The sequence below is a fragment of the Metarhizium album genome, assembly GCF_000804445.1.
Source record: "Metarhizium album ARSEF 1941 chromosome Unknown scaffold_11, whole genome shotgun sequence".
Lineage (NCBI taxonomy): Eukaryota > Fungi > Ascomycota > Sordariomycetes > Hypocreales > Clavicipitaceae > Metarhizium > Metarhizium album.
This window is the reverse complement of record NW_024467585.1, coordinates 64127-190430: the sequence shown is the minus strand read 5'-3', so window position 1 is coordinate 190430 and position 126304 is coordinate 64127. Positions and strand designations below refer to the sequence as shown.

The following is a 126304-nucleotide window of genomic DNA, read 5'->3' as shown; positions in this document are numbered from 1 at the left end:
AAGTAGATATAATAATAGCTACTAATAATAATTAGCAATTTTCTAGAGTTAGGCTTAATATAGAGTAGATATAAAGTATATATATATAGATAATAAGTTCTAACTATATTTAAAGGTAATAGCAGCAGTAGTAGAGGCAACAAGAATAGTTCTAGCAAGAAGTTAGCTAGAATCTACGCAGAGACTAGCTTAAGCTTAGCTAGACAGTAGGTAAGGCTAGTATATTAGTAAGATTTAGTATATATTAAGAGCAAGAAGTTAAAAGAGGAAGAAAAAAGAGAAGAAAGTTAGAGAGAGTCTAGCTAGCTTTATATTTAATAAAAGCCTAGATTTAGCGTAGCAGCTGCGCTAGCTATAGCTAGCTGTAAGGCTAAGAGGTAATTTATATATAAAATAAATATAAAGTAAATCTAAATATATAAGCTATTGCAGCTAAATACTAGATATTTACACTAGCAGCTATATAATAGTATAGAACTAGGCTAGCCTACCCCTAAGAGAGTAACAAATATTATACTATACTAAGATAGTCTGCGTCCCTAGAGAGCAGGGACAATTAAAGACTAACAAATAAAATAGAGAATTAAGCAGGCGCAGAATAGCCCTAGCGTAAAGCTAGAGTTAAGCTATAGCTAGCTATAAAGCTAAGAGGTAATTTATATATAAAATAAAAGTAAGGTAAATCTAACTATACAAGCTGTTACAACTAAATACTAGATATTTATACTAGTAGTTATATAATAGCTTAGAACTAGACTAGTCTACTTTTAAGATAGCAATAAATAATATACTATATAGAGATAGATTGTATTCTTAGAGAGAGAGGACAATTAAAGGCTAGAGAATACAGCAGGAGAATAAATAAAAGCAGTATAGCTCTAGCGTAGAGCTAGAGGCAGGCTTAGTTTTTAGGGGTTATTAGCCTCTCTAAAATACAGCTAGTAAAGCTAGCAATATTTATATACACACAGAAGACAGGCAGATTCTAGCTAGCATAGAGCTAGAGCTGCTCTAGAGAGCAAAAACAGAAGTAGGCAGAGTTTTTCTTCCTACTAAAGAGTTTTCTAGGCTTAATATAAAAAGAAGATGTACTAGTTATATAGCTTTATAGCTATCTAGGGTATTTAATATATATAAGTTTATATAATTCCCTTTTATTTATTAGTTAGTATTCTAGTTATTATAGCTAGACCTTTTATATTATTTATATAGTCTTATTAACTTAGAACTATTTTATGCAACTTAAAATACTTCTAATTATTTAATTAATTTATATATCTTTTTATCTCTCTTTACTTATTATTCTACTTATTACTTATTTTATTTTACTTAATAGTTTATTAATATATATATTAAGTTAAAGCTAATAGCTAGAACTAATTCTCTATACTATCTTATAATTTTTTTTAAAGTAGATAAGTAATAATTATATAAAATTATTTTAAGGTTTACTATTATTAAGTTCTTTACTACTATTCTTTATATTTATTTATTTAAAGTAAATAAATAGTTAAATACTTACTTTTATAACTTGGTATTTATCTCTTTATTAGCTAGATAAATAATAAAGTTAGTAAGTAATATTTATTTTATATTTATCTTTACTTTTAATACTAAGTTCTTAGCTCTTCAAATATAAGCTATTAATAATTTACCTTTCTCTCTAGTAAAACAGAAGACCTCTTATTTTATAGCTACCTCTATATATAAGTTTAAGTTTGAGAACTTTTTAATAAACTTAGCTAATAAAATATTCTATTATTAATTATTATAATTTAAGTTCTTATACTATATAGCTGCTCTCCCTCTTAGTTTATAAGTAAAGTATATTTATACTAAAGTCTCTATATATTTTAGTACTCTTGCTAAAGCTGCTATAGTATTATAGTAATTTATATAGTCTTAAGTAGGTTTATTCTTAGAATATCTAGTAAAGAAAATTCCTTCTATTTCTTCTATAAAATAAAAGCATAAAGTATTTATAGTTTTAATTAATAAAAGTAATAACTACCTCTTTAACTTAATTAATAATAATAGAAATATTAGCAAGATGTCTTTTAATAAATATATTAAATCTAGCAAGAAGTCTTTTATAAAGATTTATATTAAAAAATAGTCTAAGCTTAAATTTAACTTTAAGTCTAACTTATATAATATAGAAAAGAGTAATATTCTAAGGTCTTTAGAATATTTCTAAGTTAATATTTATCTTTAAAAAAAGAAAGAGAAATAAATATATTTATCTTTAGAAAGAGAATAAAAGTATTTTTAACTTAAAAGAAGTTAAAGAATAAAAGCAATATTATAATAATTACTAAAACTATAATAAACTAGTTATATTATAATTATTATAAAGTAGATAATATAAACTAGTTTATAGTTTATTTATTAATAAGTTAAATAAATAGTTAATTAATAGTTATGATAGTATTAATAGAAAAGAATCTTAGTATAAGTTTATTTTAAAGGGGATAAAGAAAACTATATCTCTCTAGCTCTTTAATTATTTCTTTCTATATTTATTTAAATTAATAACTTTATTAAGTTTATTTTATCTTTTAATACTAATTAAATATCTCTAAAAAGTATAATAGTAAAGTAATTATAGAGAAAGTAGTTTATATACTTACTAGTATTATATTAAAAGTTTTTATATATAAAAACCTATGCTTTCTACTTTAGTATAAAGTTATAAAGAAGTCTTAAAAGTTAGAAGTTTAAACCTAAGTCTGCTATTATCTAGTAGTTTCTCTACTGCTTCTCTAGAACTATAACTCTAGTAATTGCAACTATTTATATTAATAATATATATATAAGTATACCTATAAACTTCTCTAGTAATACTAAAGCAATATATAATATATTACTTTCTATTAATATATTTTATATATTAATTATCCCCTTTAATTTTATTTTGTAAACTTATTATTATAGTATATTAGTATACTATATATTTTATTTATCTTATTGGTTTTATATCTAAAGTTATCTAACTATTTAGATAATTCTAAGTCTTTAATTATAATAGCTACTATATTGTTTCTCTATACTTATTATAGCTCCTAGACTTCTTCTAAAGCTAAAGAAAATAATATCTTATTGCAGTATATCTAGCTACTATCTAGGCGTCTTCCTAAAATCTATAGTTAAACTTATTTTAAAAACTTATTTTATCTATCTTCTTCTTTAATTCTAGGAAATATCTCTATACTTTATTTAAAGTTAAAGGTTTTAATTATCTATCTAGGTATATTTAATTCTTATTCTAACTTATTTTCTAGTATTTATTAACAGCCTATTTCTATCTTTACTAAACCTTCTTTTATATTCTATAGTCTGCGCAATCCCTTAGTGTTCTTTATAGGTTTTCTCTTTAGTCCTGTAGTCCTAAGATTCTACGCATTATGTATTGTTTTATCTCTATTCTTCTTACTAGGCTTAGAAGCTATTCTTACAGTCTTAAGGTTCTATATATAATTCTAATTCTGCAGTCCTAAGATTCTACACTTATAGTTCTAAGGTTCTATATATAATTCTAATTATATAGTCTTAAGATTTTAGGGACGTTTATTATCCTAAATACTAGCCTATTAATATATTTATATCTAAGAAGTCTATAAATTAGTTCTATCTAGTTTGCTATATTATATATAGTATATTATTTGTTTTTATTTCTATTAATTCTATTATATCTATAAGTACTTACTAGAAATATAGAGAGGCTTTATTTAGAGTTATACTTCTTCTTATTATTATTCTTCTTGCTATACTTATTTCTAAGCACTTTTAAAAGTTGTTAGCTATATATTATAGTAATAAAGAGAATGCATTAAGAATTATAAATTTAGTAAGTTTATTATATTAATTAACAGCATCTAAGTAAACAATAAAAAGGAAAGTAGTCCTAGTCTTATTACTAAAATGTAATGCTTATTAGTAGGCATTAGGTATATTAATACTTGTCTTCTCTAAGTTTTTATAATTAAGTCTACTCTGTAATTATGCCCCTCTTTTCCCTAGGTTATATAACTTGATCTACTTTCCTCCTTAACACCCCCGCGCGCGCTATCTTTAAACGCTTTAAATAATAAGCTCACGCATCATCCCCAAAACAGTTTACGCACACCTCTCTCCGCGCCCTCGACGCTACCAGATCCCAGACCTTCCAGACAGGCGCCGTCCATCCCGTCCGGCAGGCAGCCGTTAAATTGCTAATAGCAACGTCGAAACTTGCTGCCTCTACGTCATCTACCTTGAAAGGTCCCTTATTTTTCCCCGTACACGCTCAAGGTCGGACAAACCAACAACCATTGCCGTGTCACATTGCACTCAATCTTTGGTCATGCGAACACATGATCTGCATAGTCCCCGTGCAAGGCAAGCCCTGAAATTCGGTTGCCCCGTCTGGCCGGGGGGCTTCTGCTTCCGCTTCGATGCAGCCCGCCAACCCGCGTCCGGAACACCGCTGCGGGCGGCTCCGCTGGCGGAATCAACTTTAGAGAAACTGCCTGGTCTCCGAAACCCACCAGACACCAGCGACCGCAACCCGGCCACAATCCCTGCCTGTAATTCATCAGGTCCGTGGCGGTACAGGACCCGGTGGATGCCGACAGAACACGAGGCGCACTGGGCAGTGGTCATGTGGGCTGTATTTCGCCAAGGGTACGTAATAAAAGAGTGCCAAAGAGACAAAAAGAAAAGGGCGACTTAAGTACTCCGTAACGTTGGCCTTGTCCCAGCAGAGATGAGGGTCACGACACCCGAGTCGGGCCATGGCGTGGCTGCGATAGCCGCCGCCGAGAAACGCAAATGTTGCATTGCAACTCGCTTCCCCCGCCTTTGTACCGTAATTGCCGAATGGATCTCAGGTTCGTGTCGCTGCTACGGTTTCGAATGCTACATGCACCTGGGTACAGGAATAGCCTTCAGCAGAGATACAGCTCTAGGGCATGTACGGAGTACTCTGTAGTAGTATTGTAAACTCTGTGGACGGACAGTGTCTCGCCCGCCCTCGTCCTCGGTGGCCCGCACCACGGTTCGCACACGTTACTGACTCGATTCGCTCGCAGGTACTCCATAATGCGCCTCCAAACTTTATCCACAAAAGCCACCATGGCTGACGAGACATCACCCATATTAAGCCACCGTATGACCTGTTCCCAGGTCATGGCAGCGCACGTTGCCCCCAGCCATTGATTGAGACCTAGGCAGGGATGGCTGTCGGAACCTGCAGGACAGGATGGGCCGTTGTTGTCACACGGAATAAATCGTCCGATCCGGTAATCAAACAATGTCTGGCACGGAGAACAAATCCTTGTACTACAACCATCCGCGTGTTCAAGTGAAGAATGAAGTCGAGCGTCATTTGGTCTCATGGGAAAGATGTGTGCGCACGCCACACTGCATCCGAGGAGCATCCCTGGAGGAGCACGAAAGAAACAGAGCATGGTCAATTTAAATCAGTCTATACGGTCTATCATTATGCTTTCAGGTAGGAGCTTGGATACGACTCTGAATCGCTTGACTGATGCCATCTCGTCAAGTCAGAAAACGGCCTGGCGACAGGTCGTACGACGTCATGCTGTAACAGAACCGGACTTTGACGACTACGGTCCTGCCAACTTAAACAGACGCTTCGACAATAAGCAGCCAGTCAAGGCGAAACTTCCGCCAAGCAACAACCGTCATCCATCATTTCTTACTCATTCATCATCAAACTCATAATCGTGCATCATAGCCTGCATCTGTTCAAGATTGCACAACCACCGCCATGTGTCCGAGACACGTGTCTCAAGCTTGGAGGCGGGCGCGCACATCGTTGTCCAGCAGGTCGTCCAGAACATCATACTTCGTCCATTATCAATTTTGTTTTCGACGATCGAGGTTGTAACATTGGCTTTGTTGGTGTCGTTATGGCGATTCCACTTCCATAATTTCCATTGTCCAGTACGGAAGTTCACGAGCCAGTGGATCTGCGGCGTCATATTCATTCTCGCTCGAGGTCGGTTCGTCGAGCTCGTCGATACGTGGAGCGGGAGGATCTTGGAAAAGGAGGCTACCTCGGTGCAGTCGTTTGCGCAATTTTCGCGCGCTCGATCCGACCTCATTGACATCAAGACCACCATTGTCAGAGTTGTCCGAATCGGTAATCTCGCTGAACTCGCTGTGCGTTCGCTTTCCGGTGCTCGACATGCTAACTCTTCGGATCCGTCGCATCTCCCTTTGTCTCTTCAGAAAGGCAACTTCGGTATCCACACCAGATCCACCCTCAGCATCTACTTCGTCCTCCGAGGCATCGTTACGGCAGCTGAGGTTCTTGAAATCCCGCACCATCTTTTTGTCAGAGTATTTGTGGCGTGACCTTGACCGACTTGGATTGGACTCAATCTCGGTAGGAAAGAGAACATCGAGACCTTCGCAGCCACTGTCCATTGGATCGATATCCTCAATAATCAATTCACAGATTAGGGTGGCGGGAGCGGGGTCGGGGGCGGCTGTCGCTCGGGACTGGCAGGCTGCTCCATCTTCTGCCTCAGAGCCCGCTAGTGATGTGGTAACAGATCTGGGCTCCGGAGGCGCACGAAAATAAGATGGTGCATTTGCATTGACTTCCACTCGTGCTTCTTGTTCGTCCTCGTAGTATTGTTGCTTCACTTCGTGGTCTTCATCCCCTCCGTCGTCGTCGTCGTCATCGTCTTCATCGTCATCGTTCTCCTCAACCTCATCATCGCCGTCCTCGGAAGCTCCCCTATCAAGTCCAAAGCTTCTGTCCTCGGGCGAAACTGCAGGAGACGAATTGATGATACTCTGAGGCTGTATCAGATTGGACACGGACGAATCGTCATCCAACGCTCCTTGTTCTTGCTCCTCTCCGTCTTCAGGCTGATCCGATGACGACGATCTGGGACTTAATCGCTCCGGTCCAATGACTCTCCGGTAGCTGAATTGATGACCGTCGCCAACGGGCTTGATGTTGGGATCCTGTTCCAGTGGACGACTAGAGTAGCCAAAGAAGGCGGCCCGGTGCCGTGGTGGCTTGCGGGCCATTTGTGGCGATCCGGTGGGGGTTTCTGGCGGTGACGTTGGGCCTGTGGCTCCCGATGGATAGTTGACACGGGGGACAGCTCGGGAGAGATCAAGGCCTGATGTCAACGGCCGACGTCGATGATTGTTGCGTTTGCCCATTGCCTAGGCTGTTTGGTAGATAAAACGTATAGCAAGTAAAAACGGCAATGTCCGATGCTGGTGGATGGCCTTTCTTTTTGTTTCTTTTTTTTTTCCAAACCGCCACCGATCTGGGGAAACAACGTATTTGGGCTGGTGCCGAAACCAGTCCGCGCTGCGGTCCGATCCTATCAGAGGATGGTCGAACGCAGGTCTGTGGGGTACGAGCGGGAGTGTGATTGATAGTATGGAGTAAAAAGGGAAGGAGATGGAGAGGCAGGAGGCAGGCAGGAGACAAGAGGGTCCGGATGTCAGCAAAAGGTCGCTTGCGGCTGCTCTTGCCCTGGGCTGCTCCGGCCGCTGGTGGTGTGCGCGGGTTGCTCCTGCCGGGCTGGCACTTTCTGATGTTGGCGAGCGGGGACGAACGGGTTGTAGTGAAAGTGAAGCCAAGAGGATTAACAATTGCCCAATGCAACTCTCGGCCCGGCGATGCGGTTGTGAATATTCAAATCAAAAGTCTTGGCTGGCCGTCCGTCCGTCCGTCAGTCAGACAGTTGTGGCCGGTGGCTACGCTGTTCAGAGCCAAAGGGTGAGTGAGTGTTCATGCAGTAAGGAATCAATGTTTCTCGAGCTGGCACCGCCAGGTGCGGTGCAGCTACCAGTGCGGCGGCAGCGGTCAAGAAGGACTGAATGAACCAGACAAGGGGTCAAACAAGTAACTGTGCTCTAATGCTGTCGGGGCACTAGGAACGAGTCGAGTCAAGGTGTCAGCACCCAAAGGAGAAACCTCCAACACGGAGAGGAAGAAATCCTGGTGATGTTGGATATCATATTCAGATGCTGACGCAGCAGTTTGGGGCAGGCAGTGCGTCCTCGAGGCGCAAGTCAATCCGCGTCGACACCTCGTGGCTGACAGTTTTTGAGAAGCGGCGGATAGCAGTCCAGGTCGAAGCTGTGACGAGGCGTCAATGAAACGGGGAAGAGGGATTAGAGTATGGTCGGCGGGCAGCCTGGAAGAGGGTGACAATTTGACAAAACGCTGCGATTGGCAGGTCTATTCATGGACGAACCAGACCAGTTGACGGGACAGATGCGAGTGAGGAGAGCGTCGGGAACTGGGACGGGAGGGAGCAACGATGTTATAGAGTTATAGCATGGATGTTCCGAGTGCTCAAGGACCAACCAAGGTGTGCGCTTCAGCTTCACGCATTACCCGGTACGGAAGAGGTCGACCGTCTCAGAGACGACGGAGAGGCGACTGAATGAGTGTCTCGGAGCCTGGGTCCCAGCAACAGACAGGTGATGACGGCGTGGAACCCGTCTGGTTCGACTTCCTCCTTGACCGGCCTGTTGGCGATGATCGGGCCTATAATAAATACTGCCAAGGCAGGCAGTATTGGAGGACCAGAGGGCAATGCTAAAGCCGTAAGAGTCATCTGCGACCCGCTGCTCGTCTGTGCTTTTGCTGGTACTCCATAATAACTGGACCTCATGCACACTCGGACGCTCAAAGCTGGCAGCTCGTGGTGTTGGGAAGCCACCAGATAACGGGGCCCCCTGCAGGTAAGGTGCTGTTTGTTGTTTTTGTTGTTGCTGCTGCTTCTGCTGGTGTTATGAGGCTCTCTTGCTTTTTTTTCTTTGTTGTTGTTGTTTTTCTGTTTATTTTGTCAAACTCCGTTCGTGTGCCGAGCGAGTATCATGAGAACGGACTGCGCCTCCCCGGTGCGCGCGTGTCCGCCGCCGTCTATGCACATGCAGCCCAACAAGACAGATGCCTGCGCAAATGGTCAGCCAAGCCAGCCGGGCACACTGTCCTCCTGCTCAACACCACGGCAGATGCAGACCAAGCACACAGACTAGGTAGCGTACACCATACTGCACCTTATTAAACGAAAGCCGTTTCAAAAAGACCGAGGCAACAGTCTCAGGCCCAGTCCCAGTTATGCAACTGCAGCCCAAGCAAGTCCTACGAGGCTCGTCAGATACCCAAAGTCTTGATATGTAGTTGAGGTCTGGCTCAAGCTCGAATCAGACTCGGCTGGAGCCAGCGCGGCCCTGGCCCTTGGGACTGACGACATGGATTGGAACAACAACAAGAGGCGTGTGCGTGTGGATCGCGAACAAGGCCGTCAACGTCAATCTGAGCACGGGCGAGCTGATGGGATTTGGCGGCGGCGGCACACAGCCGACGTCGACTACTAAATATCGACTCCCCAACCAACATGGTGTTCGTTTCTCCGTCCGTCATCGGGAACCGCGCCCACGCCAACATTATATAGAGACATAAATGTATTGTAACTACCAGTACGTACTCTGTATGTGTACCGAGTGGTTGACTTATTCACTACCAGGTGCTCCGTACTCTCTCTTATTTCATCCATGAACCGTCCCGTCGCTGGCGTCGCTCCCAGGAAGCAGCCAGGGTCCGGCCAGGAGTCCAGGACGACACATTGCCGATCCACTTGTAGGAATCAGCGCCATGTCGCAAGGCCACAGGCCCTCAGTTGATCACGTAGCCAACGGGACGTCGTGGTGTTTCCCTGATTGCACCCTCCTGCATGGACCATAAATGGACCGTGGTTGGGCAGCAATGCGCAACAAGTCAATGACTAACAGCGAGCCGCCCACGATGACGACGGAAGCAGAAAACTTTTCTCTGGCAATCGTCATTTGCATCCTGCCTAACAAGCGCGCATCTGCATCTGAATCCCGGAGCCTCCCGCTCGGACAGGACACGACAGCTCGCCTTTGCTACGTCGGCATTTGGCCACGGCGTTGGCTCTGGATACCTTGAGCAGGGGAAGAGTCAAAGACACATACATGGCCGTACGTATATCTATATCTCCATGGGGTCGACGTCATCCATCCTCGTTGACGGGCCTGTGCTCTGCTCGGCTCTGTCCTGTCCTGTCCTGACTGAGGAAGTCTTGTACGATTTGCCTTTGGTCTCTGTGCGGCCTGCGCTTCTCACGCCGGTGAAAGCAATAACAATACCAGAGCGCGCAGTGACATCCGTGACTGCAGTCTGCAGCTCAGCGTCGAATCCCCGCGCAAGCTTGGCCACGTTGACCTTTCACGGGCCGCATGGCGAATGCTGTGACTCATAAGCCTCCTCAATCATGCTGCCTTTTTGTCTTTGCAACTGGGATGACAGCCATGTTTTATGGAGACCCTGTTCGCTTTGTTCGTCAACATGACGCCTGTCACGGTTTCCGTGTCTCGTGCGATGAAGGACTATTACCAAGGGCTACGTATTATGAAAACGGTCGTTTGGTTCCAACAGCACTCGACGGGATGAGATAGGCGAGACGGCAGGGGTGACGGGCCATCGCACCGTTGCATCGACGCGATGAGTGTGGTGCGTGTGCGTGTGCGTGTGGCAATTTTACATTTCCATGATATGACCACGACTTGTGGTGCATCCGTGACTGACAAATGGAATATTCTAGACGCACGACACGTGGGTGAAACTGATTTGCGCCATGCGCTTACTGCATTTGTTGCCGAGCTATCAAGTACTAAGTACTTACCTACCTACTTAGGTACTCCGTACCTTCAAGTAGGCTCTCAAGTAACTACCTACTTCCTAGGTATGTATTTTTGCCCGTTGTCAGGCAAATGATTTACGAATACCCGGTACGTAAGTTACCTGAATCATATCGCGTGATACCCATGGCTGGGTCCGGCCCTCTTGGATCTGTTGTCGCCTCTGCAGCGGCAATTGATTTCATCTAGTACCACAGGGTAACTCTACATCGAAGAACGAGATAGAAAAAACGGATATAGCACGATTTCAGTCTCAGTTGACACAATCATACTTCCATATCATATAAAGTCTAAGTGAGTCGCAGGCCTTCACGGGTCTTCTCAGTACCATCCGACCATTGTGCGCCATTTACCGAGTACGGATTCTGGCAGCATGACCAAACAGCAAGCGACAGCAGTTTTCCGAGAGAATATATAGGGTAGCCTTCCACTCTTCGAAGCATACATGAACGTCACGCCACATGTTGGGGTTTGATAGGAAAGGGCCGACAGATGTTCCGACGCAGCTTTATCATGACGGCCCCGGAAGCCCGGACCCACTGACTGGAAGACATTCATTGTCTGATGTTACCTCTGAACCATCTTGTTGTCAACGACTTGTGAAGTGTGCAATATCGCGACGGCATCTTCATCACGGTGGCTCATCATCAACTTCCAAATCACAGATTGTTACTGTCTTCAAGGAGTCGAAAACCGGAACCGACTGCGCCAACAACCCAGTCGTCGGGGAGTTGATTCCGGTACCCGACATTCCGAGCGTCTCGACACTCCAATCGACCGTGACGACGACAAAATGAGTCCCGAGCAAGGACAGGCTCCCCAGCAGGCCCCGGCGCAAGGACAGCCAGGCGCTGCTACCCAGCAGCCGCGACCGCCAATGTACCAGCCGGGCCAAATCAGGAGTCTGCCATTGTTGAGCGAGGAGGAGAAGAGCAAATACGAAATGGGTCTTACAGGGCTGTGGAACAAGGCCAACAATTCCCCTGCAAACAGTCCGGAACAGATCGCGGCGAGACAAAAGATTATTGAGTTCTCCAAAATGCTAGTGAATAAGATTCAGGTGCGAAGGACCCAAGCCCGGCAACAGCAGCAACAGCAGCAACAGCAGCAACAGCAGCAGCAGCAACAGGGACAACAAGGAGGACAGCTTGCGCGACCACAATCCGGACAGTCAAATACTATCGGGCAAGCTACCGGAACGCCGACGACTGCTCAAAAAAAAACCCAACAGACTCCTGCTACCAGCCAGGATTCCCAGGGACAGACTGCTCCCGCCAGTACGGCCCCAGCTCAAAGCCAGAATTCTCAGGCTGGTGAGGCGGGCGCGGCAGCGGCATCAACGGCATTGGCACGAATCAAAATTCCTGAGCAGATTTTGCAACATGTTAATAAACTTCCCTGGTGTGCGCCTCCTCCTTTCGCAAATAAACCTCCGGCCGAAGGTGCCAAGTGGATCGAGGATATCAAAGAGAAGTATGCACGAGCGATGTCGACTATGGACTCTAGCAAGGCCAAGGCTGCTAGTGTGGACAAAATGATCAAAGAAAGAGAGGATGCCAAGAGACCGCTTTCAAACGACGAGATGCGGCAATATCAAGCCAGAAAAGACACACAGCTGAAAAACTACCAGGACGCTCAAAAGTGGATGGAGACTGTCCGAAAACATCAGGAGACACTCCTAGCAAGTCAGCAACAAGCGGGCGCACAGGCGAGCCAAAATAGCACCGCCGCAGCATCATCGGGAAGTCAGCAAACCAACGCTCAGGCGGCTCCTAGTGCGGCACAAAACACTGCCCAAGCTGCTACACACAATGTCACGGCGTCCGTCAACGCAGCTGTCGAAGCTGCAAAGACCCAGAAAAGCCTGGCGGCTCCGAATCGTCCGTCTCCAGCAAACGGAGCTTCCACCCCAGCAGCGGCACCGGCACCGGCACCGGCGGCCCAGAGCCAACCGCGCCCTGTACCTCAACCAGCACAGCAACCTCAAGGACAAGCCCAGATCAAAACCGAGCAACCGCATCCCCCTCCTGTCAACACTGCCCAGGTGCAGGCTGCTGCACAGGGCCAAGCAACCGCAAGAGTACAGACCCCTCAGTCTGCCACACATGCTACCGCTGGAGGTCCAACTCGTGCCCTGAGTCATTCTGCCGCCATGAATCTTGCAAACCAAAGAGCAGCAAGTACACCAAGCAGCACTCCAGGTCAGGGTCAAGTCGCTACCTCTGGTGCGGGTGCCGGTGGAGTAGTGAATCAAGGTGCTGTGGTGCCTGGCGCTGTGCAACAACCACCGCCGCAGCCGCAACCGCAACCACAACCACAGCAACAACAACAAGGCCATCCTCACGCCCACCCTACGCAGACCCAGACAGGAACTCAAGCCAAGATGCCGATTCCCAAACAACTACCGGAGAAGGCAACTGCTCTTCCGCAAGGCGTTACGGTTGGCGGAGGCGTGTCGGCTGGGCGTCCAACCATGTCACAGGGAAGCGGGACTCTAGGAGGTGTAATGAACCAACCCCCGTTAGCGAGAATCCCAGCATACAGTCATGATGCTGAAGGAGATCACGTTTTGAGCAAGAAGAAGCTGGACGAGCTTGTTCGACAAGTTTGCGGGGGCTCTGGTGACTCTCAAGACGGTAATCTTCTGACGCCAGAAGTCGAAGAGGTAAGGGACAGACAAACACCTCGCACTTGTTTCCCCATTTTGAGCCACAGGTGTTTACAGTAAAGGGGGATCAGGGGCTAACTTTTTCTTCTCTTTCGTGCGCGTATAGAGCATCCTGACCATGGCCGACTCTTTCGTAGACACGGTGCTACACTCTGCGTGTCGTAATGCTAAGGAGCGGGGATCCAAAGTGCTTGAGATTCGCGACATCCAGTTAGTTCTAGAGCGGGCGTATAACATCCGAATTCCCGGATACTCATCTGATGAACTTCGCACGGTTCGGAAGGTGCAGCCTTCACCTGGCTGGATTGCAAAGATGAGTGCGGTACAAGCCGCCAAGGTGATGCCCGGAAAGGGTGACGCGTGAAGGATATCGATGGGGCAATGGGAAGGAGAGACATTTTCTCCCACTATATCAGCCGTTTATATGGATAAAGGAAGGGCAGTAGGAATCGGCGTTTGAAAGGCACATTTGTTCACGAGGGTTCGGGGTACGGAGTTCTTATTATGTTTTCAGTTGCACAATATACCGTCCAACCTTTTTCAACAGCTGCGATGTCAGCGCCGCAAGCCGAGGAGGATACTGTTCTGGAGGTAACATGGATCAATTCACCACGGACTATAGTGAGCATCACGTCATTCCCCAGCAGCCGAAATCAGCTTGCTGTATCTCGACATAGATGGAGGAGTGAGTGGTAGACGGCCCTATGGGAAAAAGTCGACACCATGAACATGCGACACCCTGCTGCGTAGTTACTCTGTAGTGGTCTGTGGCGTGCAAGTATAGGAGCTCGAGAGTCGAGACAAGGCCGAGATGGGCAGTGCAGAATTGATACCCGACACTGTGCTGAGTGGTCTTCTTAGGTAAGCAGAAGCAGGACTAGGCACGAGGTCGAAAACGTCACTTCAGTGCCGCCTGGCGGCTCCACAGGGCACCCGCTCGGTTGCGTGTGGTGTGGTCACTGTGGTGTGTGTGTGCGGATGGGCAAGCAGGCGCCGGACGGTACCGGACAGTCAGAACCTGTACCTGGTGTCGCGTGGGAACTCTGGCCTGGCCCCAAGTACCGTCGACCCGACCGTTCTTGCCCCAATCTCGCCTGGCTCCTGCCGCCTGCACTGCGAAGTCTCAGTCTCCAATCTCAAGCTCGAACCTTCTTGCACCTCGAGGCCCAAACCACCACCTCGCATCAAAGGCCGGACACCAGACATCACGCCTCCCTATATCGCCAAACCCATCGAATTGCTGTGCAATCACCTCCAACAACCGTACAGCTTGCAGCAGTGGTGTCTGCGTGACGCTCGTTTCTCTCCTCGTCCGTCCGTCCGTCCGTCCGTCCGTCCAGACTTTTCGTGCGCGCCGTCACAGGCAGCGAGGAAACCCAGACGTCGCAGCCGTGCACCCACGAGCGCCCGGTAGACCTGCAGCAACCCTTGCTGCTTTCAATCATCGCGTCTCATCGGTGCTCTCCTCCATCACAGCTAGTCTGCTCTTTGTCGGGCTCGAGGTACACCACTCAAGCACCGGCCGCAATGCCCGGCAAGACGCCCAAGAGCAACGGCAACGAGCCGATTGAAAACGGCATCAGGAGCAACGCCGACATTGACATGAAAGACGCTGGTAAGACCAAAGGAAAAAAGAGTGCCAAAGACGGCGACGAGGAGATGACTGTTGTAGTGCCCCCTTCAAAGGGTTCAAAACAAGCATCCAAGCAGCCGCACGATGCTGACGGTGACGTGTCGATGGGTGGCGAGGATGCAGCCGACAACGGCGAGGTCAAGGTTGATCCTGCTGTCCAAACAGTAGCAGGTAAGTCTGAACACACGTTGCCAAGAAAACATCACTGTCTTTCCGCCTCGCACTGGGCAAAGGGGGCGACTTCGCTGTCATGGCTGGCCAAGGCCTGGTACACGAATGATGTCGTGGATGAGAGGAGTTGCTGACAAAGGTTTCTCTCCGTTGCGCCACAGATATCAAAAGCAACTTTGCATTATTAGATCGCGCTGTTGCATTGTTCGATGCTAGGTTTTCTCTAAGAGCCCTTCGATCCATCTCTCTGATTCGCAAGCACCTGACCGCCGACATTATCGGCCAAGCCATTGTCGACACCTTCCCGGCTACCGTCACGTCCGGCAACATTGCGAAAAACCTGCTGGTTGCCATGGGCCGGGAGAGCATGTCTCTAGGTCGCCAGTCTAGTTCCGAAATGGATGTTGACTCTGTTGTCGATACCAAGGCCTCTAAGAATGGCAAGAAGGAGAACAAAGAAATCATCCCCGAGATTGACATCTTCCTCGGAATCCTGATCCAGGTCCATCTCTTTGACACCAAGAAGTATCAGCAGGGTGCAGACTTCTCCAAATACCTCTCGGACCGCATTCAGTCTCTTAACCGTCGCACCCTCGACTGCCTCTCTGCAAAAGTCTACTTTTACTTCTCTCTCTTCTGCGAGCACATCGCACCCCTACCACCATCCCCCGACTCGCCAATCGTCTCTATCCGCCCCGCCCTGCTCGCGGCTTTGCGGACCGCCGTGCTGCGAAAGGATATTGACACTCAGGCGTCAGTCATTGTGCTGCTCTTGCGAAACTATCTCTTGACTTCGCATATCAGCCAAGCGGATTTGCTCGTTTCTCATACTCAATTCCCTGAGAATGCCGTCAACAACCAGGTAGCCCGGTTCTTGTACTACCTTGGCCGCATCAGGGCGATCCAGCTGCGATACACGGAGGCGCATGAGCACCTGACTGCTGCCACTCGCAAGGCGCCGTCCAGTAACTGTGCCGTTGGCTTTTCACAGACGGCCACCAAGCTTCTGATGGTTGTCGAGTTGCTGATGGGCGATATTCCCGAGAGAGCCACCTTTCGACAGCCTGCTCTGGAGGACGCTCTGCACCCGTACTTCTTGCTCGTGCAAGCTGTACGTGTCGGCAACCTGGAGGACTTTGAGACTACGATTGCAGACCACGCTGATACGTTCCGGCGTGACGGAACCTACTCCCTTATCCTTCGTCTTCGACAGAATGTCATCAAGACGGGTATACGTATGATGTCGCTATCCTACTCTCGCATCTCGCTGCGGGATATCTGTATCCGCCTCCACCTCGGCAGCGAGGAATCTGCCGAATATATTGTAGCCAAGGCTATCAGAGATGGCGTCATTGAAGCTACTCTAGATCGCGAGCGTGGATTTATGAAGAGCAAAGAGGTCGGGGATGTCTACGCCACACGAGAGCCTGGAGAGGCATTCCATGACCGAATTCGGGCTTGTCTCACCCTGCATGACGAGAGCGTCAAGGTATGCCATGGCCCCACGTGATTGCAGAATTCCCGACTTAGGAGCAAGCTAACCAGTTGTTCGCCCCAAGGCCATGCGTTTCCCGATGAATCAACACCGCCTGGAGCTTAAGAATGCCCAGGAGGCACGAGAACGTGAGCGCGAAATGGTCAAGGAGATACAGGAAGGCGATCTAGACGAGGACGATCTGGGCGGAGACTTTGACGGCATGTAACTTTTCTTCTTCTTTTTTTGCTTCTCCCTCGTGTCATTACTACAGCTACACCCATCCACTATTACATTTTTTGTGGTACACATGCGACAGATTGAGGGTTCTTCCTTTCGTGGGCATTGTGACCCGTTTTCGCATCAACGTTGCCCCGTGAAACAGATGGGATCCGGCATACATATAGGTCCGGGGGTTGGTACCTGATTCGTATTTTATTGATCACTCGCTGCAAAGGGGGAGGTTGTTTATGGGGAAGCGTAACGGGCTTTGAACCTTTGTACGAGGTGTTCCAGATATGAACGGGTGAGGAAGGCTGACAGAGCTGGACGGTTTTGGTAGGATGGACTCGGAAACACTAAGCCGTTGGCTTTAATATACGAGGCCGGCCACGCTCTGCCTTTGTGTATCAGATATTGCGAAGTGGTGATGGTGCAGCGAAGAGCAGAATTTGAAGTGATTTTCCCTTGTCAATCTACCGTTACGCCGAGGCGGATGCTGCAATTTGGCTTCGGGTGCTATGAATCTTTACTGAGTAAATAAGGCAGGGCAGAGACGATTGACAAGGGCATCAAAGTATCACAGCACCAAGGCCAACTCTCCAAATCGCACGGCCTAGGTAGGAATTGACCTTCAGAGGCCGTACAAGCCACGTCACCTCACGAGCCGTTGCCGAGCTCGGGGCACATCGTCGTCAGCGGACGTGGTGTTTCGGCCGAAGCAGAAGAGGCGAATCGTGCTGCGATGGGAATCTACTGCGGGACGTCATATCATGGCACGCGATGGCCCTATGTGTTCTGGTTACATACCATTTGCCTTCCACGAAGGAGCCTGTCCATCCGGGGCGATGTTTGCGATGGACGGACATTCGTTTTGCTGGTTGTCCATGTCACTTTACCCCCACGTTCGTGTCGCGAGCACGATGAGGATGCAAAGAACACGTCTGGTGCCAATGCCAACAACCTTGGATGGTGGTGGTACCGAGATACATACGTGGCACACGTGACAAACGCGTGCTGGTGTGATGCAGAAGGGAAGGAGCGAACTGCGAATACTATGTCATCAGACGTGTTACGGATGGAGCTTGAGAAGAACCAAACTAGCAAGAGCTCTCGGTCACTCTGTCTCCTCTTATAAATGCCTTGCCCCTCGCCGCCACGACCCTTTAGCCTTTTTGTCCACAAACAATCGTGCCATCCCATCTGGGCTCGTTGACTGTATCTTCTCATCTCCATGTACTTTCACTCGTCCGCACGCCCAACTCGCACGCTCATCGTGGCCCGGCGCAACACGAGTTGATGCTGCGCCGCCAGCTCGACGGACCTTCTCCACACCTGGAGCTGGAGCTGGAGCTGGACCTGGCGCCCTCGGGGCATCCATGTCCGCTTCTTGCGCGTTGTCGCAGCCGCAGCCGCAGCCGCGACTGCAATCGCCATCGCAACCGCAATCGCAACCGCAACCGCAACCGCATGCTTCGACCGTCGCATCCCCGCCGCCGCCCCCTTCAATCGCAGGAACGCGCGACGTGCGACACGCTGCGCCGCTCCCCCCGCATCACGACCTCGAGCGATGCCCCAGAAACGCAGGCGACTAGAAAAGCCCGCCCAACCAGCACCGGCTGAGCAGTCGTCGATGCGTCGCACAACACGTCAGACGCCAGTCCTACCCCCGCTGCCCCCGACCTCCGCCGCCGCGGCCAAGGTGGCTCATCAGGCTCCTCCTGCTGTGGCGGGCCCAACGCCGGCGGCGACGGCGACTGGAGCGGCAAATGGACGGCCACGGCTCCAGCCAACAGCCTCAGGCCCCATCACCATCACGACCACGACAACGACCACCGTGTCAAACTCGTCTGCCACTTCCCAGACGCCTGTCCCAATACCCACGCCCCTAGGTTCAGGTCAGCAACCGAATAGAGGCCGTCAACGACCGCAGTCCATCGTCCGACCGCCTCCAATCCCGCCTGCTTCTCCTCCGCCCGTCAAGACCCCGGTGCCTGTTCCCATCGTTACTGCCGTCTCTCCGCCCTCCATTGCTCCATCTCCGCTGCCCTCTGTTAAACCCAATCCTCCATCAGGACGGAGCATGTCGGGCGTAGCCATCAAAGATCATGTCCGCCCTTCAAGTTTAGTCGCACCGGAAATAACATATCATGTGCCTCAACCAACGCTGCCGGGACGGGTCCAGTCATCTTTGTTGAGACCTCACGGTCCTTCCGCGCTCCCACCTCGCCTCGACAGACGACCAGCGCCTCTCGTCGTCACACCCGTCCTCCCGCCCAAGCCTCCCACCTTGACTGTGAACGACCGCGGGCCTCCTCGAGCAGACCGCAACATCGATAAGGTCGTGTTGGGGGATCTTTGCTTCCGTACCTGGTATCCCAGCTACTACGGAAAGGAGGTATTGGGTGACACGTCTGGCAATTCCAGAAACGGCGGCGGAAGCAAGGACGGCAACAACGACGCGATTGGCAAAGCCTCAAAGAGGGACAAGGACAACCAAGCAATGCTAGAGAGGCTGTACGTCTGCCCTAGCTGTTTCAAATACGCCAAAGAGCTGGTAGCATGGCGCGGACACGTGCGGATTTGCGAGCGCAAAGCAGTCGTGCCAGGCAAAAAGGTCTACATGCACCCTCGCGGCCGAAGAAAAGTTCTAGTCGCCTTTGACGGCAGGGGACCTGGCCCAAAGCGACGCCGTGGTGACGGCGGCATACGATACACGGAAGAGATAGTACAAGACGAAGGAGAATGGAGCATTTGGGAAGTTGACGGCGAGAAACACGGGGTGAGTTTTTCTACGGGACATGGACCTGCCTCTCCCCCCTTTTTCCGTCTTCGAGAGACTGACAATGAGATTTCGATAGCTCTTTTGCCAGAATCTGTCCCTGTTTGCAAAGTTGTTCCTGGACAACAAGTCGGTGTTCTTCGACGTCGCAGGCTTCAACTACTTTCTGCTCGTCTACACGCCGCCGGCCAGCCCGGTGGTCTCCGGAACCGAACCCGTGCACACTCGCCCGCCGCAAGTGTGTGGTTTCTTTTCAAAGGAAAAAATGTCTTGGGACAACAACAACTTGGCCTGCATCCTGGTTTTTCCGCCGTGGCAACGAAAGGGACTCGGGGCGTTGTTGATGGGTGCATCGTACGAAATATCGAGACGAGAGGGTATACTCGGCAGTCCGGAAAAGCCCATCTCCGACTTGGGCAAAAAGGGCTACAAGAGGTTTTGGTCGGGCGAGATTGCGCGGTGGTTGCTGGGCCTGGAGAAGACGGCGTCATCGCAGCCGCAGCCGCCTCAGGTTGCGGGCGCGCCAGTGGTGATGACCCCGGAGTTGATTGTCGACGTCAATGACTGCAGTCGAGACACGTGGATAGCTGTCGAGGACTGTCTGGGGGTTCTACGGGACATGGGCGTGGTTGAGGATGCGGGAATGGGATACGGCAAGCCCGAGAAGAGGACGGAGGGCGCCGAGGATGACGAATCCGGAGAGGTGTCAGACGGCGGTGATGGCGGCGCCCAGAAGCAGCAGGATGCGGTCCCGAGGCCGGCGGAGGAGAAAAGGTCTGTTCCGCCCAAGATCGTGCCTCGAGTGCGGGTAGACAAGGAGGCCGTGAGGCGGTATGTGGCAACCCATCGTATCAGCCTGGAGCGGACGTGCGATCCGGACGGATTCGCACAGGGGTATGCCGTCAAGGTGGATGGCAGCGGGAATGACGGCGAGAGGACGGGACTTGAGGCGGCATAGGGTTCGGTTTGGTCTGGGGATCAAAGCGCCGGGGCGTGGCGTGATGTATTGTAGCGTTGGGCAAGGTGTTTTGGGGCTCTTTATTTTCTTTGTACTTTTTTTTCTTTTTTATTCAGTGATACCCTAGAAGCAGATGTTTTGGCACGGAAGCGCACAGTGCCAAATGAATGACTAGCTGATGCATATGCAATGTCAAGGTCGCTATTTTGTGTGTTTCCATTTCGATGGGAGCGGTCGATGCTGGGCCGGACAAAGGCAAAGGTGACCATGGGAGCAAGCCCAGGTTCGAATGGCCCATCCGCATGGCATCGTCTGCATTCCACAGCATTCTACATCGTGCTCGTTACGTTACTATCCAGGCCGGAACGGCAGAGGCAGAAACTCTCGAGCACACCCTCTTCGTCCGCCATGACAACTGTCGTGCCTCTGAATTCCATCCCCGCAAGCCTCAATACCTTGGCACAATTGCAACGGCACACTGCCAGTCGCTATTCAGGACGCCTTTTCGTGCCTAGCGACCGAGGTCACGTTGGTTTATCCAATTCGCACATGGGACCCGTTGCGGCTTGACGTATCGGGTTAGATGCTGGACCATGGGTGGATTTCAGAAAACGGGAGCGAGTGGAAAAAAGTGAGGGAAAAAAAAAAAAAAGAGGGCCAGACAGAGGATGGGAAAACCCTGGACAATTGACGCGCCCGGGAAATTCTCGTCGGTCAGCCTGGAAGCGCGGCCAAAGACTGACGCTTCGACTCGGCTTGAACGCTGATCCGTCATCGGTCAACGAATGTAACTACCATTCATTTCTGGTGCAGACAGGAACATTGAAGCTTGAACAGTCTGGTGAAACCGTGAGCTGGTGCGGAAATGGACTGCACAAGGACACGACTGCGTCAAGTCAATAACAAATCATGCAGTGTCGCAAAACAGGGGACACTGAGACGAGTTGACCTGGGCCTGCCTTGGGTACGCCGTGCTCTGCAAACAGAAGTGCATGGATCACATACAAAGACACACAGGGGGCGGAGTGCTCCGTGCCGACCGAGCATCAGTTCGTGGGACAGACCAACTCGCCGTCGTGGACTCTTCGTCTCCTTCCCTTGTGGTGCCAGTGTCCTGTCCGTGCCCACATCGAGGCCTTCTTTCGTGCAATGCATGCCTCGCGACAACCATGACCAGACATGACCGTGACGAGAGTCATGGTCGATCACCTGCGTCATTTTGCAGCACTGAGCTTCGGCTTGCGGCTCTGGCCGGCTGCAGCCAGGGCTTCTAGCATCGCTCGTCCTTTTGCCAGGGCCCCTGTAGCTCCCCTCCCGAATGAATGCCTGGCGCGCACCGCCAATGAACCAGTCGTCGTGGTACCGGTACGGAGTGCTCCCGCCAATCTGGGAACGGAAAAAACCTTTGCGTTCCCTTTTCTTCTTTGACGCGCCAGGAGTGCGGCAGAAGTAAGCACCGCGGCTTGAGCGGCGCATTTATTTCACGGTCCCACAGCCAACCAGTAACATATTCCACCACCTCACCTCAGCTGAGATCGACTGCGCCATTGAGCCGGGCCGCGGCGTCGACCAGGAAGAAGAAGCCTGTTCTGCTCCTCCGAGTTTCCCTTGGTAATCCGTACGGGCGCAGTACCAAGTACCGAGCAAGCACAACGACGGCTCTTGAATGTTGCAGTGCGTCGATCGCCATAAACATGCTCTGCAAGGTCGCCCTCATCGTCCGGGTGTTCGCCGTCCGTGGGAATATGCCATCACCGGCTTCACGAGGTGAAGATGCGTGCGTGAGGCGGAGATTCTGCTGCCTGTCGCTCTTGAGCAACAACAACCAAGTCGAACGCGTTGACAATGTCACATTGCGATTGGGGGTCCATTAGTAGCGGACGACTTCCTCAGTCGATCGACGATGCTTGCTTGAGCGGGCCGCCTCTCGGATGCTTTTTTTTTTCGCGGCATGCCAACGTTCGCAGCCTGGCTCGGCTCGCCCAGTGATATGATTGCTTGTATCTGGCTGAGCCGGTCCGACAAATCCAGGTTTGGCTTGCTTGGTCCATGTCGCTTCTCGGTGTCGTATGTCCGGTTACTGCCACCGGAAGTATGGCACTCTTTATACCTTTTCTTCCCGCCCCATGAATCATGTGCACCTGGTGTCTCACCCGCCGTGGAAGCGTGTTGATTCCACTGCTCATCTTCCTCATCCTCCCATCCGCGCGGCCTTGCGCTGCTTCACAGGCATAAACACCATCCGTGGCGGGCCCTTGTCGTCGAGCGTCGACATCCAATATCCGCCGCCGACCTGATTTTCACATAGCCGAGCTCATTTTCTACCCATGCTTCGAACCCACACATGTGGACACTCACGATCCACCCACGTGTCAGGAGCAAGTCGCTGGGAGTCTTGTTGTGAGTTTCGAGGCTTGCTGTTGCTGCTAGTGCCGTTGCACCCATGGCAATCCGTCAACGGTAGGCCGTAGCTGCCAAGTGGGTCTTGAACCCTGTCGCAGCTTGCACGGTTGTGGACCCTATTTGAAGCCTCATTGCCCCTTCTCATCCGAATCCCGGACTTGTGATCAAAGCTTATCAGTTTGATATCGCGCGCTGGCTTTTCCTTCATGCCTCAGACAACTACCGCTTCGATATCCACCACGAAAAGTTATCCACTCCCCCTTTCCGAGGCCACGCGTTTGCGCAAGACTGTGTCGAATCGACAAAAATTCGTATAGTCGTGTGTCGTTTGTGCAAAATAAAAAAAATCATTTTCCGGCCCGACATGTTGCGCTGGCGCCAGCAAACGTATCGGCATCCGTTTGTAGTGTTTGGAGTTTGGCGTTCCCGGCAAAAGTCTTTTCCTGCCCCCAAGCATAAACCAAGTGCGCATGATTCATGCCCTCCCCCCCCCTTCCAAGTGCGTAAACAGAAATAAACACCTCAGGCCATGATCTTGGTTTCGCTCGTTTCGCTTGCTCACCCGTACTTGGTAACCCCCCGTCATCATTTCTTCTGGCGTACCCACCCGGCTTCCCCCGAGAGGCTACCAACCGCCGTGTGAAAGCCTCCATTCTCCATCAAGATTCGCACCCATTGACCGTCGCTGCTTGCTGTGAGAAGCTCGCTGCCTCATATTCCAGTATCGCCGAACTCATGCTCCTTGTTGCCCCGGCTGACTCTCGAACCCCCTTTGGGCCCATTACCCCTGGTGGAACCCTTTTCTCTTCGCTTTCCCAGCTCCTACCTTTCCATCTCTTCTTTTTCCTCTTCCCTCAGCTTTGCTCCCACTTGTTCCTACTCACCTTTTCTTCCCACCGCCCCAAGTCCATCTACCTCTCCTCAAACAAACACTCCCCTCACAACCATCACCGCAATGGCCTCCCGTATCTTTGCTTCCCGTCTGGCTACCCAGATGGCCACCAAGGCTGCTCGCCCTGCCATCCGAGCGCCCGTTGCTGCTGCTTCCAAGCGCACCATCACTGGTAAGCATATTTTGAGAAAAGAAAAACCTTCCTGGCTGGAGCAGCTCTCCGGCCATGAGTGACGTGAATCTAATTGGTGAACACAATCTGCTAACAATGTCGACAAGGCTCTTCCAGCCCTCTCCAGACCCTCAAGCGCCAGCAGGCCACGACTCTCCTGCAGGCCACCTCCCGAAATGCTTTCCAGGTCCAGCGCCGTGCTTACTCTTCTGAGATCGCCCAGGCCATGGTAGAGGTCTCCAAGAATTTGGGCATGGGCTCTGCTGCAATTGGTCTGACTGGTGCCGGTATTGGTATTGGTCTCGTCTTCGCTGCTCTCCTGAACGGTGTTGCCCGCAATCCTGCCCTCCGTGGCCAGCTTTTCTCTTACGCCATTCTGGGTTTCGCTTTCGTCGAGGCCATTGGTCTTTTCGATCTGATGATTGCCCTCATGGCCAAATTCGTACGTGGACACCAAAACATTGCTGAATAGCCACATCAAGCTAACCCCAACTCAGACTTGAACGTATTCTCACTCAATTGAGAAAGCTTCTATCGGATGATGGAGCTGTATTGTCAGGTCAGGAGGTGAATTTTTTGCACAACTTCGTGCAACATTTATGGGCGCTCGGTAATGTGAGCGTGAGCTGCCAACCGATACTGAGAGGAGAAACGGGAAGGGGGGACTGCATTATAAAGGACATAGAATTGGGAGTGGCGTCGAAGCAAACGGGTGCCGTCTTTGTCATAGAGCTGGGATAATCATCCGGCATATTCCTCCCAGTAAGCGACTTGTAAAATAAAAAGCCTCATTTACCTCGATTCTTCGACAAATGAAGAGTTTTCTCTCGTTTGTTGAACATAACAATTAACATTCATTGACAATCCACCTGCCGGCAATGACAACGTGTGGCATTGAGCTCTGTGCCGATGTTAATGTGAACGTCCGAAACTCAAAGCTCTGACATTAAGTACCGCCCGGTCCCGGTCCGTCGAGATCTGGGGAAGTTTGTGTTCACTCCTCATGCTGTGGTCCTGGACCGCATACGTGGCATTGGCCTGCCCTCAGTCTAGGGGCTTTGCCGAGGGTCAATCGGTGCAGGGCAGCAAATCCGAGCATCTCAATGCGTCCACTTCGTCAAAATTGCTCCAGCCTGATCAGATGTGGGCAGAACCCTCCAGGTGTACTATGTGGCAAAGTGGTGCAATTGAGTCCTACCCACACGGTGCCAACTTTCGTACCCGCTCCTCTTGGATTGAACCGACGACCAGTTAGCGATCGCACGAGCGATAGCAGAGGAGCTCGAGTGGACCTTGAGGCAGTAGAATGGTTCATAGCGCGTTGCCGGGGTAATAGTCAGGCATCAAATAATATATGAAACCGAAACCCGGTTCTAGATGATGCACCTTGACGCTCCTAGGCTCATGCGAAAGCAGTGTCACAATGGTGTTACGATAGTCGCGAATTTGTGGCTCAGTTTTACGTATCCCAACGTGGTTGACACATTCTGGATGCTCTTTGAGATATGAAAACTAGCTCGGTATGCTGATGATGGCTGACGTGTTGCTCTGGTCCTCTTATCCCCGATGGTCGAGACACGAACTCTGGCTGCTTGCTTTGACTGCTGTGAATGCGGTAGTACCATATCCTGGATCAAGCTGAATCCAATTGGTGCCTGCCGACTCCCCCACCGACGAGGTTATGGACACGCCGGCGAGAAAGAAACGTAACATGGCCGAGTCGTCGTTTCGTATTCCAGTGGTAAATCGTGGGAGTTTGGATGTTAGTCCAGGGACGAACGGAAGGCAAGCGTTGCGATGAATCAACGCTCTGCCACAGCACACATGGATGCCTTCTTGGCCAACCCAACTGGCCCAAACTCCGGCGGCGTTACGACTTTTATAACGGCTGATAGATATCAAGCATGGCGGCCCAACTCGGCATCGTCTATCCGAAACCTCGGGTACGATGACGACTGACACCAAGAACCGACTGAAATCCTGGGACATAAAGCCGAACTGGAGGCAAACTTCTGTCGAATTGCCTTGAGGATATTGAAACGGGTAGCCTGTCGGATTGGCTTCTCTCCCTGGACCAATCAGTTACTCACAACGCTTCAATCAACAACGCAGTGTTAAACTTACAATTTCACGGGCTCTATCTGGCAGAGAAGCCACCGAAACTCATCGTGGGGAAACCCACGTACCTCTCAAGTGGCTTTGGCTTTGCGCAACCAATGTTTGATGCATGATCCCTAGCACTCGAGAGGTCAATTGAGCTGTGAGGAAGAAGACGGTGACGGAATTGCATTTCTGAGCTGGAGCTGGAAATCAGGATGTTGCCTGATAGAGACGCGTCCCCTCACTTTCCCCTCACGGGTACATCACATGACCTGCATGTACCCCAAAGCTGTCAGGCACAAGGGCACGAACGCGGCAGTGGCTGGTGTATGGCGCGATTGCATATCTGGACTCTGCGGTATGGACGGAGCACCAAGGGGACGGTTAGGCTTTGTTGTTGAATTGGTGACATTTTGATCTGGAGGGCTGAACGCAGAAAAGGCGTGGGAGCACTCTGCCGAGTTGGAGGGAGATAGATGGACGATGAAAGAAAAGGGGGAAGGAGCAGGAGCAGAAGCAGAAGCAGAAGCAGGCGGAGTAGAAGAAGGAGAAGGACAAGCAGAAAGTCTCCGAGTCCAATCGACATGGCATGCTATCCTCGAGGAGGCGTGCATCGTGCATGGCTGATCGTATGATTGCCTACGGAGAACGGCGACTCGCATGCAACCGCCGACGCTTTTGCATCACCTTGACCCGCGGCCTTCTCCCCGTTCATGTTCCTCTCTGCTTCAGCCAGTGCCTGATCGGGCAGCCTGACTTCTCTTTTGCTCCTCTCGGCCAGTCCTCACAATTCCGACCTCAATTCGGCCCCGTTCAATCAAGTTGGGAAGCATCGTAATTCCACTTTCCGCTTTCCGACGGCTCCTCTACTTCGGATGGAGGGTCTGATGCAACGTCTGTCCGTCTGCTGGTTCCTACGAGAGGTGCTCCGGCCGCATTTTCGTGACATCTACCGATGATGATCCTCAACGTGCAATTTTGCGCCTATACGGACATGCACCGCGGGCGACAACGGCGACGACCATCACAGTCTTACTGCTTCCAACGGCTGCATCATGCATCTTCATCTCTAGCAGCGTCATTTTTGTCCCTCACCTGGTGCTACACATGGGGGAGGGAGACTTCAGCTCGTGGAGTCTCGCGCTACGAGGTGTGGGAGAGCATCATCACAAGCATCCCATTCCACCACACCAGCCATTCTGATCGAGACATAGTATAAAAAGTTGCTGCAACTTATCTTTGTTCGAAAAGCCATCAGACTCCGTAAAGTGCCCACTACTTCTTAAACGTAGCACTCCGTTCTCCCCTGACAGGCGGCATTTTCCTCGCGCCCTTTATCTCATCCTCACCAGTCTTGGAATACGGATCAAACACTTTCTTCTGCTCCTTCCGTCCGCTCTGAGAACCTTGTCCACGATTGGCGTGCATGACTGATGTGGCCTTGGCATAATCAAATGGCACAGCACTGTACTTCTTCTTTTGCTCCTCCTTGCCCTGCCGCCGTTCCTGCTTCTTGGCCTTTCTCGCGACTTTGGCTTCCCGTTTCTTGGCGATTTCGACATTTCCTTGTTTTCGTCTCTGGCGACGCTCTAGCTGGCGTTGTTTCTTGCTCTTTTCGGATGAATCATCTACCATGGATATGACGCCGCTGGCGTCCGCAACGGACATGTCTTCTTCCTCATTTGCCGGTGGCTCTGGCTGTGGCTGTGGCTCAGACTCAGATTCAGATTTGGATTCAAATTCTGATTCGCCAGAGGATGACGTCTCGTCGTCTTCATCCGGCTCCGACTCAAGTTTCCGCTTTCTTCCCGTCTTCAGAGTAAACTCCTCGTCAGGTTCTTCCACCCCAGCCTTAACGTTGGGCGTTTCCGACGCTGAAGGAATGTTCTCCACAACTTGACTGACAGCCTCTTCCTCTTGCACTCCGTCAGTGGTGGTGGAATCGCGGACAAATCGTTGCCAAGGAAAAGGTATATTGTCATCCATGGGTGTTGACGACCCCCTCGACTCTTCCCACCGCGAGCTTATAGGCATGCTGCCGAATAGCTTGGACTGAACCAATGTCACTACCGAGACATCGGGCCCCTCCAGAGTTGGCAACTCCACGCGCTGACGAGCAAGTTTTGGCATCTTGCTCGTTACTCTTGACTCTGGCATGAGATTCGTAAAGAATTGCATTAAGCTTGGTCCACCCTTGGTCTTGGCCTCTTGAAGCCGGTCCCAGATATCATTCAGGCGCGCTCTGGCTAGAGGGGCTGTCAGAGGCAATAGACTGTGCAGAGCCTTGACATCGGGAGGATTGACGCGTGCAATTTCAGTGACGTTGGTTGTTCCCAGCACAAAGTTGGGGCTTTCGTCTTCTTGTCGTGCCGTTTCGTCTCTCCACTTCCACAAGGCTTTGAATATAGAAAACTGCTCCCCATTCAAGGCAAGGTGAGAGTGCTTCAACACGTAGTTGTACCACCCTCTGGGTCCCTCACCGGTCGTCTCGTTGTAGTCGGGGTTTTCGTGCCGTGATAGCGCCAGTTCTCTTGATCTCTCCAAGACCTGGTTGATGTAGTCCTTCTCCGGATCGCTTCTGTCCGAAGCTTCGATTAGTTCATTACGAACGTTGTCAAATATATAAAGAAGATAGTGCGTGTCTGAACGAGCGTAATACAGCATCTCTTCCGGAATAGGCCTGTCAGACGGTCAGTTGCATGATTTTCATGATTTTTCTGGGTTCATGTTATGCTACCGTATTCTCCAGTCAGCCAGCTGGTACTGCTTGTCGGCATCAAAATCGACAAATTTCGATAGTAAAAAGGCCAAACTTCTGCCTGGATAGCCAAGAAGATCACAGGCAAAATAGGTATCAAAAAGACCATTTACGTAGAGGCCCAGGTCCCGTTGTAGCCAAACCATGTCCATGTACGCACCATGAAATACCTGTGAGAACTTTTTTTTTTTTTTTTTTTTTCCATTAACCAGAAAAAGAGAGTCAGAAACCCCACCTTCACAATACTGGGATCGGCAAAGACGTCGTTGAGAATTTCAAGCCTGTGTCGCCATGGCCGCAGCGTATCTACAATCCAATCCTTATCCCGGGTGCTAACTTGCATTAGGCATACAAGTCCTGTGTATGTGCGGAAATCGTGATGCTCCAGGTCGACGGCAATCTCCTTGGCCTTCTTGAGTTCCTCCAACATTTCGAGAACTCCCTCATAGGTATCTACCCAGGTAGCTTTTGTTGAGTCTACCGGTTGTGAGGGTACGGGAGGGTGCTTTTGGAATATCCAGTCTGGGTACTTCATATTCGAGATTTCTGTTTCGTAAGGGTGTTTGTACCTGCGATGGTATGTCAGCCATGAATGAGTTTAGACAATAATTGATGTAGACGCACTGTTTTATGCCGTCTTCGCCTGGAGAATTGACGAGGCTCTGCTCTAATGAAACAGTAGCATGAGGCTTGTTGGCGAGAATCGGTTTCCAGGGGCCAGTAGGAAAGTTGTCGGGTTGCTTCTCGAACGTGGTCTGGGGCTTGGTGACATTTGCATTTCGGATAACTTTGCCCGTTGGCTTTGTTCTTTTCGCTTTGGGACCCTGTAGTAAATGAAATTAGCCGGGTGGTCACATGCGAGTTATATGTACGTGTACAGATGTATTGGTCCCTGCATGTGCAGCGCGCCACTTACAGTATCCGCGCTCGGGGGTTCTTTTCGCTTCACCAGGCCAGTGTATTCGTCCATGGCGGTATCGGCCTTTTCGAGAACGGAATCCACCACATCCACGATAGCCTGCCATCTCATATCGATGTCTTCTGCATCTTCGAGCCTCGGGCCTTTGACACCGCACGCCTTGGCGGCAGATTGAAGTAGGCGTGTGGAGAGATGCAGCATGCGTGCGGATCTGTCGTCAAGTTGTTCCGCGACATCGGGGTTTACGGTTCGCTGGAATCCCAGATCCTCCGCGGCTATGCGATTGACGGACTTGACCGTGGATACGAGGGCCTTTTGGATGCTCTCCTGTTGAGCCTTGAAGTCCGGAGGCGCCTCCATGGCGGCGGTTCGTCTGCCGAGCAAGGTAGATTCGGCGATGTCGAGTCCGTGGCAACGAGCCGTCAAAAATTCGGGGTCGTTGGGTTCGACGCGTTATCGATAACACAGTTTTGGCTGACGGATGCGTCCCACAGCCCCACGGCCCGGGAGCAAAATCACGTATTTTTTCCTACGGCGTGCCTATTATGAGTGTAACAAACGAGCCATTTTATCTCGAAGACCCAACTGCTGCTGCCATCACGTAAAGACTTTGATTTAGTGCTACTTGGACTGCTCAGGCACTCAGGTGTGAGTAGGGAGCACTTTGCATTGGCAACATTTCCATAGCGATAGTTGAAGTCCACCTTTAGACTACCTGTGAGCCTCGGGGCCTCGAGCCATGACACCACGTGACAAGAGGCGAACTCGACAGGTAGAAAGATGGATTCAGCATCCATCGATGGCAGATGTTTCTGCATTCGTGGCCGTTTCTAAATGTGTCCATGAAGCCCACGACCAAGGTCAGACCGACCACGACCAGCCACCGGTCGAATTCAATTTCGACCTCTCACCTAACCTGCTCAGACTGGTCCGTGACATTGTAGGTCAACCCGTGCCCCGTCATCAAGAGCAGCAGTCGACGCGTACGAGTGTCATCCACGTGGCAGGGTGTCTGTCGAACACTCATGCGCGCACATGTAAGCACGTACTACGGAGTACTTGCGTCACCAATCTGCCTGGAAACTTGTCGTCAGTATGATGTCGACACTTGGGTATGTACGTAGTACTTCCATCCGCGGCGGCCCCACCAGGCCTCGTTTTGGTTAGGCGCGGCCGCCACCATGGGCCAGCGACCGTGTGGAACTAATAGCATGCTGCCCACGCACGCGGCAGCACAAGCACGCACGGCCTTGGCACAGGCTTAGCGCAGCCTTGACACACATCTGGAAAGAACGCACCTTGGCCCCTCCAACGCTCCTGCCAGAATCCAGACGTCACACCCCCTCCAGATGTCCGCCTCGACAGAGAAAACAGAGGCGAGCTCGAGGGCCTCAAATTTTTGCTGCTCGCAATACGTTGGAAAGAACACAGAGCAGCCTCCAGTGCTCCGTTTGCCGCGAACCAGCCCAGCCGAGCCGCAAATCTGCTCCCGTAGCCAGCCCGTCGTCGACGTATCCTGCACACAGGCACAGAGATAGAGCTATGCCGGGAGACGCCAGCGTCGCAGACGGCCTTGCGCCAGAGATCGACGGCCGCCTCCTCCTCCTCTCGAACCGGCTCCCCATCACCATCAAGCGCTCCGATGACGGCAGGTACACATTCTCCATGTCCTCGGGCGGCCTGGTCACCGGCCTCAGCGGCCTCAGCAAGACCACCAGCTTCCAGTGGTACGGATGGCCGGGTCTCGAGGTGCCCGACACCGAGGTCGCCGACATGAAGCAGCGCCTCAAGGATGCGTACGGCGCCCATCCAGTATTCATCGACGACGAGCTCGCCGACAGACATTACAATGGATTTTCAAGTTGGTCCCCCCCCCTTCCCCCCCGGCGAGCCAGTTGCCGCCTGCAACGCCACGGACAAAGGCAGAAGATGCATGAACACGCACAACTAACACGATACCCAATCCATCAGACTCCATCCTCTGGCCCCTCTTCCACTACCACCCAGGCGAAATCACGTTTGACGAGTCCGCATGGGCAGCCTACCAAGAAGTCAACCGGCTCTTCGCCCAGACCGTCATCAAGGACGTCCAAGACGGCGACCTCATCTGGGTCCACGACTACCACCTCATGCTCCTCCCCCAGATGCTGCGCGAGGAAATCTCCAAGACCAACAACAAGGTCAAGATCGGCTTCTTCCTGCACACGCCGTTCCCCAGCAGCGAAATCTACCGCATCCTGCCCGTCCGTGAGGCCCTGCTCCGCGGCCTGCTGGACTGCGACCTGATCGGATTCCACACGTACGACTACGCGCGCCACTTCCTCAGCAGCTGCTCCCGCATCCTGGGCACGCACACGACGCCCAACGGCGTCGACTGGAACGGGCGCTTCGTCACCATTGGCGCGTTCCCCATCGGCATCGACCCGGACAAGTTCGTCGAGGGCCTCGGGAAGCCCGCCGTGCAGGACCGCATCGCCACGCTGACCCGCAAGTTCGAGGGCGTCAAGCTCATCGTCGGCGTCGACAGGCTCGACTACATCAAGGGCGTGCCGCAGAAGCTGCACGCCCTCGAGGTCTTCCTGACCGAGCACCCCGAGTGGATCGGCAAGATCGTCCTCGTCCAGGTGGCCGTCCCGTCGCGCCAAGACGTCGAGGAGTACCAGAACCTGCGCGCCGTCGTCAACGAGCTCGTCGGCCGCATCAACGGCAAGTTCGGCACCATCGAGTTCATGCCCATCCACTTCCTCCACCAGTCCGTCTCCTTTGACGAGCTCACCGCCCTCTACGCCGTCTCCGACGTCTGCCTCGTCTCCTCCACCCGCGACGGCATGAACCTCGTCTCGTACGAGTACATTGCCACCCAGCAGGCCCGCCACGGCGTCATGATCCTCTCCGAGTTCACCGGCGCCGCGCAGTCCCTCAACGGGAGCATCATCGTCAACCCCTGGAACACGGAGGAGCTGGCCAACGCCATCCACGACGCCGTCGCCATGAGCCCCGAGCAGCGCGCCGCCAACTACAACAAACTCCAGCGCTACGTCTTCAAGTACACCAGCGCGTGGTGGGGGACCAGCTTCGTCTCGGAAATGACGCGCCTCAACTCGGCCAACGTCCAGCCCAAGACGGTGCCGCACGGGTCGGCCGCCGGGGCGCCGCTCGACCAGGACGAAAAGGACGAGGCCATTTCCCCCATTGCGGAATAACCAGTTGGGCGCTCGCCATGTCTGCCTTGTGATTCGAGTGTGTTTTTCCTTTTTCCTTTTTTTTTTTTTTCGTCACTGGTGACATAGACTAAATCGACACAAATTTATAAATCATGTCAGATGCATAGGACGGGAAGGAGGACGAGGCGCGGGAAAGCGAAAGAAAAACCAAAAAGCAAAACCATCTCATGTAGCACGTAGCGAATGGAGTTACGGAGTAGCATCGAACTTGGCCTTCTTTCATTGTTTTGATTCGTGCGTGCTGCTAGCTACCTAACTAACTAACTAACTGGGATGAACGGCCGTTATAATCCGGGACGTGATGACAAAGAGGAGAAAATTATAGAACATTCATCTGCCACATTGAGCCCCGAGACAAGATAACAAAGTCCCAGACACAACACGAGACAGAGTACGAGTAGCTTCGACGCGCAAGCTCTGCAAAACTACCGGCCATGGTATCAAGAGCAGAGGGGGAAAAAAAAAGGAAAAAAGAATCGCATCGCCTCGGATAAAGAGGGCGGGAAACTCGGCTCCGTGTACACCACATCAGCACCCCTTCCGGCCACACACGACCTAATAAGGCGAATTAACAATGTCGTCTCTTCCCAACTTGTACCTCCCGCTTTGACTATTGCCGATCCGTCCTGAGCTCCGCCGACCACCGCTCAACCGCAAGTCGCCCATGATACTCTCCCGTGTGGGCTTGCGTAGACTCTGCTTAGCCACCATGTTGACCTCGTTCGGCAGCGCTACAATGACATTCTTGTCGGATCCAAACTTGAAGTCGTCCGCCTTGACTTCGTCCTGGTAGCGCTTGATCTTGTAAGGAGACTTGACGCCGCGGAGGATCTTCTTGAGATCCCACTCGACGATATAGGGTCCTGTAGCAGTGATGATGCTCTTCTCTTCAGCGCCCTCGCCAGCGTTGAACTTGGCCGGCGTAAACGACACAGGCTTTCCTGTTTCGTGGTAGACCTGCGCAACGTGCTCTGGCGTCAGTGCAAGACGGCGGGGTCGGGGCTTGGAGTCGGCTGCAAAACCCTTCTCGAAGCCAAGCTTCCCATCATTCTTGCCACCCTTCTGTTGAGCATCAACCAGTAAAATGTAGTTTTTGGTTGTTCCTAGGATCCATCGGCCATCGGCGGAAACATCCATGCCGATGATGGGGTCGCCGAGCGCAGGGAGCTGTGTCTTGGCGCGGATTCCCAGGCGGTCAAAGAGGCGAATGTCACCCTTGTTGCTTGCCACGGCAATGTAACCCTTTTCAGTGGTAGCCAAAGCTGAGAAGTCGTTCTTGGAAGCATATTGCTTCATATCAGTGTCCACCAGCTTGTTGCCAGACAGACGAGGGTCGACACGGTACAGAGCATTGTTGGAAACACCGAGAAAGGTCTGCTCCGAAGTCATCTGGGCGAACTTGTTCTCTGGGGCAAATGTGACGACGGGAATATCATCGTGGACTTTCCACTCATCAACGACCTTGCCGTATTCGATATCCATCCGGTACAATTTGTTGGGATCGACGCCATTTTGTATGATGAGATCCCGATCTTCGCTGTGCAACATGACCTTCTTGGGGCTCATGAGCTTGCCGCTTGGAGTGGTGACTTTGGAAATGTTGGTATTGAACTTGAGGCGGTTGTCGGCCGTATGAGAAAATACGCCAATCTTGGAACCGCGAACGACAAATGAGCGGTCATGCTTGTGACCGACGGCCAGTTGTGAGTTGATGTCACCGCTGGCTCTCTCCTCGGCCGCCTCCTCGTCCTCCTCAGATTCGTAATCGTCGCTTCGGATGCCTGTATCTTCCTCCTCTTGATGCTCCTGTTCTTCCTCTTCCTCCTCTCCGGCTTCTTCCAGCGGTGGCGCATCCTCCATGTTTAGATCGGCAAAAGCGTCGAGCACATATTCACGCTCCTTTTCTTGCGCCTTGGCCCATTTTGTTTCATTGAGCCTTTCCCAGATGGCTTGCATGATTGCCTCTTGGAACCTTTCCAGAGTAGGCTGGTCCCTGAGCCGGAGAAGCCATGACCTGGCGGTGCCATCGCTGCTGAAATGGTTGAAGACGAAGGAAAGAAACTCAAAATCAAACACGGGGTTGAACTCGGGCACGACCGAGGCACCGACCCAGGACCTTCCCTTGCTCTCAATCTGGAGCCAATATTGCCATTGGCCAACCTCCGAAACCGTCGCAATCACAGAGTCGTCGATGAGTTCAAAGTGGCCCGGCTGTGGATCGAAGAGGTGCAGCTCGGCGGGCAGCGATGCGTATATCTCAAGAGGTTCCGGCGCAGAATCAGGCTCGGGTGCGCTTGACGGTCTGCCGGCCTTGGTTCCCGGCTCCAACCCCGTCGTCTCTGGCTCCGGCTCGTGATCGGGATCGGGATCGGGATCGGGCTGGGCAGCAGCTAGGGGAGCCCTCCTGGCGCCCGTGTTGGCAGCAGTATTCTTGGCGTACATGCCGTCGACAGAATCAATGGATCTGGTGAGCACGGGGCTATGAAGCGGGCTGGCAGGTGGAATGGGGTTCTCGTCGTGGAACTCGAAGTGGCGGTAGTCCTCGTCGGAGGCGGTGGTGTGCGGCTTGCGGTACTTGCGTTCGTATTGACACTGCTTGGCAACTTGAACAAACTGCTCGACCTGCCGGGTGGACACTTGGCTGTCGCAGACAAATTCGTAGAGGTCGCCGTTGTCTCCGCTCAAGTCTTTCCAAGCAAAGACAGTCTCACCGCCCTCTCTGCTTTCGACTCGGAACCGGAGAGCCTCGTCTAGCAGGAACGTCTTCTCGTCACGTTCGGCAGCAAGAACGTCAATCTCGGCGTCTTCGCCTTCTTCGTCGGCAATAAGTTCGGCCTCGCCATCCTCAAAGACGCGCTGGACGACAAGCTGGTAGTGGAAATCTTGGTTGGTTCGGCGAATGCGAATGGCCGCGTCCTTGAAAATAAGTTCCGAGTAGCCCTTGGGCGAGAGTGGCCGAACAAGATAAAGCTGACCCTGAGGCAGCTCGACCAGTGCTTCTTGGGTGCCGGAGCCGAAGATCAGCTTGCCAACTGCGAAAGAAGGGGTCTGTTAGTTTCGACGGCCTCGGCAACGGAACAAGAAAGAATGTGGGATGAATCGGCAACGGAGCAAGAAAGAATGTTGGATGAATCGGCAACGGAACAAGAAAGAATATGGGATGAATCGGCAACAGAACAAGAAAGAATGTTGGATGAATCGGCAACGAAACAAGAAAAAAAGAAGGATGAATCGGCAAAAAGAAGGAGCACAAGTCAACGCCGGGCAAGTTTCCATGACCTTGCGCGCATGGAATATACAGGCAATTGCAGAGGGCGGGAGCAAAGACACGGATGAAGGGGAGGGTAACACGGGAAAAAAAAAAAAGACCCTTGACCTCCCTCATGACTCTAAATCAAAATCACTTACCATTCCGCAGCATAAACATCCTGTCCTTTTTTTTAAAAAAAAAAAAAATTGAAAAAAAAAGGAAAGAAAAAAAAAGAAAAATTCGTCGTTGGCGCCAAGTAGTATATGTTTCCCTTTTTTCCCTTCCCTATTCTTTGCCCCCAGAGTCCCAAAGCACAGAAAAAGTCGAACCTACCAGACCCCTCCTTCCCCTGGGCCAGGAATGTGGGCAGCTAGCGGCGCGACTGCACAGTTCCCAGCAAAGGACGGGCAATGAGCGACGAGAAGAGTGTGTGCGCGAGGGGGAAAATAAGTGATTATTTTTTTTCTCGCACAGGAAGAACAGGGACGACGGCGCTTCACGCTTCACGCTTCACGCTTCCTGCATGACAAGCGCAGGCAGGCGACGTCGTCTACGAGGAAGCAAAGGCGATGATGCAAGCGGCAAGCTGTGCAAGCCGAGGTGGGATGGATGATGGTGCCGTGGCATCTGCGGCCGGCCGGGAGCCCAAGTCCCAAGTCAGTCCCAACGTGTGCTGGGATGTCTTGGACTCTTTGGTGCGTCATAGGCGTCACGTGCGGCCACCTGAGCCGTCTTGGTGTGGAGGGCGATCGACACCCTCTGGTCGTTAGTTTATTTTCGAACCCTGCTCACTTGCTTAAGTTCTTGAGCACTTAACGTACTTGCTCGAGTGAGTACCGAGTATCTGCTCAAGTACTGACTTGCACAAACAAGCACCTGCTTGATCAGGTACTCAAGTACCTGGGTCTTTCGACTCTGGTCCATTGGTACCATGACGCCGTGCAACTTGCCACCATTTGGACAACTAGAGCATCAAAACTGTCCCAACCACCGTCCGTCCCCTGCGTCAACCTCGTGCGCACACTGTTGATATATTCACGGCAATAGATGGACAGACACATGACGCACAGTCTACTAGCCAGCTGTATTCCACACATACATTCACCGTTGCCGCGCGCAAACAGTCCCCGATTTCACACACAGAAGCCGTTACTCCCATCATCACGCACGTCCCCGTACCAGAAAGCAAAAACGTCAAGGGTATCCTAGCTCTGCTAAAGTTCATCCGCACCCAGAAAGTTCATACTAGCCCCCATCTCGCTGTCCATGCTATCCCAAAAGTCTTCCCTCGGCGCCCTGGGCCGCGTGTCCCCCGCGCCGGCGAATCTATCTCCCCTTCTGCTGCGGGTGACGCCGGCAAAGTCATCCGCCATGAGACGCGCCACGTTCATCCCCATGAGGGCACTGGTCTCCATGGTTGAGATGAAGCTCTCCACGCCCGAGGTGTAGTACAGGCCTCTTCCGACGATGGGATCCTGGAACGTGACGCGTGGGGATTCGATCGGGTACGAGTAAAACCAGTGCGGGTAGTACCATGAGATTGGCTCTACTTCGCTTGTGGTTTCGTTGGATATAAAGGTGGGGGGGACTGGTGTGCCGAGAATGTCAGACAGAAAAGTTGAATTGACTGGCTCCGCCGAGAATATTTTGTAGAGGAACTCCTTCCCCTGAGTCCTGGGATTCGTGACGGTGCGTAGGGTGCTGATGGAGTAAAAGCCGGTGCGGCCGACTCCCTTGGGGCCCTCGTGGGCTTCCTCATCTTTGCCGAGAGTTGTGTAGACGTTGCTCGGCGCCTTGGTTCCTGCTTTGAGGCCGAAGAAGCTTGGCTGCAGCAGGAAGGGAGAGGTAAATAGAGTGACATGGAGCTTCATATAAGGGATCGTATCAATGCGATGTTTGATTACGCCGTGGGCCGCTTCAATGTCGCTGAACTGCCATGGCGATGCAAGGATAACGTTGTCAAAGGCGGTGGGCAACATCATGGCCTTGGACCTCGAAGTAGACGACTTGGTCGAAACGAGGTACTTGGGAGCAGAACCAGGCTTGTCGGTGCCCTTTTGGAACGCGAGCGCGGCCACAGAAGTATTGGGATAGTAGGCCGCACCACTGTGCTGAAGAAGCTTCTCAAAGATTTGCCAATTGCCTCCAGCAATGGCGACGGCGCCGTCGGTAGAAAACGAGACCTGCTGGATTAGCAACCTGGTCGACTGTATAACGCACAGTCACAGTCGGGAAGAGAGAGCCTCACCATTGCCTCCAAGCCGTGGATGTAAGCCATGTTGGAGGCGTAATTGACCCGCGTAGCCGACTGCATGAGGTCTCGCACAAAGTCTGGGTTGATCTTGGGAACGGAACGAATCAGCACGGGGGAATTCGCAACCGCTACACGCGACATGTCTGTTGCAGACTCACATTGTTGTCTCTTAGATACTGCTCACCGGTAACACCAGTCAATCGTAACAAGCCCAGTTCAAAGGCCCTCTGCGTCAACGACCGGAACGGAAAATAAGGCGCGTCGTAAAGGCGAAGAAAAGTCCCGACGGAGCTCTTTACCAGCCGCACCGCTCGATACGGCACCAGGCCATACTTCAAGAACAGCCTCGCGGCATCCCACCATTTCGAGGCGCCTGCCTCTGACTTAAAGAGGATCGTCTCGCCATCCCAAATAGCTGTGTAGTCAGTAGGTTGGGGCTCCGTCAACCCTGTCGGCGACAAGTTGAAGTTCTTAGTAGCATTGTACATGATGTGGTTGTCTTTGATGAAGATGGATGCCCCGAGTTCCACGCGTTGCCTGGGGTCGTTGAAGGCATTCACGGTGATGGTACGACCGCCAATGTGGTCCGTCTTTTCAAAAACCGTGATATTGACGGCCAGGCCTTCTTCCTCGGCAAATTTCCGCAAGTAATATGCAGCTGAGGTGCCGGCAGCACCAGCACCTATGCGATTTGTCGTGTCAGTAGTAGGCACTCGGCAACGTCACGAGAGTCGGTCGCTCACGGCCCCAGCTTCCGGTCCACCTGAGGACCCCATTCACGATTTATTCAGGTGCCAAACGTACCAATGATAGCGACATTCTTCACCTCCTTCACACGACGGGGCAGCTTTGATTCAAGCCCTGCACTAGCCGCCGCCGCCGTGGCGAGAGCCACCAGCTTCAGAAGTGGTAGACGCATCGCAGACACGTGCCGACCAGCTTGGCTCGGAGTGCCTCATGCAAATCGACCAAGGCCAAAAAATTTATAGATTCACAGATAGATGGATGGATAGATGAGAAGAGACTCGCCACCAAAGAACAGAGGAAAGGTGTGACCAGGGGGACGATAACGACGATGCAATTCAAAGATCAAAATAAAATAAAAAAAAGGCAAAAAGGAAAAAGGAAAAGGAAACCAGACGTCGTACGTCTGCCTCGTACAAAAGCCAATGTTTTGGCTGGTTGGTTGCTCAATGCTAGTACTGGTGACTGTGACTAAGTTGGTTAATAGTTTAGTTGAAAGAAGGACGAGGCCTAGGTTTGTGACGAAAAAAGTGGATAAAGAGATGTGGGGTTGCTACAGATGGCCGCACCACATTTTACTGCTGCTGATTAATCTGGGAACAACACGGAGGACCAGTCTGTATCACTCCGAATATCTCTCTTTGTCTGCGGCAAATGAGTCAAGTGCCATCATACCGCAGTAAATCATAGTTCATTGTGTGACGGTCTGGTCACTGCTTTCGAGCAACATGTCTGTATCTCTAGCCAAGGCTCAGATGCATAGATAATCAGGACGATGCTGCGATGATGAAGAGTCGTTGAACAGCCCAGGCACACGACAGAGTTACATCCTCACCCTTTTCAACGTTGGCACTAATGCAAGTCAAGTTCATTTACGTCGTTATAGCGTGAAATTGACACAGCCCATCTCGATGGCTCGCACTACTATTCATCACACTACCGAGATCTGCTTTCTGTTGCCACAAAACGCACTTTGACAATCTTGCCCGTGGTCTCTCTCTGCCAGACGTGTGGACCAGCTGTGCAAGGGGAATCTTTAACCGAAACAAAAGAACAAGGAAAAAATAAGAAAGAAAAAAAAGTCCCCATGTGTACACAAAAATGCCTGTTAACACCTCGCCGCATGCAAGTTGGACGCTGTCGCGATGGACGGTTGCACCAAAAAACAAATCCCTGAAACAATCTCCCCCATCTTGAGAGGTCAAATATGTCTATCGCCCGCTGTCAAGAGTGTATATGGGGGCTTATATATATATATATACCATCTGTGCCTGACTCACGAGCACAGAAAGGGAGAGAAAAAAAAAAGTAAACACCCGTTAGACCCTTGATTGCTGAAAGAGACGGAAATGTCGATCAGTCGTAAGCTTTACGTTGCCAAAATGCGATCGCGCATACTATGCGTCGCGTCAACTCTCTTCGTCGCTACTGCTGTATCCGCTTTCCAATCCGCCTGCGGTTGCAGCTGAACTGCCGCTCGTTCGAAATACGGCACTTGCGCTTTTGCTTCTGCATCGAACGCTTCCAGGTGCAGCCTCCGCGCTGCTAATCGAGGGCCGCTTGGCACTCACAGTGGGACGCTTGAAATTCGGCCCTTCATCCGTGTCCATTCGATCATATATTCGGGTAGCGGCATCGTCCTCATCAGGTTCTTCACCGTCTTCGTCACCACTGCTCAAATCCACACCATCCGGGTAGCCGTCTGACTGATGTGGATTGACAGCTCGGCTCATCAGCTCTTCCGAGGACTCGAGGGCGTCGTCATCGTCCTCGGAGCCGAAATCATCGTCTCCAGAACTTGACATGTCCGTACTAAACGGAGGGAGGAAAATAACTGGTGGGGGCAGCGGCACTGGAGCAAGTCTCTTGATCCTCCCCGACATGTATTCGATTTCCACGGGGTGGGCGTTTTGCAGATTTGTAGGAAGCGGGGCCGGTGATGAAGTAGACATGCTTGCTAATCGGCCAATTATGAAGTCGGTGGCTTCGTCCGACATTCTTGCTAATGTCAACTGGTAATCTGACGCCGAAGTTTCTGTCGTGGGCCGCTTCGTGGTAACAACCACCATGAAGTGGTCATCTGGCATGACGCCACCCAGACCGCAAGGTTCTAGTGGGTGCACTTCAATAAACTGTTGTGCGCAGGACCATGGAAACTCCATATCAGAAGAGCTTGATTCGGAATCCGAGTCGCCCGTGAGGTCCGGAGTATTGTCGCTGTTGTCAACGTCCATGCTCAAACTGGCGTCAACGCCGCGATTCTTCTCGCCCAGTGGACGGTAGCCCAGGCACGAACCAGACGTAGATCGGTACATCATCGGGCGAGAAGATTGCTCCTGGGAGTCTTGGCGATCTTGGCCGCTGGACAACATGTACGTTGCGGGAGAAGTGTCACCAGGATCGCCAGAAAGATCAGTGCAAAACGGCGCGCCGCTGTAGTAGATAATAGCGCCATCATGGCGGCGCTTCCGACGATTCGACGTGCCGGAGCCACTGAGGTTCCATCGCGAATCGTCTATATTGCTTTCGTCAATGGGCCCAAAGGATGACAGAGTTTCGTCCAGGGACGTCTCCCCGTTAGGAGAACCACTGTGGACAAAGAGCGGCTTGTAATGAAAGCTATCCGACGAAGCAGACACTTGGGGACCGAACTTGGAGCGACCTTTTGAACTTCCACCAGACTGGACGTCATCTGCTGTCAGGTTTCCAGTCTTCTGCCTCTTGCGCTGGCCTGAGTCAGAGTCTTCTGTGCCGGGGCTCCTCTGGGAACTTTCATTGGAGCTGTCACTAGAAAACTTGGTACCATCCTGACCACCCCGCCAACGAATCTTGCGACCATCGGGTGAAAGCTGAAACTTGGTACTGATTTCGTTGACAGCGGATCGTACGAAGCTTGGAGTGACATTGATAATGTGCAACTGGGCCATGTTACACAGCAGGTTCAAATATACCCAACCCTCGGCATCCGGCTTGACATCTAGGTTATTTTGACTCGACTCTGTTATAAGTTCGGGAGGAACCAAGCCCAAGTGTCGAATGTACTCCATATTTTCAGAGGGAACTTGAGTTCGATCCGGGTCCAAATCCTTTACACGTGTGGGCCGCTGGTCGGGGACCGGCGGTTGAGTTGGCGAGGGATTGGTTCCTGAGCCACTGCTGTTCCCATTGCCGCCAGACTCCGTCTGATCGCCGTTGGAGTTGGACGCGGAGCCATTGCCTCGCGATCGGCTCTTCTTGCAAGATGGGCCGGCTTGTTGCTGTTGCTCCGTGGGTAAAATCTTGGCCTCCCGTGACGGCTCTGGATTGCTGGCGGCAGCGGTATTGATAGTGGGAGCGGACTGCTGTTTGGCTGCATAGGGTTGACCTTGAGAGTCAACATCGGCTGGTACCCCATCCACATCGCCAGAACCATCGGTTGGTCTCTGTCTGGCTCGACGCGCATGTCGACCCCCAATTTTACCAGTAAACAATTGTTCCAGGCGTCTTACCACTAGCCGTTTTCTGTCCCTGTCCGTCAAAACCATGTGGCGGGGGTAAAAGCCCTCGGGAATGTCGCGCAGGTAATTCTCTACCTTTTGGTCAGATATGACACGCGAGCCCACACTTGGGCGGCCGAGCGACACTCCGGCAGAATTGGCACCGCTTGACATGGAGGCGTATGCAGAGTCTACTGGTCTAACATTAGAGCCAGAACAAGAAGAGGCGTGTTTGGAGGCGGATCCCGAAGCCGAGTACATGTGATCGCGAGTGGTGTGTCGCAATGACTTCTTCCGCTGGGACGACGAGGCATCCGGAGAGCCTTGAATGCTGGCCGCGAAGTCACGCAGCGTGGTTTCCAACTCTCGTCTCCTACGCTTTGGAAGCCCATGGTACTTGATTTCAAAAAGCTTGTCCTTCCGGAGCATTTCGGGCCCTTTTTGCTTGTACCTCTTCAACTCTTCCTTCAACTTCTGGATTTCGACGGTAAGATCATCAATCACGCTGCGGTAGTCATCCGCGCTGCTACTCTCGCCAGTCGCAAGTCGTGGAGGCGGCGGATGTTGGAACCGGTACGATTTGTCTCCACTCGACTCATCTGATTCTTTCTGGAAAAACGGGGGATCGACTGCGATTTGAGCGTTAGCACTCCAAGGCTCAGCTGCAGACCTCTCGTGCGGCGTGACACATACCATCCATGGCATTGTTGTCAAACGTTGCAGTTGGGTTTTGGTTTGACAAATCAAACCATTTTTTCGGGTCACTCTGGCCTGTTTCGTGACTCTCCCCCGAGGAATTACGGCGCGGCGAACTTGTTACATTGCTTGGGTTCGCCGCGGGCGACGAACCGGAGCTTGCTCTGAGAAACGCATCGCGGGCGAGTTGGTGGTGCTTCAAGGTCACAGAATTCCCTGGCGAAGCTCGTCGTGGTAGCGGGTGGCCTGTCGCGTTTCTCGGCGGCGGTGGTTCTGTGCCTTGGGATTTTCGATTCTGCAGTGGCATTGTCGATTCATGGGCAGATTTTAATGATTTAAAACAGGACTTGCGCGTCGCCGAATCGAACGGACATTCCCCTCAAGACCCAAATTGATCTGAGTCTCGGCTTCTGAGCTGTAGCCCTCGAGGAGCAGCACCGAGATGCTGACTCAACCCACAGACGTGACGTATGAGTGCTGATCGCTACCCCGTAAATAGTCTTTCGGCTTTAACTGCATAATTTGCTTTGTTAGCACGGAGACTGGCGTGCTGGGTGCTTGCGTGCGTGCGTTACAGTGTGGCCGTGGAGGGGGGGAGGGCTGGATGAGGGGCTGCAATGGCTGCTGGTGGGCAGTGTCATTGGCGCTCTGGCGCTGAGGGCTGCTGAAAGCGGAGGCTAGCTAATGCGACAAAAGGGATCTGAATGATCGATCGATCGCGTCGCAACAGGACCGCGTCAATGGCTCACCTATGTGACTCAGTACACCTCTGCCACGGCGACTGCCAAAGATGTGCAACAGATTTCTCTGTGGCGTGGTAGCTCTCCGGACGATGATAAGTCGGTCTTCGTTCTGGCCGAAGATCAACTGTCAAGACTTGGGAGATGGGAACTTCAAACAGCCTATGGTCGAGTACATTAGCATGCGGACTGCCCATCGTCATACGTGTCGTCGGTGAGGATAGCGGCAAGGGGAATGAGCGGAAATGAGCGTTTCAATGCGCCAAAAGTTGCGAAAACGGTCTTCAGTCGCCTTGCCGGCAAGGATGGATCTCACCTTTGAGAGACGCACGGAACGATGGGAATGTATTTAGATGTGCTGGTATGGCTGCACGTGAACCAAGTTTCCAGCGGAAGTTATTAGGTGAGAAGCAGCGTTTTGATATCCGACGACGGTTCGCCCAAGATGTCAAGAGGGACTAAAGCGCCCGGGCAAAATGCCAAATCTTTGCTGCTTGGTTGAAATTGGTACAACGTTGCTGTCGTCCAGCCAGCCTCGGGAGTTCCGATTCGCCAAGGGTGTCTATTGGGAAGATGCCCAGAGACTCGTAAATGAGGTCGTGACAAAATATGGTTCGCGAAAATCACCAGCAGAATGACTGATCAGACGACGGCGAGAGCGAGCTGCAAGATCGCGGGAATAATGGATCGTCCAGGCGAATCGCGAGGCAACTCGGGCGTGGGAATGCGGATTCACAACACGACAAGGAAGAAAAAGGTGCGATGAAGTACCATACTCGAGCAGTGTTGAGTGGCGCGGGGGAAGTCTGATGTTGCAGGCAGGTTGGGCATGAGGCTACAGATCCGGTCGGTTCCTGATGATTCAAGGTGCAGCTCCGGAGGCGAAGAATCAGACAAGGATGGCAAGATGGCAAAAGCTGTCTCATGGCAGGAAGAAGCCAAAGGGACGGAGGGAGCAGGCAAGACGCAAAGGGGCCACGGACAGGACGGATGCCCGATGGAAGATCAGCAAGGAGCAAGGAACAGGAAGAGAGGAGGAGAGGAGAGAGGGCATTGCAATTGCCATTGCCATGACAGCGACGAAACAAGGCCAGCCACTGCCACCAAAGCCTGCCTTGGAAAGTGTGCGAAGGTGCGATGTGTGCGATGGGGTGCAAAAGCAAACCGGCGGGCCGCGAAGCTCAGATTCGACGCTCATTGCACCGATTTCCACGACGTACGGGGTGTCTGCGGGATCAAAAGAGATCGAGACCCACACAATGGAGCAAATTCAGGGTCCTTTCCTGGGCGCTGGACGGACCCGAGGGTGTGGTGCTATACCATGTTTGCTTGCCTGCCTGCGCTTGCTTGCTTACGTACTCGAACACCCGAACACTACCTGGACGAGTAGCAAGTAGGAATATCATCATCACCTGCTCAAGGCATGTACTCGAGCACTGGGCACTGAATATCGGACAGCTGACCAGGGAGTCGTTGCAACTTGATTCATCACGTTGACGACAGGAACCAAAACGCATGGCCGCTACGGCAGCTCGTACACAGACGGATGGGCTGATCAGCCATGAGCAAAGGCCAAGTGCCGACGAGGGAAAGTCGTTGTTGCTGCGCTTCTTCCGTTCGCCTCGACGATATGCCACAACTGCTGGCTATAGTATTACACTCCGGACACACATATATGCACACATATGACAGGCCAAGTCGACATGTCTCGGTCAAATCAGGCCATGGGGGCATCCTCGGCTGTCGCCAAGTTCCTCGACCTATATATCATCTATCCATCCATCTACTCAAGTGCCTAGGTGTCTAGTCCATCGGTGCTCCGTACTCGAGGCTAGCGAGTAGCGGCCGTCACGAGGCTCACCTGTTCCATCCGACAACCTGGGCGATAGCACTCGGCAGTGGACATGACGAGATAGAGCTACCAGGAATGCGCCCGCCAGGGAATCCCGGTGCCCCCAACATTGCCGGACAATAGCACGGAGTAGAAAGGTAGGCTTCCACAAACAACAACAGCCACGGGCCATAAAAGAGCCGAAACTGCCAACTGCCAACTCGGAACTGCCCATTTATTTGCCCACCACAAGAGACCACCCACCCACGCACCGCCTGCAGGGGCTGGCTCGTGGCTCACTCATGGTCCATACCTGAGCACATGGAGTCTGGTCATGGGGCACCGCCATCTCACTTTTAGGCTGTCATCGCTGCCAAAGGGCCTCCTCGCCCGGCCCTCCCCACTGCGACGACGAGCCATCATCTCCATGGTTTGTTCTTGTTCTTTTCTCGCTCTTCACCTCCCTGCTGGGCCCTGGCCAGGTTATGTGGTCGGTCGCCCCGGGGGTCACTGCACAGACGCAATGTGAGAAAGATTGAAACCGTTTGCAAAGACAGAAACAGAAACAACCGATGCGCAGAGATGCCTCCAGCGGAAAGGACATGGGGACAAAAAATAATAATAATTAGACGGCGAGGCTAGCGTTGCCGACACGGAACGTCTGGAGTCTCGACGGTGTAGAGTTTCCCTTCCGTCTTCTTGTGCACACGCCCTCGGCGGGCTCTCACGTCAATCAAGCACAAGGCAAACTAACTGGTGTTCTCGACCAAGCCGCTAGTAAGCCACGGCAACTCGGCTATCCGAGCATCGCAACCAATCACCTCTCTCCATGACAGCTCTCAACCAATCACCTCTACAAGGAAATGGAACAAGAAACAAACGTGAAAACTACAGTAAAAATAAAAGGCAAAGCGAAAAAATAGCAACACAACAGTCGTAAAATCGTACTTCTCCATCCTTCCCCGCTGGCACCAACCCATGCCATGATGAGTCGATGACGGTCGAGTCTTCAACGTGGTCTCCCCTCACAGCGAGTCGCGACGATAAGGACCGAGAAGCCATTGTCAGCTGACAGCTGCAATGTGCATCATGTCGACATTGGACAATCAGAGATCTGACACGCCGACATTGCATCTCGGCCCTCGACAGCTGCATTCGACCGGTGGAGAAACCCCGATTGCCTGTATCGGGGCTGATTGGGATCGGCCACCACGACCAGTGACGTAAGGGAGCACCTGTTTGACGGAAACTGCTGGTTCCTGAGTCCTGACTGACAGAAAGAGAGGGCCCCAACGGGCGCCTCGCATATCCCGGGGCTGGATAAGTTACTTTCGCTCTCGTTAAAGCTTTCCGGCCCACCCCTCTGGATCCGAACGCTGTCAAACTTTCCACCGGAAACCAGACCGCGGAAGATGGAGCCTGTGGGTGCCAAGTCCAAACCACCGTAAACGTCATTTTGAAGACACCCACGGCGGTTTCATGGGCCACCACATGTTCTCCAGGCTACGCTCTGATCGATGGAGAGCGTCCTTGGTTTCATGAGACCCAATGACGCCATTCGACGTAGTATCCCAAGCACGAAACACACTGCCCTACAGACTGCTTACAATCAAGAGCCATCACCAAACTGATTTGATGATAGGATCCGCCCAAGTGTTGTCGTCTCACGCAGTTTCTGCGATTCTATAAATCTACTCTGTTGTAGTCGCCGCCACGCTTGCTCACTTACTTCGCCCAGTCTATCAATCGTTGCTCACCAACCCCCGATCACGCACCCATGCTTATCATCTATTCTCTACACGCTTTATTTTCCATGCCACGCCCCAAGTCGTAACCCGCACAACTCCGTTGCCCAAACAACAACCCAACTTTTATCAAAACATCAAGTCATCCTGCTTATTGCGTAGCCCTCTTAAGGTTCTTGTCAAGCAGAGACTCGCCAGTCATCTCCTCAGGCTGAGGGAGACCCATGGCGGCAAGAATTGTTGGGGCAACGTCTCCCAGGACGCCGCTCTTCTTCTTCAAACTCCAACCCTCAGGAGCATTGGCCATGATGAATGGCACTTTATTGGTGGTGTGACTGGTCTTGGGCTTGCCATCAGCAAACTTCATCTCCTCAGCATTGCCGTGATCAGCGGTAATGAAGAGGATGTAGCCCTTCTCCTTACAGGCCTCAAGAACCTTGCCGATAGCCTTGTCAGTAGCCTCGCAGCCAGTAATGGCAGCTTCGTAGACACCGGTGTGGCCAACCATGTCCGGGGGAGCAAAGTTGTTCATGACAAAGGGGAACTTCTGTTCGCCCAAGCGTTTGACGACCTGGTCTGCAACGCCATCTGCAGACATTTCCGGGGCCAGATCATAGGTAGCTACCGACTTGTTGGAAGGCACAAGATCCTGGTCCGGGTTCCGGGTCTCCAGAGGGAACACCTTCTCAACACCACCGTTGAAGAAGAATGTGACGTGGGCATACTTTTCAGTTTCAGCAACGTGAACCTGCTCTACGTTTTGCTTGCCCAACCACTCGGCAAGGACATTGCCCATGCGCTGAGGTTCAAAAGCAACTTCGAAGGGATAGTCAGTCTTGTAGGTAGTCATGGTGACGAGCTTGCTGATCTTGGGGTACTTGAACTCTTCCAGCACAGATCGATCGACATCACCGAGTAGTTGGGTGATTTGTCGGACACGATCAGAGCGGTAGTTGAAGAAGAAGACAGTGTCATCATCTAAAGCGCCAGGGTTAGCACTCTAGCATATGACAAGCGCATAGCGCTGACGATTTCTTCTCACCCTTAATTCTTGCCTCGTCGCCGCCAACAATGATGGGGGTCAGGAACTCGTCCCTGTCCTTGTCCCCGTTGCGCTCATATCGAGCCTTGACGGTAGCAACAGGGTCCTCACTGGCTTCGCCTTCACCGTGACACATTCCCTTCAGGGCAATTTCGACACGCTCCCATCGCTTATCACGATCCATAGCGAAGTATCGGCCGACCACGGTAGCAATCTGGCCAACGCCAACCTCCTTGAGGTAGTCGACGAGCTCCTGCATGTAGCCAGCGCCGGACTTGGGGTCGGTATCACGGCCGTCACCAAAGAAGTGAATAAAAACCTTGGGCACTTGGTACTTCTTCGCGGCTCTCAGGAGAGCATACAAGTGCTCCTGCTTGGAGTGCTAAAGCCGCCCCTGTTAGCTCTGCACCGTCAGAAGGGCACGGCACCCAACCTACCACGCCGCCATGAGAGACGAGGCCGCACAGATGGAGACGGCCATTGCCGGCGGCAGCGCTCTCAAACGTCTTCTTGATGATCTCGTTGTCTTCGAACTCGCCTTTCCTGATGGCCTGATCAATACGAACGACGTCCTGCCAGACAACACGACCGGCTCCAATATTCAAATGACCGACTTCGGAGTTTCCCATAAGACCCTCGGGCAGACCAACTGCCAGGGAAGAAGCTTCCAGCTCGGTGAATCCCTCGGCATTTTTCGAAAGTTCGTCCATCACAGGGGTCTTGGCTGCGGCAATGGCGTCGCCATCTTTGGGAGACTCTTCAGACGGAATGCCCCATCCATCAATGACGACTAACAAAGGAGCGCACGAGCAGGAGAATTAGCCACGCAAGCTCCAAATATACGAGCAAATAGCAGACGAAGAGTATATAGTCAAGACTCTTCCAAGTCTTGCGCTGTCGGGACTCGGACTGGCTCGATTGCTCGCGGCGACGTGCCGACAGAGCAGGAGCACTTGGAGGAGAAGCCTCACGGCGGGGCAGTTTGAAGAGGCCGGGACGGGACGACGTACTGAGGCAGGCCTTCTGCTCGGTCTTGGACATGATGGATGCAGGCGTTGTCTGTGGCAAGACTGGGACAAAGAAAGACTGGCTTTCAGAGAGGGGAACAAAGGCCTCAATTGGTCTGGATATGCAGGACGCAGATGAGTGAATTTGAGGAAAGAGGCTAGGCTCGCGGGGTGTTGTAAAATTTGGGGGCATCAAAGGCACTGTGCAGCAACGACCTGGCTATCCACATATGTACAGTGCACCTTGATACTTGATACTGGCTATACTACCGACGATTTGGCATTTGAAGCACCGACAGCCCGATAAACTACGCTGTCCAGACACACAGCAAGCCATCGTGCCATCGTGCAGAATGTGCTTGTCCAATCTGCGGAATTGATTCACCAACTCGACCAACACTCTTCCGATCTTGTCCTGTTTGCTTTCGCATCTCTTCACCACGAATCCCGCCTTCACCGACAAATGGCGGCAGAACAACACCCGCTCGCTCTGCCGCCGAACCTGTCCCCAGACGACCTCGATGCGCTTTCGGAGCTCTCTATAGTCCTCGCCAAGGTTCGGGCTAGCATCCAGTCCTCGACCGGGCTGACCGCCGCCACCGGTGTCACACCCGGTGGTGTCAGTACACATGGGCAGCAGCTCTCGTTCAAGGACGTTCCTGGCGCGACTGATGGCTTGAAGCACAAGGTGCAGCATGCGCGAGCCCAGGTTCGTGCTCTGCCGGACATGAACCGCTCCATCGAGGAACAAATCCGCGAGATTAAGGATTTACAAGCTCGGATCGAGAAGCAGCGCGCACTGCTGGAAACTTTGCGCGAGGGAGGTGTCAGGTTCGGCAAAAGAGACGACGCAACTAGCGTGGATAAAATGGAGACATGATTCTTCCAGAACCGGGAACCAAATCTGCAGAAGACATGATATTGGCAAAGGGACGAGACGAATGGTTCTACTGCAAAGCGAAAGGCGTTCATGGCTATGGGGTATAATTTGAATTTTATTCTGTACAAGATTAAATATGCTAGCTGACGAAAAGAAAAGCACTCGCCTTCAGCGGTTACTTGCGCGGTATGCCAACCATTTTCAGCGTTTCTTCAACACTTACGCCTGGCTGACCAGGCACAACCTTGGTCCATAATGCCTCATCCAAAGCCTCGGTGTCTGACAATGTAGTCCAGTTTGGACTCTGACCAGCCTTGAGCCATTTGAAGTCATCAACTTGGTCCCACTGGTTCTCCTTTGACGACTCGCCTTCAATTGACTGGAGACAAGTTAGTGTCCGAGGTGTGGAAGGGAGGTTTTTGTACAAAGACACTTACATAGCACTTGGGTAGTCGTGCAAACCGCATGCCCGTGCAGTCTTCAATGATAGGATGACTGGTACAGTGCAGGTAGATGTCTACGTTCTTGCACTCGTGAATACGAACCTGTCGTGCCGTAACCACAACAATACTATCCGTCACACCCGTAATGTGAACTGGCCCGTTGACATGGCCAGCAACAATGAGACTGTTTGAGATGTTCCTCAACGCCAATCCTGGAAGCGGCTGCCCCTGCGCCGTAGGAACGGACATATCGACAATGCACCATTTCAAATCCGTCAAACTACCCGGCGCAGTAGCCCTTGCCGTAGAGGATGGGAGAATGATGTGCAGGTGGGACTGATTGGCGATGCCGATGTTCCTCGCCATCGAGAAGCTGGGTTTCCTAATGGACTGCGTACTGGGCTGAGAGAGCTCCGCATTATAGTCGCGTATCGCTGCAGCAGAAGGCAGATCGCCGACTGTGTCGTCGCTCTCCGTGGCTCCTTGACGTCGTTTCTCACCAGAATGGCTCTGCATGTTTCGAGACAGACTGCCTGGATGTAAGCGGGGGTCATTTTCCGGCGCGCCCATGTCGACGTGTGCTCCAATGCTGGAGCGTTGGAACTGGAAACGAGATCTCGGTTTGACTCTGGCCACGGTTTTGTTGAGCTTATCGGAGAGGCTCTTGACGGTCTTTCCCGAGTATCAACAAGATTGCCACACGGAAAGCCAAGGGAATGGACATGTGGCCACTCACATCTGAGAACTGCTTCCGATCATACGCGGGAGTGAACTCTGCCGCATCAGACACCTCGTGTTGGAGCTTGCTTATGCCAGCGAGAACATGATCAATAGCTTCTTGCCGTTCGCCAGCGACGGCGGATACAGACTCCAGCCCATCTATTTGCTCTTGCAGCTCTGCAGCATATTCAATCAGCTTCGCACGGGCCTTGGGGCTGGCCAGGACATACCTGCGACGCTGTCATGGAAATGACGGTAGAACTTCTGCTTTGGATCCATGATGGAAAGAGGACCGCCGCCGGTCCAATGGATACCTCAAAGCCGTCTTAGAATAGCTGATACCTGATCCGACAGGGCTCGAAATTGGTCTCAGTCGATTGACGTATTTGCCGGAGCCCAATGTCACGAGACGGTAACAAGGGTCTCCTTGTATCATGGATTGCAACAAATAAACAAGAATGGAATAAAAGAAATCCGGTTTCAACCAACGACTGTGACAGGAAGAAAACAGAAAAGAACTAGGCGCCCTGACTGTGGTCGGAAAGCGTCAATGAAGTGGTAGCAAAGGCTCTGATTCAGTCTTCGGCCGACTGTGTTGGCTCGTTCGATGTCGAATTAAACAACTCCACACCAGGCGTGGCACTGACGTGCAGCAATATCGAGAAAAAAAGAGGGGTTCGCGAGCACTAAGCAGGTTTCGGCGCGGCATACGGAGTACGGAGTACAAGTGGAAGACTGGAAGGAGCTACTCCGGAGTACGGCGGAGCAACTACCTAGGTACCTATACTTGACCAGATGCAGTTAATTATGCACTTCCAAATCGGGGCTGAGCATCAAAACCCTAGCCCAGGGAATAATTGTACAATTATTTTCTGTCCATTTTCCAACGTGATGACATTTCCAAAAAGAAAAAAAAGCATGAATATGGCCACAGCAATATCAGCCAGAAAACCCCTGCCAATCTAGACCATCATGCCCTGTAACGTGTACATTGCCTCTCAGGTACGCTGGCACGTTTGTTGCGCTGCAATCCAAACGCCGCCAGACCCTCTCTTAAAAAAGAGAATGATGCCAATAACCTTGTTGTCCATGCCGTCATGCCAGAAATCCACTCAAGATTCTTGTCCAACTCGCTCGGGAGTCTTCCGTGGATGAAGCACCGAGAAGCCATTCACGTCGCTTTCGCTTGTTTCCACCTGGAAACGGGTATATCCTCCAAATGATGTGCAATAATCGTCTTCTTCGGGCGGTCGCCCCCCTTCCCCCGGCAGCGAAATGGTAGTAGTCGATACGGAAAAGCACCTTGTACTGTCTCCAGTGTTGAAGAGTCGTACTCGCCGTGCCAGTGGGAGCTCATGCCCACAGTTTACGGCCCCGTGGTCGCCTGCAAGGCTCCTCTTCCGATGGCTCGACGTCGGTGACCTGCCTCTTTCTCTTTGCAGGCTTCTTGCGGGCACGTTTCTCCTTGCAGCAATAAGGGCTGAGAAGTTTGTTGTCTTTCCATTTGGAGATCGTGGCCAGAATCTCCGCCGTGATACGAGGTTTCTGCCACTTGGGCATGTCGCCAGGCCGACAGTGCTTGCCTTCTGGTGTGGTGACAATTATCAAGGGCATCTCGGCACGGCTTCTTGGAGCCGCCTTGTCCTTGTTTTCCCTTCCTGACCTGCTCTTGTTGTGTGTTCTTGCCTCGGGGAGTGGACGTCGTGTAAGAACCATTTTGGAGCTCACCCAGGTAGGCGACGTCTTCACTCGCGCGACCACGCTGGGTGTGGACGCTGTGTTGGTTGGTTGGCAATTTTCCGGTGATACGCACGGTATCCGCTGCACAGCACGGTGCCAAAGGGACATTTGTCCTTTGCTGGGTTTTGTTCTAGCCATGTTGAATGACGGAAAGCGAGAGGGCCTGTGTGAACCGAGGGCCGTGGGTGGGAATTAAGAATAGAGCAGAAAGCAGAAAGGGCTTGTGTCGAGATTTTCAACAGACTAGTATTATATGTCGGGAAGAGAAGGATGAGACGGGCATTGCCGCGAGCCTTGGCCGCAATATCAAAAGGTCGGGTGAACCAAAAGTGAGCTAAGGCGATAGTCTCGCTAGAATAGCCTTGCACGTGCAGGCCTTGAACTGGAAAACAAGACCGTCGTAGATAATCAAGCTTAGTTTGGGTTTGCAGGTAAAACTACGGCCTCAAATCTTATCATCTAATCAGAGAGCTACTTGTCAATAGTGGGCTCTGGCACGCCCATTGCTCGCCATCCTTTTGCCGCCATGCGGTAGCGGCGGTATTATAGGCAACTGAAATGCTTTCTTCTGTGGGATTTCTGTCCTTACCGCACGCCACATCTCCCATATTGTCGCTCGTCTTGCCGGTAACATGCTGTACTGCAGACTATACAGATTTTTGCGATGGATGGGTGGGACGAACTGCCCTGTGAGAAGACATAGTAGGACGCGCGGCGAGAGGTAGTGTTTTCGGATGCGATGGGCCATCTGAGCGTACTGGTGAAACATGGCACCGAAATTCAGAGGTATTGACTGCAATTTCAACTGTTGGCAAGATGTCACGTCGGTGGGTGGGTGGTTTGATGGCTGTCCATCCGGCGCCGCTCACCTTGAGGTATATGATCGAGGTGGGTGTCTCATTAGGAGTATTAGGGTCTGGACCTCTATAGTCTTGGGCATCTCGAAGTTCGAAACGAATGCCGCCTGCGAATGTCAGCCACCGGACTCTGAGAGGTGGTGGTTATGGAGTCTACAGCAAATACACACCGGGTAACCTTTTTACATCCTTTATCCGCAGCATCAGGGCGAACAGCGGAAAGTGGTTCAGACACGAAAGCAGAGTATCAAATCCAGCCTTCATAGATATTATGACCATTCGTGCAATGGCAAAGTTCAGGTAGAATACAACCACGGTGGGTAAGAGAAAGAAGAGAAGCGTGAACAAAATCGTGCCAACAAGCAGCTGATCAAGGTCATAGTCGCATGAGTCAATACGGTTTCGAAGCACATTTTGCTTCTTGCCTCGAAATAGGTGGAAGAGAGATTGTAGAATCGTCAGCTGCCAGTGGTAGATGCGGGCCGATGCGAGGTAGAATGAATAGATGTGAATCGTCAATATGGAGAGCAAATCCGAGAACAGCGCAATCGGCATGCTGGCGCCTGCAAAAGACGAGAATCCGATGAACCATACCATTTTTGGCAGTGCCGGGTTTAGGGTTTCTATGCAGCCTGACGTTTTCCCGTTAGCTATCTGAAGGCCTTTGAAGGGAGACGTTTTTTTTAACCAATTTTTTTTATCAAACAAAAGGGCACTTGGACATGGAAGCATACTTGACCAGTAGTCAATAACCCACAGAAACAAGTCACCCAAGAACACTGCCAGCTCGCCATTGAGTTTCAAACCGGCCGGATAGTCCATTAACCACGAGATGCTGCTTTGAAGAGCCTCCACGGTGTACATCCTCAAGAGGTCTCCGATTTGGGCGGCAACCCAATCAGCATGCTCAATCACGTAGGAACCGAGAGCCATGCCGATAATTACGTCGTTGGCAACAAGCCAAAGGCTGTTGTAAAATCGAATATAATCGGGATGGCTAGTGGTGACACTTGCCCAATTCATCTTTCTCTGGCGCAGTTTCGAGTATTGCATGGGCCAGTAACAAAATTGTTGAAGTCGAATTTCTATCTGCTGTGCCGTGGCTGATATATCCTTCAAAGCGGCGTAGCCTGGTTTGACCCGGAACTCGAGAATGACGAGTAACGCCTCAGCCACGATACGATGGCCAAGTAGAAGCAGTATAAAGGTCTTGCGTATTGTGGGGAATAAGTAGACAGCAAAAAAGGTCCAAAGCTGCCTGAGAACATACTTTCTCATAGTCAAAGCCGATCCCATGACTTGCTCCGATACACTGAGACTTCGCTTCGGTCGTGGCCCGAGGCGCCAGGCATTTTTTTGCAGTGTCTGCTCGAGCTCCCACGACCAATTTACCTGGTTGATGATTTTCCGGATTGCTCTGTCACGAGCCGAAGGGACTCGATTGGAAATGGTGTGCTGCTTCAATTTTTCAACGAGCCTTTGCTTGGCTTCCTTTGCCGACCTTTCATGTTGCTCGACAATGTCTTCAGTAACGTCCACCTTGTCGTCATCCACTATGGGGCTCTTGTCTCCAAGAGCCAGGGCAATTGGCTCCAACGAAATGTATTGCATGCGTTTCGGCTGCGGCCTATCGTAAAGAATAAGCTGTATGCTCGAAGCCTTGGCGCAGGTTATAGTTGGGGTGGTTGAGGAGGGATGGTTAATTGCGCAGACCCAGGAGGGGTCGACGGTTGACGGGGTGGCTGAGTTCGACAAGCCAAGGACGTGAATTGACGAGTGTCCGCATAGTTCGAATATTCGGCCAGGAGAATGAGGGGCACTCCTGAAAAACGATCCTGCCTTGAGATGGTGTTCGACTTCGCTGGCCTGAATGTTGTCAGTGTTTAGCAACGCAGTCGATTCATGGCTGGCGCGAAAAGGACTGACATCTACATCATCCAAGATGGCAGTGACAAAAACGTCGAGGGTGGAATTCCGCCATCCCACTACCACTCCTGGACGGTTGGACTTGCGTACGTCGGTAGGCCAGAAAACTCGCATCAAACCATCATGCTCTACCATGGCCACCAAACGGTGTACGGGAGCTGAGGAACCTCAAAAGGAACCACGCCTCCTAAGTTGCTCTCGAGCAGATACGCCAATTCCAGGTTCCCGCGGATGCTGTAAAATAGGCACGTATTAATCAAACAGTGTCAAGAAATACCGAGTGAAAGTTCCGAGCCATACCAAGAATGTTTCCTTCCTAGCTACCCAAACGACAGGCACGAAGATGGTGAGGAATAAAGCAGTTAACACAACGACGCCCTTGGCAGCGCGGATCTGGGTATCGGTTAGCCACTGACATGGAGCACTAGTCAACACGCATGTGCAGAGCAAGTACTCTAGCATACCACAACTCCGTATTCCGCTGCAAAGATGGCAAGCTCATAGAGACGGGTGACGAGGTCCCAACGCGCAGTGATGTAGCCAGCTACGAAGATGCCGAGGGTGAGGATGGAAAAGGGGTGCATAGAGCTCTATTGGTTCTGACAGCGCATGTCGCAAGACACGCCAGACACTTCGAATCGAGACGGGACTGATACGACGGGCGAGGATGAGGCGGCGGCGGGCGTTCCAATCGTCAAGGCGATTGATTCGATGGGGATAGCTTCAATGTTTGCCTGGCGCAACAGAGCCACTTGCGTTTGCTAGGAAAGAGTTGGCAACGTTCGCTGGTGAAGCCTTGTCATAAGTCGCTAGGGGATGCCCGATTGGAGGGCTCGGTTGGCGTTGTTGGCCAAGATGTAGAGCACAATGTGACGCAGATGGTCAATCGGCTCGCGCGTTGTTGGCGTCTGCTTCAAGCTTGGATTTCCCGATGGGCACCCTTGTCACGACACATGGCTGGTGCACATGTGAAGGGTGGGGCAACCACACAACCAGACTGAGGCGGGCTGCGGCGACCGGCACAGGTCCGTGATCTAATAATTTATTACTTCCCCTTGTAATAAGTCCAGTCGCGAAACCTGCTGTACCTAGTGCGTACCTGCCTACTTAAGTAGGTCCTTAACTTACTCAATGCCTATTAAGTGACTACTTAAGTATTCCGTTGAGTACTTAGTAATTGTGTATCAGCCTTTTTGCGTTTGGGTATATTTTCTGTACCAGACTTATTGCGAAACGCCCACCCGATACGCAATTGCTGCAAGAATTTTCTCACTGCTCAATGGAGACGAATTCCCGACCGGGATCTACGCCCTCCTGCCTGACTAATAGCCGAAATCCCACCACTTACGAACTTTGCTTGTTGTTGAGCCACCTCACCCATCTTGCTCTTCCAGCACAAGGACATTGTGTGCGCAAAATTCATCAAACACAGCCTGTGATGACAGGGCATCATGCCGGGGCAGTTATTTAGAGTTGCGGCCCCCACGGTTCCATGCATGCCAAAATGTGCTTGTCAAGTGCCTGCGGCTGGCCTTGCTGTGGCTGCTGTCACGTGGGTCGCTGGCCAAACGATTGAAGACCGTGTCGAGTGCCAGGTATTTTACCTACCCAGGTAGTACTAGCATGTAGCTTCCTACGTCTCTTGATCTTGAGACAGCAAAACGGCTGGTCAACAGGGATCATTCGGTCTCCCCACTGCCACCAGCATCCACGAACCACTGGCAGCTTTCCTCGTCTCCCGCCTTCCGACTTTGGCGACAGCTTCACCGGCGCGCGCAACTACGTGCTGGAGCTTGAAACCGCGCGCAATCGCCCCAGAGGTTGCTCTTATTCCCATCGACGCATTGGTTGGTTGCCCTGTGCCGTCGCCGTCGCAGCTTGGGCTTGATTGTTTGGCCTATTGGATATCAACCGCAAGCAGCATGGCGCCGTCAACCAACCAGCTCGAGGCAGCTCTGATCGACGGCACATACCATGTATTTACTGCTGAGCCTGATGCGACAACCGTAAACAAGGTTCGGAAGCACGTTGAAGAGTCTCTGCATCTGGAGGAAGGCTTCTTCGCAGGCGAGGACTGGAAACAAAAGAGCAAGGTTCTGATCAAACAATACGTGGTAAGTGGTAGCTCACCGCGGCGCAAACTACTCATTGCAAAAAAAAACAAGCAAGTCTAACTCTCGGCGACACAGGACAAGCTGCTAGATGGCTGGGTGCCGGACTCGACGCGGGAGACTCAATCCGAGAACAGGGCCAGGCGAGGAGGTTCTGAGGAAGCCCCGTCGTCTCCGAGACGAAAGAAACTCGCCTCCGAGAATGGCAAGTACACCGCACATGATGAGCGACTCCACGGCAGCGACAAAGACACAATTCCAAGGCCAAAGAAGGTGGCATCACGCCGCAAGACTCAGACGGCAAACTCGACCGAAAATATCGGCAACGTTTTGGGCCCACCTCCGCCCAAGAAACGAAAACAGAAAGACAGTAGTGCATCGGCGAAGTCACCGACGAAATCACCACCCACAGATGAGGGGGGTGATCTCAAAGACGATGCAATGTCCTCGATAGAAGTCGACGTCACAAATCCGGCCGTCAATGAAGAGGAAGAATTCTCGGATGTCATTGATGAAGCGCCGAAGCCGAAGCGGAAGAAGAAGGAGCGAAAGGACTCGTCGTCTAAACCATCCAGGCCCAAGGTGAAAAAGACGACCGAGTCATCACCAGATGACCCTGACGAAGCTGAGATCAAGAAGCTTCAGTCACAGCTGGTCAAATGCGGTGTCAGAAAACTGTGGCACAATGAGCTCAAAAAGTACGGAGACGACGCGAGAGCCAAAATTCGCCATCTCAAGAAAATGCTTACAGAAGTCGGCATGGACGGCCGTTTCTCGGAAGCAAAAGCACGCGAAATCAGAGAAACAAGGGAACTCTTGGCTGAGGCAGAGGCGGCGCAGGAGATGAATCGCCTGTGGGGGATGGGCACAGGCGGCCGTGCGAGTCGAAGTACGAACAAGTCGATCCAGGTCGAGGAAAGTGGAGAAAGTGAAGCCGAAGACGCCGCTGGTGATGACGGTACAGAGGACGACAATGAAGAGGGGGGTACCTCATTCGCGGCCAGACGCAGGCGCGCTCAGGCCGACCTCGCGTTTCTTGGAGATGACAGTGAATCTGACGAATGACGTGACTTGAGCTGCAGGACGGTGTTTGATTAGCGCCGGTGTCTTTGAGCATTTTTGTTGCTGTTGAAAAGCAACTGACGCCGAGGTTGAGGAGTTTGGTTTACATGTACTATACATTATATGTACCGATGTTGGGGCATGAGGGAGTTGGCGGCGTGGTTCTTTCATGTGTTTTCAAGGGAAATATGGTCGGCGAAAAAGTGTAATCTGAGCAAGCTGCATGGCTTATGTGATTTGCCTAGTCAGACCACGCCCTGTATACAATTCTGGAACCATACGTCGCGCCCTTCGTCAACATGGTCATGCTCTTCCATTCGGGAACGTTGACGGCATTCACCCAGCGGCCAGGCTCACAGCAAAAGGCACTCCGCCCGCCCTTTGCGGAGGCCCCCTCCACGGCTGGCACGTCCGTGAAATCCCCAGTGTAAAACTGGAAAGAAGGTTCCGTGCTCAGAACTTCCAGATGGATGCCGGTCTGGGGGTGGTACGCTGCCAAATCGCGAGCAAGAGGCTGTGAGCGAGTATCAATCGGCACGGAGGCCGGGTCCGTAGTCTTGGTAAAGCAGTTGTCCATCTGGGGATCCGCAGCTCCAAGGGTGAAGGGCTTCGTCGTATCAATGCTGGCATGAGGAGTCGGGCCGCCTGTAGGGACGGAGAATTCATCGTTGGGTAGGTGAAACCTGGAACCCAGGGTGACGACAGTCCCGTCGGTATTCGTGTTCCCCGTGAGGTTAAAGTACGAATGATTCGTCATGTTGATTGGCGTCTCGTCGGCGCCATCGACCAGCCCGGCCTCGTACTCGATCCCCAGAACGAGCACTTGCTTGCCGTTGACGACCTGCGTTCCCGTCGTGTAAGTGACTTTGGCTTCGACGGTGCCAGGGAAGCCCTCGTCTCCGTCCTCGCTGACAAGAGTAAAGCCGACACTCTCCCCTCCCTGGAAGCCTTCCACCCCGGGAATGTGCTTGATGCCAATGGGCACCGGGCCTTTCCAGATGCGCTTACCCCAGCCTACATTGCCGCCGTGCAGGGTGTTTGGCCCGTCGTTGGCGGCCAAGCGGTAGACTTTACCATTCACGCTGTCCAGCTGAGCGCCCTTGATGCGGTTGGCAACGCGGCCAATAGTCTCGCCAAAGTATGGGGTGTTGTACTGCACGTATTGCTCCTGGGTGGGAAACCCGAGAACGATGTTTGTATCTTTGACCTTGAAGGACTGTATGATGGCTCCCAGGGGGAGAAAGGCGAATGGCGCATCTGCCATGCTGGTGAAGTCCCGGTCGGAGGGAAAGAGGTTGGAAGGCAAAAATACTGTCCGAACCAAGACTGTAGTCCGGTACGAAACGTAGAGATAGTTAGAAGACCAGTCGACTCGATGCGCTGTGAATGAAGCAGCGTTACCGGGTATCGTGGTGGTAAATTGTAATGAATGATTGATTGGGTGGCGGCTCAGGCTGCCATGGCCCATCATGTTGCCACTGATACGTGCACTGTACAACCCCAATGGGCAGAATACATGGATTGCGGTGCTTATTACTACGGCGTGGAGGGCAACAGCAGAGTACCCGATCCGGCTACACAGTTTCCCTCCTACTGTACGAGATTGCACCCTGTTTCGAGGTTGTTCCTTCATCCCCGTCTTGGTAGTCGTCTCAGCACGGCGCGCAGAATGTCTACGAACGGCGTGTCACACCGTCACTGATGCCGCCGTCCAAGTTGCGGGCGGGGGGTGGCTTTGTGGCGACTGTCAAGATTTGAAGCAGGGAACCGGCCTTTCTTCGAGAACTTAGCGCACGTCGAATGGCGTTAGCGCACACATGATGTTAGTTACGTGCTATGGCGAAGCTATATATAACATGGCGTCTAATCAATCATCTCGGTCGGCAATGTAATGCCGATCCCCCCGGGCTTAGTTCATGTCTTTTTGACTTTTTGCGCCAAAGGTCTTTGCCCAGCCCGCAGATCCAACAAGACTCGACTCTTTTTCTATGTACAACTTGATAAACCCTGGCTTGACGTCCCACCAGCTCACCTCACTCAAGTTTCAACCTACAACTCATCATCACAGCTCGTCCTCCATGGATACGCCCTCGTCAAAGGCGCCGCCGAAGCGGAAACGCCACGAGCATATTTCCCTGAGCACGGTGGATTTCTCTTTTGATCCAGCCAGGGCCGAGCCCACCGACGATGGAAGCAGCAGTCCACGCTCCAAGGTTGCCCATCGGTTTCGCGGTCTGGGGCTCGGAGGTGGGGGTGGGGTTGTAATCGACGAGGCAGACGACGGGGATGGCCCAGGCTGCGCGCGGAAACGACAAAGGCTGGACGAGATGATGACCGATGCTGGCCAACAACGTCTTCGGCAAGGGGCAGGATCCCCTACACCACAGCCGAGTCAAGCCCTTTGTCCCGAGCCCAAGGCCGGTGCTGGACACGTCGCAGCTCAGATTCCAACCCCGGCGGACGCTGCGCCAGGAGGCCCAGGACAGGACACCAAATCACCACATCGAAGAAGGGCTGGTACGCCACCGCTGAAGCTGCACAAGTCACCAAAGAAGCCTCGTCAGGGTGATGTCAACGTGGCCGGGTCACCCGTCGCTGACGAAGACGACGTTGTCGTGGACCCAGTAAGGGCAGCCCTTACTTGGCACGAGGATGAAATCACCATTTACGATCCAAACGACAAGGACGACGACGGCACCGGCATCAACGGCGTGGGTTTCAAACCAACGCCCGCAATCGCAGAAGCGAGAGCCATTCGGAGGAGACATCAGATGGCCGAGTATCGGAGGCGAGAGGAAAAGGAAGCCAGGGCAAAACGCAGCCAGCTACGGGGAGGAGAAAAGCCCCTACCAGCCCGGCTGAAAAACAAGTCACCCGCCAGAAAGGTCAGATTTGTGGATTCAGAAAGGCGCAATGGTGCTGTGACGACGCCATGCTCTACGATATGATGGGAATCCTAATAGGAGTCTTTGTAACAAACGGCGTGGCTTTGCTGGATTTGGGCGTTTAGCGGCTTGTATTCCGCCTTTCTACATCATTTTGTGCACTCGGGGGGTAGTTCTCATGGGAACTAGGAGTTTACTTGGCCATATTGACGCTTTGCATTCCCTTCGATTGGGCCGATGTTGTGTTGCGTAGTCCGAAGCTAAGCCCATTGCCATGCTGCTTCTGGTGCTTTGCGACACTCCAGAAACAACAACTTCCACTGATTCTTTTGCGGGTATTCATTTCCAAAGTGATGACTGCAGACACTCGCCGCGCTCCCATGTTGTACATCATTTGTATACAGATGATATCATGTCACCAAAACTTGTACCAAGGCCTCTGCGCCGCTATCCGCTCTTGTTCCAACCGCATCTGCTCCTTTTTCTCCTTGTCCGCCTTTCTAGCCTGCTCTCTCCTGTTTTCTGAAACCACTTCAATGTGACGCTTCATCTGTATTCGCTCAGCTCGTCGGAGGTACTGGCAGTACTCGTACGATGCCGTGCTTCCTAGTATAAACATGCCGACAGCCCAGTTTGCCGCTTTAACAGCATTGCCTGCACGCAAGGTCGTAAGTTCATCCGAAGCTAGCGAACATATTCCATAAACCAGGTTTCCTTACCACTCAGGACGAATCTCAATCCGCCAATACCGGTGCCGGCGGCGATGCCAGTCAGGAATCCTTGCCGGGCGCAGGGTGTATTGTGGACATTGGTGAAATCCTCCGTCTTTATCATACTGACTGCACCCGAAATAGTCGGCCTAGCACTATTCGCCTTCTTGTCGGCTCCTTGGCTTTGCGACTCGTCGGGCTCTTCTATAGCTTTTGACCAGACATGTAGCGTCTTCTGGTTCGGGTTCGCTTGCGCATTTTCGACGTTGGGTGCCATCCCTGGCTACCTCCGCAGGGCAATTGATATCATGAATTAGGAAGCCAAATATCCAAGGTAAGGAAACACAAAAGACACCGGAGAGATAAACAATGTCGTTGTCGTTGTTCGTTGGGCGCTTGGTGTCGCTGCGAGTCGATGGATCGACTTGAACCACCGGATCTGATGGAACCCATGTGTGGCGCAGGTGCAGTACCCAATCAGTTAGTGTGGCTGAAAATATGCGGCCCAAAATCCATTAAACTTGTGGATCCTGAGCGTGTCGCGCATGCGGCATCAACGCGCGTTTGGCGCGTCTCCCTTAAGCTGCAATTGCTGATCTATTATTCGCATGTTGGTCATCCACTTGGTTCTAGTACGAGATACGCAGACACTAGACCTGTACCGCCCCCCTTGACTTGGATCATACAAAATCACTTCTCAGAAAACTCAATCCTGATCATACTGGCCTCCCATGATTGCCTCGGAAGTCCACGTAGCTCGAGACACCAATCTGTCATAACTCGAGTTGAGGCTTCTCGAAAACATAGCGGACACAAAATGCCCAACACAAGCCTACGGAGGCCACAAAAAGGTTTCCGTCGAGGCGGCAAAAGTGCATATCACGGTCAACGGATTCGTACGTTTGCGGCTACGTCAAGAGCAGAAGGGACTTCGGCGGATGAAAAATGGGAACGGACACGGCTCGCTCAAACGATAGACGAAAACTTCGGTTTCGGAAGATACGACAGTGGAAAGAAGAAGGAAGGATGGCTCGTCAATGTTCAGCCTACCGCCATCGAAGATGAGAGGCTTCCCGGCGGAAGGGCAGCACTTGACTGCTACTTCATTGAACATGATGGCGCGACGTTCAAGGCGACTGTCGAATACGACCCCTACTTTCTGATTGCCGTCAAAAAGGGCCACGAATCCGAGGTAGAGGAATGGGTCAGGCGAGTCCCTGGAGATGGTTGTACCAAAACCATTCGGAGAGTCGAAAAGGATGATTTGAAAATGCCTAACCACCTGTTGGGTTATCGGCGGACCTTCCTGGAACTCAAGTTTGCCAATGTTCAAGATCTCATGGCTGCTAGGAGGGACATCATGCCTGTGGCTGAGAAGAACAAGAAGAACATGAATGCCATGGACGCATATGCTGAAGTCATTACGTGAGTGCCCAGTGCTCGGCTCTTCCAAGGGAACACGGGAGGTTTGACATGATGTGCAGAGCCAGTGGCAACTTTGACCTTTTCGACGACGATTTACGAACTGACGAACGAACGAATAACTCATTCGCTGAGGCGAGTGACTACATTGTTGATATTCGCGAATATGATGTACCCTACCATGTGAGAGTAATGATAGACCTTGGTGTGTTTCCTTCCGTTGTTCTGTTGGTTAATCGCCATATTGACAATGCGGCAGATATCCGAGTTGGCAAATGGTACTATGTTGAGGTGAAGCACGGAATAACCAAAATTTTGCCCAACGAAGATCGATCACTTCCGGCGGATCCAGTTGTTCTGGCATTCGACATCGAAACAACCAAACTTCCCCTGAAGTTTCCCGACGCTGCCATTGACCAGATCATGATGATTTCATACATGATTGATGGTCAAGGGTTTCTCATCACCAATCGGGAAATAATTTCCGAAGACATTGGCGACTTTGATTACACCCCAAAGCCAGAGTATCCAGGCCCGTTTATGATCTTCAACGAACCCAATGAGAAGGCTGTTATTGAGCGATTCTTCCTTCACGTGAAAGAAGCCAGACCAACTGTTATTGCCACTTACAACGGCGACTTCTTCGATTGGCCTTTTGTCGAAGCGAGAGCGAGCGTTAATGGAATCGACATGTACCAAGAAATAGGGTGGAAGAAGGACAGCGAAGACCAATTCAAATGTAATTACGGCGTTCACATGGACTGTTTCCACTGGGTCAACCGTGACTCGTATTTGCCACAAGGTTCTCGTGGTTTGAAGGCTGTCACGGTAGCCAAGTTAGGATATGACCCCGACGAACTCGACCCGGAATTGATGACGCCCTATGCCAGTGAAAGACCACAAACCCTGGCGGAATACTCGGTGTCTGATGCTGTTGCTACGTATTTCTTATACATGAAATACGTACACCCTTTCATCTTCTCTCTTTGTACCATTCTTCCCTTGGGTGGTGACGATACACTCAGAAAGGGTACCGGAACCCTGTGTGAGATGTTGCTCATGGTCCAGGCGTACCAAAAGGAAATCGTGCTGCCTAACAAGCACCAGTCCCCCAAAGAAGCATTTTGGGATGGTCATCTTCTGGATTCGGAGACATATGTTGGAGGACACGTCGAGAGTATCGAGGCAGGCGTCTTCCGAGCGGACATTCCAGCAGACTTTGCCGTTGACACAGGTGCTATTGACGAACTGCTGCGCGACATAGATGCCGCGCTAGAGTTTGTCATCACCGTGGAGGAGAAGAAGTCGCTGGATGACGTGGAGAACTACGAGGAAGTCAAGGAGCAAATTGTTGCTAAGCTGATGAAGCTCAAGGAAACACCAAATCGACAGGAACGACCACTCATTTATCATCTAGACGTCGCATCCATGTATCCTAACATCATGACAACGAACCGCCTACAACCGGATTCTATGATTGATGAGTCGGACTGTGCGGCTTGCGATTTCAATCGACCGGGAAAGACGTGCGACCGAAGACTGCCCTGGGCCTGGAGGGGTGAGTATCTTCCCGCCAAGCGAGACGAGTACAACATGATTCGACATGCTCTGGAGAATGAGAAGTTTCCCGGCAAAACACCACATGCGCCAATGCGCGCATTCGGGGATCTGAGCGCCGACGAGCAGGCTTCCCTAGTGCGCAAACGACTACAACTATACTCGCAAAAGGTGTACCACAAAATCCACGATTCCACTACCATTGTACGTGAGGCCATCATTTGTCAGAGAGAAAATCCGTTTTACATCAACACCGTGCGAGACTTCCGTGATCGACGATACGACTACAAGGGAAAGGCCAAAGTATGGAAAGGCAAAACCGAGTCACTCAAATCGTCTGGCGCAAATGCAAGTGAGGTAGACGCGGCCAAGAAGATGATCATCTTGTATGATTCTCTGCAGCTGGCGCACAAAGTCATTCTGAATTCCTTCTATGGCTACGTCATGAGAAAGGGCTCGCGATGGTATTCCATGGAAATGGCTGGCGTTACGTGTCTGACGGGCGCGACCATCATTCAACTGGCACGAAAACTTGTGGAGCGGCTGGGAAGACCTCTGGAACTTGACACAGATGGTATTTGGTGCATGTTGCCGGCGACATTTCCCGAAAACTTCTCCTTCAAGTTGAAAAACGGCAAAAAGCTCGCCGTCTCATATCCCTGTGTCATGTTGAATCACCTTGTTCACGACAAATTCACGAATCATCAGTATCAGACGCTCGCGGACCCGAAAACATTCAAGTACGAAACTCACAGCGAGAACTCCATCTTCTTCGAAGTCGACGGTCCCTACAGAGCAATGATTTTGCCAACGTCAAAGGAGGAAGATAAGAACCTGAAGAAGCGGTACGCAGTCTTCAATGACGACGGTAGTCTCGCTGAGCTGAAAGGGTTCGAGGTCAAGAGACGTGGCGAACTCAAGCTTATCAAGATCTTTCAACAACAAATCTTCAAGTTCTTCCTGGAAGGTGAGGATCTGACACAGTGCTACGGGGCCGTCGCCAAAGTTGCAAATCGATGGCTTGATGTGCTGCACAACAAGGGGTCGACCTTGGCGGACGAGGAGCTCATGGAGTTGATTTCGGAGAACCGAAGCATGTCCAAGACGCTAGAGGAGTACGGTTCGCAGAAATCGACCAGCATCACCACGGCCAAACGCCTTGCCGACTTCTTGGGCGAGCAAATGGTAAAGGACAAAGGTCTCAATTGCAAATTCATCATCTGCTCGCGGCCACGCAATGCTCCAGTCACTGAGCGTGCCGTCCCGGTTGCCATCTTCTCGGCCGAAGAGTCAATCAAGAGGACGTATCTGAAGAAGTGGCTCAAGGAGGAGCCCGCGGACACGGATCCAAGAGCCCTCCTGGACTGGGATTACTATCTAGAGCGTCTTGGTTCCGTTATTCAGAAGCTCATCACCATCCCCGCCGCTCTGCAAAGGGTCCGAAATCCAGTCCCGAGAGTGCCTCATCCCGATTGGCTTCAGAGACGTATCAACATCAAGGATGACAAGATGAAGCAAAAGAAATTGACGGATTTGTTTGCGAAGGAGCCCCTCGGAGACATCACAAATATCAATGGATCCCGAATGGAGGACCTGGAGGACTTTGGAAGCAGGCTCCTGAAGCCAAAGCAGGTCAGCACGGCGATTTCCTCTTCGCAACCTGCACCGACGGCTCAGAAACGTAAATCCCCGGGACCTGCCGAGGACACGGACCCCATGGCTGCATTGCCCAAGGTCATGCCGAGTCCGTCGGAAGACTACCCTGCCTTTTTGAAGTATCAGAAGCAGAAATGGAAGCTGCAGAAGCAGGCTCGTACTCGCAGGCGGCAATTGTTTGGCGACAGGAGAGGCCTGACCGGCAACAACAACATTCAGCAGTCATTCATGAAACAAGCCCACATCACCTTTATGAATACATGGCAGCTGCTTCACCTGCAGCCCACCGACAGTCCTGGCGTCGTCACTGCTCATGTTTTGATTGATGCCAAAATTCACACTTTGAAAATCAATGTTCCTCGACAAGTCTTTTTGAACCTCAAGGGCAGCGAGCTCCCCGACGTTGATGTCGCTGGCTGTGACGTCGAGCAGGTCAACTACACGCTTCCGAACGGCCACGCGTCAAGCCATCTCTTTAAGCTTACGGTTCCAGAGGACGTGTACTTTGGCGAGACGGCCAAATTCTCCCTGCTGTTCAATCACCCCAGCGTGGAGGGTGTATACGAGAAACAAGTGCCTCTGAACATCCGGGCCGTGCTTCGTTTGGGAAATCAATGCACGATTGACGTGCAGCAGGATGCTGTGCTCGGCAAGGGCCTGGAACAGGGCTTCGATCTGTTTGGCCTTAAAAGACCCGTCAAGACACGCACTTACTTGGAGTCGTCTCCGCTGGCGTACATTTATATTTCTCACATCACAGCCGGTGAGCGTCAGATCTTTGGTATCTTTTCCACCACGTCGGACCAGGGTCACGTCATCATTCAGCAGAAGAACAAGGATTCTGGTCAGGATCTTCCCCATGTCGGCCGGATCTATGGAGAGATGCTGGCCAAACGAGCTGAAGAGGCAGCAGGCACCAACTGGCAGGACTGCTTTGCATACCAGGAAAAGATGACGTTCAACATCACCCAAGTCTCCACGCGCCGCAGAGTCCATTCCGAAATTGGCGACGTCGTCAAGAAGATGCGAAAGGATGAGTCCAGACCGCAAGTGATGGTGATCCAGTCTTCGCAACGCAATCTGCTGGTCCACCATGTTCCTGTCCTGGCAGAGTTCCCCGTCTTGCCGTTGAAGTACGATGCCACCGACAGTTCCCTCCCCCCGCTGGGCTGGCAAGCTGTCGCGGCCCGCCGGCTCGTCGGTCACTATCTCGGCCTCGGCTCTTGGATACTACACCTCACCGCGCTCGCGAGGTACGGCGACGTTCCTCTTTGCAACCTGGAACGGGAGGACCCTCGTTTCCTCATCGACATTGCCTACGCACGTCGACTACAGGCCAACGGAGTTGTGCTATGGTGGTCGGCCGGTCCGCGCCCCGACCACGCCGGATACGAAAAGGACGACGTCCTCGGTCCGCTGGACACGGTCCGGATGCCCAACGTGAACAACCCGGGGACTTTTGCTTCGGTCTGCATCGACCTCGACGTGCGGAACCTGGCCATCAACACCCTCCTGACATCCTCACTCATCAACGAGCTGGAAGGGGCGGACTCGGTGTCGTTCAATCCAAGCGCCGACGGGTCCGAGACTTTGGCCTCGGACAACGCCTTTGCCAACGCCGGCGTCCTCGTTCTCCGTGAAATGGTCAAGGCGTGGTGGGCAGAGGCCTGCAAGGGAAGCACCATGGCGGACGTGTTGGTCCAGCACCTGGTCCGCTGGGTCGAGAACCCCGACTCCTTCATGTACGACCGAGCCCTGCACTACTACGTGCAGATGATGTCCCGAAAGGCGTTCCAGCAGCTCATGGCGGACTTCAGGCGGGTCGGGTCGCAGGTCGTGTTCGCCAACGCCGACCGCCTGATCCTGCAGACGACCAAGGCCGAGGTCGGCAACGCCTTCGCCTACAGCCAGTACATCATCAAGTCGATCAAGAGCAAGCCCCTGTTCCACTTTATCGATCTCGAAATCAAAGAGTACTGGGACTACCTGGTGTGGTACGACGAGTACAACTACGGCGGCAAAGGGTGCCGGCAGGTCGTCGAAGCGGCCGGCCAGAGCCTAGAAACCATCATGCACTGGCAGATGGCCACCCTTCTCCCCGTGCGGCTGCAGCCCGTCTTCCAGGAATGGGTCATCGCCTTCATACAGCTCATGCACGACCTCAAGCGGCGGACGAGCAGCGACCCCGACTCGACGCCTCGCCCGACACAGCTGCCCGGCCGCAAGGACGGAAGCGAGGCCGGCCAGGTGCTTGCCGGGAAAGCCTACGAGAGGCCCCTCAAGAAGGCCGTTGCCGGACTGATGAGCCAGCAGAAGCGGGAGCTCCTGCATCCAGAGCTGGCAGGGGACTACAGCTTTCCCAGCCTCCCCGGATCGCGCCCGACGCCCCGCGACCCCGTGCTGGAGCTGGTCAAGTCGCTCATGCAGGTCCTTTCTCTGGACAAGAACATCGCCCTCGAGGCCCGTCTGTTGCGCAGGGAGCTGCTGGCGCTGTTCGATGTCCGGGAATTCTCCAAGGAAGGGACGTTCGCGAACCCCTCGGAGAGCCTCAAGCTCGCGCAGCTGTCGTGCGACAGCTGCACAGTGACGCGTGACCTGGACCTTTGCCGGGACGAAGACCTCCAAGGAGGCGACGGCCGAGGCTGGCGCTGCCGCTTCTGCGATAGCGAGTACGACCGCGTCGCCATCGAAGAGAGGCTCGTGTCGGCGGCGGAGGCGTGGGCGGTGGAGTGGGCAACGCAGGATCTCAAGTGTTGTCGATGTGGCGCCCTGCGGGTCAACGACTTGATGGAGCATTGCACCTGCAGCGGCGAGTGGAAGGAGATGGTATCCCGGGGCGACATTGTGCAGAAGCTGACGGTCATGAAGAGGGTGGCCAAGTACTACGGGTTACGGATGCTGGGCGATGCTGTGGAGGGCCTCCTCGCAGACGTGTGATGGTCCGTCATGTTTGTTGGTGTTGCATCGTCGGCGTTTTGTGATGCGGCGGGTTCATGGGGGAGCGACACGGGACTTGCTCAATGGGTGATTTGGCCATGACATCTTGGCGCTACACTTCAAGAAGCTGCAGACTCTCTCTCGACAGCTTCGGCTCAATGTTCAAACTTCAATGTGTCCACGTGCATCCATCCGCCCCAAGCCGTCTGCAGACGACTTCAACGACGATGACGGCGTGGAGGGTCGGTCGTGGAAGAGGCGGACTGGCAACCAGGCACGGGCCGCATCAGCCAGCAAAACCTCCGCGAGCCATTTTTCTTGCTCGAGCGTCCCTCCTGTTGTGATTTGCTCTGGAGCCCTTGTGTGCCTCTTTACTGCTCCTTGCCGCTTCGGTTTCCTTCTCGCCGGTCGCTCGGCCGACACTGCCGCCCCGGCCTCCTCGTCCACGTCCGCGGCCGCCTCTGCCCCTGCCTCTGCCGCCATCACCCCGACGCGCTCCCCCGTCGACATCACCATCTTCGGTGGCCGAGCCAGCCGGACCGGCTCTCCAGGCTGTGCGCTCGAGCTGGGCTTGCTGCCCCGCAAAGGCGTATTTGGCGTCCAGTCTCCTCTTTTGCTGGGGATTTCGTGCCAGCATGACTGCCCATCCCTCAATAGCTTCATCCGTCATGCCGGTCTCTTCTCTCATTTTCGCACGCACGCCACTCCTCCTCGTAGCAACGTCCCGGCCGAACACACTCTCGTCCGATTGATATGCCCGGAAGAGGACTTCTTCACTTCCATCATGTGCACCATCTGCTTCTTGATCCATCGAGTCCACAGTGCCGCCAACGTCGGCCGCATCATACGTGTCATCGCGCTCGTCGTCGTCAGAGTCGAATGACGCAAGGGCAGACAGAACGGCGGCCTTGTTTGGCGCCGCGGATCTGTCTCGGAGGAGTTCATCCGCGTCCTTCCGCGGCTTCTTGCCGAATGAAATTTTGGATTCATCGGCGCCGAGGCGGTCGAACTCATCATCGTCAAACACGTTCCGTCGGGTCGGAAAATGCGGGCATGTAGGCCGAGGCGGTGCCGGGTCTGGCAGAGGAGGACCTTTTGAAGGACATCTATGTATTGAAAATTGTCAGCATAATGACCGTCAGAAATCGGCGTTACAGTCGCACGTACAAGGGCTCGCTCCTGTGTGCCGTAGCCAGATGATGCGGCAGTGATTCCGAGAGTAGATTCGCCACGACGAGTTCCGCATCGTCATTGTACTCGTCGAGGCATCTGGACACAAAGCCGGCCCCGAGGTCCGGGAACAAGTCTTGAACACGGGCGATCTGGCTGACGCGCTGAAGACGCATCTCAGCGCGCACGTCTTCCTTATCGGCCGTGCTCCTGGCGCGTCTCTCTGGCCTCGCCATGGGCCCCTTCCCGAACGACTCCAACAGGGCGATGCGCTTCTTCAGGCTCTCCGTGGCGACGCCCCGCTCCTCGGCCCTCCTCAGCAGTACCTTCAACAGGGGCGTTGCGGTAACCAGCTCCGCCACGAGCGAGTCGTTGGCGTTCAGCGGCCCCATCCTATGCGCCTCGGCGACGGTCCTCAGCGCAAACAGCTGGTCGCTCAGCATGGACCATTTCGGCGGTTCCGCCTCCGTCAGGCCAACCACGCACAGGTACGTGGTCGTGACAATGGCCCTTCTCAGCGGCGGGTTCGTGACCTTGAAGCACGTCACTAGGCCCTGGAGGAAGTCCGATCCGGCGAGCAAGTGTACGCACGCGTGCGGCGACGCATGCAGCAGCGGGCCGAGCGAGACTAGCCGGGCCTCGACCAGTCTCACATCTCCCTTGATCCCGGCGTCGAGGATGGGGATGAGCTGCTTCTTGAGCGTGGTGAGAGAGGCCTCGATGTGAAGGCTGCTCGAGGGAGTGCCGAACACGGCCGCGATGAGCCGAGAGGTGCGTTTCTTGGGGTATATCCTGGCAAAGCCCGCGAGGAACGAGTACTCGAGCAGGTCCGGGGGGGCGAGGAGCCTGAGCAGCCGCGAGGTCAGGTGGAAGACGGGCCGGAGGAGCGAAGCGGACGTTGTTTGCAGCTCCGGCGCCGCGACGACGTGGCGGACAAACGTCGACGAGAAGGCGACCAGGGAGGCGCGCGACTGCGTCTGCTTTCTGAAGTCGTCGTCCGAAAGACGCAGGTAGGCGCGGCAGAGGACCGCCCACGCCTGGACGAGGGATTCCCATTCCCGGGGGGCCAGCTGTTGCTGCCACGAGGCCTCGGGGAAGGCTGCCAAGGGGGGGAGATGCATCTCGATTCTCGATTCTCGACTCTCGACTCGCGGGCGTCGTGTGTTGCTCAGTAAGCGGCACAGGATAGAGGAGAGAGTCCCGGACGTGATTAGGCGTACTTGCCGCCGCGTTCACGCCATTGCGTCGCTGACGTGCCAGACAGGAATCCGCGAGAGCCGGCTCTCGTTGCCGGATGATTCATCCCCCGGGTGAAGTTGTCCATGAAGTCGCCGCTACCCCGCCATGGAACTGCCAACGATACGTACCGCCATCCAATCAACGTCTTTGGAAAAAAAAAAAAAAAAGAGGAAACATATTCAACCCCCGCCACGAAACAACTTCCTCCTCCCAACCAACCAGCCAACCAGCCAACCAGCCAACCCACAAAGCCAGAAAACTTCATCACTTTGCCGATACCGTCACCGACCCCCTCGCGTGTCGAGTCGTGAAGTTTTTCTCCCCATCCATCGCAAACATGTCTTACAACAAGGCCGAAAAGGACATGGGCGATGCCCCCGTACGTGCAAACTCCCCAACTGACACGCCAAAGCCAAGTCCCGCCGACGCCGCAAACTGACCGTGTCCTCGTCCGCGCCGACAGAAAGCCCACAAGATCCGCATCACCCTCACCTCCCGCAAGGTCAATGTGCTCGAGAAGGTGTGCAGGGAGATCCTCGACCGCGCCAAGAGCAAGGACCTGCGCGTCAAGGGCCCCGTCCGGCTGCCCACGCAGACGCTCAAGATCACCACCCGCAAGACGCCCTGCGGCGAGGGCTCCAAGACGTGGGACTCGTACGAGATGCGCATCCACAAGCGCCTCATTGAGTGCGTGTTCCGCCTTCCCCCTTCCCGGCCGCTCCCGTCCCGTCGAGACGTTGCTGACGCCCATCTTCCTCCTTTGTTCCTTTTCCGTTGTCGCACAGCCTTCACGCCCCCACCGAGGTCGTCAAGCAGATCATTGTCAATATCGATGCCGGCGTCGAGGTCGAGGTTACTATTGCCGCGTAGGTGTGCCGCTTGCGGCCGCCGCGTGCGCGTGCGTGCGAGGGTGTGCTTGCTAGGAACGAGGCCGGGCTTGGACAGTTCCAATACACTTGGTTCGTGCAGTTGCATCATGACTTGTGTGACTCGCGTGAACTTGCGTTCCATGCGAGCCGTGGATGGACGTGGGAAAAGCACGCAAACCGGGACATCCATGTACCTACACGTCCATTGTGCAACTCTATACATTGTCAAAGCAACTCGCGCCACCTTGGCCGCACACAAATCGCCCGGCGGCGGTGTCGACTACCACCCCGGCACGTTGCCCATCAACCCAGTCATGCCCATCGTCTGTCGTGGCTTGAATGTAGAAATCCGTCAACGCCGTGTTATGCCGCAAACGCACGCGTCCCAGGCTATTGATAAAAACTGACCATGTCCATTACCATGACCATTGTTGGCTGCCGCCCTGTATACATGCAAAGCTTGCTCAAAAGTTCCACCGCGTGCACTCCCGAGGCGGCGGCAGCGAGGGCATCACGCCATCCGCAAACCGGCCCGTCTGCGCAAACGCAGCCCATTGGCCCTTGGACTCATCGTCGTAAGCTTCGGCAGGTAGTTCAGTATCCTTGTAGTAGGCTGGCGCGCCGCCGGGGAACCATATGCGCGTCCAAGTTCCGTAGGACGCTCTGATGCCCGGCTTGCCGTCCCTGTAAACAACAGGCTGGCCTTTGAACGTGGCCAGCGTCCCGTCCATGTTCTTGGACGCGTAGCTCTCTAGAGGGGGGTGCTGCCTTGAGCTCTCGGGAGGGTATGGACCGTTGCCGCCGGTCGCGGGAGCACCGGCTTGCTGGGGCTGACTTGCCGATCCAAAGGGGCTCGGCCGTTGCGAGGCGCCCTGGCTGAATGGATTGGGCTGGCTGCTTCCAAAGCTGCCATTGATCTGGTTTTTGGTGTTCTGAGAAAACGGGCTGCTCGCCTGCTGGTTTTCTGTTGTTGTGTTGTTGGGTGTGGCAAAGGGGTTCGGTTTTAAAGCTTGGCCGAATGCACTTGGATTCTGTGTCGGTTGTTGGCCAAACGGACTTGGCTGGGCCGTGTTGTCCGCAAAGGGATTTGGCGTTGCATTGCCCTGGATAGCATTTGACGTCGCAAAGGGGTTTGACGTCGCAGGGACCTGTGCATTATTGGCAGTTGCCACAGATCCAAACGGACCCGAGCCTTGGCTTGCCGCGCCGCCAGAGGCAAAGGGGTTCGGCTTCGCGCCAAGTTGACTGGGCTGGCCAAACGCGCTGGGTTGTGAGTTCGCAGGCTGAGCCGACTGGGCAAACGACGGCGCTCCGAAAGGGCTCGGCTTGGCCCCAAGGGCAGATTCTTGTCCAAAGACGGATGTCGGCTGAGACGGTTGCCCAAACGCCGGGGCCGCTGGCTGTGATGATTGCTGTCCAAATGCCGACGACGGCTGAGGCGGTTGGCCAAAGGCCGGTGTGCCAAAGGGATTCGGTCGTTGTCCCAGTGCTGCTGGCTGCCCAAAGGCACTCGGCGCTGGTTGGGCAGCAGCTTGGCCGAAGGGTGATGTGGTGGTGTTGGAGCTGGTGCTGAAAGGATTTGCTTGCGCCGGCTGAGCAATACCGCTGGGTCTCCTTCCAACCAGGAACTCGCCAAAGGGAGCCCCCTGAGATCCTTCTCGGCAGACGTCCAACCGGTTGGGATGCTTGTTCTCGGCGTCCACAACGAACCGGGCAGCTTTTTCGATATTCCGTACAGCGTTTTGCATTTGCTGCTGGGCATTGTGGTAGAGTTCCTGCGCTTGACTAAGCTGCAATGTGGTCAGAACATGGCAGGTCAGGTCCGTTGGCAATGCACGTGGCAAAACGAGAGTCGGGATTCAACAGGTAGCTACTCACAGCCTGCTGTTCATTCCCTGCGGCTTTGCCCATCATGAAATGCAGCCTCATCTCTTCGAAGCTCTGTTCCCGAGGGTATCCTCCAAACAGCTGCTCCGGGGCATTTCTCCCCGGAGCATAGGCCGACAGAATCCACTGCGGCGCATCGCTCGTGAGGTCCTTGATCATGATGTCGGTGGCGATACTGTACTTGGCTACGGGTCGCATGGCGTCAGCGTCGCCGCACGTCAATGAGGGAGCGGAATTGAAGAGTCTGTTTACCAAGGGCATCTTGCAGTCCTCTACTGCTGCTGCCGCCTCCACCTCCAGCTCCGGAGGCAAGCGCGCCGAAGCGATTCTGGCCCTGGATTCGATTGTTTCCAGCATCGGGATGTTCAAACCGGCAATTGTCTGCACATGGTGTCAACGGTCAATTGTGGACATATGCCCAAGACTCTTTTTTCTGGGGGATTGTGATTGTGATTGCGGTTGTTGTCCACGGTATCCTTGGACAAACGAATCTGAGGGATGTCTCGCCGTTGGAGTGGACATACTGCCGAACTTGCAATTACCCTGCTGGTAGAATTTGCATATCGCCATGGTGGCGGGCGGAGTCGCTCGAACAGAGGCTCGAGAGTCGGTGGCTTTGAAGTCTACAGCTTCATTTCGAAAAGAGAAAGAGAATCAATCCGAGGCATGGAACGGATCAACAGAACTTTTGTCGACTCATCAATCTGCTCGACTGGACCTCATGGAGGCGCAAGCGATTCGTTGCGTAGCTGGATTTTGAGCTGGCGTCGTCGGACGTGGTCGCTTCAGACGGAAAGGGAAGGAATCCAGAGAGAATCCATTAGCCATCAGCCTTGCCAGCCTTGTGCACGTGGTGCGCGACGTGCAGTGGGGCGACAACTTTATACGGAGTCCAAAGCCATCTTATTGCCGGGACAGAGGCGGAGGACAGGAAGAAGATACCTTGACAAGACCAGTCTGATTAGCATTTTGATTCTTATAATTTTTTTAAAAAAATTAATGTAGGCTATCCTTGTCCTCCGCCCTTATTCGAAAACTAGCCACAAGGAACACTAAAAAATAAATTTAAAAAAAAAACCGCATGCCCTCCACAATGCATTTAGACCCATTGACACCCAAGAAACTCCCACGTCATTCTTCCCCCACCCGTTCTTCCCTCCATCTCTTATATCCAGACAAGTCCAGCACCACATCTAGGCCTTCGTGTCGGCCCTCCTGAACTCAACAGTAGGACCCTTCTTGGCGCTGGTAAACGTATCAACAAGCTGGAACTCAGTCTCACGGTGTCGTCCCCACTCGAGGCCGGCGTGGCCCTCGCCGGGGTCAACGACGCCAACGGCCTTCCGCAGGTCATACAAGTAGATTGTCCTGGCCAGAGTGGTGGTCATTTCGACGTACGCGAGACCCTTACCGATGCAGCCACGCGGTCCGATGGAGAAGGGACAGAAGGCGCTCTGGGCGACAGCAACGTCGCCCTCTGTCGTCTTCTTGCCGGTCAGCGGGTTGACTTCGTCGCGAAGCCATCGCTCGGGCGCGTAGCCATACGGAACGGGGTAATACGTCTCGTTGTGGTGGATGGTGTAGTGGGGAGTCCCGACGATGGTGCCCTGGGGCAGCGTCTGGCCGTCGACGGTGATGCCGCCGGCGAGCACTTCACGGGGCAGGATGCCGCCGACGGATGGCGAAAGGCGCATGGCCTCGTCGACACAGGCGCGGAGGTAAGTGCATGATCCCAGGAGGGGGCCGTGGACAATGTCCTCGACATCGCCGAACTTGCTGCGGATCTCGTCCGTCACGCGCTTCAGTGCGTGCGGGTTGCGCACGAGGTAGAAGAGCGTCGAGGCCATGGCGGTGGACGTGGTGTCGGAGCCGGCAATGATGCTGCAATACGCAAAGTCAGCAAAATTAAAAAGAAAAAGAAAATAAAGGTCATGACGGCACGCCTCCCAGCAACTTTCTCTCTTCTTCTTGTTGCATGTAGGTGCGTCGTGTCCCGCCAACACTTACAGCAAGTTGGACTCGCCCCAGAGCTCGGGAGTAGTAAACCCCTGGCCAGTCTCGGGATCGCGGGCCTTGAGCAGGTAGTAAAAGAAGTCACGGCGATCCGTCTCCTCGCCGAGCTTGGTACGCTCGGTCAGCTGGGCCTTGCTGTAAGCCATGTATCTCGCACGACCGGCAGCCAGCTTGGGGAACAGGAACTTGTCAATCTTGAGCTTGTCGACAATGGGCATGGTGCCGCAGATGAGATGGCGAGTGGTGGCGGCCTCAACCAGCTCCAGGGCGAAGCGGTTGTCGGGCTTCTCCAGCATGTGGAAGGCCTTGCCGAAGCTGAGGTCGCCCAGGATGTCCATGGCCAGGTAGTTGCACCAGTCGCTCATGTTGCGCGGCTTCGTCCAGCCCTTGGCGTCGGCGCCGCCGTCGTTGAGGCCAATCTGCTCGCAAAAGGTGCGGACGTTGCCGAGAATGTAGCGCTGCATCTCCTTCATGGCACTTTCTGAGAAGGCGTGCGAAAGGACGCGGCGCTTGCGGGCATGGACGTCCTTGTCGCGCGTGTTGTGCGTGTTGGCGGCAGGATGAACAAAGGCATCGTAGAACTCGGCCTTGCGCACGTTGGACTTGAAGCCGTAGATTTCCTTGAGGGACTGGTTGGAGTTGAAGGAGAGGGAGTTGGGGCCGAAACGGACAACCTTGCCTAGACGAAATAGAACGAAGCTTGTGTGTCAGCGGTAAGACATGACGACGGACACGAAGCGATGGAGTAATGTTTGGATTTTTTTTGTTTTTTTTTTCTCACCATATTTCTGATGCATTCGCCAAAACTCCAGGTGACGGTCGCCCTTGTAAGCGTGGTAGAGCTGGTACGCATCCGTGATTTTGGCCAGGAAGGGGCCCGGGTATTTGGCCAGAGGGTGGAAGAAGACTCTGTACACGACGAGACTGAAGGCCTGCGAGATGAAGAAAAGAATTCGCTTATTAGCCACATGTGTTTGTTTGATCTTTTGCGCAACGGAGATGGTGGTGTCTGTCGACTGTGCTCACGTCCATCGATGTCGTCCATCGCAACAGGAAAAAGAGAAATCAGCACCTACATAGAGCAATCCAGCCCCGGCCAACAGCCCCAAGTACATGCCGAAATGTCCCAAAGCAATCTTCAACTCCATGTTGCAAGATGGAGAAGCGTGGTGGGTGGTGGGGACTTGAACAGAAGAGTAAAATAAAATAAAATAAAAAAGTTCAAGAGGTAGCAAGGTATAAGGGCCCTTAAGCAACGCCGAACCCAGCCCCCTCCCTCTCCTTGTGTCTTTTTCTCTGTTTTCGCATCCGGGAGCCAAGTCAACCGGTCTCTCTCCACAAACCCCCATCCTCTTTCGTCATCGAAACAGTCGGGAAAGTCATGGTCCACGAGCAAGCCATGGTGATTCTGACGAGTGAGATGGCGTGGATTGGAGATGCAAGCGGCGGCTGTCCACGGCACAGGTGACACGGACACGGATGACGGATGGGGGGCGGTCCAGGGCCGCGGGGACGCGAGACCAGCACTTGAGCGCCGACTGGCCCGTCCGGTGCGTGTCGATTAGGCGGGCAGCGTCGCTGCTGAACTCTCAGGCGCTCCGACTGCTGAGAGAGAGTCGCCGTCGCCGTCACCGTCACCAGAGTGTCTCACACAAATCCGTGGGGCTTGGAATGCACTGCGCAGCGCCAGCACGGCATCCACGAGTCAAATGCCGTGGCGTTGTTTGCGGGACACTCCTGGCGTCGACAAGCGCCAAGTCGACGGGATGTCTGCGTCCCGGGGCCCCACAAATTCCCCGTCTTCAGGGCGCGGAAAGAAGGGCGGAATGTGTTCCAGAGGTCACGCGGGTGCAATTAGTAGTAGTGCCCATGGAGTTGCCGGACACCACAATCCGTTTCTCTCTCCTCTTTTTCCCTTCTCTTCCTCCGGGGGTTTCCCTTCCACTTTTTTTTTAACCCCTTGGCCCTGCCTTCTTCTTTTGGCTAGGCGCCCAAGGAGGCCCAGGTGTGCATGTATGTGCATGCCCACGCCAACGGGGGCCCAGTGGCGGGGCATATGCAATATGTAGGTGGAATATTCCTCCCGGCATCCGGGGCTGCGTCCGAGGACAACCTTTTGCCGAAGCAATGCGCGCGGCTGGGCTAGGCTTGGCTTCCCCGGATCAGCCGGTAGTTGCCATCCAGGGCATTAATTAATTGACCATTACTCCGCAACACTGGTAATTACGTACATGCAGACTCTGTACTCCATCATCCATCATCCATCAAAGTAAAGTACGTGTAGTTCCGGGTAGATGCCATGTCGGTGTGGCCACGACCTTGTCCGCGCCCACCCACCCCACGTCGCTCGCGTCGCTGCCCTTGACCCTTGACTCTTGAGCGCTATTGGCACCTATATATAGCCTCAGAGTGCAATCCGGTCATCTGACTGTCCCTCCTGCGGCGTATCAACGTGTGTATACTGTCCATATCCATTCCCACACCATACATGACCCTACGTTGGGGCTGCCCCTATGCGTCCTGTCCGGTATCTAGCAACGGCGTTGCGTGATATTTTACGCCAGTATATTTAAATCTCACGTTATCGCAGATAGCATCAGAAAGACATTGAGCTCCGTCCTGTACACGAGGACGACATCAAACGGCCTGCACCCCCCAGCTGGACAATGTGACGGTTGGGTGCAGTAGCCGGAGGCAACAAGTAAAATGCACACGTCAGAGGCTTGTCATGAGAGCGCCTGCACATTAAATTATATTCTTCTTTACAAAGGTGCAGCCCTTCTTGTACAGTCAGTGTTACACTATTTCATGTCGTCGCTACATCTCCAAACCCCCCCTCACCCCTTTCTTAATTAAAGTACCTAGGCTCGTCAAAGACGTGATATCTGTGATCTCTTACGCCCTGTCCTCTGAACATGGCGGGAAACCTCCAGCCATCTGGGACCTCAGACTCCTGTACGCGACGGTTACGTTCCTCGGCAGACACCGAGTCCAGCTGCTGCGCTTCGGCCGCAGAGTGGGGGATCACAAATTTGGCCACCTGCAGCTCCGTATCGGTAATTGTGCTTCTACTCACGCGGGCATAGCCCACACGCTTTAGCTTCTTGAAGAGAATGTACTCGCACCATCGGTCCCAATCAGTTGGGTCGACATCGTGCATGCCAGACTTCTGGCTCACGTACGTGTTGTAGTTGCCTTGGAGAGGCTTCGTGACAAGGTAGCTGAGAAGGAGCGCGGGTCGCGGAGTAGAGCCCATCAATTGCGCCAGGTACTCGGACTGCAGGCGTCGGTCTTCGGGATCCTCTTCTTGTCCGGAGTGGAAGACAAACACATCGACCAGTTCGCCGTACACATCGAGTGTGGCGTGAATAGCCGGTGCCAGCTCGCCTGCCGGACTGGGGAGGAGGTGGTGCTTGGACTCAACAATGGGGAATTTAGAAAGCAAAGCAGCACCCCAAGTGTGCTTGTTGGGCCCAGGGCCGTAGTCGACATACATGCCCAGATCCTCGGCCAGAAACTGCGTGGTATCACGGTTGCCCATGATGATGCGCTGCAGGTCCGACTCGAGAAGTCCAACAACGTCAAGCTCCAGCTCCTTGATAAGGTCTCGCATGCGGTACTCTGATGACCACATGTCATTGTCCAAGGAAAAGTGAATGGTCCAAATACCAGCTGTGAGCACACGGTCCTTGGCATTATATGGCTTGTAGTCGTTGGTGGGGAAGCGCATAAAGGCCGCGCACAGAAAGAGAATATTGATCATGACGGTGGCAAATCCAAAGTATTTCTTGTGCTGAGAAGCAGAGGTGCGACGAGGCTGCTGCTTGCGCGGCTCTGAGGCATTGTAGTCATAAACACCAGCGCCGATAAGGCCCATCATCGAGTACATGATCCAGTCGGTGTGCTCACGCACCAGAGGACCGCCAGGAACAAAGGCATAGGCGACCACCCAGACATGGAACAGAACCAAAAAGACGTATATGAAGAAGCCGACGCCAAAAGTGACGGCAGGGCTCTTCTTGGAAGCGTTGCCAAGCAGAGGCACGGCAACAGCCATCAAGTAGACGGCAATAGCAAGACCACCATAGTATCCAAACCAGTGACTGAAGAATGTCAAAACCATTGCACCCATGGTGCCGACGGCATACAGGGGCCAGCTACCGGCAAGAGAAGGTTTGCAGATTCCAATAAAGAGACCGGCAGACATGGCGGCAAGAGTGCACCAGCCGTGTGTAGAGAAGTAAGGACCCCGAACAGGAAAGCCTTCCCAGGTCCAAAGAATCATGGTGCTGGTATCAGATAACAGGGAGTGCATACCGAAGAAAACACCTCCAATGCCACACGCAGCTAGAACAGTTGAGCCCCTCTGGATGCCATCAGGGGTTGTGCCTGTCAGAGGAGCCTTGCGGGTAAAGCGCAAAGCAGCCAAGACTGCAAGCACTAGCCCAGTGAGGTTCCATCCACCATTCGCCTCATGCATGATGGGCCAGATAGGGTTATTGGTTTGCCATGCGAATTTGGCGGTTGACGAAAGAATGAGACCGGTCAGCAAGCCGAGCACCTTGGACTCAAATCTGGCTTCATGCAGCGACTCTGCATGGAGAGTGGCAACCCAGCCCAAGGTCGACATAGCAACACCAAAACCAACTGTCAAAAGACGCCGAGCAGGGTTCAAAACCAAGTAGGCAGCAACGCCTAAAAGAGAGAGAAGATGGACAATTCGCTGATTGCTGATGACAGCTGATCGAAGGGGTCCCACGAGGAGCAGAGGAGAGACAGAGACCAAGACAAAAGCTTCGTATCCAGATATGCCCATATGCCAAAGAGGGAAATCTGTTGTCATGTTAGCCCGAAAACACCTGCGAACTGGGGTACAAAGGATACTCACACCAGACTACGAGCCCCAGACTCGTTAACATGGACCAAAACACAAACTACCGGGCCGTTAGACATTGGCAAACATTGCCCAACCAAGACCTCGACTTACTCCATGATATACATCAGCAGCCGTGTCTAGCGCCTCGGACCAAGTGAAGCGCAGGGAATAGAGGCCGCCAGTCGCCTGTTCCTTTCTGGTTGAGCAGTCAGTAGATGGTGGCTTGTCAATACCCAGAACAGTACTTACTCTTTCTCCATGACAGCAGACGGGACGGACGAGAGATTGTCACTGCAAGAAAGCTTAGAAGACGCTTCAAATTAACAGATTTTATTGGTTTTTGGTGGGACAGGAGGCCAGGACTATTTTGGGAGCCACTGCACGTACCCCTTGCTCAAACCCTTGACATCCCTGATTACGACTTCAAATGTGTTATAATCCAGAGCTGTAACAGCATCAAAGCCAACATCAAAGAGGATCAATGCCCACTCAAAGAATGCATAAATGGTATAGGCTAAAGATTCATGTCAGTTCCGTCACATGTGTGTTTGACCGGGCTACGACAAACCTCCGGCAACACGATGCACCTTGTGCTGAATAAAGAAGTAAATGAGAGGCACAAGGGTACCGAAGAAAGCAGTAGCGAGGTACTTGCGGTATTTAATAGCTTGAGGGTTTGGGGGGCTCAGGGCGATGCATCCCAGGGTCCAAGGCAAAGTTGCCACAATGTACGAAATCATGAGAATGTCATGCCAGTCGTGATCGTCCGTCGAGGTGATGTAGGTCCAGCCACCACAGGTGAGGGTCCGAAGAACACCCATGGAAGCAATGAAGCCAGGCAGCTTCGTGCCGGGCTTCCGGGTAAGAAGGTAGAAGAGGCCAACCAGTGCAAAACGAGGTCCTGATCCACGTTAGCTATCGGACCGGCGGCAGAGCGGTCGTGGAGAGACTGTACCGGATGTGATGGCGATAAAGATCATGAAGAACGACCGTTCGGGGTATCGATCGCCAATTGTCGCTGATACGGACGGAAACCACTCCTGAGGATATCCATAGAACTCATTCTGGACAATCTTGTGATAGTGCAGGGAGACGCCGACAACCAATGCGCTCAGGAAAGCGGCTACAGACAGTAGTCAGAACCATTGTTGCCAATGCCGACGGCGACTCTGGGGGCAGGGGCAGCTCATTGACTCAGAGCGCCTCATGAACTTTATATTGACTTACTATACGCAACAATCGTGTGCGCCCAGCTTACCCACTGCCCCCCGAAGCTGAGGACAATGCCACCATCCTTGTCCTTGTATCTGGACATGGTCATGACAAAGAAAAGTGAGCAAATGCAGTCGATTGCGACACCATCCGCGACATCCGAGAAGACGGAAAAGGAAGTCAGAAGAACAAGAAACGAAAGACCGAGGATGGCAATTGGAGAAGGAAGTGGTGAGGACTGGATATAGAATCCCGGAACATTTGGCTCCGGCCAGGGGCGGCTTGCGGGAGGTTGACAGTCAGGCACTGTGGCCTCCTGAACGCTGATTCGCTCGATGGCAGCCGCGAAGTCTCTTTGGCTAGTACGGCGCTGCCCCACTAAAATTTTGTATCTTCAACAGCCTTGTGCCAGAAACTTCAAGATTGTGCATGCTCGCCTCGCATCTTTGACTTGCCGCAATCGAGCCGCCGACAATCGCCGATATTTTAACCCGCGGGATGACACAATACTAAATTTTCCGTGTTTGACTTGCACAATGGCAGGTGTCGCTGAGAAAGCGAGGTTCTATCTCGAACGCTCAGTTCCCCAGCTACGAGAGTGGAAAGAGAAGGAAATATTCACCCAGGCATGACACCGTCAGCGCAGCGCGGACATTACAATTCTCTAACGCATTCCAATCCAGGATGAGACTCGCACAATCGTCCAAAAGCGCAACGAGCACGAGCATCGAGTGCTCTCGCCGGGAAACACACCCTCGGAATGGTCCGCCTATGCCAAATGGGAACAGTCCCTAGAAACGCTGCGCAGCAAGAGATGCCGCCGCCTCAAAATCCACCACCTCAACTCGGCGCACGCCAGCCAGGGACGCGTGCTATCGATATACGAGCGAGCCGTCAACAGACACCCCGGCAGCAGCGATTTGTGGAAGGAGTACCTGTCTTACACGGCCAGCGTCAAGGCCGCAAAGCGATGGCGCAAGACAATGACAAAGGCCCTTCGTGTGATGCCCACCGACGCCGAGCTCTGGATCATTGCGGGCAGACGGTCTGCGAGGAATGGCGACATGGCCGCGGCAAGAGGGTTCTTCATGCGCGGCTGTAGATTCTGCACCCAGGACTGCAAGCTGTGGCTTGAATACGCAAGGAGCGAGATGGAGTGGCTAGTCAAGGTAGATCAGCGCAAGACGGAGAAGAAGAATGGTGCCGACGCGTTGCGGCCCGACCGCGGTGACGACGGTGACGAACTTCGCATCGCATACAGCGAGGATGAGGACGACGGCCACGGCGACGACGACGAGGGCGGCTACATGTTGCCCGTGCCATCGCGGGCCCAGTCCAAGGTTATTGACAAGCAGGCCTCGGAGCAGCTCAAGTCCAACCCGGCCATGGACGGCGCCATACCAATGGCCATCTACGACATATCCCGGAAACAAGCTTTCTTTACTCCGGAAGTCGCGGAGTCCTTCTTCTCCCTGTTCGCTTCGTTCAGGGCCCTGTCGGTTCAACCCAAGATTTCCCGGCACGTGTTGGACTCCCTGGATGAGGCGTACCCGAACCACCCGTCCACGTGCAATTGCTACATCAGACAGCCCATCCTGGGCGTACAGGCCAACACGGCGGATTTCCCGCGAGGGTTGCGGGAAGTGTTGGCGCGGCTGGGCGAGAGGTTGGACGTTACAACGGACAAGGTCGAGCTCAGCCGGAAGACGGCTGCCTGGATAGATGGTTACCTGGCCTTGGGTGAGCTGGATGATGGCGTTCGGCAGGTTTTGGAGTATACCAGGGAAAAGTTGGAACTGTCATGATGGATTCTGCAATGTACATGGAGTGTAGAGTTTGATGCATTGCCTTGTGTCTATGTGGCAACCGCCGGTGCGAAAAGTCCACGATGCCATTTTGCCCTCAATTTCCCACAGAAACAGCCGGGCACGCAAATTGTCAGTCCGTAGGGAATAAAACTTGCAGGGTAGCCCAGCGCTTTGGCACTCGCCTCCGCCAGTTCGGATGGCGGATCCGAAAGGACAGATAAGGACGAGCCCCACACGGCCAACAAGCTCCCGTACGGAGTAACCCATGCATGATTGGGTGCACACAAAGTGAGAATGACTGCATTCGCGAGCACCAAGAACATGGGACACGGATACCAAGCGTCCTGCGCCATCACTCGCAACGCAAAGCGTGCAGAGTCCAGGGCATGTCCAAGGGCACAGGGGCGAGACGAAACACAGTTGACCAAAAGCAGGTACCAGTATAGTACTTAGTTACTTACTCACTTGGACGTGACAGGTGCCGATAATTTCGGATGCAAAGCGCCTGCTCGGCGGCGGCGGCGTGGCTGGCTGGGGAAAAGGAAAAAAGGAATAAATGAAAAAAAAAAAAATATTTCAACGGCGCGCCCCAGCATCGATTTCCGTACCACCATGCCAGCACGGAGCACTGCTACCGAAAACAAAACGCCCCCCCAGTGCGTCTCGTCTCGTGCCAGTCCCCGAGACATAGCGATCAACATCACCGTCACACCCACGCCTGCTCCGTGTTGATTGATGGCCCGCGGAACCTTCAACGGGCACACTGTCAGGTACAATTGCAGCGCGGCGTTCCGCAAACGAGTCACGAGTGGTTACGAAGCGCGGTGGGGAATTTTTCACGGCTACCAGATAGTGGCCCGGACAGTTGTCTCGTTTCTGGAAAAATCAATTGCCTGTGGTCTTTCTTTTTGTCTGTTCTCGACGAGCCTGGAAAATTGTGTTCTGGAGGTGAGACATGGCAGTGATGGTTCCAATTTTCCGACGACGGGGAGGTGAGAGCTCGTCATGAGACCAACAAACACCAGCCCACGGCCCAGGAGCCTGGCCAAAAGGCGGGAGGCAGGAGGCAGGTAGGGGCGGGTTATACACACTAGAGGAGATGAAAGCAAGCGATGCGGTGTTTTGGTGAAGGAAAGGGGATTGCTGGATGATTTTGGGGGGAGGGGGGAAGTCGACGCACGCTGGTGATGACCGTCGAGAGCTTGCCGTCACACTTGAGCATCACCAGCCGCTGGATACTCCACGGGAACGAACGGGGGCAAATGCCATAACATGGCAAGTCACCGACGAAAGGGTTTCAAATGTTCCGCATTGTAATCGACTCCTCTTCCAGCTTTGCTTTGCCGAGGGAGGACGTCTGCGGTCTGCGATCTGCGGTCTGCGGTCTGCGGCCGGCACACACAAGTTACAACAGGGCTTTCTACGAGACCAAAGACCCAGCCAGGCATTCAATCCGGGTGGCCATATTTGCGCGGCGACGTGTTGCGAACCGCGCTTGGAAGAGGGGGGGGTTACAAAAAGGTCAAGAGCAAGTATGAGGTGGAAATGCAAGAAAGAAAGAATGAATGAAAGGGGGGGAAAGGAAGGCACAGGAGGAAAAAAGCGACATACGTACATAATACATGGCTGCTCCCGATTCCCTCGCCCCATGCATGCCCTTCCTTGGCCAAGGCCCAAGGCAAAACCAAAACGTGAAGCTTTGAAACGCTCAAATGTTACCAGACCATTTCGTGGGAGCCGGGGCCAGCGAACCTAATGCGAAATGCAAAGCCCGTGCCTGCTACCTAGGCATGCAGGCATCCGCAAGGAAGACGGGCTGCAAAATGCAAATACAACTTCCTCTTGCTGTTTGACGTCTGCGCCGCTCGCCGACACACGCAGACCCAGCTTGAATGGAACGAGGAGCGAGGAGCGAGGAGCGAGAACGGGACCAGCGAGCAGCGACGAGGCGACCAAAGGCAGCCGAGACGATTATCGCAGCTACAGCCTACAGCCAGCCGGCAGGGCAGTAATTACTTTAGCTTTTAGCTTTGTAGCGGGACGCCAATGTGTCTGGCCCGGGGACAGCAGTGATGATAGCCACGGCTTGATCCAATGCAAAAATGGCCGACACCTGCCAGCGCGCGCCGCGGTCGACAACATCAAGTAAACTGGTAGCTCGCTACCGAGCGCCATCATCACTCCGTCCGACGAGTCCGTCAAGTACGGAGTACCTACCTAAACTCTGATGCGTGGTTTGGGGTTTGTTGCACGGGAACGGTCTGGTAAATCGCCACGCTTTCTCTCTCTGTGTGTGAGTGCAGTGTGCACTGTACTGTGTGTGTGTGTGGGTGGCCGGCCGCGCGACTGCGACGGCGACTGCGACTGCGGTTGCCAGGCCGCTCGTCAAAGACCGCAGACAAAGAGAGAGAGAGAGAGAGAGAGCAGGTAATAAAACGAGCACTCTGTCCCGGACTCGCCACGGGAGGCAGTCAAGGCAAAAAGCACACAAAGTTGCACTCGATCGCGTTTGAGGCTGGCCAAGAAAACAAGGCTAAAAATCCAAAGAGACCCTTTCGTGTGTGGCAGCCGCCGGGTCATCCATTGCTTGCCCAAGTCCACGGTATGATTGAAAAGGGCCATGCTGGGGACTCGAGGTCGGTCACTCACTCACATAACTAACCCTTCCCCCCTTCCCCGTTTCCTCCAGCCGCCACCCTTTTTTTTTTGTTCATTTTGGAATCTTGCTCTCTTTCTATCTCTCTTCGTTTTTTCATACCCGGCCTTGCAACCCCGTCTGCCTCCCTCATCGTGCGGCTGGCTCTTGCCAGCGGTGCCTCGACAGACCTCCATCGTGGACTTATACGCCACTGGATGACCTCACCAAAACAGGACCGGGCCCTGAGAAGGGAATGGTCGGCGCTCTCGACTTGGGGTTCAGCGACGGCCACAAATGTTCGAAAAAAAAATTCATCTCGGGGAACCGGTGCGACCGCGTGGCGCCGGGACAGTCTGGGCAGCGAAACTCAACCTTGAAGCACGACGGTCGACGAGCTCGTGAGGTTTTGGAGCGACGAGCCATGGACGAGACGGACAGACCACTCGGCCTTTGGGCCACGAGGGCCTGGGGTGTGGCAGGGATGGCCTCGAGAGCTCCGATTATTTGAGTGGCCTCGAGACGGCACCTGGCACCCGGCGCCTGTGCTCACTGCATTCGAGGCACCGAGGCTGGGGCTGCTCCGCTGGCTGGCCGCTCCAGTGGTGCCAGGCTCCATCAGTCTTGGCAGCGGCCCTCGTGGAGGTGCGGCATCAACGGCCTCGCCATCTCCTTGGCACCCCAGCACAGAGCCACCGAACAGCGAAGGAAGAACCGCTTGCGCCTCCCACCATCACGAGCGCTAGAGCTCACGTCGTCCATGTTGTCGCTTCCGAGCCGCAACAATCCACAAAGCGAAACGCCATCGACCTGCCATCATCAATGTCCACCATTCCGCCCGAGACAACATGGCAATGTTGCCCTCCACGCCGGGTGGATTGCATCCCCCAGTCCAGTCACCACCTGCCACGCCAGACACGCCAGACATTTAATCTCGTCCGATCCGCTGCAAGGAAGCTAGCTGGCTGGCAAGGCTCGGGCTGCTGTGCTGCGCTCTTCATCTCGCCCGTGCTGGGTCAACAAATTGTCAAGTCCAATTTGGTGTCTGGTGGCCGCCCCAGTGCTTTGCGCCTCTGGTGGGGCCGCGGGCGGGCGCCATTCTGTAACCATGCAACCATGCAGCTGGCCACGCATCAGGCCAGCGCTGTGGGATGCATGGGCTGCCATTGGATCCAAGGGAGGGACTTGCGAACAAACGCCTCGCAGTACGACCTCGTCGAGCAAGTCCCGACGTGAAAAAAATGCTGTTCAGCCGACCTCGTGTCCGAGCAGCGGCCAACGTTGGAAACTTGCTGCTGCATTGGCCGTGTGGAATCGTGTGTCGCCGCCCGGTCAACCCCATCTCGACACGCCCGTGGCCGAATGGATCGAATCAATCACTTATAATGGCGAGCCGGCGATGCCGCAAAAATTGGGCTTCAGCATTATTCTCTTGTTCGGTTCCGCATCCTCTCTGGCGTTGACACGGAATTCGCAATTTCGGACAAGAACAGCACGACGTCCAAGGCACATCTCCCGTGAGGACCCAACGTATGTGCATCCACTGAAGTGCTGGATACAGGACCGAGTCGCAGTGTCTCCCGGACAGCTACCAGTCGTGACCTCCAAAGCGTCTCTTTCATTGTCCCTGGCTTGGATTCAAGACTCACGGCCGGGTCGGCGGGAGCGCGGAGTCAATTGCCATGGAGCTCTCTTGCTGTATGTCAGACTTCAACGCGAGCAACATGACGAGTATGTCGCCTGTGGCCGACTTCGACGGGTCTCTTCTATCGAATCAACCTCCTGAACAGCAAGCAGTCTTTTCTCAGCCACAAACCAATGACAAATGGCCAAAAGCCAGTCAAGCTCCTATCAACCGTTGATGCGGTGATCTTTGCACTTGCAAGTCGCAGATCCTTGTTCCGTCATCTCCAACAGGAGGTATGCAGACTGAGAAACATCGTCAGACAGAGACGATGGCAAAAATAATGCCTTTGGCGAGGTACTGCTGGCGGTCACTTTGTATTGGACATGCGGGTTCGTTGATGACACTGTACCAATGGGCACTGGGGTATGGCAACATGTCTGCTAAGACGGTGATGACATGACTGGCTAAGTTGGTAGGCAACAGTCGGGAGCGTGGCGACCATGACTAACGGCTACTCAGGCTTCACTAACATGCTATCATCTCTGAGTCGCCATTGGCTGGACTTGGATTCGGAATCGACCGCATGGCTTGGATCACCATGCGCTAGGCCGAAGATGGACTAGGCGACCCGCCCGAACGAAATTTCTAATGGGTACTCCGTAAGTATCTGAAACCAGTCAGAATGAAAGTCGGGAAACGTGTGCAACTCGACTGGATTCCTCTGGCACGCGGGCTGGGGTGGCTGATTGTCAAAGATTGCGTTGCCTCTCGATGGTGCTGGTGTCTGGCGCCCTCTGACGAGACTGGCTCAAGCTCTCGCCTTTGCCCACCCACATCCGACACTTCACTCTCACGGCCGCTGCGCACACTACAACTCGTCGCACCCTGGCCTCGCGTAGCGACTGGGCGACTGAAGCGCAGCTGTGAAATCACTTCTTCGGTCTCGTGACCCGCAGCATCTCCGTTCGGACGGGCTCCTGGATCCGCGTCGGCCTCCTGCGCGGACGTGAAGTGGCCTGGAAGGCTGGGACTGGACCTACGGGTCCGTACGAAATTTTTCTCCCTCGGCTGCTTGATGCTACAGGAAATCGGCCACCGCCAACCCAGGGCGCGCGACACCGCATTCATTTGCCTCGCTCCACCGTCTGCTATCAGTCTGCTGCTTTTATTATCGGCAGCCCTTCTACTGCAGTAGGTTGAATCGGGCCTCGCGGCTGCACGGCGCCGAGCATCTGGATTGAACGTGCTGCCCGACCGAGGTTGGCCGTTCGGTCCCCCCTGGCCTTGCTGCCTCGCCCGCGCCTTCTGACTTCCACGGAGTACCCAGTGTCCTGGTGGTTGGCACTTGTGACACGCTCCAGCGTCAAAGGTACGTTGCTTTTAGCTCCGATGCGCCCAGCCTCGAGGTATCCAGGTACCTAGTCTGCGCCTGGAAGCCGGCGACCTTGAAACTGGCTAGCTCGAGCTGGCGCTCCCTTTCCCTTTTCTTGGCCGCACCTTTTCCCGCCGCACAGTCTCGTGTCCCAGCACCCAGCACCCTGCACCCAGCACCCTGCCTGCCTCTCTGCCCTCCAATGTCGTCGCCTCGCGTCGCTTCGCCTTGCCTCACCTCACCTCACTACATGCAGTGGCCGTTCTGTCCCCCTGGTCTCCGCTTCGCTGGTCTCCAGCCACCCAATCAGCTCTCGAGAATCCTCCCCTTGCCCACTTGCGCATCCAGCAGACTCTCTGGATTGTCCCAGCGAGGGAGCGAGAAGACTGATGAGTGAGCGGCCCGTCCGTCGGCGGCAACGATCCAACATTTGCATCGAGTATTGAGTCGACCTGACCAGACCACATGCACATCCCTCCCTCCAGAAGTCTGGTGCCGCTGCTCCCCGTCCACTGTCCGCTGCCCACTGCCCACTGCCCACCGCACAGCGTCCGCCGCCCGCCGCCTGCCGTCTGGTTGCCGTCTGGTGCCGTCTGGTGCCGTCCGCTCTGGTCGCTCCCAAGTGCTCACCTCAAACTGTCGCCCGCCTGGTCCGTCTCCGCCTGTCTTTTTTGGCTCTCTCTGGCCTTGCAACCTGCCCCCCCCGTCTTTGCCTGCTCATTTCCCACCCGACACCACACGCACCGCACACTACACACAATCCTCCACCAACCCGCGACGCGACTCGACCTATCCATCCATCACCACACGCCGTGGTCGTGACACGGCCCCATCGCCATCCGTCCCTGTGCTCTTCAATGGGTTTCTGGCCGTGTGCCTGTTGATCGCTAACGTCGTTGCGCACAGCCTGTCCGGGCCGTCGCCATGAGCGCCTGGATGAACGACGCCGTCCCCAACCACAATGGAAACGGCTTCCCTCACATGAACGACCCCAACTCTGCCGCTGCCATGATGGACCCGTCAGCCTTTATGGCCAACCCGGGTCAGTTTAACCCGGGGCAATTCCCTAACCAGCAACAGATGGCTGGTATGCAGAATGGTCCAATGCGACACGGCTCGCCGACGTACCAGAGCCAGAACCAACCCCCGAATCCGAATCCGAATCAGAACCAGAACCCCGTCTATCAAACCAACCAAGTGATTCCATCAAAACGCCCTCGTCCTCGCGAAGATAGCGTCACAGGGTCGCCACTGCAGAACCCGGGCATGCAACCGCCGTCGCGTTCCGAAACGCCGCAACAACAAAACTTTGGTGCTTTTCAACCCGCCGGTGGTGCCATGCCTCCACAAGCTCCCGGCCAATTCCCCCATCTACAGCCCAACGGATCTGCCAATGCCAGTCCCTCCCCCATCATGGGAAACCAAATGCGACCAGGAAATGTGCCTCAGCGAGTGGCCACCGCCTCACCACATCCCTTCTCACCTGGTCCGCAGCAGCAATTCACCGGCTCACAAGCGTCTCCAATCCCTTCTGAGCATGGCACGCCTCAACCAAATTCATACATGCAGGCCATGCCTCCGGGGTATAATCCGGGGTACGCGCAGTCGCCTTCAAATCCTCGCCCGTCTCCTAACCCCAATGCGATGGCTAGCGGCCCGGCTCCCGGCGCCCAAATGATACCTCAACAGATGGGACAAATGCCGCAGCATATGGGTCAAATGCCGCCAAATATGTACCAGCAAATGCAGCAGCAGCAACAGCAGCCTGGCCAGCCGCAATCGCAGCAGGGTCAGCCGAGACCGCAAGGCATGACTGATCAACAGAAGATGGCAGCGTACCAGATGCGTCTTCACCAACACTTGCAAGGAAACATGCAAATGCAGCCACAGATGCAGACCCAGAACATGGGTCGCGGAATGATGCCGAAGCAGCAGATGTCCGGTATTCCAAATGGTCAAGTGCCTCAGGGCGCTATGAGACAGCAACCCAGGCCCATGGGAAACATTAATCCGGAACATTTCATGAAGAACCTGGTGGCCCTAATGAACGCAAAAGGACTGCCTTTGGACCCGAATCCCATTGTAGTTGATCGACAAGTCAGCCTTGTCATGTTGTTCCAAGTTGTTCAATCCAAGGGAGGCTACAAGGCCGTGACCACGGGCAACGGTTGGGGATTTGTTGCCCAGGCTCTGGGACTACCGGCGCATATACCGACTGTACCACCCACTCTGAAGCAGGTGTACGAGCGAAATCTGGCAAAGTTTGAGGAAGTGTGGATTACACAGCAGCAGAAGCATCGGATGATGCAGCAGAATGCAAATATGGCTGGTCCAGGAACACCGCAAAAGCAGATGCAGCCTGCACAGCAGATGAACCAAGGGCAGATGCCTCAGGGACAACAGCAGCAGACCCCAATAAAACCTGGTCAAGCCCCAGTCAATGGGTTTTCCACTCCTCAACCGTCGCAGCAACAACCACATCTCCAACAGCCACTACAGCAGCCTCATCTAGCCCCGCACGCGCAGCAGCAACAAGCTCCTCTCCAGCACCAGCACCAGCACCAGCACCAGCACCAGCAACAACAACCACAACCACAACACACATCCAACTCCAATGCCAAACCAGGCCACAGAAGCAGTATGTCACGAGGTGCAGATGCCTCCGCGCCCAACGACTTCTCCATACCGTCGCCCTCACACGCCCGCCCTGGCAGTGTCTCTGTCGATGGTCGGCAGGCAACTCCCCTGCCTGCTGTTGGTGCTGACGACCCGATGCCTCGCATGCCCCCGAAGCCCGAAGACTACAGCCCATGCGCAAGGGAACTATCGACATATGGCGGGATTGACACTCATGCTGCTAATCTCCTCGGCGCTGAGTTGGAACGATGGGAACCGACTGTTCCGTCTGTAAACGAGCTGGGCAACATTGACATCTCCGCCCTTACTCGCAGTCTTCAATGTGGTATCCACGGTGAAGTGCGCCTAGCTCTCGACACACTTGCTACGATTTCCTCGTCCCCAAACCAAGCACATTTTCTACATCTCAGAGCTTGTGATGATCTGGTCGAAGCTTTGGTAGACTGCGCTGAAACCCAGATAGACCTTCTTGTTGAACATGCGACCGAGGTGGCTGATGAGATTCAACTTGCTTCATATGAGGATGTGGTCAGAGCATGCCGAATAGAGCGATGGGCTGTGACAGACGTACCTGCTTTTGGTAGCATCGATTATCAACTCGATCGAGCCGTGGACCGACTTATTTGCATAACAACGATTTTGCGCAACGTATCGTTTCCCGGCGAAAACAACGAGAACCACTACATGCTCTGCGAAGAATATGTGGTCAAGATGCTCTGCTCCGTTATCCGGTATCTTGGAACGCGTACGATGCTTCTCCGGACACACGCCAATACCCTTGATTTCATGAAGGACGTTGTGGTTTTCCTATCCAACATCTCGAGCCAATTGGAGATTCCTGGCCGGGAACAGGCTTTGAGCCTCTTGCATTTCCTGCTCGCGTTTGCTCCTGTTCCAGGCCCAACAATGGCCAGCGACACGCTCAACTTCACTCCATACGACCCCAGTATTCATTCCTATCTTCCACATGCGGTTGATGCCCTGGCCAAATTGCTTGCTCGTGACGAACCGAACAGAGGCTTTTACAAGGCGCTTTTCACTGTTGATTCTTCATCACCGCTAGCTAACGAGCTTCTCGTCCGGGCGTTTGCCTTGGCTATATCGCCTTTACCAGACAAGGCCAGGGAACAATTGCGACCGAGTACACTTCCGCCACTATTTGAGGCTAGAAAGCCGTTTCTAATGCAAGGCCTCCTGGGCGCGGAAATCATAGCTTCCCTTGTGCCAGGATCCGAATCGGGAATGGCTCGAGCACTTCTTGCATCAGGCAACTGCCTTGCACAAAACCTGGTTAAGCTGATCCAGAATCTGTGCATCTTGTACGAAAAGCCACCCCCTTCTGCTCGTGGCGTCGGCCGGGCAGCCGCAGCTAGGAAAGACCCTGAGCTTGTTTATATTGTTGCTGTTGCCGTCTCACTTCTGCGCCGTCTTGCCGAAAAGGCAAGAGATTCTGCAGGTTCCGCGTCTGCAGGTATCGGCGACCTACTGCCGCAGCCCCAGGTGCTGATGGACGCGCTGATGATGCAATCTCCTGAATGGACGAAAGAGGGTTTACTTCCGCAGTTGACAGCTGTGCTTAATTTGGATGGATGAGCTCACGACGTGTTGTAATAACAACATCTGACATGGACATGACTGCCTGGTCTTTGTGCTGCGGCTTTGAAAAAGGCGTTTTCCTATTCTGGACAGGTCTGCTCCAGCGAATATAAAAATGATGCGTCGGGGTGCAAGGCATGGGGTGTATTTTTGGTTGACTTTATATTATTAGTGCTTGTTGTGTATGTGTCTTCTTGTCATTGTTGACGGTGTATCAGATGACGGCGCATAGCTAGATTTGCATGGAGATGCGAACTCGTTTTGGACAGGCAATTCTTTGGGTTATATCCTTGAGGGGAGTTGTACATAGGTACAGGAGTGCCATACATAAACTGATACCACATATTTGAGATTCAGTCGAAATTCCATTGCTCTTGTGTAGTACAGCTTGGCTGGTTCATTGTCCGTTATGCTGTGAAGGTACTACTAATGTACAGAAAGAACCCTGACCCTAAGTCATGGACGCCATCCAGGATAGTTACAGCCTCCCTCACACATTTCCTCCTTCCGTGCCCTCAGAATCCACGCTCTAATAGCCAAGACTTGGTCTTGTCATAGTAATTGCCCTATAGTCCTGTTAGCACGCCGCCTGGCTCACGCAGACACCCGCAAATGTTCCTTGACACACATACTTTCAACTCGATATGCTGCGTCGTCGGATTGAGTCTAACATCTTCCTTGCTCACCCCGAGAGACTCTACCAAATCTTCTAGTAGTTTCTTCCGGTCACCATCCACTTTCTTTATAAACACAACTTGGCGGTTTCCTCCCGACTTGGATCGCCTGTAGACGGGAAGCTGTGTTGAGGGTGTGCGACGAACGATGTAGGGAGCGCCTGCGAGCTCTTCTGGCGACTTTGTCGGAGGAGGGGTGGACGCGCGGCTGATGGGAGTGTAGCTGCGAGCGAGCTCGCCGGCGGCGTTGGTGAGCGGTCGTGACGGTGGTGACCAGGAGGGGGAGCCGTAAACGGCAAGGCTGGATGGAGAGTTGATTGCGGCTCCGCAGATGCTTGGTCGGAGCCTGAGGAGGCGGTGGTTCTGCCATCTGCAGATGGCCCGAGAGACGCCTTGATGCATTGTCGGGCACATGAAATGCTCGGCAGGCGATATAAATCCGTCGGGGATGCGCAACAGACGGGTCGCCGGAGGGAGATGGTATTCTGACGTTGACGAAAGGCGTCCCAGCACTGTATATAACCTGAAAGAAGCTCCCTGATCGTCAAGAGACCCCGAGGGATCGGAATTCCCAACCGCTGTGGTCTGGACTCTGAAGCAAAGCTGATCCAAAAAGCTCGAGGTCACATGACGGGCGCGTGGGCATGGTCGGCAAATGTCCGGGTATGCCGGGACAGCCACTCCCACACAGGACACACAGACAGCACTTTGTGTTTGGCGAAATTGGCCAAAAATCTGCCCCTCCTCCGCTCACTCACTCGCCATCGTAGCCATCATCAAGAACGACGCTTTCTCGTGTCGTGTCAAAATCGTTCGAGGAGCATAGCTCTCAGTAGAACCTGACGGACACAAATCCCGGCCAGATAGCACTTCACCATGGAGGATACCCTCAAGGCCACTTCGGCCGATGGTTCATCGATTCTGCCCCAGTTGGCACCGCATCTCAGCAGACACCTGCTGTTCCCGCTGATTCAGTTCGAGGGCGACCAGGCCGAGGAGAAGGGCGAGGATGAAAAGGCCAAGAAGATCTTGTCGTGGAAAATAAAGCTGCTGGAGGACACCAACATGACCGACTACGTCGCGACGCTGTACTGCGAATTGCATGGAGTCTCTGAGCCTCCTGCAGAATACACCAAGAAGAGGCAGGATGTTTTGGCCCAGCTGGAGAAATATGAGCAGGCTACCGCCAAGATTGCGGACCTTTTGACGCAGGACGAGGTTGTAAACGGTCTTCGAAGCGACAAGGTGGCCAACTTGGAGTTTCTGAAGAACCAGCACGGCGTGAGTTGGAGAGGATTTCAAGGGGAGAAGGCGAACAAAAGAACAAAAGTTGCTAACGGCTCTGCAGGTCACCATGGAAATGGTCAACGCCCTCTACGACTTCGGACAGTTCCAGTTCCGGTGCGGCCAGTACGGACCTGCCGCCGATATGCTGTACCAGTTCCGCGTCCTCTCCACCGACAACGACAAGGTCTCCGCCTCGACCTGGGGCAAGCTCGCCTCCGAGATCCTGTCTACAAACTGGGAGTCGGCCGTCGATGAGCTCAAGAACGTCAAGGAGGGCATCGACTCCAAGCTCTTCAACAACCCGCGCGCGCAGCTCGACCACCGGACCATGCTGGTGCATTGGGCTCTCTTCCCCCTGTTCAACTGGGACGGTGCCCGCGAGCCCATCCTCGACATGTTCTTCTCGGCCGCCTACATCAACACCATCCAGACCTCCTGCCCCTGGATCCTGCGATACCTCATCGCCGCCGTCATCACGGGCCGCACCCGCGCTCGCAACAGCTCCACCCAGCAGAAGCAGCTCAAGGACATTGTCCGCTACGTCCGCCAGGAGGCCTACGAGTACGCCGACCCCGTCACCCAGTTCGTCAGCGCCCTCTACATTGCGCACGACTTCAACGCCGCCCGCGAGGCCCTCAGCCAGGCCGAGCAAGTCTGCCGCAGCGACTTCTTCCTCGCCTCCTCCGCCGACGCTTTCGTCAACGCCGCCCGCCACCTCATCTGCGAGAGCTACTGCAAGATCTTTAGCCGCATGAACATCCGCGACCTCAGTGCCAAGCTGGGCCTCAACCCCGACGAGGGCGAGAAGTGGATCGTCAACCTCATCCGCGAGACGAGGCTCGACGCCAAGATTGACAGCCAGGACGGCACCGTCATCATGAACCACCCCCCCAACAACGTCTACCAGCAAGTCATTGAGAAGACCAAGGGCGGCTTCTTCAGAACGCAGGTCCTCAACGCCGCCGTCTCCAAGTAAACCACGTCTCCCAGACTGTGTGACAACAAGAAAAAGCACCAACCGCGTTGCCCCTGCCACCAAGACTCTTTTCACACAGGCATGCCGTTGGAGAGGTCAACCATGTCAGTGGGGAAAAGTCGGTACATCACCCCCCCGGACATGTAGGCTTCTCGGATGAAGAGGGAACCCCCCATCATCCGGCCGGCATACTGTACGCGGAAAAACGACAGACTTAAGCAATTAGATGCGGAAGCCTCTCTTTGGGACCATCTTCCCAAAGAGGAGGGAAGACGGGTGCTCGCGACGTTCCACCGGTAAATGAAGGGAGCGTGTGAGAGGGTCCTGGCCTTGTTTTATATCACGTTTGTCCACTTGCCTTGGCCCCCTTTCCCCCCTTCTTGGTGATGCGGCTTGCATTGCATGGCGTTGTTACTTCCTTTTTTTTTTCTTGCGTTTCGGATATTCTGATCGGATTGGGTTCCTGGGCCGAAGGGGCCGGGGAGTCGGCTGAGGACGGGCAATGGAACCAATGCATTTTTGATGGGCGGGAAACTCTAAAAGTGGAAAGAAATAAACGTAATTTGTTACAATTGTCATCTTTCACCCCCGTGGTTTGTGATGTGCTCTGTTCTGCATTTACTTGGATGGTGATCCGCTTTGTGGTGTGTCATTCTGTATGATGAAGCTAGGCCTCGTTACTAGACACGAATACAACTTTTTCTATTTTGGTCTACACCTCATAAAAGTCATCAAGTCGTCGAGCACAGCCTCTCTGCCGGGTCTTCGGTCCCCAACCGTCCCTGACCGCCATGTATTTGCGTCGGAGCCTGGCCAGTCTGGTACTGGGCTGCCGCTCGCAGCCAAATTCCTAATGATCTCCGTCTCGTACAGCTAGCCAGACCTGGCCTTTTAATGCTTCAATTGCACTGTCCCGCATCCACCATACATCACCGCCGGGGGAGCGGGACGCCAGGCCTCCCCCCGTTGTCTCTGCCTCTTGAGAGGCACCGGTTTTGATGGTAGCTTGGCTTTCTTGGAGGCTGGGAGCGGCAGACTTGAGCAGCCTTTCTCGGGTGGCCCCCCATTCGAAGAGGAGTCTTGCACCCTGCAGACGTTCTCGATCGCCGCCTTGTACAATGCCGCTCTCCATCTCCATTCGAGCATCTACAGCAGACACCCCATCTTGTTCCTTGTCGTTGCTCTCCAAAAGGGCCGCGCGTTCTGCGTAGCTTACGCTTTCAAGTTTGCCTAGACCAAATATCCACTCGAGCGGATTGTTTCCCTTGCCCTCGCTGCCCAAAGTTCGCAGCGTAGATGTGAAAGCTCCTTCGGATGGTGGGCGTCGTTGTAGGTACATGCTCTGCGTATGAGAAAACGCTCGTCGTAGCTCATCATTGGAGAAGTCGAGCTCAATATCCCAAAATCGAGGTCCGCAAGAAGTCGACAAACTTGATATTTGATCAAGGGGAGGTAAGAGACAAGGCGTTGTACGATACAGAACATGCTCAGAGGAAGGATCTTGCTTCATCTTGATTTGTACAGACACGGATACTGGCAGTCCCGTCAGCACATCCTTCGCAACCAAGCAGCGCTGCTCTGTTGCCAAAACCCAAAAGTGGCGGAAGGCCTGGAGATGTGACCTGTTGTCCATCACGTTGGTTGGGAAGATGGGATAGAATGATATCAGCAAGGCAGCAATTGCTTTATCGCTGGAGCCAAACGTTACCGTTCCGCACCCTAGAAATAGAGATCCGATGGCCAGGTGGGCAGCAAGATGCGATCCGTATGGGACATCCGGGTTATCCCTGCCGTGTAGAGAGCGCAGCCGTCTCAGAACCAAAATATCGCCGGTGCCAGCCATGACGATGGAACAGGACAAGGCCAGAATGTCTTGGCACATTCTAGCATTTGACCTTGCGAGTTCCTCGTCATACAGAGGTGCAGCATCTGGGTGAGGCCGCGGGGTAGCTTCGATGTTTGAGATGCGTATGAATTGATCAAGGTAGTGTAGCAGCAGATCCCGAGCCCTGGTGGAGGCACTTCCCGAGAATCGAAGGGCAACCGAAAAGCAAATTCCGGTCAGTATACTAAAGAATGGGAGGTCTGTCGAGCGTAGCTTGGTCGTGCATTGCAGCTTGTGTCGGGAGCGATACGGAACAGGAAGGCTGTCGCGGACCCATGCGAGTGTAGGCTCGATCCTTGACCAGAGAATCAGATTCTTGGTCAGGGTGCGAAGGAGCAGGATGTCTGGCCGCACATAGTCGAACTGCAGAACCGAATCGGGAACGTCAATCTTTCGGGCCACAATTGTATCTTCAGACTTCATAAATATGAGGGCGATGGCCATGACAGCGCCAGCTGAAGCCCTGTCAAGGATGTGGACGATTTCGACATTCTTGGTTGCCGTGGCATGAGCAATGAGTTTCTCCGTGAGCTTCATGTCTTGGAGACCCTTCAGATCACCGCCCTTGCTTAAGTTGATGAGGCCCAAGGCGAAGCCAGCGGCAAGACGGTAGCATTCGCTCCTGAGAGGCTCCTCTTCGTCGTCTTCATCAATGTGTTCTATTTCCGAGAGCATGATTTCACTCATTCGTCGATGCTGGCTGTTGCAGTACAGGAGGCCAATGCCCATAATCCCAGATGTTTGTGTGAGAGGAGATAAATTCAACTCGGCGGCACCGCGAGGGAGCATGCGTGTTGCATGAACTGACAGTAATCGAGTGATGAGAGAATCCATCGTGCCCATATATGATGCCGCCAAACCCAGAAGCAGCCCAATAGATGTCATGGTGTGTTTGGGAGTCAGATACTTGAACGCAACCCATTTGGCCACTCCTTTGAGATGTCCGTTCAAGCCAAGGGCTAAGAGAAAGCCGGCGTGTCTGTTACTCAACTCTTGTGCCGGTTTGTTGTACAAGATCCAAGAAGTATCGATCCCTTTGGCCTGGGGCGAAATTGCTAGGCCCGCAGCAACGCCTTGGTGAAAGAAGCCCCAGCAAACCTTCTCCTCCGTGAACAGCGACTTGTCAACACCGACAGTGACCTTGGTTGGCTTAACTATGCAATTCAAGTTGAAGCCGCCAATGTGGAACTTTTGGGTTATCAGAGGGAAGCGTAAACTATAGTATAACAGCGCACGACCCGCCGGGATTGCCAGTGTACCCGTTGCGATTCTAGAAACAAGCTCTTTCTGCTTTTCCAAGTACTCGCTTTCCGGCCAAGTAGGATCAGGATTAAGACGGACCACCCTGGTCTTGTGCGTTGAAAGCAGATCCTGGGCTTCATTGAGACGGCGATCGTCTTTGAAAAGGGCCCGTATCACCGCCTGGCGTTCAGTACCTTCACCCTCGTCATATCCAGTGTTGTTAGCCTCTTCTACGCTTTGGCATAGCAACCCAAAATCCCAAGCAGCCATATGGGTTGGTGCCAAAATGTTCGCCACGGCTTGTCGGGGTCGTCGACTCGGTTTGACAATGAGGCTAATGTCACTTCTCTTCACCAAGTCCAGGAGACCATGGGACCATTGCGAGGGTGGGTGTGGCTGGCATAGGGATATTGCATCTTGAAGAGGTGCCAGCACAGCTTCAGGGAGCGACTCGAGGATATAGTTCGTAAACCCGCAATCCTGCATGGCTTCAACCATCTCAACAGCAGTCGATTTGGGCCTGATTACCTTGAAGAGGCGTTTGAACATCAGTGTTCTGGTTGTAATAGTGTCCCATCTCTTATCCTGCAACTTCTCGGCCTCCGAGACCCGTGAGCTGGCGTAATATATGTCGGCGGGCGTCATACAGGGCGTCCCCCGAACTCCGCATAGTCGGGATTGGATCCATTCCAAAATGTCTGGTTGAACTGGGGGTTGTGGTATTGCTGGTCTCACATTGAGTTCTGGTACGACGGCTCGCATTAGTCCTGAAGATTACTACTACTGCAAATGCGGCTTTGACATACCGGAATCATGGCGCGGATCAACATCCTCCTGGATGCCTAGCTCGTAAATATCGGCGAAAGTGTGCCACTTGAGCCATCTAGCGAGTTGGCAAAGCAAGACTCGTAGGTAGTCCCTGCCTGGAGAGAAGTACTCAGGTGTTGTGATATCTAGTTTCTGTTCGTCAAGGAGGAGATGGAGCGCCATAAAGATGTCCACGGCAACCTTGCGTCTGGTGGCAGCCGACCTGGCAAGAGACATGGGCATATATCCTTGATGGCCCAACGCTGCCTCACCGAGGGAGGAGATGAGGTAGTCCTTCGACAAGGCAATGTGACGCGCGAGAAATGTAAGGGGAGTGTCGCTCTGGGCTGATGCGTTACCGATCGGCTCTTCCTCCAAGGCCCATTGCCAACCCCGATTCATCATCCACACCGGGAAACCCAGCGAATTTGCACTTTCTCCCACTTCCAAGGCCTTCCAGTCCCCTAACCCCAGAATGAAACCAAAAGATTCAGAAGCAGGCCCTCTTTTTCGATCAGGTGACTGAGACGTTTGAAATTGGGTGGTATCTTCACGACCAAGATTGAGGAAAGAACTGAGAAGGAGAACTGCTGTTGCAGACCACTCGACATTGGCTAAATCATCCTGGTGTTTCTGCAGCCATTGTGTTAGATGAAGCCAGCCTGCATGAAGACGGCCGCCCAGGGCATCTGGCAGCACACTTTTGCAGATGTCTAGAACTTTTTGAACTTGTGGGCAACTTGGCTGAAGCTGAATTCTGAGTTGGTGAAGCCGACCATGCGCGTCAACTACGTCAACGACACCGCGCTTCCGCGGATGACGAATGCCAATTATTCCTCCACCGGTAAGGTCCATAACCTCTGACTTTCGTTGCTTGACGTCTCTGTCAGCAACTCTGCCTCGATATTGGATGCTTCTGGTATCATCGACAAACAAAATGGGAAGAGATATTTTTGTCAGCTCAATCCAGGGTGCCTGAGCGGTCAATTCGTGCTGCCCATCTTTGGAGTCGGAAAGAACCAGTATCACAGACAAGTCCCCATCAACGAGTTTTGACGAGTCAACAACACTCTGAACCTTCCACTGCGCGCCGGGCGATATTGAGACGAACGAGCACGTGGACTTGTCCTTTCCGGACGCGCTGGCAGCAGCACCGGGCTTTTCTTGAGTTTTGACATGCAAAGTCATCATCCGAAGCCGTTTCTCTAGCGGCTCCTGGATTCCTATGAGCAATTGGGTGCGCCCTTGCTCATCCACCGCGAAGGGCGGAGCGGTCAGAACGAACACCTTGGTTTGGCATCTTGCAGGAAGAGTCGATGTCGAGTAACGGACATTGGAGCTATCCAGAGAGATAGTCTGAACCTTGGTGAAGCGAATCTCATTCTGTAATCCATCAAAATCATGATCATCAAGCCCCATGTTGTGCAGACTTTCATCCAATGCCGCGTCGAGTGGAGCCTCAAGCAAGCTTCCCAAGCTGGGATGAATGTGGTGAAGGCTGGAGCTGGAGCGCCCTTGGTGGCCGTTGTGCGATTCGATCCTTTTGGGTGCTCCGGTGTTGGAAGTGAGAGGCTGGTCAGCAAAAGCTGATCTTTCATGCGAGGCGGACAGGTCTGCTCGCGCAAGCATGGAGCTCAAACGACGGGAGCTTCTTCGGGTGACACCAGTTCCTTCATTGTCTTGTTGTTCGAGAGAAGACACCAAGTCCAACGGCTTCTCAGGTTTCTCACTCTTTCGCTGACGCTTACCGGGGAGAGGCGCCCCAAAGCTCTCCCTGTAATTCTGCTGAACTGGCGTTGAGGACCCGCTTGCGAAGCCTTGAGGTGGCATCGAGCTCCGGCGTCTGGCAGCCCTATTCTTTGCCTTCCTCTGATGTCCAGTAAACGGATCTTCATGCTCGAGATACTTCAAGCGCCAAACAGTGTAGGAGCCGAGTTCTCTGTTTACAGTAACGGCTAGTATCAAGGGGGTATCAGAGGTTCCGGGATCGGATTCCGGCAAGTTGATTTGTTGTATGTGAAGAATTTCCTCGGCCGGATCAAGAAAAATGGGCTTTTTGGATTTGTTATGGCGTGTGGGACGGCGGCTGTGAGGCTCAGGCTCGCCAACAACCAGGCCAATGTCAGACAAGGGATCCATGAGCGAGACGAGGCGTGGCCAGTGCGACAACTGTTGCTGCTCTAAAGGCGTATCCCACATATTCTCCAGTGTCGAACTTAGGCCAAAATGAAGCGGCTTAGGCTTTCCCATCCCTTCCACCGAGAAGACGTTCTGCTGTGAGCTGTTGAGTGCCGTGAGCTGTGAGGAGATGAAGGAGTTTGGGGGAACCCGTGGGAATTTGAGCGCAATTGGAGCGAGGTTCTCCGCCTTGTACTTTCTTTGAATGACGACTCCAATGGGTCCTGCACAAGCGGACTCGACTTCGAATGGCATGTGGATGATATGGCTGGTGCCCGAGAGGAAGAAGATATGCGCCTGCGTCTTGAGAAACACTGCCAGGGCCTTTTCCAATCTTGGCGCGGCGAGAGACGGTGCTTGGATGGGAGTGCTAGCACTATGATGGGCATTTTGTAGGGCATCCTCCGAAGTCGCAAAATAAGCCAGAAGAGCCTGGGTGATGGGTTCTTTCTCAAGTCCAAATTTGAAGGACTTCCTGAACATGCCCCCTCGGCACCAGATGACACAGTCTTGGGTGGTCAAGAGCTCGTCCTCGAGTGCGTCGCTGTCCCTCTCATCCGACGTGATTTCCCACTTGTATTCTGAAGGAGCCGGATTTGGAGAAAGCAGTTGCTCTTCGATGGCGTGACGCAGCCCCGAGGGGTGATGCAGGCCGAGGGACCTTACCGACGCCATGATGATGAAGTTGGAGGAGATCCATGGGCGGGCGAGCGGCGGACGGACAAAACCAGGCGGCGGAAATAAAAGAAATAAATAAATAAATAATAAATAAAAGGAGGGAGGCACAGTAGTTCAAACGCACAAGAAGGTCCGCAGGCTTGTTAGTCCGCTTGCCTTGGAGCTGTGCACACGCTTGGCAGTAGATCAGTCCTTCCCGAACCTCCAGTGTCGTTGAAAGTCGTCCAAGGTCGAGTGGTCACAGGCCAGTGCGAAACCGCGTTGGGGCGCGTCGAGTATGCCGAATTGATAAGATAAGCCTCTGATTGAGGCTCACCTGAAGTAAAGTAAAGTACTCAAGTACTTGGTCAATTAAGTACCTTAAGTACCTAGCTCTTAAGTACCTAGGTAGGTAGGTACCTACTTACTTGTTAGTAGCCGCGATGGCACCAGGCTTCAATGCTGACTGCTCACTGGACATCAGCTTGTTAGCCCCCGGATCCAGGTCCCATCAGTTCCCTGAGCCCGTGACGTCGTCGCAGCACGGATAGACTCCCGTGCTTCTCTTCAACCTGACTGCTCCCAGTTCCACAACACCCTCTCTCCCCAGCGGCTCCTGGAGCTTCCCGGAACCGCGCCGTCGTTTTCACACCTCTCACACGCACGATTCGCCTCTGTTTTAGCTCTGCAAGGACGTACGATGATGACGGCAAGGCTGTCGGCAATACAATGACAGACCAGTCCGATCGAGTTGCCGACGGTTTGCAACCCGATCCTCAGGACGCCCCCGACCCTGCGCTGGAAGATGAAGCTGTTAACGAACCGACGACTCCTGTGGCTGAAGGCCGTTCCGGCTCTACAAGTCTGGAGGAAAATCAGCCAAGCGCCGCCCCCGCTGGCCAAGGGCGTAGAGGTGACAGCAATGAAGGGGCGGAATCAGAAGACGACGACGACGAAGAAGGAGAAGAAGAAGAAGATGATGATGATGACGACGACGACGACGATGACGACGATGATGAAGAACCGCGTCTAAAATATGCTCGCTTGACACAGAGCTTGAGTGGCTTGTATCGTAATGGCGATGCGACAAGCGCATTTCTGGTCGGAGGAGACAAAATGGTACGAAGTTCCGTTGGTCACACCCATGGTTGCCTCATTCAACCGTACTGACTCTGAGCTAGATTATTGGGACTCACAACGGTAACATCGTATGCGTTCTCTTGCAAACCTGGTGTCACAATGGCCGCCACTGACGTTGGCCCTAGAATGTCATTCAACTGCCGACTCTACAGCCTCTTCGAGTCTACCATGCCCATTCAGCATCCGTCACCAGCATCTCGACATCTCCATACCCCCCTCCACAGCCACACGACAGCATGGACACTCCAGCACGGCTTCAGCGCCCTCAGCCCCAATCAAGTCCGCGGCCGGACGCGTCTCCCGCCATGGCGTCCAGGAGACCCAAAGAACAAGCGCAACTGCCAAGAATACCCTCCAACGAGATCTACATGGCCACCTCTTCTATGGACGGCAACGTATGTGTCCAGTCGCTCCTCGACATGAAGGACGTTCACTTGCGCAATTTCGCCCGACCCGTTCAAGCTGTTGCGCTGTCTCCCGAGTTCAAATCTGACCGTACATATCTATCAGGTGGCTTGGCTGGCCAACTCATCCTGACGGTGGGCGGTGGCCAAGGAAGAAGTACCTCCACAACAACCGGAACGGCCGTCGCAGCCGCATCTGGCTGGCTGGGGAGCATGGGTTTGGGTGCAAACACTGGCAAAGATACAGTTTTGCACTCGGGAGAAGGTACCATCAGCAGCATTAAATGGTCACTCTCTGGAAATTATGTGGCTTGGTTGAACGAATATGGGATCAAGTTTATGCGCTCGAAGCTTCATCTGGAGAGCGCTGAAGCGGAGGGAGCATGGCACCGCATTGGACATTGTGATCGACCGCAAACAGACGAGTGGGATACCATGGCGAGCGTGTGGAAAGGTCGACTCGAGTGGATCGATGAGCACGCCATTGAGATTGATGAGTCTCGCTCTTCAGGAGGCAGTGCCGTCGCCCCCGTGACCCCGAATGTCCAAAAGACTATTGAAAGACTCCTCGTCGGCTGGGGTTCTACTATTTGGATTATTCACGTCCATCACGGGGCCGGTAGCGGTGGAAGACACGGTCGCGATAGGCCGTTTGGTCGAGCAGAAGTCGCCAAGATGTAAGTATCTCCGAGGTGTTGATTGATGTATGGTGGATTGGTCAGTTCTAACCAAACCAAAGCCTGCGGATGGACTGCATTATTTCAGGTATCTCTCTGTACACCCAAAATACTCTGCTTGTTCTTGCATTCTGTCCAGCTGGAGAAGGAGAAGAAGAAGACGATGACGACGATGACGATGACGATGACGATGGAACAACAGAGAAGCTGGCAGTCCGGGGTCACAAGTCAAGCATATCAGCGGGATCCGCAACAAGTGAACCGTCTGGGGGCATACGACGTCGCCAGAATAACCAACCTCCGGAGCTAAGGCTTATCGATCTTGATTCTCAGATGGAAGTAGATAAAGATCGACTCGGCGTAAGCAGGTTTGAGCGGCTGGGCCCGGCTGACTATCATCTTGGCATCCTTCCAGCTCAAGCAGCAGCTACTGCAGTCGCATCTAGAGGCGCATTAGAAACCCTTGCTGGCTTCGGCAACGACATGTGGAATGCTGCAATTAATCCAAAGTCGCTCTTCAGCTCTGGCGCTAGTATAATGAGTAAAGATAGCGGAGAGGACACCGCCTCCGTCTCAAAGACGCTCAGTACGACTGGAGGGCTCCGAAGAGGACAGGGCAAGAGCCCAGGACCCATCACTATCCACCCCAGCTTGGCCAAGCCGGGCATCAAGATATTCATACACAGTCCCTATGACTGTATTCTTGGTACCAAGAGAGACCTGGCAGACCACTTGGCTTGGCTCGATGAGCACGAACAGTACCAACTGGCTTGGGAGCTGTTGGATGAGAATCCTGATATTATCACGACAGCACCAGAAAGGTCGGGCGATGTACCACCGGCAACTCCGTCAAAAGGCCAGGCTGCCGCAGACGAGTTTTTCGATGGTGACTCGGGCATCGAGTCCACTCAGCAAGACATGCAGTCCCACTCCGTCAGGGAGAAGAGACGCATCGGGGAACTATGGATTCAACAACTGATAGAAAATGGCAACTGGCGGCGAGCAGGAGAGGTGTGCGCAAAAGTACTTGATACTCCGGGCAGGTGGGAGAAATGGGTGTGGACATTTGCAGGCGCCAAACACTTTGATGAAATTACGCCATACATTCCGTCACAGACGATGCGCCCCCCTCTCCCGACGACGATATACGAGGTCGTCCTGGGGCATTACATCCAGAACGATAAACCTCGATTTCGTGAACTACTAGCTCAGTGGTCGACGGACTTGTTTGACGTAAGCACCATCACGACAGCTTTGGAAAACCAGCTTAAGTTTAGGGATGTGCAAGAGGACAGCATCGAGGATGGAGAGAAGGGTAGGGACTGGTTGATTGTGATGGAAAGCCTGGCGCGACTTTACGAAGCCGGCGGGCGACACCGCGAGGCTTTCAAACTCTACATCAAGCTCCACGACGCTGATTCAGCCTTCCGTCTTATACGAGATCGCCACCTCGCCGAAGCGGTTGCCGATGACATTCCGGGCTTCATTGGTCTGAGAGTATCTCTGGAAAGAATGAAGCAAATGACGGAACAGGACCTTGTAGAGGCAACCTCGGAGGCCATCACCCTGCTTGTAGACGAGGCACAGCATGGACTCGTCCGTCCCGACGTCGTTGTCGAGCAGCTCGAGGCCAAGAGGCTGTATTTATACCTCTTCTTTTACCTCAAAGGCCTGTGGAGAGGACAGGGCATCAGGGAACACTCTGCTGAGAATATGGATCGACTCGTTATGGACAGTCAATCGTTGGTGGACAGCTATGCCGATTTGGCAGTTCGCTTGTTTGCCACATATGACAGGCCCCTCTTGATGGAATTCCTCAAATCATCAACATCGTATACTTTTGAAAAGGTAGGCCGAGGACTCGTTCATTTCAGGCAAAGGGATGACTGACGGGATTGCAGGCTGTGCAAGAGTGCGAGGCATGTTCATACCATGACGAACTGGTGTATCTGTACTCCAAGACTGGCCAGACGAAGCGGGCCCTGTATCTGATTATCGACCGTCTGAAGAATGTGCAGAAGGCGATCGAATTTGCCAAGGAGCAGGACGATCCAGACTTGTGGAACGACCTTCTCGATTACAGTATGGACAAGCCAAATTTCATTCGCGCCCTGCTGGAACAGGTCGGCACCTCCATAAACCCCATCACGTTGGTGAGAAGGATACCCGAGGGCCTCGAGATCCAAGGTCTCAGAGAAGGTCTGACACACATGATGAAGGAGCACGAGCTGCAGCACAGCATCAGCTCAGGGGTGGCCCAGGTTTTGCGAAGCGAGCTCGCGGCAGCGCAAAACGACTTGAGGTCCGGCCAGCAAAGGGGAATCAAGTTTGACGTGGTACAAGCCGCAGCAGGCGGTGACAAGCTGCCCCCAACCATCTCCAGCAAAGCCCAGGCCATGACGGACAAGGACGTCGGCGACAAGTCGGACAATGCGACTCTCCAACAAGATGACGCGACACGACAGCCTGGACGCTGTGCCAGCTGCCACGAGCCATTCACCGAGCTCGAGATGGAAACGATCATCGGGTTCGCCTGCGGCCATGTGTTTCACGTCAGCCACTTGCTCGAACTTCTCCACAAGGCAAGAGAAGCAGACACTGATGTAGGCGGAGCGGTCGGCGAAAATGGGAGGTACTCTGTCGGCATGAAGGTCATGAGAGCCAGGCTACTACGAGACAAGGTTGGAGAGGGTTGTCCAATTCGCCATTGAGCGAAGCAACGTACGCCTCAATTGTGCAGCATGTCACGGGTAACTTGGGCCCACGAGGGAAGCGGAACGACGTGCGTCTTCTCCTCTCCTCTAAGATGCGTGCCATTCATTGTTATCGCTTCCCATTTTGTTCTTGCCCTGCTGTGTAATTTGCCTCGGAGGCTCGTACAAGTCTCAGGGCGGCGGTTCTCTTTGAGTCAACACAAGCTATTCGGCTCCGATGCCGATTTTGAGGTCTACTCAGTCTACAAGGCAAATAGCGTACATGGACAAGATTCAAAAGTCAACGCAACACAATCCTGAAGTATTGACTGTATTGGGTGCCTGCGCGACAAGCTCCATGTCCAACTATAAGACGGTGATTACCTATGCCGTGTCATGTCGTCATTGATCAAAAAAGGAAGAAGAGAGAAGAAGCAATGCAAGAAATCCTGGGTATGTCCCTATTTCGGTCATGCTGAACCGAAATGCCGTAAAAAAAAAAAAGGGGGGCCATAAAAATAACAAAAACCAGCAGGCAGGCGGATACTGCGGCGTTTCTGTCGACGCCCACGGCCCACAGCGACTCTAATTTCTAATCAAAGCAGGGTGGCCACGGCCAGGAAGGCAGCTCCCCAAATCACGGCGGGGGGTGCCTTGGCACCGCCGGCGGCGGCGGCAACTGTAGAGCCAGTAAAGGCCGTGGAACCAGCGTACGACGGGCGAGTCACGGCGCTCGAAGAGTTGGCAATCTCGCTGGTACGTTGGCTCGGAGAAGCGGCCTCAATGGACACGGCGGCCTCGGTGCTCCCGGCCGCGGCTGGAGCCGGGACGGAGGCGCGACTGGAGATGGGGACGACGGACGCAACGGCGGCGCTGGCCTCAACGGGGCGGCTGGTCTCGGTGGCGGCAGCGGCAGCGGGAGCGGGAGCGGACTGAGCAGGCGCAGAGCCAGAGGCCGGCTGGGGAGCGGGAGTAGAGGCAGACCCTGGGCCGGAATCCGAAGCAGGAGCCGAGGTCATGACGGAGACGTGGCACTGCGTGTTCATGACGACGGAGCAGTAGTTCATGGACACGAAAAGAGCGCCTTTTTCCCCCCCACACGTGTTAGATGGGATACCGGACAAAGGGGCCGGGGACGGGAGGGGGCCACGGTGTTTGACTTGCCATTTACAGTTGCCGTCCCGATGGGTTTGGGATCGAGAGTCTTGACAGACTGGCCGTTGGCTGAGATTCGACGTCAGCATCTCTTCCCGTGCCACACGGCTCAGACGTTGCGCCGGGGAACAGGACAGGGCAGGACACGACAGGACTTACCTCCGGACTCGGCGATACCACCGGTTACGAGGGCGCCCAGCAGGGCAGCGAGGCCGGTTGAAAGGGACACCTTGAGGCCGGGCATTCTGACGATTTTCTTGGCCAAGAGAGAGTATTCCTGGGGTGGGGACGACGGAAGAGAGAAACTCCTGGCCTGCAGGCTGGGTTGCGAAGAGGAAGAGATGGCCTGTATCCCGTGTGAGAAAGTTGCAGCTTGAGAAGTAAGTAGGGAAAAGAGAAGACGGAAGATGAAGACGAAGACGCAGGTGAAGATGAGAATGGAAAAGAAAGAGTCGGCGTAGCAAGCTGTTTCTCGTGGGTGAAGAATATTGAATGAAAGAGGGACGTCCCGCGTCTTGATAAACAATGCAAAGGGAGTCTCGAGGCGAGGGTTTTTGGCGAGGGAGGAGATTGAGCTTCCGAGGAATGGGACGGCAAATGGCAAGGGTAGGTGTTTAGGGATGGTGATGGAAATGCGGGTTTGATGTTTTATTCAATAGGTTTTGTCGTCCTCGCCCACCGTATGCCCTTTTTTGTCCACGTACCTTGATTTGTGGTCGGCGGAGTTGGTGATGGTTCAAGGGAGGAAGGATGGTGATGAATGACGAGGAAGGGAGGGTGGTGCCAATCTTCAGCTGCAGACTGGCGATGGAAATCGTAACAACACAAATCTAATCATGGTCGGTTGCCAGCTGCAGAGGTCTGCTGCGTGATACTCTACAGCTGGCAGTCAGTCCGTCAATCAGTCCACGGGATAGTTTCGTCGCTCGGGACGCAAGTGAACAAAAGGTGAGCCTCTGGGTTTCTCATGGCCGACCGCCATGGCTGCCCGCATAGACGGGTCGCACAGTGTTCCAACTTCTGCACATTCTATTTTTTCTATTCTGGCCACTATCACGGTGAGACACGGCCGGTCCTGGAACATGGTGCAGCTAGCGTCGTTGTTTCGAGCACTTTGCCCTTGCCATCCATGTTTGCCCGTCTATTGTTTATGACTTGGCTACTTGGGTAGTCTGGTCGCTGGTGTCATCGCCGGCGTTTCTTTTTACCTCCCAGCCGAGCTAGACGAGTATCCCTCGTGCGTGTCAATGCCGTCTTGAAGGGCAATGCAGCGTGCCCTGTCCTCCTCCACACCTTGCCCACCTGCGAATCAGCTAGGTCTTGGTCTCGGTCTGGGGCACGGGTTTCTTGCAAATGTGCCTCGCACCGTCCAGGGTAGGTAGTCAAAACGCCTGCACATTCGGTCAGAAATTTACACTCCGGCGTGACGGTTTATCTTTTATTTTTTTTAAGAGAAAAAAAAAAAGACATGCAAAGGCAAAGAGAGCCATTAAATCTACGGCCACCTCAACAGTCAACCCTCCGGATCGAATGATTTACACTTGAGAAGCAGCCAGTGTCGCAAACACGACTGCGTGGGGGAGTAACGTCCACTCCTCCCAGAGGATATGCCATAACGTCCACGTAATCTCATCAACGTTTTCAATCACCAAGTGAGTAGACAGCAAAAAAGAAGACTCCGTCATCCGAAGCCCTTGGACGAACAGGGAATCGAACCCTGGACCACTCCCAGACACATCAGCTGGCTGATACTTGCTAAGGGAGTATTATACCACTAAACCATTCGCCCTGTCAGTTTACTCCCGTAAGCTGCATATTCACATTAAGTCCCTCCTATCCTGGAGCCTAGGAGACCGAAATAAACAGCTGCGCTTAATAAAGCGCAAAAAAAAAAGAGATTCCACGTGCGAAAACCAAGGTATAATGGCGGTAGTGAGCCGCCCAATCTGGACAGACGGGGAATCGAACCCCGGACCACTCCCAATTCTATGCTCCATGAGATGAAGTCATGCTAAGGGAGTATTATACCACTAAACCATCCGCCCAATCGGATTGTGATTGACACAGATGGTTCTACTTCATATTATCAAGGCTAAGACAACCATCTGTGAAGGAGATCCTCACCGGCCTGATAACTGGTCCAGTTTGGATCGCCGAGGAACTCCAAGAATTGCAGGGTCAATTAACGAGGAGTACGTGGGGATCATGAAAAATTGCAGACGGCAAATTCTTGGTGGAACCCAAGCCCGATAATGATAACCATGTTGGAACAACTGCCGAAATAGGAATTGCATCAGGCTTCCGAATCTTGCAGCCTCTCACCTTGTCATACTTCGTGACCCATGATCTACAGTGATTCTTCGAGGAGACTGACACATAGACGCCCCAGGAAGAAAGCAGATCCGATGGGAATCAGAACAAGAACCGACCCGCGAATAAACCACCTTCGCAGCCCGTATGTCCAACTCGAACTCCCTCATTATGTTCCTCGTCATCATTTGACCGTTCCTGCAACCACGGCCATGGCACCACAGTACAGACTCGAATACAAAATCCAGTCCAGTTTGTGGCGTTCCACTGTGGGCAGTAACCCGCATTGTTCAATCATGATGCCCACGCTTAGTGCAACAAATATCACGATGGCCATGCGGGCCATGAAATTAGGAACAACTGCAAAAGTGATGACAGGAACAAACACTACACACATGCACGACAGAGCGAGCCGCACAAGCACAGTGTCGCTTGGTCCCTGAGCTGTAGTCTGCTCTGCCCGTGTTGACGAGCTGCCGCCATCCTTGAAGAATGGTGGCAACTGCTGATCTTCCTTTGCCTTGGGCATGGGTGTCGGCCCATCATCGGCCACGTTGAAGTCATCCGCGGGTTGAATCGGGCCAGAAAGAGATACCAAGTCATTTTCCGCATCGAGGAATCGCGTCTCGTCGTCTGCAATCAACTTGCTTGTAGTCAAGTAGGTCTTGTACATGTGAATATCCCGCCACGTTGGCACTGGAATGTCTTGGACCTTGCGGAACGACGCTAAAACTTGATCTTGATCATGTCAGCCAGTATATCAGCAACATAACTACCGGTAAGCGAGTACTTACTATATTGACTCAGCTTGTAGCCAATATGGCCGAGGACCTCAGTCTTCTGGTCTGTCAAGTTGGGGTTGACCCATCGGTCCTGCCTGCGCGATGCCGGTAGCACACCACCGCGGTAGCTTCTTTTTGCAGTATCCTGTGTTTCCAATGCGACAAGTTGTCGTTCTAGCTCGGCAATCTCGTCTTGCATGTATAAGAGCAACCGGTGACTGAGGGCGTCAAAACGACGGTAAATCGGCACCAGAGGTGGACCGCCAGCGTCGCCGCACAACTTTGCCGCCAAAAGCTGGTACCCACTGGGCGCCATAGTCTCCAAGTGGTTGGGAAATTCCGAATAGAAAGTTCTTGCATGCTGGTCTGGGCGGATATCACTTTGCGGAACGCTAACAGTAGACCGAGGAGCGGATGAACCGCCATGGTTGTAGCGCTGGGCATAGCCTTCCACGTAAGGTGCTTCGGTTCTGGAATCGCCATGAATGCGTAATGGATTACCATCAGCAAGCCTAAATGCCGGCTGATGTCCATTCCAGCTGAGCTGTGATTTTCTGTCGTCGCCATGATGACTGCCAGATACATGTGACTCGCCATTTGGCCTGAGCTCACCACCGATCTGGCCGTCATCTGGCCAGGCATGACCATCTGCATTTCTGCGGGATGACGGGCCACTTGCCTCAGAAGTAGATGCGGAGGTTTTTGCCGAGCCTTGAGAAATCAGGTAATCCATCACACTCGGCCGATGCTGAGATGCTACGTGGTGAATATTTTGAGGAGCAGGTATATCAGGAGAGCCGACCTGGCATGGAGGTTGCTCGTCTTCGTCTTCCTGCATGTCCGTCTCTGGCTTGACAGACTCTGCTTCCTTGTCTAGCGCGCTCGGGCTACGCGGAGCCTCGTTGATAGGTGGTGTCGTGACACAGAAAGATGATGGCGGCGTATCAGCAGCATCGAGCTGAGCCATGGGGTCGTCCTCATCGAAACAGTCCTCCACCGTGGCTGACATGAAGGGCTTGTCAATAGGAACGTGAGGGGATGAGTGAGGGGAGGTGATTCCTAATGAGGAAGAAGATGAAGCAGAGACATGATTTAATGAAACGGAATCGTCGCTGCCCTTAACAAGGTTTGGAGATGGTTCTCTCTGGGTATCTGTCGCATTTTCAGAGGTATCTGAAACCGCCTCTGACGGCATAACAGAAGAAGAAGACCAATCGTTAAGGGCATTCTGGCTATTAGAAGGAACGGCTGCGTCCTGCAATAGCTCACTTGTTTCGCTGACGGTGCTCATAGTAGCTGAATAGATTTGAGGAACTTGTCATAGTCGGTCAAGGCGGGCCATAACGATCAAACGAGTATTCTGGATCGAGGCCAAGGAGTCAAAGATGGCAAAAATACAGCTATAAATGCTTTCATGTACATCAGATGGCCTTCGTCCCGAGCTGGTGTCAAAGTGAGAGTGTGCAGCCGGGGTGGTAGTCTGGTAGAATAGGTGTCAGGCCCGGGAAAGGGCCCATGTGTCCAAAGCTTGGGGTAACAGATGACAACTTGATCAATGTCACACTGCGTGAAATTTCGCTCAGTCAATGTGATTTCGCAATACGATGACGAAAGTTGACCAGGACGCCTTCGAACTCGTCGTGGGTGCTGAGGCTGCCTTGGCTGCGTCTTCTCGTTCGCCACGCCCTTCTCTCCTTCTCGTCTTCTCTTCTTCTCCTCCTTTAACCCTGCTGCTTTCTCGCCTTTGTACAGGAGCAACCAGGATTGGGATGCCGCTAAGTATGGCGCAAAGTGAGGCGACGACACGTGTTGCCGGATCAGAGGAACTGCATATGCATGCTCTTTGCGCTGAGACACATGCGCTGGACCACATGCTTGCTTCTAGCGAGCACTTGAGAGCCCAAGCCTAGTAGAGAACCGATGTCGATGTGTTTGGGCTGAGCGAAAGGGGCCAAACCTTTCGCAAATTGATGATATCGTTCTGCGCATGATAATGACCGGGACATAGCGGCATACCCAACAGGTGCCCAACGCGCGCTATGCAACATATACTCTTTGGCGGAGCAAATTGTCGTGGAACAAATGACCAACTAACTGAATCTCATGGCTGAGATGGGACGACAACCAGGCGAGACCGTTGGCCAAGCGTCGCAGGTCTCATGCATCATGTTGGGGTCAGAATTGGGGCTGGGCTGCTCCGTACTCCGTATTCGCATCGATGATTGCATGTGCTGTAGGCAACACAAAGTGACACTTGGTGGAAGCTGGCCGACCCACGACGAGGCATGACCGTTAATGGTGCAGAGCTTTTTTGTTGAATGATTTGACATCCGGACCTTGGACCTTGGACCGGGGACCGGACGGAACACGAAGACGTCGTCAAAAGAGAACATGCAAGGTTGTGCACTGTGCACTGTGCCGGCTCCCTGTCCCACGGGCCATCAGACACCAGAGAGGCAGTTGCACGCTCAAGTGCTGGGTCGCAGTTGCCGGTCCACCTGCCCATTCTCCACCACCAGACAGTAATGCGCTGTACGGAGTACCAGATCAGACTGCACCATCCCAGAATTTCATCCCGCCATCATCACTGACCAGCTACGGCAACACAACCCCATTGATGCGATTCGCGTTGACTGGATGCAGCTGCAGCCACCGCCGTCACAGCTTATGGACTAGTAGTTACCTGTAGCCAATTTCCGTCACTCGTCCTTCCTTGGCTCTGGCTCGGCTCCCGACAGCGCAGGCTCCCCCCTCGGTCCGAAGACCAGACAATTTGGATTTGGTTTCGCCAAGTGACGAGATACTGACTGGCCCCGAACGACTGATCAATGCATACGCCTATGAAATCCAACGACACACGCCATCACCATACCTTGGAATAGGAGACTGAAAGCCTAGCTGCCATCCGCTATGATGACATTGAGGCGAGTGCCGATCTCCGAGCTTGGGAGATATCTTCTCCATGGGAGCATCTCCAAGCGAGGCTGTCTAGCTGGACGACATGATTTGGGACAGAACCGCGTAACTTTGCGGGCTTCAATTCCTCTGTCTGCGAATGTTCGGGCTGCATCAACAATTGCGTCACCGGCCGCGTCTTCGACTGAAAGCCTGGTTCCCCTGCGCAAGCAGCTAAAAGAGGAGGCAAAACTGGCCAAGAAGCAAGGCAAGAATAACTCAAAAGGCAATCCTCAGACCGTGGATGGTTGGGAGTTGACTGTTGGCATCGAAATCCATGCCCAGCTCAATACAGCCCGGAAGCTCTTTTCCCCCGCGACTACCTCGTTCAATGACGAGCCCAACAGTCACGTGGCTCTCTTTGATGTCTCAATGCCCGGAAGTCAGCCGCGGGTGCAGAAGGAAACACTGCTCCCAGCACTGCGAGCTGCTTTGGCTCTCAACTGCGAGGTCCAGTCTGTGAGTCGCTTTGACAGGAAGCACTATTTTTGGTGGGACCAACCTGCCGGATATCAAATCACGCAATACTACGAGCCCTTTGCTAAGAATGGTCATATCACACTACATGCCCGGGATGGTATTGCCGCCGAAGATGGTGAAAGTGTCACCATTGGTATTAAACAAGTGCAGCTGGAGCAGGATACCGCCAAGACCTTGACACAAAACGGGAATGTGCATTGGTTAGATTTCAACCGCGTTGGTGTGCCCCTCATCGAGATCATTACCGAACCCGACATGCACCATCCTCGAACGGCCGCTGCCCTGGTTCGAAAGATGCAGCTCCTGCTCAACACTGTTGACACTTGTGTTTCTGGAATGGAGGCTGGAGGTCTTAGAGCTGATGTGAACGTGTCAGTCCGCAGATCCAATGACTCTTCTTGCAAGCTTGGCACACGGACAGAAATCAAGAATCTCGGTACCATAAAAGCAGTCGAAGACGCAATCATTGCTGAGAGGGATCGCCAAATTCAGGAGCTAGAAGCTGGTAGGAGCATAGCTGGCGAGACCCGAGGATGGTCACTCGGATCGAAAGAGACCCGGAGGTTGCGCGGGAAGGAAGGTGAAATCGACTACCGCTACATGCCTGATCCTGACATCGCGCCGCTCGTGATTGGAACCGACTTGGTTGAGCACCTCCGAACTTCTTTGGCCGTGTTACCAGACGCGGAGCTGGATACGTTAATCCATGATTTTGGACTAACTGCTAAAGACGCTCTGTCGCTTATGACCCTGGATAACGGAGCCAGGATCCAATATTTCTACAAAGTGTTGGACGGTATCGGCGGAAAGATGCAAGTGGATCTCGCCGAAGGGGCCGACAAGGTCAAACCGAACTGGAGGAGGAGCCATGCAACTCTCGCAGCAAATTGGGTAACCCACGAGTTGGGCAGATTGACCACGTACAAGGCCGGACCACTGGCCTCGGCCGAACTGCTCTTCACAGCGGACGGCGACTGCGCTCAAGTGCCTGCTGCTGATTTGTCCCAACTGCTCTATCATCTATGCCGAAATCAAATTACGGGCAAGGTCGCCAAAGAACTCCTCCTATCCATTTATCTCGAAGAATTGGAAGAGGGTGTAGAGCAGGCCATTGAGGCAAACAACTTGTGGTTCAGAGAGATTTCAGAGAATGAGTACCGACAGTTGGCAAAAGAGGCTCTGGAAGGCGAGGACAAGGTATTGCAAGAATTGGTCAATTACACGAAATTTCCGCAAGGGAAGTTGATGTACCTTGTCGGAAAGATGATGAAGATGGGCCCTACGGAGCGGATCAATCCAGCGACTGCCGAGGCGGTTATGAGAGCGCAGGTCGCAGGTCGAAGCCGCGCCATGTAGATGTTGATGTATGCATCATGTAGGTGGGCAAGTATAGACATTGCTGCACAGTCAGTGTACACGCTCAAGTTATCCGAGTCCCGAACAAACACATCAAAACGTCATGAACCGGCTGAAGGCGGTCCTTGAAGAAGTGATGTGACAGGATCTGCTTCTGTAGTCAGCATGGTTTCCGTCGAAAGTCAGTCAGCTTGAAAAATTGTCTCGACTCACCTGCTTTTGCGGCGGCTGACATCGGAGGTGTCTTGCAAAACCAACGGCCCCACTTCGCCGTTGGGCTTGCTGACTCCCAATCGGCGGATGGGATTGGCACGACTATTTTTGTGAGTCAGGAAATAATCCCACCGCGATACGGACTGCTTCAGACCATCAACAGCGTTTCCCGCCGCCAGCGTCGCATGAATCTGCCCAGACGAGCATAACGTACAGCTTCACTCATCATGGCGGCCCCCAACGACACTCCCGCCGGGGACCTTGCGACTCAAATCCTGCATGCGCTGGACAAGAACTCACCCCTCCTCTCGTCTGCCGCGTTCCCCACGATCCCCTCTCCCGACGTCAAAGGTGCACTCGATAGACTTGCCTCTCGCGATATGGTCAAATACGAAACCATCGACCGCGAAGAAGCCATCCTCGAACCAGAAGGCGAGCAGATTGCCGCCAACGGTAGCCACGAAGCTCGTGTTTTCGAGGCCCTGCGCACGGCAGTGGAGGGGTTGACAATTCAAGAGCTCGAAAAGGCAATTGGGGACAAGAATGTCGTCAAGATTGGCCAGGGCCGGGCTTTCAGAGAGAAGTGGATTTCCAAGACTCAAGGTACGCCTTTTGACACTTTTGGAATGCCCCCGAGATGAGCTCTTCAAAAGGAGTCCTTTTATTATGCTAATTGGCCGATGTCGCAGATGGCAAGTTCCGGGTCGCCGTGAGTATCATCAAGACTGAAAAAAAAAACAGGACGAGGCGCAGGCTAGCTGACACAGCATGCAATCTTTAGAAAGACTCTATCAAGGATACCACCCAGGAGCAGATGCAGACCATTCAGTCGACAAAGTCGTACCCCGATCCCAAGATGCTCGCTGATCTGAAGAAGCGCAAGCTCGTCCGCACGCACAAGATTATCAGCTTCAACATCCACAAGGGGGAAAAATTTGCGCTCCAGATCCCCGAGGTGGCTACCGACTTGACGGCCGACATGATTGCCAGCGGTTCATGGAGGTCAGCTACTTTCAAGGGATACAACTTCAAAGCCTTGGGTGCCGATCAGCACCCCGGGGCTTTGCATCCCCTAAACAAGGTTCGATCTGAGCTGAGGCAAATATTCTTTGAGATGGGTTTCCAGGAGATGCCCACGGACAAGTATGCCCAAGGTTATATCCGGCACGTGAATGACGAGTTTCTGACTTGCCGCCAGATTCGTGGAGTCGGGATTCTGGAATTTCGATACGCTCTTCGTGCCCCAGCAACATCCTGCTCGTGATATGCAGGACACCGTATGTACATGGAGGTTTCCACACGATTCGAAACAGTTTGGGGGTGGGGGGCTGACGCGGACGACAGTTTTACGTCTCGGACCCCAAGGAGGCGGACATGCCCAGAGGTGAGGACTCCAGTGACACGGCTGACTACAAGACCTACTGGGACAACGTCAAGGATGTCCACCAGGTAAGTTCTCACATGTTGCCATGGTGCTGCATTGCGCGACTGTGGGCCGGGGTCTCACGCTGCATGTAGGAGGGCAAATACGGCTCCATTGGTTATCGATATCCCTGGTCTGGAGAAGAGTCCAGGAAGCTCGTGCTTCGGACACACACGACAGCCATCAGCGCCAACATGCTGTACAAACTGGCGCAGCAGAAGGGACCTGACGGACGCCCGCCGCCGGCCCGTTACTTCTCCATCGACCGTGTGTTCCGTAACGAATCCGTCGACGCCACCCACTTGGCAGAATTTCATCAGGTCGAGGGTGTCATTGCCGACTACGACTTGACACTGGGGGGACTCATGGAGGTCAGAACATTCAGTCTTTGTGGTGACAAACCAAACGAGGCGAAAGATGGCTGACATGTGGTTGTAGTTCATGGACATCTTCTTTGGCAAGATGGGCATCACCGATCTCAAGTACAAGTGTGCTTACAACCCTTGTAAGCAACTTGCGCCGCAAGTGTTGACGATGGCCGGATATTGACGAAACTGCAGACACCGAGCCCAGCATGGAAATCTTCTCGTATCGTAAGTCGTGGTTCAGAATCAGTCCATTCAGTGCATCAACCTTCTCACCCAATTCCAGACAAGGGTCTCGGAAAGCTGGTCGAAATCGGCAACAGTGGCATGTTCCGCGCTGAGATGTTGGAATCCATGGGTCTGCCGTACGTCTTGGCCCGACCGCGAGAGGCCCCCCCGGGTCTTTTGCCTTCCCTCCTTTTCCGCACTCAATGCTCTTCTAACGTCTCTCCGCAGCAAGGACATGCGAGTGTTTGGCTGGGGTCTCTCCCTTGAGCGCCCCACCATGATCAAATACGGCATCTCCAACATTCGCGAGCTGCTGGGTCACAAGGTCGATCTCAACTTTATGCGCAACAGTCCTGCGGTGCGCTTGGATAAGGAGTAAAGTCTTGGAGAATTCGTTGCGAATGCGCACGGAACGAGAAGAGCGGCATCGCTAGAGATAGACAAGCCCGTCGCTTGAGGTGGGGCCAAGTGACGAGCATGAGAATACTAGAATCGAGGCGGATTTATGACGTAAATAGAACCATGACGAGGGTTGATCCGCTACCCACCGACCGTTCTGAGTCCAGAGTGATTATCAGAGTGACTTGGAGGCATCTGCAAGAAGCCGCGGCAGAAGCATCCCGACACGGTGCAGCTACCGATTTTTCTAATTTTCTTTCTCAATGGCCAAGTTCAAAGCACACAGGCACTCACCTAAACCCCCTCATCCCCTCGAAGAAACATCACGTCGAAGTCTACTTTTGCTATTTTCGTCTCTCAAGAGTCAAGACAAGAGAAGAGCAGCGTCACGTCACGTCACGCCCATTCCGTCCCGCGCCAGCGAATAGGATAGGAGCGTCTGCCCCGCCATCGCCATCGCCATCGCCCGCCGCGCCCTCAAGCCCGTCTCGATGACATCATCATCTTGTCTTCGCCCCCGTCGACGTTGGCGGCGTCCCTCGTCAACGGCCGCACCTCCCCCTATTAATAGCACTGATTCCCCAGCCAGACACCTGCGGACCCGGGCCTCCAGCCAAACCAAACCGAACCACAGATTCCATCAAACCCGCCGTCGACGCAAACTCCATCAAACCCGCCCACCATGTCGCTCCTTGCAAAACGAGGCCTCCGGTACGCCGCGCCAATGTGCAGCAGAGCCACGCCGGCCCAGGGCGCCCGCGCTTTCGGCGCGTCAGTCGCGGCGAGGAAGTCGCCCACGGACACGGTCAAGGACGGGCTGAAGACGGTGGACAGGACCGTCACAGATAACGTCGTCTTGCCTGGCTTGGAAGCTGCCAGTGGGTTTTCCATTCCCCCCGTGATCCTCATTCGTTCTTCTGCTAACGGGTTCCAGCATCTGCCGGAAGCAAGATCAAGGAGGGGGCCGAGGCGATTGCTCACGGGAGCAAAGGCAAGGCGGCCGAGGTGAAGGGCAAGGCCAAGGGCGCTGCGGCCGAGGCCGAGGGGAAGGCCAAAGGGGCGGCGGAGAATATCAAGAGTCAGCTGTGATGGGGTGGTGATGAGCGCGTGGACTCGGGGCAGATTGGAGCCTCGCGGTGGGCGAGTCGCTCGCTCGCCGCGCCCTCGCCGCACCGTTTGACATGCCTTTTGACGCTTGCTGTTTCAGTCTAGGAGCTGGCAGCTTTGTCTTGACTCTACTTTTGTAGTACAAATGTGCAAGTGTCGTACTATAGAAACGAAGCAACCGTTTAAAGTAATTCACTAATATACAACAAAACTGCTTCATAGTGAAGTGTGTCATTATACAAATGTGACCATCTGGGCCAGGGCCGGCCTTGACTTAAAAGCCTATATCGTATCAAGTGGCCAATTCTGGAGATATGAATCGCCGGGCTGGTCCATAACAGATGTAAATTACCCGCTAAGCTAGCAATAAATTGAAACAAAGAACATGTACGTCGACCGCGCCTCGCGCAACTCGCCTTCCGGAGACAAGTTTTGTTCATCACGATGGAGAGGTGACTGCACGTCATTTGTAGTTTGCATCGACGGGAGCGGGATGGCAATTCCTTTCAAGTTTTTTTAAAATCTCCAAGTATGGGTGTATGTTGCATATTGTATTGTATGTTTCTGTAGGAGCGCGCGCTCTCTCTCTCTCTCTCTCAAAAGTCGTCAAGCTACTGTGTGCGGCAAAGACAGTGAGATAAGAAGAAATCAAACACAAGACTGGGTATAGTTCAAGAGCAAAAATACACCTTGGAAACAAATAGCCTAGCAACTCAGTTCCCAGCCGCCTGGTAGGTTGATGCAAAAGAGTCCAGACAGGCAGATCGGTGAGGAAGAGGAATTTCAGAGCACCAGTAGCCTAGACAGGACTCCTTTGGGCCAAAGCGTGTTTAAACTCGCCCAGAGGGAACACAACCCAAGTTGTTGCGGGTGTCATGAGACCAGCACTGCCAGCATAAAATGCAGCAAAGGCGCAGAGCACGGTAAACACCCCTCCGGCACGATTGACACGAACCGCCGCGGTTGTGTGCGTAGTAGAGATAAACTGAGCAATGCTGAGGAGAAGAAAGGCCAGAGTAAGCAAGCCCAGGACCACCAAGATGGTAATGTTCGTTCTCAACGCAGCAATGAAAAAGACGAGGCTGAGGAAGCACCACAGTATCAAAAATATGCCTACAGCAAAGCTAAAGGCGCGATCATCTCCCTTGTAGGCTTCTTTGATTCCAAGCTGAGGGATCATGAACATGGCCAGCGCAAGCCAAAAGGCGGCGTAGGAGCAGTGGACAGTCGTACCAAAGGTATTGCCTGCGCGGAATTCCATGATACCAGCGACGAGCTGTACGACACCGCCGAAGAAGACAGCCAGGCCGAATATTGCTTCATCAGGACCAACGCTTCCGAGAGGGTTCGAGTTTGGCAGTCTGGAAATGAATGAGGTGTAAGACGGGTTTATTCCGATGCCATGCAACGTTGTGAGGTAATCTGAGGACGACTTACCCAGCACCGCACTGATAGAGGCCCAGGACAAAGGTGGTCAGGGCAAAGGAAATGAGACCAAGAGGCCCAGGATTGGCAATCTTGAAGAATTGAGGATCATACACCTGAGAGACCGTGGACTGATTGTGCCGTGGAGCTGTCTCTTTCGGACGAGCATTGGCGGTGGTCGGGAAGACGGGATAGCCACTACCATTAGCTTCCTTGTAAGTCTGCCCGGCGGCAACGTGGTTGTTCTGAAGGGGAGCAGACATTTTCCAGCGAAGTTTGCGTCGTCTTGATGGCAGGTGGACGGATTTGCAATTTCTCCAACAAAGCAGTGGTTACTGAAGCCAGAGGGGCCAGCAGGTCCAAGTCCGTTTTCTCGACCGACACGTCGCGGCCCCCTTTATAAGACAGGGAAACAACAGGAGGCAAAGAAGCTCGCCATGTCCTCGTCCTCGTCTGCCCCGAAACTCATGTCTCTTGGCATGACAACTGTGGCGGGCCAATCGCCCGGCACGCTGATTGTTGCTTCGCTCGCTCAACAAGAGATCCCAAATTGCAGCTCATGCGGGGTGTTACTGGAAGAAGGAGAAAAAAAAAATGGTGGCTGTGAGCACGGGAAGTTAGGTTCAGCCCAGTGGGAAAATAATTTCTTCTGGGAGCGGCAAGATGGTGTAGGCGGGCAGTGAGATGCGGCTCGATGCCGGAGGTCTGAGATTTGGGAGGTATTCGGCGAGATGATCCCATAGGCCGCTTTATGGGACTCAAGACGGGAGTACGCCAGTCCTGGCGACATGGCGTCTCGTCGCGGCGGCGCCATTGACGAAGGTCTGACCTGAGATGGTTTCCCTTTGCCCTCACGATGCGACATTTTGAGTTCTAGAGTTTGAAGTTTGAACGTGTTTCGATGCGGCAGTGACTCTGGAGGAAGGAGCGGCAGAGCGGCATGGACGCGGAGACAAGCCCAGCAACTTGCCAATTAGGCAAACGCTAGGTAGCGGCGTCATCACACGGGTCTCGAATATCACCCTTGGCACAAAGGCAAAATGCGCCTCCTGGCGAAGAAGATCCTTTCGGGCAAGATGGAAGATGAGATGAGAAAGAGGACGGGTGCCGTGCCTGCGGTGCGCCGACGATGACCCTTTGGCGGGGCTCGAAAGGTCTTTGAAAGATACGCGTGGTCTCTCATCCGACGCGGTGGATGTTGTGTCAAAGTAAGTGGCTCTGTGCGGCACTTTTCTGAATGGCATCCCGTGCCTGGCGTCAAACTGGAGCCGAGATGAACTGATGCCATTCAGGTACAGGTCCAGGTACAAGTGTCAGACACCGTACGCTGCCCCGCTAAACGAATCACGGCGTTTCTGTGCGTGAAGTAACGTGTTGAAGTCCTCAGGACAAGTGCATACCAAGTACCTACTCAGTACTTAGGTACCTTTTACTTCCAAGAAGTAAGTATTGCAACGGTGGTCGACGCAATGCTGGGCATCGTCAATGATGTTCATCCGGAAGTCATCAACTTCAACACATTCCGTCGCTTCCGACCCAGCCTGCTGGATAGCATTTTTGATTCTTTCTTGTGTCAACTTTTTGCAGCCTTTGCGTTTGACCGACATGTGCAACTCCACCGCACATGTATGATGAGCAGTACGATAACTATTCGCGATCCAGATCAGACATGAAAAAAAGCCCAATTGTTATCCAACATCCGTGACAATATCCAAAATATCCATCAAAGCCATACTGCGACTTCTGTAGCGTCACCTACCGTTTACTGGGG

At 53.3% G+C, this 126304-nt stretch overlaps 36 protein-coding genes across 36 annotated transcripts; 17 read left to right on the top strand and 19 right to left on the bottom strand.

Annotated features, from left to right (window-relative positions):
• Positions 1-5910: 5910 nt before the first annotated feature.
• MAM_04788 (uncharacterized protein) lies at positions 5911-7185 on the bottom strand (the record flags this gene model as incomplete). The annotated part of the gene is made up of 1 exon (XM_040823586.1): positions 5911-7185. The coding sequence occupies one exon, from the start codon at positions 7183-7185 to the stop codon at positions 5911-5913; it is 1275 nt and encodes a 424-aa protein (XP_040678257.1).
• A 4318-nt stretch (positions 7186-11503) lies between these two features.
• On the top strand, positions 11504-13742 carry MAM_04787 (Histone-fold protein; the record flags this gene model as incomplete). The annotated part of the gene is made up of 2 exons (XM_040823585.1): positions 11504-13375; positions 13485-13742. The coding sequence occupies 2 exons, from the start codon at positions 11504-11506 to the stop codon at positions 13740-13742; spliced, it is 2130 nt and encodes a 709-aa protein (XP_040678256.1).
• Positions 13743-14905: 1163 nt separating this feature from the next.
• Positions 14906-16885, top strand: MAM_04786 (PCI/PINT associated module; the record flags this gene model as incomplete). Its single annotated transcript, XM_040823584.1, has 3 exons — positions 14906-15182; positions 15371-16671; positions 16742-16885. 3 exons carry the CDS (start codon positions 14906-14908, stop codon positions 16883-16885), a joined length of 1722 nt encoding a protein of 573 aa, XP_040678255.1.
• A 1560-nt stretch (positions 16886-18445) lies between these two features.
• On the top strand, positions 18446-20615 carry MAM_04785 (Acyl-CoA N-acyltransferase; the record flags this gene model as incomplete). Its single annotated transcript, XM_040823583.1, has 2 exons — positions 18446-19657; positions 19737-20615. The coding sequence occupies 2 exons, from the start codon at positions 18446-18448 to the stop codon at positions 20613-20615; spliced, it is 2091 nt and encodes a 696-aa protein (XP_040678254.1).
• A 3358-nt stretch (positions 20616-23973) lies between these two features.
• Positions 23974-24554, top strand: MAM_04784 (ATP synthase protein 9 (Lipid-binding protein); the record flags this gene model as incomplete). Its single annotated transcript, XM_040823582.1, has 2 exons — positions 23974-24082; positions 24190-24554. The coding sequence occupies 2 exons, from the start codon at positions 23974-23976 to the stop codon at positions 24552-24554; spliced, it is 474 nt and encodes a 157-aa protein (XP_040678253.1).
• Positions 24555-27457: 2903 nt separating this feature from the next.
• Positions 27458-30219, bottom strand: MAM_04783 (exosome complex exonuclease Rrp; the record flags this gene model as incomplete). Its single annotated transcript, XM_040823581.1, has 5 exons — positions 27458-28862; positions 28920-29110; positions 29176-29509; positions 29565-29764; positions 29857-30219. The coding sequence occupies 5 exons, from the start codon at positions 30217-30219 to the stop codon at positions 27458-27460; spliced, it is 2493 nt and encodes an 830-aa protein (XP_040678252.1).
• Positions 30220-31401: 1182 nt separating this feature from the next.
• On the top strand, positions 31402-33062 carry MAM_04782 (trehalose-6-phosphate synthase 1; the record flags this gene model as incomplete). Its single annotated transcript, XM_040823580.1, has 2 exons — positions 31402-31720; positions 31831-33062. The coding sequence occupies 2 exons, from the start codon at positions 31402-31404 to the stop codon at positions 33060-33062; spliced, it is 1551 nt and encodes a 516-aa protein (XP_040678251.1).
• Positions 33063-33638: 576 nt separating this feature from the next.
• MAM_04781 (Vid27 family protein) lies at positions 33639-36510 on the bottom strand (the record flags this gene model as incomplete). The annotated part of the gene is made up of 2 exons (XM_040823579.1): positions 33639-36115; positions 36492-36510. 2 exons carry the CDS (start codon positions 36508-36510, stop codon positions 33639-33641), a joined length of 2496 nt encoding a protein of 831 aa, XP_040678250.1.
• A 1037-nt stretch (positions 36511-37547) lies between these two features.
• MAM_04780 (Prenylcysteine oxidase) lies at positions 37548-39506 on the bottom strand (the record flags this gene model as incomplete). The annotated part of the gene is made up of 4 exons (XM_040823578.1): positions 37548-38540; positions 38582-38715; positions 38772-39269; positions 39392-39506. The coding sequence occupies 4 exons, from the start codon at positions 39504-39506 to the stop codon at positions 37548-37550; spliced, it is 1740 nt and encodes a 579-aa protein (XP_040678249.1).
• Positions 39507-40740: 1234 nt separating this feature from the next.
• On the bottom strand, positions 40741-43810 carry MAM_04779 (Frequency clock protein; the record flags this gene model as incomplete). Its single annotated transcript, XM_040823577.1, has 2 exons — positions 40741-43436; positions 43501-43810. The coding sequence occupies 2 exons, from the start codon at positions 43808-43810 to the stop codon at positions 40741-40743; spliced, it is 3006 nt and encodes a 1001-aa protein (XP_040678248.1).
• A 4160-nt stretch (positions 43811-47970) lies between these two features.
• Positions 47971-49902, bottom strand: MAM_04778 (phosphoglycerate mutase, 2,3-bisphosphoglycerate-independent; the record flags this gene model as incomplete). The annotated part of the gene is made up of 4 exons (XM_040823576.1): positions 47971-48797; positions 48862-49243; positions 49299-49651; positions 49872-49902. 4 exons carry the CDS (start codon positions 49900-49902, stop codon positions 47971-47973), a joined length of 1593 nt encoding a protein of 530 aa, XP_040678247.1.
• A 429-nt stretch (positions 49903-50331) lies between these two features.
• Positions 50332-50748, top strand: MAM_04777 (Mediator complex, subunit Med9; the record flags this gene model as incomplete). Its single annotated transcript, XM_040823575.1, has 1 exon — positions 50332-50748. The coding sequence occupies one exon, from the start codon at positions 50332-50334 to the stop codon at positions 50746-50748; it is 417 nt and encodes a 138-aa protein (XP_040678246.1).
• A 175-nt stretch (positions 50749-50923) lies between these two features.
• On the bottom strand, positions 50924-52190 carry MAM_04776 (Tubulin binding cofactor C; the record flags this gene model as incomplete). The annotated part of the gene is made up of 4 exons (XM_040823574.1): positions 50924-51127; positions 51186-51863; positions 51928-52088; positions 52142-52190. 4 exons carry the CDS (start codon positions 52188-52190, stop codon positions 50924-50926), a joined length of 1092 nt encoding a protein of 363 aa, XP_040678245.1.
• Positions 52191-53264: 1074 nt separating this feature from the next.
• On the bottom strand, positions 53265-57018 carry MAM_04775 (N-acetylglucosaminyl transferase component; the record flags this gene model as incomplete). The annotated part of the gene is made up of 8 exons (XM_040823573.1): positions 53265-53686; positions 53725-54033; positions 54127-54286; positions 54335-54615; positions 54679-55140; positions 55243-56374; positions 56735-56827; positions 56899-57018. 8 exons carry the CDS (start codon positions 57016-57018, stop codon positions 53265-53267), a joined length of 2979 nt encoding a protein of 992 aa, XP_040678244.1.
• A 912-nt stretch (positions 57019-57930) lies between these two features.
• MAM_04774 (transcriptional regulator) lies at positions 57931-59610 on the top strand (the record flags this gene model as incomplete). The annotated part of the gene is made up of 3 exons (XM_040823572.1): positions 57931-58029; positions 58111-58548; positions 58624-59610. 3 exons carry the CDS (start codon positions 57931-57933, stop codon positions 59608-59610), a joined length of 1524 nt encoding a protein of 507 aa, XP_040678243.1.
• A 238-nt stretch (positions 59611-59848) lies between these two features.
• MAM_04773 (Aldose 1-epimerase, subgroup) lies at positions 59849-60871 on the bottom strand (the record flags this gene model as incomplete). Its single annotated transcript, XM_040823571.1, has 1 exon — positions 59849-60871. The coding sequence occupies one exon, from the start codon at positions 60869-60871 to the stop codon at positions 59849-59851; it is 1023 nt and encodes a 340-aa protein (XP_040678242.1).
• An 814-nt stretch (positions 60872-61685) lies between these two features.
• On the top strand, positions 61686-62555 carry MAM_04772 (uncharacterized protein; the record flags this gene model as incomplete). Its single annotated transcript, XM_040823570.1, has 1 exon — positions 61686-62555. The coding sequence occupies one exon, from the start codon at positions 61686-61688 to the stop codon at positions 62553-62555; it is 870 nt and encodes a 289-aa protein (XP_040678241.1).
• A 352-nt stretch (positions 62556-62907) lies between these two features.
• Positions 62908-63479, bottom strand: MAM_04771 (Cytochrome oxidase biogenesis protein, Cox20 subunit; the record flags this gene model as incomplete). The annotated part of the gene is made up of 2 exons (XM_040823569.1): positions 62908-63146; positions 63212-63479. 2 exons carry the CDS (start codon positions 63477-63479, stop codon positions 62908-62910), a joined length of 507 nt encoding a protein of 168 aa, XP_040678240.1.
• A 540-nt stretch (positions 63480-64019) lies between these two features.
• Positions 64020-70774, top strand: MAM_04770 (DNA polymerase epsilon; the record flags this gene model as incomplete). Its single annotated transcript, XM_040823568.1, has 2 exons — positions 64020-64627; positions 64687-70774. 2 exons carry the CDS (start codon positions 64020-64022, stop codon positions 70772-70774), a joined length of 6696 nt encoding a protein of 2231 aa, XP_040678239.1.
• A 286-nt stretch (positions 70775-71060) lies between these two features.
• MAM_04769 (activating signal cointegrator 1 complex subunit 2) lies at positions 71061-73065 on the bottom strand (the record flags this gene model as incomplete). The annotated part of the gene is made up of 2 exons (XM_040823567.1): positions 71061-71880; positions 71942-73065. 2 exons carry the CDS (start codon positions 73063-73065, stop codon positions 71061-71063), a joined length of 1944 nt encoding a protein of 647 aa, XP_040678238.1.
• A 455-nt stretch (positions 73066-73520) lies between these two features.
• On the top strand, positions 73521-74053 carry MAM_04768 (40S ribosomal protein S20; the record flags this gene model as incomplete). Its single annotated transcript, XM_040823566.1, has 3 exons — positions 73521-73562; positions 73647-73870; positions 73969-74053. 3 exons carry the CDS (start codon positions 73521-73523, stop codon positions 74051-74053), a joined length of 351 nt encoding a protein of 116 aa, XP_040678237.1.
• A 463-nt stretch (positions 74054-74516) lies between these two features.
• Positions 74517-76509, bottom strand: MAM_04767 (CCCH zinc finger domain protein; the record flags this gene model as incomplete). Its single annotated transcript, XM_040823565.1, has 4 exons — positions 74517-75842; positions 75931-76124; positions 76192-76320; positions 76464-76509. The coding sequence occupies 4 exons, from the start codon at positions 76507-76509 to the stop codon at positions 74517-74519; spliced, it is 1695 nt and encodes a 564-aa protein (XP_040678236.1).
• A 623-nt stretch (positions 76510-77132) lies between these two features.
• On the bottom strand, positions 77133-79100 carry MAM_04766 (Cytochrome P450 family protein; the record flags this gene model as incomplete). The annotated part of the gene is made up of 4 exons (XM_040823564.1): positions 77133-77820; positions 77947-78631; positions 78734-78968; positions 79029-79100. 4 exons carry the CDS (start codon positions 79098-79100, stop codon positions 77133-77135), a joined length of 1680 nt encoding a protein of 559 aa, XP_040678235.1.
• A 1700-nt stretch (positions 79101-80800) lies between these two features.
• MAM_04765 (calcofluor white hypersensitive protein) lies at positions 80801-84143 on the bottom strand (the record flags this gene model as incomplete). The annotated part of the gene is made up of 8 exons (XM_040823563.1): positions 80801-82785; positions 82841-82886; positions 82940-83024; positions 83078-83119; positions 83216-83342; positions 83397-83729; positions 83784-83951; positions 84056-84143. 8 exons carry the CDS (start codon positions 84141-84143, stop codon positions 80801-80803), a joined length of 2874 nt encoding a protein of 957 aa, XP_040678234.1.
• A 433-nt stretch (positions 84144-84576) lies between these two features.
• On the top strand, positions 84577-85845 carry MAM_04764 (U3 snoRNP protein; the record flags this gene model as incomplete). The annotated part of the gene is made up of 3 exons (XM_040823562.1): positions 84577-84602; positions 84667-84676; positions 84724-85845. The coding sequence occupies 3 exons, from the start codon at positions 84577-84579 to the stop codon at positions 85843-85845; spliced, it is 1158 nt and encodes a 385-aa protein (XP_040678233.1).
• Positions 85846-92406: 6561 nt separating this feature from the next.
• Positions 92407-95712, top strand: MAM_04763 (ARID/BRIGHT DNA binding domain containing protein; the record flags this gene model as incomplete). The annotated part of the gene is made up of 1 exon (XM_040823561.1): positions 92407-95712. The coding sequence occupies one exon, from the start codon at positions 92407-92409 to the stop codon at positions 95710-95712; it is 3306 nt and encodes a 1101-aa protein (XP_040678232.1).
• A 518-nt stretch (positions 95713-96230) lies between these two features.
• On the bottom strand, positions 96231-96791 carry MAM_04762 (mitochondrial large ribosomal subunit L49; the record flags this gene model as incomplete). Its single annotated transcript, XM_040823560.1, has 2 exons — positions 96231-96281; positions 96348-96791. 2 exons carry the CDS (start codon positions 96789-96791, stop codon positions 96231-96233), a joined length of 495 nt encoding a protein of 164 aa, XP_040678231.1.
• Positions 96792-97265: 474 nt separating this feature from the next.
• MAM_04761 (eukaryotic translation initiation factor 3 subunit 6) lies at positions 97266-98652 on the top strand (the record flags this gene model as incomplete). The annotated part of the gene is made up of 2 exons (XM_040823559.1): positions 97266-97670; positions 97738-98652. 2 exons carry the CDS (start codon positions 97266-97268, stop codon positions 98650-98652), a joined length of 1320 nt encoding a protein of 439 aa, XP_040678230.1.
• An 850-nt stretch (positions 98653-99502) lies between these two features.
• On the bottom strand, positions 99503-105439 carry MAM_04760 (negative regulator of mitosis; the record flags this gene model as incomplete). The annotated part of the gene is made up of 2 exons (XM_040823558.1): positions 99503-102486; positions 102586-105439. 2 exons carry the CDS (start codon positions 105437-105439, stop codon positions 99503-99505), a joined length of 5838 nt encoding a protein of 1945 aa, XP_040678229.1.
• A 711-nt stretch (positions 105440-106150) lies between these two features.
• Positions 106151-110353, top strand: MAM_04759 (Tetratricopeptide-like helical; the record flags this gene model as incomplete). Its single annotated transcript, XM_040823557.1, has 5 exons — positions 106151-106540; positions 106603-106629; positions 106687-107642; positions 107705-109490; positions 109544-110353. The coding sequence occupies 5 exons, from the start codon at positions 106151-106153 to the stop codon at positions 110351-110353; spliced, it is 3969 nt and encodes a 1322-aa protein (XP_040678228.1).
• A 578-nt stretch (positions 110354-110931) lies between these two features.
• On the bottom strand, positions 110932-111734 carry MAM_04758 (uncharacterized protein; the record flags this gene model as incomplete). The annotated part of the gene is made up of 2 exons (XM_040823556.1): positions 110932-111419; positions 111650-111734. 2 exons carry the CDS (start codon positions 111732-111734, stop codon positions 110932-110934), a joined length of 573 nt encoding a protein of 190 aa, XP_040678227.1.
• A 2250-nt stretch (positions 111735-113984) lies between these two features.
• Positions 113985-115873, bottom strand: MAM_04757 (uncharacterized protein; the record flags this gene model as incomplete). Its single annotated transcript, XM_040823555.1, has 2 exons — positions 113985-114538; positions 114595-115873. 2 exons carry the CDS (start codon positions 115871-115873, stop codon positions 113985-113987), a joined length of 1833 nt encoding a protein of 610 aa, XP_040678226.1.
• A 1619-nt stretch (positions 115874-117492) lies between these two features.
• MAM_04756 (glutamyl-tRNA(Gln) amidotransferase, B subunit) lies at positions 117493-119373 on the top strand (the record flags this gene model as incomplete). Its single annotated transcript, XM_040823554.1, has 1 exon — positions 117493-119373. The coding sequence occupies one exon, from the start codon at positions 117493-117495 to the stop codon at positions 119371-119373; it is 1881 nt and encodes a 626-aa protein (XP_040678225.1).
• A 440-nt stretch (positions 119374-119813) lies between these two features.
• Positions 119814-121981, top strand: MAM_04755 (phenylalanyl-tRNA synthetase alpha chain; the record flags this gene model as incomplete). Its single annotated transcript, XM_040823553.1, has 10 exons — positions 119814-120189; positions 120276-120295; positions 120368-120729; positions 120785-120863; positions 120931-121035; positions 121105-121380; positions 121448-121514; positions 121570-121602; positions 121661-121739; positions 121831-121981. The coding sequence occupies 10 exons, from the start codon at positions 119814-119816 to the stop codon at positions 121979-121981; spliced, it is 1548 nt and encodes a 515-aa protein (XP_040678224.1).
• Positions 121982-122683: 702 nt separating this feature from the next.
• Positions 122684-123090, top strand: MAM_04754 (uncharacterized protein; the record flags this gene model as incomplete). The annotated part of the gene is made up of 2 exons (XM_040823552.1): positions 122684-122879; positions 122936-123090. 2 exons carry the CDS (start codon positions 122684-122686, stop codon positions 123088-123090), a joined length of 351 nt encoding a protein of 116 aa, XP_040678223.1.
• Positions 123091-123907: 817 nt separating this feature from the next.
• MAM_04753 (Gpr1 family protein) lies at positions 123908-124796 on the bottom strand (the record flags this gene model as incomplete). Its single annotated transcript, XM_040823551.1, has 2 exons — positions 123908-124469; positions 124546-124796. 2 exons carry the CDS (start codon positions 124794-124796, stop codon positions 123908-123910), a joined length of 813 nt encoding a protein of 270 aa, XP_040678222.1.
• Between the last annotated feature and the right edge of the window lie 1508 nt (positions 124797-126304).